The 144,179-nt window shown below is 42.3% G+C and overlaps 1 protein-coding gene across 6 annotated transcripts; it reads left to right on the plus strand.

Moving 5' to 3' along the window:
- The first annotated feature begins 8,824 nt into the window (after positions 1-8,824).
- Positions 8,825-116,875, plus strand: ZEB1 (zinc finger E-box binding homeobox 1). 6 transcript variants are annotated; one of them, XM_084859166.1, is made up of 10 exons: positions 8,825-8,901; positions 74,063-74,165; positions 83,075-83,275; positions 87,661-87,723; positions 91,433-91,594; positions 96,288-96,490; positions 103,755-103,860; positions 105,232-107,033; positions 112,969-113,149; positions 114,372-116,875. In XM_084859166.1, the coding sequence occupies exons 1-10, from the start codon at positions 8,851-8,853 to the stop codon at positions 114,920-114,922; spliced, it is 3,423 nt and encodes a 1,140-aa protein (XP_084715292.1). In that variant the 5' UTR covers positions 8,825-8,850; the 3' UTR covers positions 114,923-116,875. The 6 variants fall into 6 exon arrangements, with proteins under 6 accessions (XP_084715292.1, XP_084715291.1, XP_084715296.1 ...); XM_084859165.1 differs by lacking the exon at positions 74,063-74,165 and adding an exon at positions 80,543-80,641; XM_084859167.1 differs by lacking the exon at positions 8,825-8,901 and adding an exon at positions 10,791-10,956.
- The last annotated feature ends 27,304 nt before the right edge of the window (positions 116,876-144,179 follow it).

Raw genomic sequence — 144,179 nt, forward strand, 5'->3', positions numbered from 1 at the left:
AATGGCAAAACAAACTGTATGAACATGCGATCAGGACAAAACTAACTATATTAAAGCAAAAATAAGAATGCAATAATTTAATAAGTTTATTAGTTAGAGGCAAAATAAAGTTAATATATTCAAAAATCAGTCTCACATATTTAATTTGCTGTAGTAAACTGTACAGACTGTTACTGAAGTCTATAAATTAACATTTATATTTTATTTTAAAATTAACAAAATATATTTTAAATATTTACAAAATGGTGCCAAATTTTGAGGTTGTTACTCATTTACCATACTTATTTCACAGGAATACATAACGTAGGACAAGAAATTAAAAGTTTTAGTAAATAGGGGTGGGGGAAAAACATTCATATGAAACTGTTGCAAACAACTTTGTATTGATTGAGTTGAGAGCTGCTACAGCCAAAAGAGGAAGGAAAATTTATCATAGCCTTTTTGTTTCCTAGTAGAGGTGTGCGCCAATCCTCCGATTCATCTCCGACTCCGATTTGGAAAACTACCTGCTTCCGCTCTGACCAGTTTGGAGTCGGTCCACTTCAACTCCATACCTAACTCAAGCTGAGGTTTGGAAAACCAAGGGTCTGTGCAATCCAGGGGGGATTTGTATGAAAATGACAGCACCAGAAATGGTCTGAAAGGGCTCAATTCGGCTCGATGCACATCCCTATTTCCTACGTAGTGCCACAAGTGGTCTATAGGGTACCTAAGCTCTATGGAGCAGGAACGTGTCTTTTTTAAAATTCTACTCTTTAAGGAATCATGCACAATGATGGTGCTATATAAAATTCTAATGCTTTACAAGCTTAACCTATCTTTAGGGACATATTTAACTTAAACTGCATATTAAAACATGAAACAATTCTAAGAATACAAGTGTATGTGAGCCCAAAGGCATCCATGTTATGCCAGTGCAATTTACATTTGACTGTACACAATCCTAAACTAGAAAAAAAAATTCTTTTCCTGGAGAACAATCTATATAAGCACATTTACACTTGTGTTTGTTGCTATGACAAAGTAAAGTATTAAAACCTTCAGCCAGCTCACACTGGCTCCCAGCAGCAATGCTTCCCTGCTCTAGGCAGGGAAATGCCCCACCCGCTGGCTCTGCAATCCAGCTGCTACCAGCAATGAGTACTAGGGCTGTGCACCGCTTCGGCCTGAGGCCCGAACTCCGAGTTGAAGTGGGCTGCTCCGGGTCAATTTGAGCCCCTTCTGAGGTGAAGCAGAGGGGGCACAAAGCGACCCAGAGCAGGTCAGTGGCTCCCCGAAGCACACGAGTGCTTCGGAGCTTTGGCCCCCCCAGCCCAGCAGCACCAGGTCCCTACCTGAACTGCTGCTGCCTCCAGCACAACCATCACTGTCCTTGCTGCCACCACCGTCCTTGCCACCACCTCCACCATTGCTGTCTTCGCCGCCTCCGGCACCACCGTCCTCATTTTAAAAGTGGTGACTCCCTGCACTAAGAGTTGGTGCACATGTCCAGGCCTCCGGAATTGGCGGCAGCAAGGACAGCAGCGGAGAAGGCGGAGAGGATGGTGGTGGCAGTAGAGGCGAGGGCAGCAGCAGAGGCGAGGGCAGCGGCGGCAAGGTAAGGGGGTTTGTGCGGGGGTGTCAGGGGGGACCCGAACTGGGGTTCGACATCCAAATCCCACTTCAGGGCCGAGTCAGGTCGGGGCCCCCCAAATCTGCCCAAGCTGAATTGGGCCTGCCACCAGAGCCACGAAGTGGCTTCCGAGTCGGATCAGGGATTCCCTGCACACCCCTAATGAGTACTAGCTTTCCCCATTGTGGCTGAATTACCTTGCAGCCTCAAAGGAACGCAAGGTGAATTGTGGCTGCTCCAATGTGGTCTGGATGGACATGTTGAGCAAGGGGCAGAACTTCCAACCTCACAAGGATAAAATACAGTGGCAGTAGCTGCCAGGGAGGCTTTGTGAGTAGGATTCCCAGCTCCAGACAGCCCCTGAAAACAGGCAGAGCCCAGTCCCTTTTGGCTCTAGACATACCTCCTCAACAAGGCAGAAAAGGAACCAAGCCTTAGTCAGATGTTTCCTTGCAGTGTTGTTGTCTTTTTGCTTTTGGATTCCTGGGGCAGGTGACAAAAAATGGTACTCCAGTACTTCTGTTGTTTTCCCCTCTTTATTAAAAACCTGCAGAGGTCATAATCTGCAATAATCTGAAAAAGTCAAACAAGTTGGGACTCCAAAGTTTCAAGCTCCATGTAATGCTCCCAAGTCGCCCTTGCCAGGGCATATCCCATCAGTGGGGCGTGTCATGAGGTTATGGCACATTCCCCCAGCCCATAGCAATGCTCAGTTGTTCATAGTGGCTATCATCAAGTGTGCAGAGAAATATTTTCCAGCCTTTACTAGTGCCAAAATCTTATGTTTAAACTGTGTTGCCGTGAACTGAATAATCTCATTTTGAATATTTTCCCCTAGATAAAAGTTATGGCTAGCTTGTTACAGGAGTCTTTTAAAGATGCATCTTCAAATATCTGTATTAGCATCACAATTTTAAGAAATTTGCTACTGTTGAACATGAACATCTTATCTGGGTTCCCACACAGTGCTGCTTTGAATCACAAGTACTCTTATAATGGCAATGACTCAAAATATTTTGCCAGTGCTGCATCTCAGATGGGTTTACATCTTAGTTTCTGTTATCAACGCTTGCATTTGTCTTAACAAGCACTTTCAAGCTCCCAGAAGATATGGTACCTTCTTGCAGCTCTAAAATTGTCTAGACAAAGTTAGTCGATCCTTTGTTCCAGTTGAACCAAATTCTGCAGATACAGTATTAATCCAAAACAGTCTATTGCAAAAGCAGTCAACTGCATTCAAGCACTTCAGATATTTCAAATATGGTCTATTTTTTTCCTGATTGTGTAATTCATGCATGTAGTACTTCTGATAGCACCCTCTATTCTTGTGGTCCTTTGAGAACGTAAAGCTGCAATCCTATACGCATTTACCTGGGAATTAGTCCTATTGTGCTCAATGGGGCTTAGCTCCATGTTCACATTGCACTGTAACTAACTTGTTTTTGTGGACCATTTAGTAGGAAGATTATCAGATTACTGGTCAAATCTAACCACAGTCCAAGATTTTCAAAACACAGATGCGGTAATATCAGTGCTAACTTTACCACCAATGCTAGAGATGCCTGGGTATCATTAGTGGGGGGCAGGGTCTTTAGACTCTGCAGTATCAGAATCTTCATTTGAAGAGACATCTTGGCCTGGGTCTCGGTCAGGCATAACAACACGTGTGTATGTCCGTGCACATGGGTGTATGCATGCGTGTCTGTGCGTGCGTGTGGCCCTCAGCTCCCAACCCCCAAGCCAGCATTACACATGGCCCTTTGGGTTTAATACAATGATACTTAAACGGAATTGGACATTTGGACTGTGAACTGGGTTACCGGGAAATAATTAAGTAGTTGAGTTGTAGAGAAATAATTAAAATTGTTACTGTTTCATATTCTTTATAAACATAAAAAACCTAAGTTAAAAACAGGAACTCTTTGCTCTAAACACCATGTTTTTGGGGGGTGGGGGGGGGAAATGGGAGAATATTGTAGAATATTATATTATAGAATATACATCAGATTCTGGTGGTAAATCAGTTTAATAGGCTAGTTATTTTGGTAGCATTCCTTGAACATAACTAGAAGCTAACAGTGAATTCTAGTGTAATGCAAGCCAGGATCTCTGCACTGAAGCCAGTGCATGACAGAAGAAAGGACTAGGGAGGCGCACCCATTCACTATGGATTATGAAGCCATAGACAAATTTTCAAACTCAACCATTTGGTTCCTGTTTTAAACTAACTGCAGTTTGTTATGTCTGAACTGGGACTGTGGTTAATTTTAACTAAGGTTAACGTTCGCTGCCTATTTTCTAGGGATCCCAATCCAAGATGCTGAAGCTTACCTTTAAAGCCCTAAATGGTTTGAGGCCCAAATATGTGAAGGAACGCCTCCTCCCATATCAACCTGCCCATGCATTAAGATCCCTAGAGGAGGTCCTTTTTCTGTGTACTTTGTATGATATTTGCCATCCAAAAATATAAAGGGCCTTTTCTGTGGGGGCACCCCAACTTTGGAATCCCCACCCACCCCACAGGAGGTATGCCTGGTACCAACACTGTACTATTTTAGCACCAGATTAAAACCTTTTTATTTGCCCAGGCTTTTTAAAGCCTTTTGAAATAGTTTTTATGCCTCTCCTTTTTATTGTGCCACTGTCTGTTTTAGGTTGTTTTTATGGTATTGAAAATTTCATTTTTATGTACACTGCCCTGAAATCCTATTTGGGATGAAGATATGATTTATCAATTTTAAAAATAATAAATCGCATTTTTATCTGAACAAGAAAAGAGCATAAATCACAGTTTGAAGTTAGCTTGTTCAGATATAACATAATTCAAACTAACCACAGTTCGCCCTGATACGGACATAGCAACAAACCAGAGCTGAAGCAAATGCTTCCTATCTTCTCCTTGAATACACAGAAGACCAGAAGAAGAACTAAGGCCAAAAGATGGCTGCCCCCATTTGGTTAAAAACCCTTGGCCACCTCATATGTAAAGGCAAGACCATTCCCTGAAAATTCTTAAAATTTTTCTTCCCCTCGCAGCTGATTCCAGTCTTTAGCGGGTTGCCCCACACCCATGAAACTTGCCTGGGCCAAATACTTCACCCCGGCACTAGTATCAGCAGGTTTAGAGGAAGGTTTTTTTCTTTTCCTTTCCCTTTTAACAAAAGCAACAACAAATCGTGGCTTGAAGCAATCATAAGCCCTAGAACTTTGTCTCTTGTCACCATGTGCCTGTTCTTCAGAATCCCTTCCTGAAAAAATCAGTTCAGGCCTCGGTATGTGCCCTATATCTTCCACAGTGAGGACAAGAGGCAAATAACTCATCACTCGTTTAACTCCCTTGTTGTCTAACATTCCAACTGCTAGATGCTGTAAGTCCAAAAAACAGTTACAAGTTACTAATGTTGAGCTGGCATACACCTTCTCTACTTTTTTTAAAAAGTCCTGTAAAATAATTATTGTTGACTCTGCAAATCATCCTATGGCAACGCCTAGACTTTTAAGTACATGACAAGTAAATCCCTGTCCCTTAGAGTAGCAATTAGACCAGATAAAGCTGTATTACAGATCTGGAATGATACTCTAATGCACAGCCTTCTAACTGGTAGAACTCCTCCTCCATCATCATCCATCTGAGGAGCTGAGCTTCATTCTCCTTGTACAGCCCAATCCTACGCACGTTTACTCAGAAATAGTTTATTGAATTTAGTGGGACTTACTCCTGTAGTCTTCTCTATTTAAGAATACAGTTGCCTTTTTGGATCAGACGAAAGTCTATCTAGACCAGCATTCAATTTCCAACAGCAACCGGGCATGAAGGGAAAGGCCATCCCCTTCATCTAGTATTCAAAAGTATACTACCTTACTATGTGAATGTTCCACTTAGCATAATTCCTAACATCAGTGTTATCATCATATTCAACTTATGATTTTGGATTCCATTGGCCACTGGGGTAAGGAATACAAGCAGGCTTATGTCATGTCGGATTACATGTTTTGACTGGCACTGGCTTTCCAAGGTCTCACCTGAAGTCTTTCATATCACCTTCAACCTTATCCTTTAGCCTATAGATTGAATGATTTTATTTTTGTTGTTGTTGTTCAGTCGTGTCCGACTCTTCGTGACCCCATGGACCACAGCATGCCAGGCCTTCCTGTCCTGCATTTATATCCCACTTTTTTTCCCCTCTTGCAAGGAGCCCAAGGTGGCTTACATGGTCCTCCTCTTCTCCATTTTATCCTTGCAACATCCCTGGGAAGTGAGTTAGGCTGAGAGTCCATGACTGGCCCAAAGTCACCCAGTGAGCTTCATGGCCAAGTGGGGACTACAACCCGAATCTCCCAAGTCCCTGTCCAACACTCTATTCGCTGCACCACACTGTCTGCCAGGGATTGGGGGGGGGGGGGGCTTCTGAACATTCCTAAAGACCATTGCTTAGACTACTAGCAATGTTTTATCTCCCTGCCCCCACTCAGGTGGCTTTCAATATTGATAGCATATTACACACAGAAATGGCTTCTACATTGCTGATTTTGGCTCCTATTGCTTCATGTGGCTTACAATGTAGTAAGGACAGAGGGTTCTTGAAGCTAAATGGTCATGTATTTCTCTGCCTTTTCAGTGGTAGGACCCCAGTTGTGGAATGCCCTCCCCAGAGAGGCTCACCTGGCACCTACATTGTGGTCTATTCAGCTCCAGGTGAAGACCTTTTTATTCTCACAGGTTTCTTAAGGTGCAATCCTCTGCACGTTTAAACAGAAAAAAGTCCTACAACTCCCAGCATGCCCCAGTGAGCCATGCTAGCTGAGGCATGCTGGGAGTGATAAGCCTTTTTTCTGTCTAAAGATGCAGAGGTTTGCACCCTTAGTCTTTCAGTTTTAAAATACGGTGTTAGTGCATTTTTAGATCTTTGCACTGTTACTAGCTAGCTTTTACTTTTGTTTTCACTTCAGTTTTATTCTATTTCTTTAAAGTCTTTATATTATGTTTTATTATATTTTGGTATTTTATGGTTTTAAGTTTTGTTTTGTGAACTTCCCAGAGAGCTTTGGCTATTTATTACACTTATTAGAAATGTAATAAAATAAATAATCTGTCCCCTGATTCCTGCAAAGGGGTGGTAGGGAAAGAGCAAGGGACTTTCACTGCTTCCTTGGCTTTATTTCCATTTTTGTATTCCATTTTGTTAGTGTAAACAACCATGGAAGCTTTGCAAGATACTAATATTTTAAATATATAAATAAATGATGCAAAACAAGGAGACCATGGGCATTTGTGCCACCTGCTCCTATCCACGTTGACTCAGAAGTAAGCTCCATTGGCATCAAGGAAGTGTGTACTTGACTGCAGCCTTAGTTTCATGAAGTATCTGAAAATATTTGACCAGTCCTAGAAAAGGCTGACAGCACCTGACTAGCCAACTGTCCAACATTGCAATCACAAGATAGTAAGGGCGCTTTATATTTGCTGCCCCCTGTATCCTTCATAAGAACAAAAGAAGAGCCATGCTGGATCAGATCAAAGGTACATCTAGCACAGCATTCTGTTCACACAGTGGCCAACCAGCTGCCCACAGGAATGCCACAAGCAGGACACAAGTGCAACGGCACCCTCCTGCCCAGGTTCCCCAGCAGCTGGTGTACATAGGCATATTGCCTCTGATACTAGAGGTAGCATATAGCCATCAGGACTAGTAGCCACTGATAGCCTTATCCTCCATAAATTTGTCTAAACCCCCTTTAAAGCTATCCAAACTGGTGGCCATAACTACATCCTGTTGTAGTTAATTCCATAGTTTAACTATGTGCTGTATGAAGAAGTACTTCCTTTCAGCTGTCCTGAATCTCAACCAGTTTCATTCTAGTATTATGAGATAGGGAGAAAAATGTGTCCCGACCCATTTTCTCCACACAATGCATAATTTTGAATGCCTTTACCATGTCTCTCCTTGCTTGCCTTTTTTCAAAGCTAAACAGCCCCAGATTTTGTAACCTTTCCTCATAGGGGAGTTGCTCCAGCCCCTTGATCGTTTAAGGGCACAATCCTATGCATGCTTAGACAGAAAAAAGTCCTACAACTCCATGCTGGGTGAGGAGCGCTAGGAGCTCTAGGGCTTTTTTCTATCTAAACATGCATAGGATTGCACCCTTATGGCACAATCCTATGCATGTTTAGAGAGAAAACAATCCTACAACTCCCAGCATGCCTCAGCCAGCATCACCTTCCTACCATGTAGCGTTCTGGCTGAGGCATGCTGGGAGTTGTAGGCTTCCCCCCCCCCGTCTAAACATGCATAGGATTTCATCCTTAGTTGCTCTTTTCTGCACTTTTTTCCCCAACTCTACGATATTCTTTTTTTAGGTGCGACGACCAGAACGGTACATGGTATTCCAAGTGCAGTTGCACCATAGCTTTGTCTAAGGGCAGGATAATCTGGGCAGTTTTATTTCCGATTCCTTTCCTAATTATGCTTAACACGGGATTTGCCTTCTCCCCCCCCCCCAAAAAAAGGCAGCCGCACACTGGGCCCACGTCTTCATCGAGCCGTGCACCACAACTCCAAGACCACAACCCCGAAGACCACAACTTCCCACGTTCCTCCCATGCCAATAGCTGACCTCCAAATGACTGTTCGCGCCCGCTGGTCCTTCAGGAACAAGCCTGGGTGTGCGTGTCCCCACTAGCTCCCCCCGCCCCCACGGAGGTGGATAAGCGCGCGGACGGCGGGCCCCGACTAACGGAAGCCTGGTCAGCGGGCACATTAGGGGCTGAGGCGCGCTCGCTTATGCATCGGCCACTTCCCGCGCGCTCACACAGTTTCGCGCGCCTGAGATTTCTCTCTCTCTCTCCTGCCCCTCCCTTTGGACTCCCCCCCCGTAAAGGGGAACCCCCCCCTTCCAGCCCATCCCCGCTCTCTCAGTATCCCCCTCCCCGCGCGCTCCAGAGTACCTGCGTGCGGCAAGCAGGGAGAAACTTTTCCCTCCTGCCGGTTCAAACGTGCTGCCGTAAAGCGGCCGTCTCCCCTGGCAACAAGGTTCCGGCGGCCGAGCACTAGGTGTAGGAAGGTGATGTAAAAAAGTAAAAAAAAAAAAAAAAAACCAAGAAAAAAAAACCCAGACACACCAAACCACCCAGTGTCGTAAACCAGGTCCGGGCGGGGGTTGAGGGGGGGGAGAGCAGCGAGGGGGAGGGGGGAGGAGGTGACTGGAGCATTTAGACACAAGCGAGAGGATCATGGCGGATGGCCCCAGGTGTAAGCGCAGGAAGCAGGCGAACCCGAGGCGCAATAACGGTCAGTCAGCTCCGCCGGGCAGCGGCCCGTGCTACGCTGGGGCCGCTCGGGGGACCGGGCCGGGGGTCGGGCTGAGCTCTTGAGTGAGGGGGGAGGAAGGGAAGGAGAAAGCGGCGGAGGGGGAGAGAGAGAGGCGAGAAGTAGAAAGTAATTCCCGGGTGCTCCTCGCCGAGAGCCCGGCTCCCCCTGCACCGTTAGATCCGCTACCTGGTGCCTCCCTCCCTCCTCGCTCGCTCGCTCGCTCGCTCTCCCTCCCCGCCGAGCTGCCTCCTTCTCCGCCTAGCGGTGCCTCCTCGCTCAGCCTGCTGCTCGCGAGCCCTCGCCCGCTCGGGGACCGTTACACGCCGCCTCAGCCTCCTCGCTTCTTCTCTCCCGTCCCCCTTCATTGTGCCCCAGCGGCGGCGGCATCGTCCGGTCCTTCCGCCCCGCTTCCCTCTCCGTGTGGAGGGCGAAAGGGGGTCGCCGCAGTCCGGCCCTTGCGAGCGGCCTTCCTTCGCCTCTCGGCGACCTTCGCAGCCCCAACTTGGAAACTTATTACCTGAGCTCAGGCGGGTCCCGCCGGCCTCTGAGTGGGGGGCAACGCCCCCGCCAGCCCCGCTCCCCAAACTTTTTCGGGGGCGTCTTGCCCTCCCCCTCCTCCTCCCCCCCTCACGCTGGGAAAGTCCGAGTGAAACGCAGCGCTTCGCTGGCGCCCCTCTGCTCTTTTCTTCCTTCCTCCTAGTTTGTTGTTGTTTTGGGGTGCTGCGGGACGTGACGGGGGGGTGGGGTGGGGGGCGCGGAGACGCTTTAGTTTGGGTCTGGGGAGAGAAACTGCGTGTAACTCCTCAACTACCTGGCTGCCAGACGTGCAACGAAACGTCGAGGCACACGATAACTATAATGGGGACTTCGTTCTCAAGAGTGTGGCGTGTTTTGGCCCCGACGGGGAAAGAAGGGGGGGGCATTGAAGCACTGTTGCTTGCTGCAGTGTGTATTGATTTTATTTTTATTTTTTTGCCAGGGAAACGCACCACATGCGCACCCCTGAGATCGCCTTGAGAGGGACCCCCTCCTCCCTCCTCCTCCCCTTTCTGCTTTTTCTCTCTCCCCCACCCCCGTACTTTCGCCTCCGCCTCTTTTAGTGCCCGCAGTGCATGTTGATTTATCTCCGTAGCCATTGAACATATTGTTTCTCCTCCCACCCCCCCGCCAACCTCCAAATCTTGGCAGAAGTGTTAGAAGTGGGGTGGGTGTTCTGTTTTTTGTTTGTTTCTCCCCTCCTTTATCAACGTGATGGGGGAAAGGAAAGCTTCTCTGTGGGTTGGGGAGGGAACGTGAATCAGCTAAGTTTCTCTTTCTCGCCCTCTTCTTGGATTTCGAGGTACCTGTTTGTATAATAATCATAATAATGGGTGGTAACGGTTTGGCCGCTGCGCCCCCCACCTCACCCCCTTGGCTGGCGAAGAACTGCTGCAGCCTATATAAGGAATGACGCTTACTTTTCAGATTTAAGGGTTGTCTCTTTCTCTTTTTCTGGTTACATACGTAATACTTTGAAATGAGCTCGGAACCTACGTTGAAAAGTGGGGGAATAAATACACAAAACTTCTCTTGTTGTTGGATTGTTGTTGTTTTTTTCTCATTTCTTCTAGAAAATAACGGGAAAGCGGGTGACTTCATAGGATGTAAAACGGGAGGTTTTGTAATCTTTCTTGGCAGCTTTATTTTCAAGCTTTCGTGTGGCATTTCCTGTATACGGTTATGGATAGGAAGGGTTTTAGCGGTTCGTCCGAGATCATGACGTTTTGCACGGGTTTTTAACATATCCGAGAAGGAATTATGGTTTCCCGGGGGGCGGGAGGGCGCCACGACTTATGATACTTAACGTGTGAAACGGGCACATAAACATTGGCCTTCTAGCAAGTTGATCTGATGGTTGTGAATAGTTCCCAGCTCTGTGGGGTGGATTTATTTATAGCACGTATCAGGATATATACGGGGTATTACAATGCTAATTTCCTGTTTTAGACCACACGTTTGTGTATGTGTGTGTTTAATGTTGAGGCTATATTAAAGGTAAGTTCAGAAAGTACTCCTCTCGTTACCTTATTTAAAATGTTAATGATAGAGAAAGGGGCTTTTCTTGTTGCTGACGACATGTGTGTGACATGCGAGTCTGAACCACCCAGTCTCTGGGCAGGAGCTGTAAACATGTTTACCTGAGCAGGAAAGAAAATGGATTTTCTCTTAAATATGCTCTTAATTGGAATATCATACTTCTAAAGCATATCAACAGATGCCTTGAGAGAGTGCCTGAATACCTTGCTTTTGAAATCAACGGGGGGAAAAGGGATTCTGACGGCTGCAGCAAATGGCAACTTGTGCAGGTAGAAAAAAAAATGGTGTGTGAGGTTTCTCTAGCATGCATGTCAGCCTTCTCCTGTCTGCTGCTTTCATTCTCAAGGGAGGGATTTATTTACCATGCTTGCTGTCAATGTTTTTCCTTTGTGCTTAATATTAGAAAAACAGATTTGAGGCTGTTTAGCACAAACATTTTGGCTGCAGCATGTATGGCTTGGAGAAAATAAAAGGTGTGTGGGGTACAATGTCATTCCAGGTATTTTTTTCATTTTTCATGATTTTTGGTTGAAATCATCACACCTATGTGCTCTCATTTTGGAGAAAGGCTTTTGCTTTATTATTGGGTGGTTCTAAAAGTAATATAATATTATAACAAATAAAGAATAACTTGAGCTGCTCTACATTAACCATCACTGGATAGGCTAGATAATAGAGGCTTGATAATAGGGATTTCTCAGCATTAGGTTCCTGTTTGACTTGCAAATGTTTGCTGATCAAAATTGCTAGAGGAAGTTAACCCTTAAACCTTTGCCACAAATAGACAATTGAAATCATCTCTATACCAAATCTCTTCCATAAAGGGGTTGTTGATCTCTTGCCTTTCAAAGATAGGTACCATGTCTACTGCTAATCCTGTGTGATATTTTTTGTCACCAGTCTTATGGAGAACAGACTACAATAAACTGACCTCCAGAAATGTGGTTTTTACTTGGTTGTAACACCAAATTAAGTGCTGTTGCTGCCTTAATGGAGTAATATACACTGCTTTTAAAAGATAGATTTTAAGAAAGGACTCATTAAATACTTTTTCTGCTTCATACCTTTGCCTCCTTATTGAACTGTAAATTGATGTCAATATCTTTTCTCCCTTCTCCCCCCACCCCCTTAGTAGTATAAAGGTATATCATCTTTGTGTGCTAACTTAGGTGTATCTGACCTAAATTGTAAATCTCTAAATATCATTACTGTGCTATCCTCTCCTCAATTGGTTAGTATAGTGTGTTAATAAAATACTTTAAGGGCGCAATCCTATGCACATTTAGACAAAAAAAGTCCTACAACTCCCAGCATTCCCCAGTCAGCAAGGCTAGCTGGGGAATGCTGGGAGTTGTAGGACTTTTTCTGCCTAAACGTGCATAGGATTGCACCCTAATACTGTCAGAGGCACCTGCACCAATGTCTGACATATTCTCCCTATTAGATTAAGCACATTCCATAATCTTGGTAAAATTAGTCCCATGAAGATATACCCAAGCCATAACTTTCCTGAGTATTTATTAATACTTGAATATAACAGTTGTCATGTACATATGTTTGAAAGCTGTAAATTTAGTACACCTGAAAGGAATTCTGTATAAGTTCCAAATTTTGCAACTTAAAATGCAGACATAAGAATAAATGCTTTTGCCACACTTGATTTTTTCTCAAATCTTTTCCTGAAATGGTGTTAATAGGTGTCAAGTTCATAAGAAATCCCAGCTATTGACATGCACCCAGGAACTAAGAATTTAAGTAATTCATAAATATTATTTCATAAAGCATGTCTAATGCTGGAGAAATCTTGCAACTTTAAATATTGAACACTGTTTGGAAAGTTGTTTGGTATAACTTGATCTAACATTCGTAATCCATACACACCAACAGTAGAGGACTAAAACTGGGCTGAACCAGATTTGGGTATTAAATTTGATACCTGAATTTTTAGTTGAAAATTTCAATACCTTCTGAGATGCAGAACGATGCATGAAAATTTGAAGTGTGGCAACTTGGGTTAGAAAATTGGTTCAACCTGAATACTGTTTTTCACCACAGTTTAGTTTAGGTCTAATTTAGGCAAAATATAAAAATGTTATCCAAGCTAACTTACATAAATCTACTAATATTAATTTTAGTTTTTGTGAACCGCCCAGAGAGCTTCGGCTATTGGGCGGTATATAAATAAATAAATAAATAAATAAAAATATTATACGCAGTTGTCTTTCCATCTACTTCATATTCTGCTGATGTTAGGCTATGCAGCTTGGCCTCTGTCGTACTCCTGAAGTTTTCAAATAAAGAGACAGACACATATCACTTAATTCAGCCAAAATGGCCATTGTAGTTATATTGTATAGTTTAAGTTTGCTCATAGCACTTATTTTATTTAACTTATTTATATTCCAACTTTCTACAACTGAAGTCAGGGGTGGGCAACTTGTGGCCCTCCAGATGTTTTGACCTACAAATCCCCATCAGTCCACACCAGCATAGCCAATGGTGGTGAGGGATCATGGAAGTTGTAGGCCAGAACAGCTGGAGGGCCACAAGTTGCCTACCCCTGAATTTATCTAATTACTTGCCCCTTTTTGTGTTGCAGCTTGCCCCTCACAGCTTTTTGTGTTGTCCACACCTGGGCAGCATGGCTTGTTTGAGGGTTCTTTCACCCTCAAACAAGCAATGCCACCTGGGTTCAGACAACATGATAAGCTGTGCCTGGGCAAGTAATTAGGCAAATGATGCTCAGCATTCGCTGCAGCTTAAACAAGCCACTATGGTGATCATGCAAACCAGGTAATTTTAAAAACAACGGGTGACATGCACACACAGCACAGACAAAACACTCCCCCCCCCCACACACACACACACCCAGGATGCTGCCTGCCAGCCCCTCTATCCTCCTAGGACACTCCCTTCCACCTACAGATTACATTTTCTTGGTGGCTGGGCATGCTTTAAAACAGTACTTGGCAGCCACCTACCATTTTTATTTTCTAGGAATGCCTCTTGGGCCCACTTACAGGATGCCTACTTCCCAGTTCACTCTGCAGCATGCTAGCCTCCCAGTTAATGTATGTATGTTTTTTCAAAATCAGGACTGGCAGGGAACCTGGTAGCTACCAAGGGAGGTAGCTGTGAGCTCATTGGTGCCCATGGACACCATGTTGGGGACCCCAGCTCTAGATAAAGTTGGTATAGTTATCCTTTTAATCTTAAATTACTTTCCCCTGGGGTTTCTACTGTATCATCTGACAGGCGGCTCCTTAGCTAATACCTGTTGTTTTTAAAGGAAAAATGCATATCTCTCTCGATTGTGCAAACATAAGTTGGGCACAGTATACACAAGTGTGTACTGTGCCATACATACAACATTGGTGTATGCTTGAGTGTAGTAAATGACTTTTCTTAGTGCTTTAGGTATCTGTATTTTTCTAAAGTAAGTACTCATAGTAGAGCTACTCATAATATGTCAAACAAATAATTGCTAAATGGCAGATGTTAGCATATACTTTTGTTATGCTTGTCGTGTGCCTCTTTCTTGTTTTGTATTGTTGTGGAAAAGGATGATGCTCTAAACTTGCAGTAACTTGAAAGTTCCAAGCATAACAAACAGGTCTGCGTACCAAAGTGGTCAACAGTTTCCATGGAAATACTATCCTAAAGTTTAGCTCATGATCATGAGGAAACATTGCATTTTGTAATTAGGCAACCTAAAACTACCATCTTACCCTTACATTGTGGCTGATGTAGTGACATCCTTAAAGCTATAGATGCAGTGGGAATCTTACTGTAGATTCAGTGGGAATCTACAGTAAGCACTATGTGAGCCACTCTAGAGCTCCTTGGAGAAAGGGCAGGATACAAATACAAGAGGGTGGAGGACAGGAAGACCTGGCGTGCTATGGTCCATGGGGTCACGAAGAGTCAGATACGACTTAATGACTCAACAACAACAACAACAACTATGCAAATTCCAGTTGCTTCAGTGATGTGATCTGCAGATTTAGGTTCCAGTCTTGAAATATCCATTCTGGGAACTTAGTGGGAAGAAAAGTGTTTAAGACATTAGCACCATTATTTTGAGAGCAGCATCAGTAAAACACTGAATGCAGTTACTGGGTTTATTATCAGGCTTTTAAAACCACTTTTTTGCGAAGTTGTACAACAACCAGGGAATGATGAGTCCAAGGAAAAGGAAATGCTGAGACTCCACTTTTGTGGTTGTCTAGTGCCATCCACAGTGCCATGTAACATGATCGTGATGTTGATAAGCAGGCCATACTGTCTGCTGATAACCTCAGCAGACAGTTTCTCCCATCATTCAGCAAGTGAAAATGTGCCTGTCAAAATTCTAATTCTTTGCAATCAGTTAAAGTACAGGAACTCTTCTTATAGCAACCTGAAGGGAAGAAATCCAATAAGGAAAACCAGAACAGATACTATTCTTCACTACCCAGTGCAAGCATGACCCATATAATCTGTGAAGCTAACTTCTTACACTGAGAGTTTTAAAGGATCGTGTCGCTAGGATTGTCCAATATTTAGCAGCTACACATATTATGAATGCCTAGAAACTAACAGGATCTTTCCTGAAAAGTTTTTCATTCCATATCTCTAGCATTTCCATGCTTTAAAAAATGGGGTATGACAAAACTCTTTGAACAGTTGAAAGTAATAATTCTCTCCTTAGTAGCTCTTCAAAGTACTTTCTTGCACTGAAGAACTTCATTCTAAATATTGTTGTTGTTGTTGTTCAGTCGTGTCCGACTCTTCGTGACCCCATGGACCATAGCACGCCAGGCCTTCCTGTCCTGCGCTCTCTCCCGGAGCGTGCTCAAGTTCATATTCATTGCATCGGTGATGCTATCTAGCCATCTCATCCTCTGCCGTCCCCTTCTCCTTTTGCCTTCAGTCTTTCCCAGCATCAGGGTCTTTTCCAGGTGTTCCGAGAATATTCTTAGGGCACATAAATGCAATTGTATGTGTCTTTCAGCAGTGTTTTTGTAAGAGTGGTACACCAGTATCAGTATGCTCTGGTTGTATCAAGCTCCATTAGGATTGTAAAACAGGCTATGTGAATTTATTTATTTCATTTCTATAGGTGAAGGCCTCTGAGCGGTTCACAAAAATTAATACCACAAAGCACGGCATAAAACAATATAAAATATGAAAGCTTAAAATCATACTATAACAGTACAACCAGAATAAAACCTAACAGCAATGCAGAGATTTAAAATACAGATTTAAAACAGCAAAGCTAAAAGACTAGGAAGCTAAAATGCTAAAATACTGGGAGAATAAAAAGGTCTTCACCTGGTGCCCGAAGGAGTACAATGTAGGTGCCCAGTGAACCTCTCTAGGGAGCTCATTCCACAGCCAGGGTGCCTCAGCAGAAAAGGTCCTCTTCCTGGTAGCCACCCACCTCACTTCGTTTGGCAGGGGCTCACGGAGAAGGACTGCTGAGGATGATCTTGGGGTCCGGGCAGGCACATATGGGAGGAGGCAATCCTTCAGATAACCTGGCCCCAAGCCTTTTAGGGCTTTGAATATTAATACCAGCACTTTGAATTGGGCCCAGAAATGGACTGGCAGCCAGCGCAGCTGGAAAGGTATTGGCGTAATGTGATCTCGTTGGCCATTCCCTGTTAACAATCTTGCTGCCCTATTTTGGACTAGTTGAAGTTTCCAGTTTTCAAAGGCAGCCCCACGTATAACGCATTGCAGTAATCCAGACGAGAAGTTATCAGAGCATGGATAACTGTAGCTAGGCTATCTCTGTCCAGATAAGGGTGTAGTTGGTATACCAGCCTAAGCTGATAAAAAGTGCTCCGTGCCACTGAGTCCACCTGTGCCTCAAGTGACAGTTCTGGATCCAAGAGCACCCCCAAACTACGAACCTGATCCTTTAGGGGGAGTGCAACCCCCTGCAGAACAGGTTGAACATCACCTAGCCGGGCAGACAAATTACCCACTGATAGCACCTCTGCCTTGTCTGGACTGAGTTTCAGTTTATTGGCCCTCAGCCAGTCCATTAGCATGCCCAGGCACTGCTTTAGAACAGCCACTGCCTCACCTGGGTTTGATGAAAAAGAGAGTTAGAACTGGGTGTCATTCGCATATTGATGGCACCTCAGCCCACACCTCCAGATAACCTCCCCTAGTGGTTTCATATAGATGTTAAGCAGCATAGGTGATCAAATAGAGCCCTGTGGAACCCCATGGCCTACTCTGTGACTGAGGGTGGCAAAACCTGTGTTGGGTCAGACTCAGCACGATTTTTTCTCCACCTGTGTTCTAGCTGTCTCCCCTCTTGGTTTATTGCCCTCCTTGGTGTATACCAAGGAGCTGGCTAGGCTCTACTCGGAGGGAGAGGGCGCTTGAACATGATCATGCTAACCACCCCAGTCATCTCTGCATTCCACAGAGTGACCTGGGCTTCGACAGGAGCACCAGCTATATCAGCAGGAAAAACCCCAGAGCCCTCTGGAATTCATTGGAATCCATTAGCCTCCAGGGGTGGACCATTTTAAAAGGTTCCCCACTCTTGCAGAGGGGAAAGGCTGCCGAGAGTCTAAACCTCAGTAGGAAGTTATCTGACCATGACAAGGAGACAGACATTAATTCCCCCACTTTCAGACCACCATCCTCCTGCCCAGTCGAGAAAACTAGATCAAGCCTGTGTCTTTTTACACGTGTTGGGCTGATGACATGTTGGGATAGCCCCATGGTTGTCATGAAGTCCTGAGCTGCCCTGGATACAGCGGCCTCGGCATGGAAGTTGAGATCCCCCAGGACCATCATCGTAGAGGTCCTCAACACCAAGTCCAAGACCACCTCCATCAGCTCAGGCAGGGAGTCTGATGGGCAGTAGGGTGGGTGGTACACCAGCAGAATCCCTAATCTGTCCTGGGTACCCAACACAAGGTACAGACACACAAGATCTGCACTCAAACGAACAGGAATCCTAGAGAGGGAGATTGAATTCGTATAGACCACAGCAACCCCCTCTTCCCAACCCTCGAGTCGGTGTTGGTGCTGCACTGAGTACCCAGGAGGGCACAGCTGGGAGAGAGTAACCCCTCCTAGTTCCCCCACCCAGGTCTCAGTAATACATACCAGGTCAGCCCCCTCATCCACAATCAAATCATGGATGAGGGAGATTTTATTTTGGACTCACCTGACATTCAGCAGCTCCACCAGACCCGAGGGCAAGCTCGTAAGGCCACCAGGACCCTTCTGGTTGGGGGAAGAACCAGAAGAGCGGATGGCTGTAAGGTACCTAGCCCCTCTTCTCAGCTGGCCTGTTAATCCCACAACACCATACTTCCCCCTACCCGTGACCACAGTTCTGGGGGCACACATACCCCAACCCCCTGAGTTACCCAATATATTTCCCAGGCACATATTAAAATGTTAAAATATAAAATATAGAACAGTATAAAAGAGAACAACAGCTAAGAAAGAGCAGGTGAAGATCTGCATTTGCCCCTTTCTTGTTCTTTGGAGCTGCTGCCCTCTGCTGCTGCTATTTGCTATTAGCTGGTTGCAGGTATTTCTGGAGAGGCTGTGGGCGGGTCTTGTGTGTGCTGCTCAGTGCATCTTCAAGTGTGATGCTAAGTGAATGTCTTTATCCCTCACCCCCTGCCTGATTTCTTTTAGTTACCAATACGCAGTGTAATTGACACTGTTGAAATCTGAAGTATGGTAGTCTGGTTCAGATGTAGGAAGAGATGTACTCTTAAAAAAATACTTCTACGTAGGAAACAAAAATACCTTGTTTTTTGGTATCGAGGGTTTTTTTTATAGTTACATATTACCTGCTTTGGGGGTAGATGGGAAGAGAAGCGTAAAAGAGTACCAAGAAATGGAAACTGCCTGCAACATGGTGGCCACAGCTGTGGCTTGTCCTGTAATGACTCATCTGTATCAGGTTCTGCCACAAGCTGGTGGAGGACTACTATGAAGGCCGCTACCTCACTAATTTAAATTAAGGCTGCTGAAGAGACAGCAGTTGGCTCCCTGCTATCTGCCATCATCCAGAGCTAGAGGGGCAAGGCTTCTCTGGCCATAGAACAGGGAGCCATTCCACCTGAGCCTAGGGATGTCGGAGAAATCTGCGACAGAATCAAATGAGATCGGATTTGTATGAATCTGATCCATATATTCCCCAGCAGACTAGCTTTTCCCAAGTCGCACGGATTCTGCAGAGTTGCAGATTGTTTTTTTACTTCCTGGAATTTTATGCAAATTTAGTTATAGAAAAATACATCAAATAAAAAAAAAGCTGAAAATGCTCATTTTCCCCATAGGATAAAGCAGGAAAAAGGGCGGGGGGAGTGCCAATTAGTGCAATATAAATTTGCACAAATTTGGGAAATTGGGGGGGATCTGATTTCGTCAGTGAACAGACAATGGAACAAAAGGCATCTGGCAGTCCACGAAACCCATACCCAAGCCTGTTGAAGTGGTATAAAGTATACATTTCTGTAAGTTGCTTTGAGAGTGTATTTAGCGAAAAAGTAACAAATGTATTAAGTTTATCTTTGCCCATTAAGCAAATACCTTCCCTATCCCGCACCCCACCTTGCTGCTGTCTACAACCCTCTCCCCACAAGTGGATTAGGAACTTTCCTATGTGAGGGATAGGGAGTTTGGTTTTAAACCCCTGTACTTATTGCTTGCTTTTACCAATGATGGCAGATCAAACTGAATGTTTGGGACAAGTGAACTGAAAAAGGGATGGCCTGAGATGCATGGCACCTGTTCTTCCCTGGAATGGGTGGAGGTGGAAACAGAAAAGCCTGGTTATTTGGGAAGGAATTCATTGTGTTGCATGGTAAGGCTCTTTGGATAGATGGTGTATATTCACTGTCCTCCCTCTCTATCCTTTCACTGCTTTTTCTCATTCCCTATTAGCTTTCAAAGTGCTGTTAAGATATATTTTTAATTAGATTTGCAAGTGTAAGAGCTACCTTGATGGGAGGGAACTGTATCAACCTTGCAGACTGTACTCACTAGACCAACTACTGATCAGTGGAAAACAGCAGCAAAAATGATTGGGGAATTTACACTGTTCATCAGTACTGACATGACAGTTTATTCTATTAAAAGGTTTAAGAGACACTCATTTAGTCTTTAAAAAACAACAACTAACATGCTGGCTGCAGGACAGCTGCTACGTGTTGGGCTCATGCTTAGCTGAGGATGGTAACTAGGGAAAGGTGCTACTGGTTGCCTGGACTTACACAAAACAAACCATGATCAGAACTAAAGTTAGCATGCTTTTGCTTTCTAATTTCAGACTCCTGGTAATGTAAATCTTTAGGCTATGCTCCTTTGCTCATAAGAGGAGGATCTTTTTGTTGGGAGAATTCAATTATGCTGAATCACTTTATTTTTGCTTTGTGTTTTGTTGAAAATAATCTATGGCATAGACTTTTAAATTTACTTGTTCATATGTACAACCTGCTTAATTTTTTTAAAAATCCCACGTGGCTAACACAACCCTATAAAGTGCAACTAATCTTGGTACACAAACACACCTAGCTGTATCTCTCCCTTTTTTGTTAGCTGCAGGGTGTGGGTGTGTGTGTCTGGGTAGTAATTGGTTCCAGTAGAGCAGTAGAAATATTGCAGTGTGTGTGCTGATGTGTTGTCTTTATGTTTAATGAGAGATCTCTATATGGTAGGAATGTCCTCTGCTTTTCTAGAATAGAGAAGAAATGTCACCTAGTGTGATTACTTTCATCCAATGAAACATGAGCTTGAGCAGAATGGAAAAAAATAGACAACTGTTGAAAATGTATTCTAGTTTTTGGAATATGGCCTAGCTGCTGCTGTAGCTTAATCTAGGGGTGGGCAGGCTTCAGGATTGCAGGATTTACCTTTTTTTTTTTTGTAGAATCTTGAGATCCACCAATCCGGAGCCTGGTGCAAAAGGCTTATACTTAGAATTAAAGAATTCTGAGGCCAGGAATTCGTTTTGAGTACCAAAACTGAATGGCGTTCACAGTCCTTCCTCACAAAAATCTAATCTCGATTACCCCAAGCTTTCTTTATTTCTGCAATATTAGGGAGGAGTCTTTTTTTTTTTTTTGCTACTCTTAAACAGTTGAGAGTCAGAAGTCATGGCCGATCTACTGCAGATCTCCCAACAGATCCAGATCTGCCTTCTGACCAACATTGATTTAATCTTTCAAGGTCTATAATCTTGGGTTGGGGAAGTTGTTTAAATATCCCATATACATCTCCCCTGAAGAGGTATTTAGTATAAACAGGATGAGCAGTCATGTTCAGTATCATAGATTCTCAAAAATATAGTCCAGTCAATGATGCTTTAAAATGTGTGTAAAACTAGTTGTGAGCCAAATGGTGGTTGGGTGTGTTTTACAAACAGTTGTACCTCGAGCAAAACATCCTTCCTCTTTTGGTGACATTTCACATTCCTCTGAGAAGAGTGTGAAACTATTTGCAAAGGGGTAGCTGTTGAGGAGAAAAGAGAATGTAGTCTTGTTGCCAAGACAGCCTGGTTAACATTTCCTCCCCTGATCCAGACCCTAGTAGTTGGAGCAGAACATTGATAGGGAATAAGGATGTTTTTCCTTCACATTGCATTAGTTTCAATGGGATATGCATTAAATTGATCATCCCCTCCACATTTTGCCCCAACTATTCGTGTGTAGTTATGTGCGATTACATCAAGATCGGTGTGAAGGTCTTGCAGCACAACCCTGATAGGCTTGAAACAGTCAGCAAGGCAGGGTGGTTTGTCCTGTTACCCATGCAATGGGATCACGTTCTCTTTTCTCCCCCATCCCAATTCATAATGAGAGCAATGGGAGAGTTTCATTTTCCCCTCAATAACTTACCACAAATCTATCTATAGGTAGCATGGGGTAGCAGGGGCCACACTGGGGATGTTGGAGGCCATATAAGGGCTGCATGTTGCCCATCTCCGATATATATGGTGCCATACACTGTTGGAAGCCCTAAAAATGGTGCCACTGTCTTATATCAGGTCTGTGAACTGGTGGGAAATGACAATGATGGGTGCAACCCTACGTATGTTTAGACAGACAAAAGTCCTACAACTCCCAGCATGCTGGGAGTTGTAGGACTTTTCTCTGTCTAAACCTGCATGGGATTGCAGCTTAAGATAGTTCTTTTTTTCCAAGGACTTATTGAGGTGTTTGCAATCTTGCACAGAGGTAGAGGTGAAAAGTGGACCTTCAAGAGACTAACTTTGAGGTGGTTGCTAGAGGTAAAGCATGGGGCAGGACTAGGCCAACATGTGCTGAGCCAACCCTGCCCAAAGCTTCCCCAAGTAGAGCAGCAGCCACCGGAAAGCTCACTTTTCACCTCCACCTCTGTGCAAGATCAAGAACAATATCCTCCTCTGCTTCAAATGTATAGCTAGAGAGAGGCAGTGGGGATAATCCTTGCAGTTGCTGAAGCCTAGTGTAGCTCTGTGGAATCTCTCCACCTCATCTCCAACTCCAAGTTGGAGGTGAAAGAAGAAATTGGTATTGGCTGCCAAGATACTTGGAGTGTCTTGGGTGTCCAGTTCCAAAGTGGCAGCCTAGCCTTTCTCTCCAACTTGGAGCTGGGGGGCGGGGGCGGGTGTCTTCCCTGTAGTTGAGCTGCGCTTCTGAGCATAGCACTGTAGCAATGACAATCCTTTCCCCTTCCCTTCACCAAACTGGAGAGGAAGCCTGGGATTCCTCTTATCACTCTTCAGCAGCAAGCAAGTAAGTAAACAGTTACCATGGCAAGTAGGACTATGGACCACTGATCATCAATCTCTGAAGTAAATATGATCCATTCTTAGAGTAATTGAGTAGTTAAGGAAAAAAAAACAGAAGAATATTCACTTTAGTGTGTCTCGAATATTATTTGCACAGCATTCTGGAGCAGTTGTTGCATACTTAACACTGGTCCTTTATTTAGGGATTTATATTAGGCTCTTCTTGTGCTTACAGACCTTACAACAATTAAATGAATTATAAAATAAAATAAGTTTTCATAAAAATATGTTACATGGGTTCTGCAAATAATCAAAGAAATTGGATAGGAAATTGTCTACCTGGTAAAACCAAGGCCTTCCAGCCATCTGATGGAACACAGCAAGAGAGTGGGCTAGCTGAGCCTCAGTGGGCAAAATGTTCCATAATTTGGTCACATCCACTGATAAGGCCCTTTCTCTTGTTGAAAGTCAGCAGGAGAATCTTGAAAGCCAAATATGCACCTTGTGGGCTAGCTTAGCTGTTAATTACTTTTAGCTTTGTATAAGAATAGGCACACTTCTGTAGCTGTTGCCTCAAATTGGGTAAGGGTCAGGATGAGACCTGCTTCCACAGAGTTCACCCTGCCTTCTCAACAGGCCAAAGCAGCAACTGCTCACTGTCAGGTGTTGATAAGGAAAGCCTTGCTTTGTGCCCCCTTCCCTAAGAGCTGAGTTTGGGGGCAGGCAAAGCATTCCTCGTTGCATTTCCAGTAGGCTGCAGTTTTTGCTTGGGGAAACTTTGGGCAGGGTTTGGTCTGCTCAAGCAGGCCTGGTCTTGCCTCTTGCTCTACCTGTAGCAGCCATCTCAAAAATGGGTAAAAGAGCACAAGAAACTTCCACAGGTGCTTCATCCTCACAAACATAGCATGGAGACAGGCCCCCATCCAGTGCAAACTGGTATGGAGAAACTGGTGGCATTTCAGATAGAAGTGAGGTATGGGCAGAAGCAAAGGTGGTGGCAAGGAGTAGGTTTCAAAGAATGATGGTGGAGGGGGGGAAGCCTTTTCCCCACCCCATCAGTGAAATTTTCACAGACTTTTTCATGACCTATATAAGCAAGTTTCAGGCTTGCATCCTCCTGCCCTCTAGACAGAGGGCATAAACATATATGCAACTGCTTTTACTTTTTCTTATTGAAGTGAATGGCTGCCAGCCACATATGGGCTAAAGTAAAGTGTACTCAAAACACTAGGCAAAACCTGGCCCCTGAACCTGACACAGGGTAGCCTGGCAGAAATGTGCAAATGTTGAGAATGTGGATGCACAGTCCTGCCACCCACAGTTCCCTGAATTGTACTGGACCTCCTTCCTGTTATAACAGTGGGCATTTTGATAATAGAAAATCACTGTTTGAAGATGTGGGCAAAACTTAAGGATTACCTATAGCTTCAGAATCTTTACTTTGTTTTGTGTAGTCTCAAAATGTTCCAAATCTTTCAACATAATCAGTTTACACTTTGTTCTCCCACTCCCCACTCACTATTTCATATAAACTGACCATTCTCTGAGATCTACAGATCAGGCCTCTTGTTTGTCCCATCACCTGCACAGGTACATTGGACAGCAACCAGGGAAGAGCCTTTTCTGTAGTGGCGCCCCTGTCTTTGGAATTCTCTCCCTGCTGCAGTGTGACTGGCACTATTCTTGATGGTGTTTATGCACATCTTGAAAGTTTATCTGTATACCCAGACATTTGCTGATTTTAATACCTAGCTTTATAGATTTTCTTTATTTTTATCTTTGCATTTTATTTTGTTGTTTTTAATGCATTTTGTACATCATCCTGTAATTTGATAATGATGGCCAGTATATAAACATGTCAGGGGTAGGTGACCTAGGGCCATCCTGCTGTTTTGGAATATAACTCCCATCTCCCCTGACAGTTGCGCATGCTGGCTGGGGTCGATGGGAGTTGTGTTTGATAACATCAGGAGAGCACCAGGTGGCCTAAATCTGTTCTATTTGTAAGGGGGGTGGGGTTGAGCTCCAATTAACTTCACTAGAAGCTTTTCCCCCTATGGAAATACCAGTTACAAGAGGCCTGATTTGGATTAGGACTGTAGCACAGGACAAAGAGTTCCGTCATACAGACCAGGTTGAGTTTTAAATTGTGTTTACCACAATTACAGTTGGTTATTACACATATTTGTATCTTTGCCAGTATGAATAGTTGAGGTCTATATTGTAAAGTTTCAAACCAATATTCTCTATGGTTAGACTGTCAAGAATGATCAATTGCAGTGTTTGGGAACAATTCCTATTGCAGTCAGGCTGTAATATGACAACTCCTTACTCATAGATTCTAACAGTCTGATCTGAAACTTCTGATTAACATGTTAAGTTCTTGCATAAGTCTTTCATTTACTTCAGTTTTGGGTACTACTGCATCCACACATTCCCACTGAAGTGAGTATGACAGTCCCTGCTCATACAGCAACCTCATAGAGCTCTGGATTGTGCTATAGTGTGTCTTGTGAATTTAAAAAAATCTTACATTTCCTTTCAGTTCTGGAATATTTTTACACTTTGTATGTACAGCAAGAACTTATTTCCTGTTGAAGGGTATTTCTAGTGTGACCCAGTAAGATGTGTCCACTTCCTCTAAAACATTAATAGTTGTGTCTTTAGAAGCAAAAATCTCTGGCATTTTTATCTTTTTATTTTTGGTAAACCTAAGGTAATAGTGGAGTTGATCTGACTGGATCATAACTAATTTACTATAAGAAACCATTTCTAGAGCTTTGAAGGATACTGTCATTTTAGATACTGAGCATCTTTTCAGAACTCATAAACAGAGGGCCTGTTGGAAACTTTCTTCTAAAACAAAACCGGTAGATTTTTAGATTTTTAATTGATACTGCAGTTTCTTGCTTCTCAAATTCTTAGTGTAAAGACCTGAACACAAGCTCTGTTAATATATTAAAAAATTGTCTCTAGCAAATCTGTTTGGCAACTGATTTCAGCGGCTGTCACCTTAATATTCCCGAAATAGGACACTTTAACTATGATAAATAATTATTATGAAACTTGTACCAAGAGGCAAGATAGCACAATTTTGCTCTTTCAGGGTTCCTAAAGTGACAGCAAGATAGCCCTCCTTATTGTAGCTGGGAGGCCTGTCAATTCTCTTGCTTTATGAAGCCTGGTTTATTCAGTCAAAACTTCTTTTAGTCACTTTTAAAACTGTCTGTTTTGTAGAAGAACTCAGTTAAAACAGGGTCATGTGAAGGCTTTTGCTGATATTTGTATATTGGCATTACATACAAGCTAGTGGTTCCTAAATTCTTAACGGAAGACATGTAGCAAGTTTCGGTTAGCCAAATCAAGATTTTGTAAAAATATGTATTGTACAGAGGATTGACAGTCTCATATCAAACTGTAGTTGGCAGCTGAAAAACTAACAACCTTTGACACAAGGAGAGCTTGTGAATGCCCTGAGTATGACTTCACTTTCACTACATTCTTTGAGCCTGAATGCTTGGGAAATCAGATGTATATTTAAATCTTTTCACTCAGCGTGCCCAGGAGGCGAAGAACAAAGCATGGGGTCAACTTGGAGTAATCCCACATTTATCATACAGTATTGTAGTGGTTTGCGGGGGATGGGGTAGCTGTTCTTTAACAGTTTGAAAATAGAATCCAAACAGACAAAGATTATTGGTTTTCTCCTACATTTGGCTCACAGGGCATCAGCTAGTTTTAAATGTTAGTTATGTGCATAGTTGACTGGGCAGGCTGCTAGCTGATGTGCTTGATGGCTATTTTGATCTGTGTGCGCAATGCATGATAGCAACATCATTTGGGGAAATGTCTGAAGTAAAATTGTAGTGATTCCCTCAACAATAGATGTTGAAAGAAGCTTATGGTAGAGGCTTGAGAAAAAGATCCCATTCTGTAGCTGCACCTCAACTGTGGGTCTCCCTTGCAAGGTAAGACAAGCTGGCTCCATCCCTTTGAAAGAATAGACAGGCAGTAAAAACAGTATTGTTTCGCCAGACCTTTGGCTTTTAAAGTTGTGTCTGGTCTGTTTGTAAATAATGTTCTGGGCTGGGGGGTTTTGCTTTTATGTTGATGTGATTTTATTAGACATTGTTTTGAAGGCCCTGAAGGGCAGAAAAGTGATATGTAAATACTTTTAATAAAATAAATACATAAATAAAAATACATATGACATTTGTTGATGCTGTGCAATAAAGATGGCTGCTTGTGTTGAACATGGGGCATTAAGCAGGGGGTTGGATTTGATGGCCTTGTAGGCCCCTTCCAACCCTACTATTCTATGATTCTATGAGTGTTCAGGATCTATAAATGAGATACTGTGTGCACACACACAACGGGCTTACGTCTAGATGACAAAGGGCTTAGTTACATTTTGCAGGTTGTATAAGGTGCAACACTTGTTTGTTGTGGAAGAGAAGCATTATTTAGGGGCCAGTGTACAAAGACACTCTCCCACTGAAACTGAAAATGTCCCAAGTTAGGAAAAACTAGTTTAGGAACTCAAGGTGACTGATCAGGTGAGATAATTTTCCTTGTCCTAGCACTTCCAACTTTATGGTTTTGTGAAACACAAGTTGAAGTATAATGTAGGAAACATGGTGATAAGGCCAATGGCTTCATTTATAAAAGAAAACAAAATGTTCTTTTTAGACCCTTCTTAAGACTAACAATACTGATTATCTGTAGCTTTACTATAGAAAATAAGTTTTTCTTACCAGCTAAGAATTGCTATATAAATGCTGAGATCCGACTCATAAGTGTGACATTTATTCTCAGGCCTACACCAGGTGTGTTAATGGGTAGCTACTTTAAACATGCTGTAAATAACTGATGTCTATTTTTCATGTACCGTGGAGCACAGGGCTGGTTCACAATGTGCCTACCAAGTAAGCTCTACACTCCCTTCTCCCACACCCTGTTGCAGCCTTCCCCAACCTGGTGCCCTTCAGATGTTTTGGACATCAATGCTCATCAGCCCCAGCCAGCATGGGCATTGGTTGAGAAAGCTGGGAGTTGTGATCCAAAACCTCTTGAGGGCACCAGGTTGGGGAAGACTGCCCTGTTGGACATAGAGGCAGACTGTCTAGATGCATTATGAACGGGCCAGTAGTCCAAAATCTACTACACTTGAGTAAATGTTTCTTAATGTAAATGTGAGAAGGTTTAAAACACTACTCCATTCTCTGCTGCTAGGACTGCTAATGCCTGCTTTTAGCGTACACTTTACCCATAGCATGTCCTTGGTGTTAAAGATTCAGTGAAAGAAGGCAACACAACTGAGATTATTGGATAGCAACTTGCCCAAGGGCTAAGAACAACAAAATAATTATCTCTAGCACAAGCGGAACAACTTCACCCTTTAGCACTTCTGTGACACTACCCTGATTCAGCAATAGTAGCTTCATTCCATGACAATGTAGAGGAAGGAGAGGGGTTGGCTCTGGAGTGTGGTATTGGGTCGGGAGAACCTGTTTGATCTGCTTTTCCTAATTGCTACTGCTTTTCCTACTCTTATATTCAAAGACATGCTGAGATTAACTAGACCAGGTCAGAAACAGCTTCTATTGTGGTAAATCTCATTCTTAAAGAGGAAAACAAGGGTTGTGGCTAGTAAGGCATTGCTGTGGGGGAATGGATGGTCTTGTTATGTCACTTTGCTTAAAGGTGTAGTTGAGTCATTCATGGATGTGCACACAGTATTTACAAATGTGATAAAATGAATTCTAAATCCATCATAAATATACAATACTGCACTTCAGAGCCCCAGGTTTTAATAACTGATTTTTTTCCTTTGCACAGCTATGGATAGTGGTATAATACTCAGCCTGAAGACTCCAAAATTTTTATCAGACTAATCAGTATATCTGTAGGCAGCCTTACAAAATGCCATATCACCAGATGATGGTTTCTGCAGCTGATTCTGAGGGATACAACTTTCACAGAATTTTCTTTCTTCCTCTCACTTCCTTCCCTTAAGGGTAGAAGTTTACTTTTGACAAATTGTTGTTTTTTTTGTGTTTTTTTTGTGCTTGAAACTAATTCATGCCATGTTGCAGGATAGGGTGGAAAGCTCAGCTTTTTGTGTGTGCATATGCAAGGTTGAGATCTAGTAAAAAAGTAATCCTATTTAGATTTACAGCATGCCCCATTCTGAAAACGTGGAGCCAGTAAGAAAACATGGAGCCAGCCCCTAGTGGAAACAGAATTTTAAAAATCTACTGAAATTTCCCCATCTTTCCTGAGTTGAACCCTGTCTCAAAGGCAGATTGAAATAGAATGATTGGCTTGGCCACACCTCATCAATACTTGCACATATTAAAATATGTTAAGGCAGAGCTCGGAATGTCTTGATATTGTGGTACTTCAGCAGTTGGGCAATAGTCTTCTGTTCCTTTTCCTTTACTTGCTTTTACAGTAACCCTGAAAAGCCCAACATGCTTTGCACCAATCCTATGCTTTTTTACTCACTAGACTGGTGGGTCTTACAAAACAGACGCATGCTGACTACGTGCTTACCTGGTTCTAAATATCTTAGATATTCATCTGAAATATCTTTTCAGAAGACAGGCTAATCCTGTCTTCTAAAAACTCTCCATAGGAAATTCTGCAATTTATTTGGAGAGTTTATTGTATCACCCAGATTTTTAAAATTAACTTTCTAATATCTACCCTAAATCGTTTTTTCTTAAATGAGTGGTGCATGTCCTTTGCTTTTTATAGTGCACCCTGCTCATCTTCTGAGTTGCATATGCATAGTTTCTTCAGCCATTCCTTGTATCCTGTATCCAACACCTTTTTTATTGTTGCTTCCCTAAGAATTCTTTTTGAAAGCCAAAGTGGCATCAGCACTAATTAGTTGTCTGTCTGTCTGTCTAAAACTTTGATCCCTTGGTCCTGATTATTGGCAGCTGTCTTAAGCAGACTTTTCTTTTGCTAAGGTAAGACAGATTTTAAACAAGCTTTGTTTTAGGAAATATAAATGGGAAAATGAATATTTAATTGCTTGATATAGCATTAAAGCATAGTATGGGGCTGTTGCTTACAATTAGACTTTCTATTACTTATTTTATGCATATGAAATGCCACATGAGAGCCACAGTAGCAAGAAAACATAGCTCTCTACATTTTGTTTGTAGTCTGCGAAAATACAACACCAGCAGATCTCGCTAATCTAAAGTTACTTTGTTGCATTCAGCCGGTTGTTTTGAATCTTCTCAAAATCTCACATCGGTAGTTGCTTTTCCTGTGATATCAAGGCAGATTCCACAATAGTTGTTTGTTTGATCTAATTTGTTTATTTGGCTTGATTTGTACCCCCTATTTGTACCCCACCTTTCAACAAAAAAGTTGCACACAAAGCAGCTGAGGTGGCTGTTCTAGTCTTGGTCTTGTGTGGAACTGCTCCTTTACTTCCATGACTGGAATACAGCAATTGAAGGATATAACTTGTTCAAAAAGAACCGGAGGAACAGAAAGGGAGGAGTTGTGCTATGTGTTAAAAATACATATCTCTGCACAGAAATACAGGAGGATGAGCTTGATAGCCCCATCAAGAGCATCTGGGTTAAAATAAATGGAGCAAAGAATAAAAGGAACATGGTGGTTGGAGTCTACTACCGGCCATCCAATTAAGGAGAAGACAAGGATGACGCTTTTGAAAAGCAAATTGCTAATGTTTCAAGAAAGCATGACATAGTTGTCATGGGGGACTTCAATTTCCCCAATATTTGCTGGGAGACAAATTCTGCAAAACATGGCCCTCCAAGAAATTCCTGACTTGTGTTGCTGGTAACTTCCTCCTACAGAGAGTAGAGGAAGAAACTAGAGGATCAGCTATCCTTGACTTGATCTTAACCAACAGAGACAACTTAGTGGATAAAGTAGCAGTTACGGGTACTCTGGGGGAAAGTGACCATGTTATACTTGAGTTCTTGGTTCTAAAGGAAGTAAAAGCCGCGTGTAGCCAAATGCGTACCCTGGATTTTAGGAAAGCTGATTTTAATAAACTCAGAACAATGATAAGTAAGGGCCCATGGTAAGCGCCTCTAATGAGAAAAGGAGTCCAAGATGGGTGGGAGTTTTTTAAAAAGGAAATTCTCAAGGCACAATTACAAACAATTCCAACAAGAAAAAAAGGTGGAAGACAACAGAAGAAGCCATTGTGGCTTCACAAAAAGATTAGAGATGACCTGAAAACAAAAAAGGAAAAATATAGGAAGTGGAAGGAAGGCCAAACTACAAAGGAAAAGTACAGACCAGTCAGTCTGACATCAATCCCTGGGAAAATTCTGGAGGAGATTATAAAGCATTCAGTCTGTAAGAACCTTGAAAACAATGCAGTGATTACTCAAAGCCAACATGGATTTGTCAAAAACAAATCCTGCCAGATGAATCTGATCTCATTTTTTGATCAAGTAACCTCCCTTGTGGACTGTGGGAAAGCTGTGGACATAATATACCTCGATTTCAGCAAAGCTTTCAACAGAGTGCCCCAAGATATCCTGATTAGCAAACTAGCTCAAAGTGGGCTAGAAGAAACAACGATCAGGTGGATCCACAGTTGGCTACAGAATCGGACTGAAAGAGTGCTTATCAATGGGATCTTCTGGGGAACGGTAACGAGTGGGATACCGTGGGGCTCAGTCCTGGGCCCAGTGCTCTTCAAAATTTTTATTAATGACTTAGATGAGGAGGTGCAGGGAATGCTTATCAGATTTGCAGATGACACTAAATTGGGCAGGATAGCTAATACCCTGGAAGACAGAGACGCTGGGCAGAAAACAACAGAATGACATTTAATAAGGATAAATGCCAAGTTCTGCACCTAGGAAAAAGAAACCAAATGCACAGTTACAAGGTGGGGGATAGCTGGCTCAACAATACGACAAGCGAGAAGGATCTTGGAATTGTAAATCACAAGCCTTGGAAGGATCTTGGAATTGTTGTCGATCACAAGCTGAATATGAGCCAACAATGTGTTGTGGCTGCAAAAAAGGCTATTGCTATTTTGGGCTGCATTAATAGAAGTATAGCTTGCAAATCCCAGGAAGTACTAGTTCCCCTCTACTCAGCACTGGTTAGGCCTCATCTGGACTACTGTGTCCAGTTCTAGGCACCACACTTGAAGAAGGATGCAGACAAACTGGAAGGGTTCAGAGAAGGGCAACGAAGATGATCAGGGGACTGGAAACAAAGCCCTATGGAGAGAGACTGAAAGAACTGGGCATGTTTAGCCTTGAGAAGAGAAGACTGAGGGGAGATATGATAGCACTCTTCAAGTACTTGAAAGGTTGTCACAGAGAAGAAGGCCAGGATCTCTTCTTGATCATCCCAGAATGCAGGACACGGAATAATGGGCTCAAGTTACGGGAAGCCAGATTCCAGCTGAACATCTGGAAAAACTTCCTGACTGTTAGAGCACTAAATACGACAATGGAACCAATGATCTAGGGAGGCAGTGGGCTCTCCCACACTGGAGGCATTCAAGATGAAGCTGGACAGCCACTTGTCAGGGATGCTTTGACTTGGATTTCTTCATTGAGCAGGGGGTTGGACTCAATGGTCTTATAGGCCCCTTCCAACCCTACTATTCTGTGATTCTACTCCACTAGCATAGCAGGAGGTAATTCAGCCAGAAGGTGTTCTCAGATTTGGCATCCTAGCAGAAGGGCTTATTTCCAAGCTCTTTCTATCCCACTTGACAATAAGTCCACCTATGCCATGGCTTGGCTTCTTGTACTGTGGGTTCATATTGAGGTCATCCATTAGAGCAAGGATGTAGAACCTCTTTCAGACCAAGAGCCAAATTCAATTTGGAGAAGCCTTTGGGGGCCACATTTCAGTGGTGCTGAAGGCAAAAAATGGCAGGGCCAGAATACCAGTGTATTTTAGCTTAAAGCTTTTACTGCCAGTAACTAAGCCTTAGGAGCAACAATCTGACCTTTTAGAAAGGGGAAGGAACTGCACAAAAGTTGGGAAACCACCAAATCAGTGGTTGTGGGAATGGGGAGGGTGTGTGACCATCTGGGGAGCCCCAAGAGGCTGGATTTGGCTCCCAGGCGTGAAGTTCCACACCTTTGCATTATAGGTTGCTCTCCCAGTGTGTCAGATGTTGCCTGGGAGAGCTCAGCTACCATCATTTTCCCAGTTCTTGACAGTGAGTCATCTTCATTGAGTTGGATGGAGATAACTTCTGGGGTGGAGGCTCTAATATAATCAAATGGTAGGTGGCTTGCATTTCTTGGCCCAGGTCAGTCCAGTACTAATTTGCATAGTGTTTTCTTAGCTGACGAAGTCCTTGATCATATTTTGTCATAGGCTTCATTATTTATTTCAGCTGTCTCAGACTGTGTGTGTGTGTGCGCGCGCGCACGTGTGTGTGTTAGAGGCCCAGACTACTTTCAGCGCTCCTTTTCAAGCTGGGAAGGAAGGGGCCCTCATTAAAGCCTTTGCTCTCTGTTAATGCCATGAGGCATCTGAATATAGATCATCAGGTACATGGTGGCCCTGGCATTCTTCGTTCATGGAATATTTGGTGGCATTTGACATAGTTGGATAATTGATCACCTCACCTTTATTTCTGAGCCTGGCTAGGTTGTAGGGATCTGTGAGAACATACAGTCTACCTACCTCTTCAGTTTTTCTCAGTAATCTTTAGCTTTTGTTTCTGCTGAGACTGACTTGCAAGGACGTAAAAGGTAAGGGTTTATTCAATGGCCTCTTCCACAGTGCCATGAGGTTATGTGGATATTTTATATATACATAGTAACGGCTTCCAGCCAATTCCATCATCCCCTGGAACGGCCATTGTTGAATTTTTTGTTGGGCATCTCTTATTTCACGGTGAGCTTCCACTTAAGGCTGTCCTGGTATTTACTTTAAAATATCATTATCATGTCCTACTGTCTGCCATGTTTGCGGGTGCTTGAGAGTCTTAGGAATGCTTCAGTTAATGCAATCAAAAATACTTGCCTGCCTTGGAATAGCATCACACGGGTGACAAACCATGATAGTAACGTGCCCATTATTCATATTTTGCATGCTACTTATTCCCAGTGCATAATACTTCATCTCAATGGACAAACATAGTTTTATTTGTTTGACGTTCAGTTTGCTAATGGGAACGAAGGATGTCTGTTAGCACCTGGGTAGCACATTTTGCTGTAATAGCTGTTGAAATCGTAGACCAGTTCTAGAAAGCAACATGATCTGCTATATTAGGGATGTTAGCAGGACTTCTGGCATCTTTCTGTATTTACCTCTCAAACTTTATGCCAGTTTCCTTCTGTCTTTCTTTAGAATATTGTTACAGATGTGTAGCTTAAACTACCAAGGGCTATTTCCTGCGTGGAAGTTTGTATTTGCACATTCTCCCAATATTGGGTGCTCTGCAAACCCGAGTATATAAATTATTATTTAATCCAAGCCTAATAAGACACCAGGATAGACTCGTATGGAAACGTTTGTTACCTTCTCAAATACCCATGGTCACTGTTCCCTCTAAAGAATGTGGTAACCATTAATATTGTTGCTCTCTGACAGTGGCTACCTATCAACATATATTCCACATTTGGTCCTGTCTTGCCTATAGTTCTTCAATTTTGCTAATTAGAATGTGTAGAATAATATCTAAGGATCTCTTTAAACAAGGAAATAATTTGGACACAAGCTTTGTATATTTATGAGGATTTGTTTGGTTTCTGCTTTTGCTAGCAAGTAATAGGGGGACTGTAGATAGGGGGAATACCTGCCTCTGTATTTTTAGTTTGTTGTGAGGATTTATTTATGGCCACAGCATCCAAAAACCAAGAGGCATTTCTAATCTCTATAAGTGTTTAAGGCAGCTTTCCTATACCTAGCACCCTCCAGATATGTTTGGCAATCCTAGCTGGTGATGATGGGAGTTGTAGTCCAACACATCCAGAGGGTGCCACGTTGGGGAGGGCTGATCTAAGGGTGCATACATATGTGCATAGTCTGAATAACAATTTCCAGAAGGGTAGCCATGTTCATCTGCTGCAGCAGAAACAACAGAGTCTTGTGGCACCGTAAAATCTGACGAAGTTATTCTGGCATAAGCTTTTGTGGACACTGTCCACTTCATTAGATGCTTTGAGGAGTAAGCCATCTTTGAATCTTGCTTCCTTTTGGAGGTCAGATGTACAGTCGTCCTCAGACTTAAGCTTGGGAGGAAGCAGTTCTTGTTTCCAGCGGAAGCTGACAGAGTGCTGATTGGCTGGCCCTTGTCAGCTCAAAGCCACTTGTTGATGCCTTGCCCAGAGCAGTGTTTCAAGTAGCAAAACGTGATTGGCTTAAACAGGAAAAAAGAGGGGAAATGTTTCTTCTGGTCCCTGGAATGGTTTCTCTCTTGTTGAAAAAAGGAAAAAGCAACCAATGTGCCTGGATCAGCACTGGTTTCAGCCAGTACATGTATCCGGAGTAAGGGAGGGGGGAGCAGAAAACCCCACAATGTCTCCTGTAGGTAAGTATGCATGCACCTTATTTTGTTTTTCAAACAGCTGCACTGAATATTGAGTTAACACGTGTGTCTTGGTTTTGGCTGTTTCATTTTGAAGCAGCTTGAAACTGGCAAAGCATAATGGCTCTGATATTTGGCATAGAAGGAAACTTTCTAGGGTTATCCTGAGGTCTCTTGTTCTTCCTACATAACTACATAATACAAGTCCATGCAGTGTTCTGCAACGTGTTAATTGAACTGAACAAATCTTGATGTACTAGATGTGACACAGATACTAGATATGGCACAGCAGAAGAATGGTAGATAAGATGCGTCTTCTGTTTGCTGGGGCTGCAAGCAAGGGTTCACAGTTTTTGATTGGCTTTGAGGCCTACGCTTACTGGTCTAGCTGTTGTGTGATTTAGGCATTGTGGGCATCTCAGCCACACAGCAGCCAAGGAATAGGAAATGGTGCCAGAGGTTGCTGCAGCCGCACAAGGCACTCAGGGTGAACAATGCAGCAGCTGAACAACTCCCAGCCTTCCTCCAAAACCTGGAGCTGAAGAGGGTTCAGGGATCACTGTGCAACTGCCGAGATTATCCCTGCCCATAAAGCCAAGCAACATCAAGCACCAGCTTGGCAACAGGAAATACTTGGCCACCAAGCCTGCCTCTTTAAAGACCCTGTGAAATAAACCCATTTCAACCAATTTCTTCAGAAAAAAGAGGAAGTCAGCCTGAGAAGCTGCCTTGAGCAAAGTTCCACAAGATGGGATGCCATCACAGCAAAGGCCGTGCTCCTTATTAACATACACCTCAATTATATGAATGGCTGAAAAGTTCAGATTTATGGGCGGGGGGGAATTGTTAAAACTTTCTTTGGATTGAAGAGGGCAGGCAAAAAACAAATTATCTAAATTTAACTTTCACTTTATAATATGGATCTCAGTTTTTCTGTTATGCACACAGTATAATTTTTCTTTTATTACCTGGGTATGCATTTTTAAATATATTAACATCATAAAACTGTGTGTGCTCAGATGACACAGCTTCTACTTGTGTTGTTTATTACTAACTGATGTAGCTTGCTACTGCCAAATCTGTTAGTTCACTATTTTAATAGTGATTGACAGTAGGAATTGCTTATTTTTATGAATTGGGTTGGATTTAGAACCGTAAGCTAAAATGGAACATCTAAAGTCACTTGAATAGCTTTGTGTATCCCTAAGATACATTAAGGATCATAGGCCTGCAAGGGACTATAAAATCCATTGCTCCTGTCCCATGTAGACTATCCCCATAGCCTACCTATGGTGCAGTGCAGCACCCATGGGCAAAAAACATCCATGAATACCTCCCCTGGTGCCTTCGAAGCCTCTGCCCCCCCCCCCGCCTTTTGTCCCCACCTTAGGAATTGGGAAGGCAGCAGTTCCAACCTTATAATGTCCACAGAGGTGAGAAGAAATGAAGGGTGATCTAAAAATAATTTTAACAATAATTTCCATTTCCATGTAGAGTCTGGCACATAGAGGTGGGAGAGGAAATGAGAAGAATCACTCCTTCCCATTTCTTCTCTCAACTCGATGTACTTTTCCAGGCTAAGACAAGCAGCAAAGAAGAAGGTGAATCAACCAAGATTCACCCTACAAAAATCTTTAGAAAGAAAATCGATGGAAGTAGAGTGGAGCAAGCCGATATGAAGTGGATGAGAGGGAAGCGAAATAAAAGGGCAGAGCATATCTGTGCTTTCTTTCTCTGTGTCTGTGTTTCTCCCCTCTCCACTAATCCCCTCTCTGTCTGTGTATCTGTGTGTGTGTGTGTGTGTGTGTGTGTGAGAGAGAGAGAGAGAGAGAGAGAGAGAGAATGAATTCCCTGATCCATTCAGGTGTGCGTCTTTGTGTGTGCCATGGCAGCTATTTGTGAATGGGCATGCCCCATGGCAGGCAGTTTGTGACAGTGCCCATGACACCCAAATGGACCCCCAAAGATGGGAGACTCGACTCCTGGACACAATTACATCGTAAGACACTTCTTGAACTTTTCATAGAATCATAGAATAGTAGGGTTGGAAGGGGCCCACAAGGCCATCGAGTCCAACCCCCTGCTCAATGCAGAAATCCAAGTCAGAGCATCCCGGACAGATGGCTGTCCAGCCTCGTATTGAATGCCTCCAGTGTGGGAGAGCCCACCACCTCCCCAGGTAATTGGTTCCATTGTCGTATTGCTCTAACAGTCAGGAAGTTTTCCCTGATGTTCAGCCGGAATCTGGCTTCCTGTAATTTGAGCCCTTTATTCCGTGTCCTGCACTCTGGGATGATCAAGAAGAGATCCTGGCCTTCTTCTCTGTGACAACCTTTCAAGTACTTGAAGAGTGCTATCATATCTCCCCTCAGTCTTCTCTTCTCAAGGCTAAACATGCCCAGTTCTTTCAGTCTCTCTTCATAGGGCTTTGTTTCCAGTCCTCTGATCATCTTTGTTGCCCTCCTCTGAACCCTCTCCAGTTTGTCTGCATCCTTCTTCAAGTGTGGTGCCCAGAACTGGACACAGTACTCCAGATGAGGCCTAACCAGTGCTGAGTAGAGGGGAACTAGTACTTCCCGGGATTTGGAAGCGATGCTTCTATTAATGCAGCCCAAAAGAGCATTGGCCTTTTTTGCAGCACATCACATTGTTGGCTCATATTCAGCTTGTGATCAGCAACAATTCCAAGATCCTTCTCGCTTGTAGTGTTGTTGAGCCACGTATCCCCCATCTTGTAACTGTGCATTTGGTTTCTTTTTCCTACGTGCAGAACTTGGCATTTATCCCTATTAGATGTCATTCTGTTGTCTTCTGCCCAGCGCTCCAGTCTATCCAGATCACTTTGAATTTTGTTTCTGTCTTCCAAAGTATTAGCTATCCTGCCCAATTTGGTTTCCTCTGCAAATTTGATCAGCATTCCCTGCACCTCCTCCTCCTCCAAGTCATTAATAAAAATGTTGAAGAGCACTGGGCCCAGGACTGAGCCCTGCGGTACCCCACTCGTTACCTCTCCCCAGTTTGAGAAGGTCCCATTGATAAGCACTCTTTGAGTCCGATTCTGTAGCCAACTGTGGATCCACCGGATCGTTGTTTCATCTAGCCCACTTTGAGCTAGTTTGCTCATCAAGATACCATGGGGCACTTTGTCAAAAGCTTTGCTGAAGTCGAGGTATATGATGTCTACAGCATTCCCATGGTCTACAAGGGAGGTGACTTGATCAAAAAATGAGATCAGATTTGTCTGGCAGGACTTGTTTTTGACAAATCCATGTTGGCTTCGAGTAATCACGGCATTGTTTTCAAGGTGCTTACAGATGGATTGCTTTATCATCTGCTCCAGAATTTTTCCTGGGATTGATGTCAGACTGACTGGTCTGTAGTTCCCAGGTTCCTCCTTTTTACCCTTTTTGAAGATAGGGACAACAATAGCCCTCCTCCAGTCATCTGGCACTTCCCCCGTCCTCCATGATTTCTCAAAGAGAATAGACAGCGGTTCTGAGAGTTCTTCTGCCAGTTCCTTTATTACTCTAGGATGCAGTTCATCCGGCCCTGGAGATTTGAACTCAGTCAAAGTAATTAGGTGTTCCTTGACCATATGCCTATCGATCTGGAGCTGCAATCCTGCCCCTTCAGCCTGCGCTTCGCCTTTGCCAGGGGGCTCATAGACCCTCTTTTGGGAGAAGACTGAGCCAAAGTAGGAATTGAGCACCTCTGCCTTTTCTTTGTCATCTGTTATCGTTTTGCCATCCTTATTTAATAGCTGAACAACCATTTCTTTCCTCTGCCTTTTACTAGGCACGTAGCTGAAGAAGGCCTTTTTGTTGTTTTTAGTATCCCTCGCTAGCCTCAGCTCGTTCTCAGCTTTAGCCTTCCTGATGCCATCCCTGCAATTCTGTGCTACCTGCCTGTACTCTTCCTTTGTTACTTGGCCTTCTTTCCACTTCCTATATGTGTCTTGTTTTGTTTTCAGGTCATCCCTAAGCTTTTTGTGAAGCCACATTGGCTTCTTCTGTTGTCTTCCACCTTTTCTTCTTGTTAGAATTGTTTGTGATTGTGCCTTGAGAATTTACTTTTTTTAAAAGCTCTCACCCGTCTTGGACTCCTTTTCTCATTAGCGTCGCTTGCCATGGGACCTTACTGATCATTGTTCTGAGTTTATTAAAATCAGCTTTCCTAAAATCCAGGGTACGCGTTTGACTACACTCGGCTTTTGCTTCCCTTAGAACCAAGAACTCAAGTACAACATGGTCGCTTTCCCCAAGAGTTCCTGTAACTGCTACTTTATCCACTAAGTCATCTCTGTTGGTTAGGATCAAGTCAAGGATAGCTGATCCTCTAGTTCCTTCCTCTACTTTCTGTAGGAGGAAGTTATCCGCCACACAAGTCAGGAATTTCCTGGAGGGGCCGTGTTTTGCAGAATTTGTCTCCCAACAAATATTTTTCCCACTTCTGCCTCATCTTGCTGTTGCTCTTCAAGCTTCTGGTCTTCCCTTTGCTTTTTTAGTTCCCCCATTCTGTCCAAGAACTCTTCGTGTTCTCTTATTCCCTGGAGGGTCAACAGTCGCCGCTCCAGTCCACTTACTTTTTGTTCCAGCAGCGTGATCAACTTGCACTTGTTGCAGGTGTAGGCCATGTTGTGCTCAGGCAAGAACACAAACATTGCACACACCTTGCAGGTCACCACCACTGGAGAGTCTTGTCCTTCCATAGCCTCTTTTCCCTTTTGGTGTCTAGCTTTGTGATTGTTCTAGACTAGCCTGTGCCTGTTCCTGTACTCAGTAGAGGTTAAAAGCAGAGTCCCACCTGTGTGAAAGTGTGTATTACAAGACAAATAAATGGAAAAAAGTTAGTTAAAAATAAAATGAAATGAAAAATGAAAAAAAATGTTAGGGGCCTCCCCCTTGATCTCCCCTGCCGAACTCCCCTGGCCACCTCCTGTTTGCTCCCCCTGTTCGCTCGCTCTGGTCACCGCTCTCTGGGAGCTTGCTGGCTTCTGTAGTCCCTGGATCAGCTGGACAGCTTGCTCTGCTCTGCTCTGCTCAGCTCAGCTGGGAGGTAGGAAACAGACTGAAGCTTCCCGCCCACTCAGCTGCTGGGAGTACTCAGGCCGCACCCCCCCAATTCAGTTGGAGCTCTCAGAAGCACCTGGTGAGCTCACAGCCAATCAGAAGGATAAAGGGCAGCCCCCTGGGCTTCCTGCAGTGACTTTGACCCTATCCTAAAATGTTTACCAGACATTGTTTTACTGTGAGGATTAGCAGTAAGAGTGTGACATCATTGAGCTGCTATATCATTTAATCAAGGTAAATGATTAATGATTTCACCTATCAAGGTGAAAATGAGTTTCACTAACAGTGTGTATGTTTGATGCATTTTTAAATTATTTTTGAGACAGGATGCCATTTAGCTAAGACAGTGATGGGAACACCACCACCACCACCACCACCACCCCGCCCTTGAATTTCAAGCCTCTTGTGATCATGTTTCAGAAGTGTCTAACCTGTAACTTTGGCATACACTCTGAATGGCTCAGCATGGTCATATCTTTCTAAAATGGCACTTCTGTTTAGGCATTAGCATTTTAGTTCACATTTGATAGATGTGTTTATGATGTTACCTCAAAGCATTAATCTTCACAACATAGTAGTTGCGTATGTTCTTGGAGTAACAGAACACATGGGGTGGTGGGAAAAGAGTAAACAAACTAGGGATGCTTGAGAAATTCAGTTGATCTGCATTCCAAAGTAAACTCACCTGAACGGCACCTCCTGGATTAATGTGCAGACTGGAGTGTGGGCCTCCTCTAGAATCTACGCTACTACCAAATTCTACAAGATAGTCCGGGAGCTGCCTTTTAATTTTGTTTCCTTCTTTTCTTTAAACAGGCAAAACCTGTTGAAGCACAGCTGCTGCCACATGATTGAAAATGGGGCCACAAATGCCCCTGGGAGTGACGGGACATGATGACCATGGGGGCGCGATCTCTTTTTCCGCACAGTGTCTCTGGGAGGGATGGCATGTCACTGTATCCTGTCACTCCCATTTATAGTCCCATTTTAACGACTGCAGCACCAGCCACATTTTCTAGCCACTCCAAGAAAAAGAAAATAATAATTAATGGGAGCCTTCAGACCTCTTCATAGAATTGTTATTTATTTATAGTTTTTTAAATTGGTTTTCCATATATGGTACAACCATAAAGGAAAGTGAGGGGATGGGGGTAAGGAGTTTGAAATCTGAAGGCAGATTGGGTAGGAATGGCAGCTCAACTTAAGTGTTAGGCTATAAAATATGTTTGCTTGATTTTTTTTATCAATACAGGTCTATGTAGTGAGTCCAAATGGCTGTTCCTCTGGTGTTACCTGCAGTAGGCTGCACATTCAAATACAAAGAAGGAAGCTCTTCAGTAATAGTGGCAGGAACATGTCTTTCCCATGTTTTTAGCAGAAGGCTCTTGGAAACCATAAGTTCTCACCTAAGTCACCAATATTGGCCTTTGGGTAGATCCCCAAAGCACATGCAGTATATTAGCAACACATGTACATCTGCAAACTTCAAGCTTATTTCCTGGGCAAGATTGATACATACCATGATCTCAGCCCAAAAGGGGGCTGTACCCAGGCAAGACCACATCATGTGGGTCAGAGATGCAAGGTCAGCTTCACATCTCCAATGTGTTGTTGTGGGAGAATAAGCCTTAAAGAGGCTAAAGAAGTCCAATAAGTAGGAAATAACGATTTTGCTATAATAGATTTAATTTTAAATAAAGCAAAACAGAATGCACAATGAGCACCTTTCTACTGCTGTTCCCATATGAGATGCTGAAATTCCTTATTCCACTCCCTTCTAATATGCTATGCATCAACTTTAGTCATATCCAGAAGTTGCCTATTTAGTGCTTACTTAGGCTTAATCACTTGGGTTAAACTAATCAAGTAATCCAGCAAGGCTGGGGGCAGGAGGGGGGGTGCAGAGGCACTGAGTGCTAAGGAACTATAAATAGGTGTCAAAACATGCTTTAATTGTAAATGTTGCCAGTTTGCCAAAGTCCATAAGTTATACTTGTTTCTTAATTCAGAAAGTTATTTTAAAAATCCTCCTCTGGGCCAACAAAATGGTCTAGAGTATGAATATATTCAGCCCATTTTTCCCACAAAAATTATTGTTTCCCAGTGTTTAGGTCAAAATTACACTAGTTTAACATGGGAATAAGGATCAAACCACAATTGGCAGCCTAACATGTGCTATGCCTCTCTGGTTTCAGAGATGGTGGGTGGAATTGTCCCCTATAAACGCGTATGTGGGTAGAACCAAGTGCTATCCAGCTACTGAAGGGTGCCAGATAGAAGTTTCCAAATTGGCCCACAAGGGGGCCCTGGAGAACAGCGAGGTCTGCCACTCTGTACATGGCAGAGAAAAGAAGGTAAGCTTTGGGATATACAAGCTAAGATATGGAAAACTTTAAAAACTGTCTTTAATCGAATGGGTAGTTGCATTTTTGGGAAAGAGAATCTAGGAGGAGGAGAAGAACTCTAAACATATGGAAGTCTGTTAAATGTATTAAAATAACTTTGGGGACATGTTAGGGTTCCCTGAAGAACATATAAGATAGGGGGTAAAACATTCATTTTAAGTATATTAAATTTTCTTCCATGTAGTCTTGAGAAGTCTCTCCAGGTCCAAAGATAATTCTCTGATAGATTCCAAATTCAGATTGATCATCTTTACTATATCTTTGGAAATTTGTATTTCCTTGTAGAATTGTCAGTACAGCTCTTTTGATCTCAGTTTTAGAATTTAGTCTGGGTTTTAAAAAGTCCACAGTAAATATTATAGAGTGAGTGTGTGTGTGTGTGTGTGTGTGTGTGTGTGCGTGCGCGCGTAGGGGGATCTAGACATCAATATGCAAATGGGACAGAACAGACTTACAAATGAACATATGGGAAAGCAACACAGACCAGAATTAGACTGGTACCTATCCCTAAAACAACCTGCCTCCCCTAGCCCTGGATTCAGATCCAAATATAGCAGTGAGATTTCACCAGGAGACCTTTGTCAACTTGCAGTCTTCCCACTTTCTCATCTGTAACATCGATTTTGTGAGGATCTGTAAAGATTAAAAAGCACTTCACACAATTAATGTGCTATACAAAAAGTATTTGATAAATTAAACCTTTTTGCCTGAAAATGTGATTGTAATTTAGAATCCTGTTTGTCAATACACCATATTCCTGGGGTAAAATAGTATTTCAATGGCTTTTACAAGGTTTAACCATTGCCATGGGGGACAATGGCTAGGGCTACTGTTCATACCTTGGACCCAAAAACTGAGCTGTGCAAAAAATAAACACTTTTTATTTGCATGGGAAGATCATCAGCAATTTTCCTGATGATTCTTCACCATGCTGTAATCAGTTCATGCCATTCCAGAATGTCCTCTTACCTTCTGAAGTGTCCTTTCCAGGGGCATGGAAGGCTATAGCCAAGAAGGTACACACCCTGCCCCCCACATACAAACAGAGATGATTCCCATTATACAAGCCGATCTTTAGATCAGATAATGTATTCCTACATGATGAATACAGAATTTGGTTGCTCTTAATTTTGGTAGAAATCTATGTAAATAGCTTGATTCTAGGCAATTAGAAATAGGCACTGAAATCCTTTCGATATTTAACTGCTACCAGATAGCTGCCCTGTGGTCTTTACCCTGCTACGAAGTGATGCTACTTGTGTTTAAGATCCAAATATATCTTAAACACAGATATATTTAATATGTGTCACAATTAAGACCTCATTAGCTGAAGTCTCTGGGAACTACCTTTTCCTAAAGAGATTTCTAGGGAACTCCTGTTAGATCACTAAACTTGTAATATTATTTGATTCAGCTAATTCTCTTGATTTTAAAGTGGGCTGTACTTATCTGTTCACCATGTATTTCTCTTTTCCCACAGTCTCTGCCATGTCTTCGATTCCTCCCATCCATTTCATGTCATTTCTTTGTATTAGATCTGGAAGTGTTTTACTTAAGTGTTTAGCCATTAAAGGGTCCCCAAATTTGGCTGGTCCATAATTTTAGCCAACCCAAAACTTGTGGTCACCAGGGCCATGCCACTCCTGTAAGTGGAGAGTGTCTTGTCCTTACACTGAGACTCCAAAATGCAGAGCAGAATCATAGACAACTTGCCACTCCAGGTCCAAGGTTGGAGCGAGGGGTGTGTGTGGATTCTATGCAGCACGAATACTTGGCCCAAGGCTAGTTGTGTTTTGGCATTGTGCTTGGTGGATGTGCCAAGCTGCAAGCGCTCAGCAAGCATACAGCCAAAACAAATTCCAAGCTTCCTTCAAACCTTTGGTTGTGGCAGGGATCTCACCTCCACCCCTACATCTCCAAGGTTTGGAGGAAGCTAGGTGCTCAGCAGTGGTTGTCTGAGCGTTCTCTATGATCACCACTGGGGACTGCTGCTTAAGCAAGTGTTGACATTCTGAATCTCTGGACACCATTTAGGGAAAGGATCATAATGGTAGAGCACATGCTTTGCATACAGAAGGTCCCAAAGCTTAATCCCTGGCATCTCCAGGTAAAATGATCCGGTAACAGGCAAACCCCCCTCTGCTTAAGATTCCAAAGCAGCCTTCGACAACTTTTCTTGTCATGGCAACTGTGCCACCCAGGCTTCATCCCAATTTTGGACCTGCCGAGGTCTTCCTAATAGTTGTACAGTGATTCCTGCCCCAGGTCCAAGTTTGGGAGGAAGGCTGGGGGGACGTCACTTCATTGCTGAGGTCCAAATAGCCATTCCTGAAGGATGTTGGGATGCTTCCTTAAATTTTCTTAAGTGAGGTGTCTGGTTAAACCACTGAAGATCCAGACAGCCTTTCCTGCAAGGAAGTTTGTCAGGGCAAGCCCAGGTTTTGGAGACCACAAATTCTGGCTTGGATAAGAAGGCCATCCAAAAATGGTAGGCTCCTGCACTGGAGTATTGTTGCTAGTCAGAGGACACAGCGCTGAGCTAGGTGGAGAAATAGTCTGACCTTGTACTGGGCTGAACCTCCTTCCTTACAACATAATGTTGTTCTCATTGGGCTATTATGTGGGAGACAAAATACTGATTGCAGTGGTAAAGCTTTTTGTCTGGTTTGTTAAAAGAAAGAGGAACAAAGACACTCTCTGCTGTCTCCTGCCATAATGGTAAGAACCCTGTGTCCCCCCCCCCCCGAAGTATTGAATTTTCTCCCCCTCTTCTCCCGACCAAATGCCAATATATGGCTGCGCATTTTGAACCATCCCCATTCCTACATCCCAAAGTTGCTGAAAAAGTCTGGGCCAAATATTTCAGCCTGCCACAAGTCTGACTTGGTATAAGGCACTTTCCTATGCTCCAGCCCTTGTGTCATAGAGAATGAAATGCAGCCCAGCATTCAGGAAGTGTTCAAGTGAACATACTGATCAATTAAGAGTTAGTGTGGCATAGTGATTAGATTGCAGGATGGACTAGGGAGACCTGAGTTCATGAAGCTCACTGGGTGAGTGTGGGCCAGTCATTATCTCTTGGCTTAACTTACTTTATAAGAGTTGTGAGGATAAAGTGGCGGGGATTGAACCATATATGCCACCCTGTGCTCCTTGGAAGAAGGGCAAAATATAAACATAATAAATAAAATAAAGCAATATATTTTGTAGGCTTTCTCAGTTTCTGCATTGCAGAATTTCCTGGTGGGAAATTTAAAATATGTGATAGAGATTGCAAAACCTTTTTAACTGTCACCAGACCTTTAGAGGTTCATAGCACTCCAGTCCAGTCCACTAACTTTGTTTCTGAAGAGGGGTGTGACTTCTAGAACTTTGTTTTCCTCCAGGGCACCAAAAGTGGTAAAATACTGTGATGGTGGTAGGAATCATTTTTCAGTATTTAGAATCCTTTGTTATAGAGGTTTTCTTATGTCTCTTAATGAGGGATGGCTTCTGTTCCTAAGTTACCTTGTGGGCACATATGTGTAGCAATTGTGCTACATTTTTAGTAGGTATGTCTGTTCATAATCTGGAAGCCAAGAAACTCTGAGATGATGTGAGCACCCATGAAGCTGTTCATGATCATTGTAGTTGGCACAAGGTAGATGGAAAAGCTCATTCTGGGGGGCAGCTGATATCGGGTTAAGTCGTGTTCAGACAAGTCATATAGGTACAGGTTTGACCGTTACCTCTTTTATTTGCCTGAAAGCAGCCTGGGGTATTTCAGGTACTTTGGTAGTTAGCTCTGAGTTTATCAAACCACAATTTGATGGTGGGATTTCTGCTTTGGAATGAGAAGGGACACTTTAGCACTAGGCTAAATTTTAAAACTTGGCTGAGTTTCGAACTTAGTGTTGCAGAAAAATATATTCTCTATAACTAAATGAAAAACAGAATTGATATTTTTATACTTTATACAGAACTACTAAACTGATAAAATTTGGATCGCCTCTCATAGGCTGCATAGTAAAGGTTAACTTCAGGTAATTTGTAGAATTGAGTAATATCGGTATGCTAGAAGTGATGCCTCGAGTCTCTGGAAATCGTTCACATAATAAATATCTAATATAAAGACTCATGTCTTTCATATGAGAATACAGTTAAATATTGTAGTGCAATATGTCCACCAGCTTTAGTTTGGCACCTGCGAGGATTTATGACAATGGAAATGCAAAATCTCTTCATCATACGAATGTACCATTTTAGTATAGATATTTAATGTTTGGGAAGTGTTGTTGAATCAGAAAAGTGGCGGCAGTTACTCAAGTTGGTTTCTTTTTTTTTTCTCCCTGCTCATTTGTCTAAAGGTTAATACTAACGTCTTTGGCCTTACTAGACCATGTACATCTTCCCCAAGTTCTTAAATAATGGGAAATAAGTCAATGGTTCAACTTATTCAAGTAGTTCTTTCGGTGGTCTTTATTTTCGTAACCATTCTGTCTGATAGGGAATTGCAGCCACTCATAAATAGTGTGGTCATTTCTATATCTTTGGGACTCTCTTATGAACACAGAAGTGGGTAAATTGTAAAAGGAAAAGATGTTCTGACAAGAACCTGTGAGCTTCCAAGATTTAGAATTCATGTGTCAGAGGGGGGGAAAGGAAGCTGAAGTTGGGGAGAATGAATTCACCTGCTCAAACCCCTAACTGTAAATGTAGTAAGTATCCTGGAGGGAAGATTTAGGGTTAGGGAAGATGTGTGCCACAAGGTTAAACTCTCTACATGTATTATACGAGGATGTTTCACCAGAAACAAAAGGAAAAAGGGCACCTCTTCCTTTTCACTTCCTCACTCTCCAGAACCCACCACCACTACATAGTTATAAAATGCTTAAGTTCAGGGCTGGTACAGTAAGAGACTTTGTGAGGAAAAACATGTCCTTTTTTTTCTCCCTCCCCCTCCCTGGCCAAGAATCTTCAACAGCACTACACAGCTCCCCTTCCAGGTTGGCTGGTGTCCTAGACAAAAGCACTTGTCTTAGGAGATGGGGATAGAATTTGTTCCAGGCACATTTTTTTATTTATTAACAAGTTTCATAGAATAGTCGGGTTGGAAGGGGCCTACAAGACCATTGAGTCCAACCCCCTGCTCAATGCAGGAATCCAAGTCAGAGCATCCCTGACAAGTGGCTGTCCAGCTTGCATGCATACTTACCTACAGGAGACATTGTGGGGTTTTCTGCTCCCCCCTCCCTTACTCCGGATACATGTACTGGCTGAAACCAGTGCTGATCCAGGCACATTGGTTGCTTTTTCCTTTTTTCAACAAGAGAGAAACCATTCCAGGGACCAGAAGAAACATTTCCCCTCTTTTTTCCTGTTTAAGCCAATCAAGTTTTGCTACTTGAAACACTGCTCTGGGCAAGGCATCAACAAGTGGCTTTGAGCTGACAAGGGCCAGCCAATCAGCACTCTGTCAGCTTCCGCTGGAAACAAGAACTGCTTCCTCCCAAGCTTAAGTCTGAGGACGACTGTACATCTGACCTCCAAAAGGAAGCAAGATTCAAAGATGGCTTACTCCTCAAAGCATCTAATGAAGTGGACAGTGTCCACAAAAGCTTATGCCAGAATAACTTCGTCAGATTTTACGGTGCCACAAGACTCTGTTGTTTTTGCTGCAGCAGATGAACATGGCTACCCTTCTGGAAATTGTTATTCAGACTATGCACATATGTATACACCCTTAGATCAGCCCTCCCCAACGTGGCACCCTCTGGATGTGTTGGACTACAACTCCCATCATCACCAGCTAGGATTGCCAAACATATCTGGAGGGTGCTAGGTATAGGAAAGCTGCCTTAAACACTTACAGAGATTAGAAATGCCTCTTGGTTTGTGGATGCTGTGGCCATAAATAAATCCTCACAATAGAAACCAACAAACTAAAAATACAGAGGCAGGTATTCCCCCTATCTACAGTCCCCCCCTATTACTCGCTAGCAAAAGCAGAAACCAGACAAATCCTCATAAATATACAAAGCTTGTGTCCAAATTATTTCCTTGTTTAAAGAGATCCTTAGATATTATTCTACACATTCTAATTAGCAAAATTGAAGAACTATAGGCAAGACAGGACCAAATGTGGAATATATGTTGATAGGTAGCCACTGTCAGAGAGCAACAATATTAATGGTTACCACATTCTTTAGAGGGAACAGTGACCATGGGTATTTGAGAAGGTAACAAACGTTTCCATACGAGTCTATCCTGGTGTCTTATTAGGCTTGGATTAAATAATAATTTATATACTCGGGTTTGTAGAGCACCCAATATTGGGAGAATGTGCAAATACAAACTTCCACGCAGGAAATAGCCCTTGGTAGTTTAAGCTACACATCTGTAACAATATTCTAAAGAAAGACAGAAGGAAACTGGCATAAAGTTTGAGAGGTAAATACAGAAAGATGCCAGAAGTCCTGCTAACATCCCTAATATAGCAGATCATGTTGCTTTCTAGAACTGGTCTACGATTTCAACAGCTATTACAGCAAAATGTGCTACCCAGGTGCTAACAGACATCCTTCGTTCCCATTAGCAAACTGAACTTCAAACAAATAAAACTATGTTTGTCCATTGAGATGAAGTATTATGCACTGGGAATAAGTAGCATGCAAAATATGAATAATGGGCACGTTACTATCATGGTTTGTCACCCGTGTGATGCTATTCCAAGGCAGGCAAGTATTTTTGATTGCATTAACTGAAGCATTCCTAAGACTCTCAAGCACCCGCAAACATGGCAGACAGTAGGACATGATAATGATATTTTAAAGTAAATACCAGGACAGCCTTAAGTGGAAGCTCACTGTGAAATAAGAGATGCCCAACAAAAAGTTCAACAATGGCCGTTCCAGGGGATGATGGAATTGGCTGGAAGCCGTTACTATGTATATATAAAATATCCACATAACCTCATGGCACTGTGGAAGAGGCCATCGAATAAACCCTTACCTTTTACGTCCTTGCAAGTCAGTCTCAGCAGAAACAAAAGCTAAAGATTACTGAGAAGAACTGAAGAGGTAGGCAGACTGTATGTTCTCACAGATCCCTACAACCTAGCCAGGCTCAGAAATAAAGGTGAGGTGATCAATTATCCAACTATGGCAAATGCCACCAAATATTCCATGAACGAAGAATGCCAGTGCCACCATGTACCTGATGATCTATATTTAGATGCCTCATGGCATTAACAGAGAGCAAAGGCTTTAATGAGGGCCCCTTCCTTCCCAGCTTGAAAAGGAGCGCTGAAAGTAGTCTGGGACTCTAACACACGCACGCACACACACACACACACACACAGTCTGAGACAGCTGAAATAAATAATGAAGCCTATGACAAAATATGATCAAGGACTTTGTCAGCTAAGAAAACACTATGCAAATTAGTACTGGACTGACCTGGGCCAAGAAATGCAAGCCACCTACCGTTTGATTATATTAGAGCCTCCACCCCAGAAGTTATCTCCATCCAACTCAATGAAGATGACTCACTGTCAAGAACTGGGAAAATGATGGTAGCTGAGCTCTCCCAGGCAACATCTGACACACTGGGAGAGCAACCTATAATGCAAAGGTGTGGAACTTCACGCCTGGGGGCCAAATCCAGCCTCCTGGGGCTCCCCAGATGGTCACACACCCTCCCCATTCCCACAACCACTGATTTGGTGGTTTCCCAATTTTTGTGCAGTTCCTTCCCCTTTCTAAAAGGTCAGATTGTTGCTCCTAAGGCTTAGTTACTGGCAGTAAAAGCTTTAAGCTAAAATACACTGGTATTCTGGCCCTGCCATTTTTTGCCTTCAGCACCACTGAAATGTGGCCCCCAAAGGCTTCTCCAAATTGAATTTGGCTCTTGGTCTGAAAGAGGTTCTACATCCTTGCTCTAATGGATGACCTCAATATGAACCCACAGTACAAGAAGCCAAGCCATGGCATGGGTGGACTTATTGTCAAGTGGGATAGAAAGAGCTTGGAAATAAGCCCTTCTGCTAGGTTGCCAAATCTGAGAACAACACTTTCTGGCTGAATTACCTCCTGCTATGCTAGTGGAGTAGAATCACAGAATAGTAGGGTTGGGAGGGGCCTATAAGACGACTGAGTCCAACCCCCTGCTCAATGAAGAAATCCAAGTCAAAGCATCCCTGACAAGTGGCTGTCCAGCTTCATCTTGAATGCCTCCAGTGTGGGAGAGCCCATTACCTCCCTAGATCATTGGTTCCATTGTCGTATTTAGTGCTCTAACAGTCAGGAAGTTTTTCCAGATGTTCAGCTGGAATCTGGCTTCCCGTAACTTGAGCCCATTATTCCGTGTCCTGCATTCTGGGATGATCAAGAAGAGATCCTGGCCTTTCTCTCGGTGACAACCTTTCAAGTACTTGAAGAGTGCTATCATATCTCCCCTCAGTCTTCTCTTCTCAAGGCTAAACATGCCCAGTTCTTTCAGTCTCTCTCCATAGGGCTTTGTTTCCAGTCCCCTGATCATCTTCGTTGCCCTTCTCTGAACCCTTCCAGTTTGTCTGCATCCTTCTTCAAGTGTGGTGCCCAGAACTGGACACAGTAGTCCAGATGAGGTCTAACCAGTGCTGAGTAGAGGGGAACTAGTACTTCCCGGGATTTGCAAGCTATACTTTTATTAATGCAGCCCAAAATAGCAATAGCCTTTTTTGCAGCCACATCACATTGTTGGCTCATATTCAGCTTGTGATCTACAACAATTCCAAGATCCTTCTCGCTTGTAGTATTGTTGAGCCAAGTATCCCCCACCTTGTAACTGTGCATTTGGTTTCTTTTTCCTAGGTGCAGAACTTGGCATTTATCCCTATTAAATTTCATTCTGTTATTTTCTGCCCACCGCTCCAGTCTATCAAGATCACTTTGAAATTTTATTCTGTCTTCCGAAGTATTAGCTATCCTGCCCAATTTAGTGTCATCTGCAAATGTGATCAGCATTCCCTGCACCTCCTCCTCCAAGTCATTAATAAAAATGTTGAAGAGCGCCGGGCCCAGGAATGAGCCCTGCAGTACCCCGCTCATTACCTCTCCCCAGTTTGAGAAGCACTCTTTCAGTCTGATTCTGTAGCCAACTGTGGATCCACCTGATCGTTGTTTCATCTAGCCCACTTTGAGCTAGTTTGCTCATCAGGAAATCATGGGGCACTTTGTCTAAATTTCTGTATTGCCCTTCAACATTTGTATATTGCCCTTCAAAATGTCTAAACTGTCCTTCAAAATGAGTTCTCAGGACATTTCACAAATAAAATGAGAGAGATAGCAATGCAAAAAATGCAATCAAAAGTATAAAAAACAGACATTAGTGTTTTGTTGTTCTTTAACATCTTTATAGATGCTTACCTGAAGCAAAATCTGCTGGGGTGCATTTTAGTGCAATTCTGTCACAATCTGTGCTTATACCTGACAGAGCACCTCTCCCAACCTGAACCTACCCAGACACTATGATCAGCATTAGAGGCATGCTTCCAAGTGCCTCCTCCAAGGGAGGCTTGGAAGGTGGCAACAAGGGAAAAGGCCTTAGAATGATAGAATAGACGGGTTGGAAGGAGCCTTATAAGACCATCGAGTCCAACGCCCAATGGTGGCCCCCTGATTATGGAATAGTCTCCTGACTGAGGTCCGCATGGCGCCAACACCTTTTTGGTGCCAGGTTAAGACTATACTCACATGCATTGGATGGCATATGATGGGGCATTTGTCAGTAGTTTTTATCAGGTCCAGTATCATATTATAACCGTTTTAGTTGTTTAAATTGTGTTAAATTTTGTATGTTGGAGATTTTATATTATGTTTTTATTACCTTGTATTGGGGGGGTGTATTTTTGTGATACACAGGCAGTTTCAACTATTGGGTGATACAGAAATGATGATGATAATAATAATAGTAATAATAATAGGATGAAAACCTTTCCTGTTCTAACATTTTGCTAAAATCCAGTGATTAGATCAAAGCATTCTCTTTTTTATACTGATCAATTTATAAATACCTACAGTAAGAGTGAAATGGGGGTTTATATGTATAAAAGCACAAGTGTCGGATTTAGGGAGCAATCCTCTGGTCTCTAGACAGCTTCTGAGGAGCCCATAGGATAGTTCGGATTCCAGAGCGCTCTGACCTCGGAGGGCGGAGTCAGAGATCCGACCCCCCTTTGCCTCACAACCGCACACAGCAAGAACCACACCGGCTGGCCTCCAAGGTCGGGAACTTGACCTAGGATTGGGGCAAGAAAGCCCATCTAGAGAAAAATGCAGGGCAGGAGGATGGGGAGGTAAGGATCCTGCATAGGATGACTGTAAGCCTCCAAGTTTGGGGGCTTCCAGTCATCAAGGGAACAAGCCATCGGATTGCGCCCTTAAACTTTTAAAGAATGGTGGTTTCTCTAACTGAACTTTTTATCTCAAGTAGTATCAGATATAATGAAAAAAGCAAGCAAAAGTGTTGCAGGACTAGGGGAAAAAATGAGTGTGTACACACCTGTGTGGCCAAAAGATTCACAAAAAGCAGTAGTTCACTGATTTGCAGTAAATTATAATCACTCTTGAAAGCAAAACATCTGCTTTAAATGATAGCTGCTATTTATGTATACTGAGAAGGGCATATTAAATTAGTGGTACTGTTAGTCTGTATTTTAATCGAATGTCTCATTGTGTACGAGTGGGTGAACACACAAATATTTCTAATCCAGGTCAAATTGGGAAATTATAGCTCAGTCGTAATTTGGAGGTCTAAATTGGTCCTGTATCTTCATAACAAAGGTCAATAGATAACTTGAAAACACAAAGAATCTTTGCAAGATGTCTGGTAGTCTTTCTGCTTCATTTCCTCTTGAATAGAGCTTGAGTGAGCACTTTGATTGCTTTATGTGTGAACCATGACTCGTAAGACCTCCTAAAAACTAATTAACCTGTTATGTTTTACTGGAGCCAACCTGTGAATTTGGGGAGGCCTTTTCAGTGGTAACAGTGCAGTTTAAAGTAAACTTGGATTTACAAGTTTATTATAAAATATGTATGTAATCATTTTCCCATCCCAATTTTTGATGCAGTTGTACAAATAAATCCATAATATATATGAGGGATGCTTGAGGATTTTGTTCAGTCCACGTTTTGAAGCAAACCAACCTGGACTAGTGTGCAGATTAGAACGCAATTATCCTTCAGATTTTGTAGTTCTCCAAATTTTGTGATACAATTCTTGGCTCAAGAATGTACCAAAATGCCAACTTTAGAATAAAGTATGGCTAGAAATACCTATTTTTGAGAGAAAAGACATTAAAATACATATTTAAGTAAGAAAGTCCATGCTTTTAAAATTGATTAATGTGGAAATGGGATAGAACAGACTTCTAAATGAACACATGCTAAACTGACACAGATTGGAGATTGACTGATGTATCCATCCATAATATTTACTAGCATATATAATTTTATTAGCCCACCCACCTAAGCTTCTCAATGCTATCTGTGAGCTTAAAAAATGTAGTTTTACTGCCTATTTGTCTGGAGTAGGTGCTTGCTTGCCATCAGTGACCAGCCAGGCAGTTATTTACAAGCCTCTTAAATACATATCCTGCAACTGTGGCATTTGAGTAGCTGAGTAAACTATTTCTTCTGGAAGCTTAAGTAATGCATCAGTTAAGTCTGCCTTGCTCCTTTGAAGTATTTATCCAGATTGAAGTCTCAGAACCAACCTTTCCAAAATGAGTGATTTTTTTTTAAAAAAAAACCACACAATTACCATCCACTATTTCAGCTAAATCTTTGATTGGGGTGGGGTGGGGGCACTACCAGCTTTTCTTGAACCAAGTCCCATAGGCATTCTGTCACGTGAATACTGCATGCCTCAAAGCATAGTTCTAGTACAGTGTTTGGCCTTTGAAACTGGTTTCTTGTATTTGTACAATATTTAGAAATGCATTGGAACACTGGAAGCTGCCTTATACTGAATCAGACCATTGATCCATCTAGCTCAGCATTGTGAACTGGCAGCAGCTCTCCAGGATTTCAGACTGGGGATTTCCCAGCACTACCTGGAGATGCCAGAGATTGAACCCGAGACCTTCTGCATGCAAAGCATGGGCTCTGTCACTGAGCCATGGTCCTTAGCCTATTGGATTTGGGGGGGTGTTGATATATAGCAAGTAGGATTTGCAAAATTGCGTAATATGTTTGAAGAGGATGGAATGGAAAGAACTTGGAGCAAGTGAGAAATTAAGGCACACTTGTATAATGAAGAAAGATTTCTTGGATAACTGGTGCTATAAACAAATAGACTCTTTAAAGAGTAGTTTCGGGCTATAGATGTAGCTTAACTTTTCATTGTAGGCATAATATTTGCAGTCCTGTCAGTCCAAAATATATTCAGTATCCAGCAGACAATCTAGTTTAGTTTGTGTATTAAAATATTTAGGGCACAATCCTATGTCCCCTAGACAGCATCTTGGGGGCCATAGGATATTTTGGTTTCTGGGATCTGAGGTTGGAATCTGGGCTCTGGCCTCAGAGCCCAGAAACCATGCTCATTGTCCCATCCCCTGTCCCCTTGGAACCAGCATAGTGCTCTCCATGCTAGCTACAACTCCGCACTCAGGAATGGTGTGCAGAGATGGAGAAAAGGGGCGGTCCCTGGGGCGGGGAGGAGAGGAGACCATGGAAGCTGCTTTATGCAGCTTCCTATGCATGTCCCAGCTTCCTTTGTTCCCTGAAGCTGGACCTAGATGGACGAAATCACCCATCTAGGGAAAATGTAGGGCGTCTAGAGTACAGAGGTGAGGATCACATCTGTGCTCTGGCCACCCTGCATTGGATACTCGGCAGCCTCTGACTTTGGAGGCTGCCAACTATCACGATAGGATTGCACCCTTAGGGTATCTGGGTAGTAATGGCTCTAGTTGCTAATGTTTAACACATGCAGAAGAAGTCTTGCCCTACCAACCTGGATTGTGCCCTTCTGGCAGCTATTGACATAAAGAAATCTCACAGAGTGCATGGCTAAATAAGTGAAAAGTGAGACTCAAGCTGTAGAAATTAATAGTGCTCAAGAACCATGAAGGCTTGGGTAAGAAAAATTAGGGTCTCTGATTTTCACTGTTGAGAGAATGGATATAAACTATTCTAGCTAATGATGGGATTCTAAAGTGTTTCATAAGACCAAACAAAACTTTCTCAGTAAGTCACATCAATCATGCAGTTCTAGAGGGATTGTGTTATAATTCTTGGGAGTTCAGCTTAAATTTGTGCTTTTCAATCTAGTTCATAAACTTGAATGCATTTTTTCTTATTAAAACTCAAGAATAACTTTCCAACACTTATGTGGAGGAGGGCAGGAAGACTAGTCTATATTCCATGTAAATTGTGTTTTAAAATGGTTGGAAACATCTCAAACAACACTCATATAACAATGAGCAAACATGGATGAGACTTTGGCCACTGGAGGGCTCTCATATTTTTCTGTTTCAGCAGTCAATCCCAAGTGAACAGATTCCTATAGTAGCTTCAGTTACAACATTATCTATATGCATATCTGCTTATAGACTTCAAAAGTGAGCCCTTTGTAGCTTATTCCCTGTTCAAACAGGCTGGGAATTCTGACAAGTGTTTCTAACAATTTTGAGATTTTTTATTTGTATCCTGCTCTCCTTCAAGGAGCTCCAAGCAGCTTTTAGCCTTCAAAGAAACATCGGTGGTTAGACCAAAAGAGTGATTTACCAAAGACCAGTGATTGAATTCTGACATCCAAACTCATATTTTACACCACACTTGGTCCACAGTTCTTTTCTTTATCTTAAAAAATGAATGTACCATTACATTAAGCCAGTGCTTTCATATTCTATCCCGTATAAGAAGACTTTAAAATGTAATATCCTTGTATATGTTTAGTATGGCTTGTTTAATGCTGATAAGGATTAAAATAATGTACAAAGCTGCCTTATTATTTGTCCATCTAGCCCAGTGTTGTGTACCCTGGTCTTGCACATTACCTGTTATCCAATCATTTTTAAATTGGAGATCCCAGGCTTAATCTTGGGACCTTCTGCATGCAAAGTGAACTATTAGCCTCCCCCCACAAGCAGTAGTGATGCAAAAGTTTAGTAATGTCCCTTTTTAATAATCAAGTTGGGGAGATTCAAGTTCCGCACAGTCTGAAAGCTCACTGGATGACTTCGGGCCATTCACTTTCAGCCTAATCTACCTCATAATGAGGATAAAATAGGCTGTGAGGATAAAATGGGTTGGGGAGAAGCATGTATACTTCCCTGGGATCCCTGGAGGAACCATAGGATAAAATTCTGGCAGAGCTCAAAGATGCATCCTAATATTCAAGTGCACAGCTATCTAAAATATAAAACTTTTTGGCTTTGAGAGCAGTTGTCACAACTTTAAAATATGTGATTTCCCTTTTGTGCCTTGATTTGCACATAAAGGCGAAGGCACAAATCTACCTACCTCCCCTCACCAGCTACTACTCCCCAGGTGGCTGGGGAATACTGGGAGTTGTAGGACTTCTTTCTGCCTAAACATGGATAGGATTGCACCCTGAAGCACTGATTCCAATCGGTCTTTATAGGAATTTGAACATTTCTCTGCCTTTAAGATGGCCAGCTGGGGGTACGGCGGGGAGGGTGTTCCTTGCCAACCATTTCCATTCCATAAGGGGACAACTGCTTATACCTTGGCTTCTAAACTTCTTTAGAAGTTGCAAGAAAAGTAGCCTTATAAAACGGTGCAAAATTTAAGAATACCACCTCAACCCAGTCCACAAGCTTGATACCTTGAAAGAATTCTAATAGCCTGGTGAAGTATGGTTTCATCTTGCCAAAATCCTGTTTACTCTTCCCATCATGGCATGTTTCCTTCACATATTTTAATTATTTTTCTTCATTATATCTGGGGCAGATGTTAAGTTGCCAGATATGTAGTTCACTGGAATCTTTTTTAGTAAAATAACGTGGTTTTGGTTTGGTATAACTTGAATAAGCTTTGTAAAAGACAAGCAGTTTCAGGTGAATGCTACCACCCAATCAGCATGATTTCTAGTTTCAGTTTGTCTTTTTTCTGTCATCTGTTCTTTAACTGTTTTTCAAAAATGCATTAATCTCTTGCAATGGAAGACGGACTTGAAATAACCAGTTCAGTTTCTCTGCAAATACCTTGCTTTTCTTTGTGTTATCTAATGGCTCTCTATCTAGTTCTTTCTTTGTTTGTCTGATGCATTTAAATGAAGTGGTGGTGATTTTATATTTGTTCTTCCTGTTACTTTTTTGTAGATATCCTTAAGATCTAGAATATGTTCATTTTGTTATTGCGTTTAATAGTAAATGGCTTCAGTGAAATGGGCTGCAATAATGCTTTCTTTTGTTGCAGGGGCATAATAGCAATATAATTTGCTAGTCAATGAAAAAAGCAGATTTTACTCTTCCTATATATGGGAAAACAGAGCACATACATCTTCAGCATTTTATCGTTATAGCTGTGCTAATTGTTCACATTCTGATTTTAAGGAGGAGGGAGAGTGGACACAAGTTTGCCAAAAATACCTTAATTAAGAATATTCACCTTTGTGTTTGCTGCCATTGTTTCCCTATCTGCTGCTGCTTTGGTGCCCCTTACACCTATACAATATGGACTGTATTATTCCTAGTCCTGCCCCCTAAGGGCCCACAGTCGCAGGCTTCAACTACAGCAGAATATACAAATTTCTGTGAAATAAGGCAACTTGTATCAGAAAAAGTAAGAGTAATCTTCCAGTCTGCTAGGAAGGTAGCAGTAAGAACATGGGAAGAATTTTATACTTTTTGGTTAATATGGATTCCTAATCTGTCACAACTGATTTATATTTATGTATTTGCATTTATATCCCACCTTTCTTCCAAGGAGTTCAAGGAAATGTGCATGGCTTTCCTCCATTTTATTCTCAGAAAAACCCTGTGAGGTAAGTTAGGCCAGCCTTCCCCAACCTTCAGATGTTTTGGACTTCAGCTCCTATCAGCCCCGACCAGCATGGCCAGTGGTGAAGAATCTTGGGCATTGTAGTCCCAAACATCTGGAGGGCACCAGGTTGGCAAGGCTGAGTTAGGCTGAGAGACAGTGACTGGCAAGATTCAACATATTAAAAGTGTTGGTCATGCGTTTGATTACCTGAGGTTTTTATTAATTGAACCAACAAAATGTTGCTCCTCTAAGATGAACTACATCTAATATTTCCTATGCAGTGTATGTGTACTCCTGTTCCCAAATATAATTGTCTGGATTCTAATTTTACCATATCTGAAATAGTTGACCATTGCAAAAGAAAACGTTTTCCTAATTGGTCTTAAGGAACCCGTTGACTAAAATGTACAACTATTTTGTAGCTCAACTATTTTTAGAACGTGAACGCTTTTATCTGATGTTCTTTTTGTAGACATGCTAACAGGTTAATTGTGAACACGCTCAAAACAGTTCAATGAAAATCAGGCTAACCATGCTTAACTGGCTGGAAAATGCTGGGCCTTATTGCCTAATACTAATAACTACATTTCACTTTTTCTCTTTCCTCCTCTCCCCCCATTATGGTATAACCTTTGTGGGTTACTTGGGGGAAGGTCCAAAGAGCCCTTTAAGCATAATCTCACTCGAACTGGATCTCTGGCTTGTTCAAAAGAACAATGGTATTGCTACCGTGAGTGGTATGACTGACAGCTGTAGCTTGGTGGTAGTGGTGCTTTGCATGAATGACACCTCAATCTCTGGCATTTTCCGGTTAAAGGATCTCTCATGGCAATGTTGGGAAGATCTGTCAGAGACACTGTAGAGCTAATGCCAGTCAGCGTACAAGCTTGGCCTAGATGGACCAACCATTGCATAAGTGTAAGGCAGCCATCCCCAACCTCGGGATCTCAAGATGTTTTGGACTACAATTCCCAGGTCCTGACCATTGGTCATGCTGGCTGGGGCTAATAGGATTTGAAGTCTAAAACATCTGGAGGGTTTGGGAAGGCTGGTGTATGGCATCTTCATATGTCCAGATATGCTTGCTGTCCCTTGCTCTTTGAGCTACATTGTTTATGCAAATATGAAACACTGCACTTCTTACCATTTTCTCTGAAGGAGTGCTTAAGTTCTTCTTCATGGGTTCTGTGCAGAACTCATATTTCATGAAGTTTCTATAGCTAGACTAGAGTTTTGGCAAGTTCCCCATCCCCACACTCCAGTTGCATGCACAAGGGGGCATAGCTCTCGCTTTCCCAATCAGTTCCTTTCTTACCGCCACAGTGGGAGCATCTAGAGCAGGGGTGTTGAACCTCAAACCTGTGGGTTTCCACTCTCCAGGTTTGCCCAGGTGGCCACATCTTTCTCCTGACCACTGATAGTTTGGTGGTTTTCCAGTTTTTACAGTTTTTTCCCATTTGAAAAGGTTGAAATGCTTCTCCTAAGGCTTAGTTACTAGCAGTAAGAGCTTTATGCTAAAATATGCTGGTATTTTTTCCCTGCCTCTTTTGCCTTTGGCCCTGCCCACCATTAGGATATGGGCCCCCGAGATCTTTTCCGAAACCTCTTTCAGCCTCCTGGCTGAAAGAGGTTCAACACCCCTAGAGATCTAGAAAATGCTGCTTAGTGCTAGACATACACACATATAGATACTTTTCTTTTTTCCATTTATTCTGTTCTTTCTGCCCTCTTAGTGTTCATTTTTTCTGTTTTTGTGGATTGTTTTCCTCTCAGTTTTACTTCACTGCATTCAGCATGAGTTTTTCTTACAGCACTTTCAAGCGTGTATGGCTCAAAAGGTTGCCTTCCTCCACCAGTGTTCATCTGGTAGTAGCAAGTTGCTCGTCGTGGAGTAGCAAGTTGCTGACAGAGTCTTTGCCATCTGTGCTTGGAAGAAAGCCATCTTCTGGACTCGGCTAAGCACCATCAAGCTTTCTTGCGCCAAGCCAAGATGCATTCTAACTGAGGGCCCTCCTATGGGAGAAGGCGTTAGAGTCTAGGCCTTCACGACTCTGATCTACACAGTGCCTTCCATAGGCCTGTTATTGGGTTAGCCAGTTCTGCTTTCTTTTGCCTCAGCCAAGACAGCCATTGGAGAGAGTTTGTGGTCTCTCTTCAGAGGCCACTTTGACATCAATGGTTCCTGCAGTGTCAGAACCACTTGCCCCTATGCCAGCTGGCTCTTTTAGATACATCCTTAGTACCGGAGTCTTAAGTTGCTGGTTAAGTTGAAGCCTTCATCTGAGAGACATGCAGAGACAACTGCAGAGAAAAGGGGAAGAAGAAAAAGATAAGTCCGTGCCTTCAGTACCAAAGAAGTACTGAAGCAGCAGTCGGAACATCAAGATCAGCAGGTCTTCTAGAGACTAATCAAGATTTTAAGAATCTGCTTCTTAAGGGAAGATTAATGACCTCATTCCAGATGACTGAAGGGTAGTCACTTGTGCAGCTATAGTCTGTGCTGGATCTCATTCTTGGTATTGATCAAAGAGGGCATTTTGAGCTTCACCCATCTTGTCTCGCCATTCTCCAAGCCAGCTGCCATTGAACAGCTGTATTTGGACATGATTTAGGGCTGAGAATAAGCTTAGAGTCCCCCTGTGCTTTGCTTCTATTTTAGATTACTGCACTTTAGAGTGTCATCTAAACCATAGTTACATTAACTATAGTTAATCGTAACTATGATTAGTGAAAACAAGCCAGCTTCATAAACTGTGGTTTGAAGCTGGCTTGTTTCTGCTAAGAACCATAGTTTGTCTGGTTCAGACCAAGTAGCAAGCTGCAGTTAATCAAAAACAGAAGCAAAAGCTTCCAAACTCCTTCTCACAGCCACACTGAAGGGTGTGTGTATGTAGAGCACACAAGCCCAGGGAGAGGTGGGGCTCATTTTTGTAATGTTAAACCTTAGTTTAGCTTTCTCTCCAAACAAGCTCATTGGAGCACTTGTCTAAATAGGATCCCAGATATGTTGGGATAAGTCTTATACAGCCTAGGTTGATTTCTGTTTTTAGTCCACAAGTTCTGCCATCCCATTGCATCTGTAGTCAACCACTAATACACATTACTGTTGTCTGCACTGCGTACAAAACCTTTTGTATATGTTTAGTTTAGTGGATTGTTCCCAAAGTGGCTAACAATCAACATCAACTTATCAAAACATAGCATCACAAAAAGAGTTACAAAATATATCAAATTTAAATGAGAGAAGAAAATCAACAGTTCAGTAAACATGGCATAAATCCAGTATGACAATATAATAATATAGACTTAATACCTAACAAGTGCGAAGCAAAACCAAAAGTAACAGAAAAAATTTACCTAATCCTCACTCCTATTCTTGCTGCAGGGCCACAAATACTATCACGGGGTAGGTTTTTCTCATTGATTCACAGCTAGCTCCCTCCTCTTTTTCCTCCAGAGGAGGTTAACAACAGCAAGAGGGAAATGCTGGGGAGTGGCAGTACTGGTAAATTCTCTTTCCCAGCCACCCAGGTGTTCTGGCTGCTTTTGCTGATCTTACTGCTGCCTGTTGACAGAGATGCTTTGATCAGGATTAAAACCTGCACAGGGAATTCTTGTTAAATTACAATTTAACCTCACAGCCACAATACGTGCATGCTGAAGCTATGCAAAGAAATGACTCTGCCCTAGGGGCCCTTCACATGTTTTGACCTACAACTCCTATCAGCCCTAACAAACATAGCCAGTGGTGAGAGGTCATGGGTGTTGTAGGCCAAAAGATCTGGAGGGTCCACTCTTGCTCAAACCCTTTACCCACTCACTCCCTCCTCCCTGCCTCTTTTGTATTAACACTGTCTCTGACCTGAGGATTTGTAGGATTAGTCATTATATGTGTTGATCCTGCCAGTGAATGTTAGTTTATTCAATTTATATATCACTTCATACAATGAAAAGGAATCCCAAAGCGATTTACAAAAATGGCTTATGGAGTGCAGATGGTTGCCTCCTGAAGTTCTTGTTAGTGCATCCTTAGGATTCATTTGTAGTACCTTCGATCTTTAGTAACATCCAGTCTGAAAGAACTTTCGCAAACAGTCTATGAACTAGTGTGGCCAATTCCCTCTCTGGGTTTGATTTTTTGCTGATGTACTCAAACTGAAACTTATTCAGAAGTGTATTATTGGAAAAGCATTTTTACTACTTAATTTCAGGACATTACTTACAGACCTACAGGTGCAGAGCAAGTTGATGGAGCTTTTTTACACCATTTTTGTAGGAGTGTAGCCACTCCTATTCTCTTCATTGGTGCCATTTAGAGAACAGTGGTGCCACTGCAGCACCCATCCCATTGTTTCAGACCACTTACAGTCAGGGCCAGAAATAGTGGAACAAGGATAACTGTTTTGGCAGTTCATCTCCGTACACCACCACACTGAAGTTGAAAGGAAACACACCCAGATGGGAGCGAAGTCAGGACTTTCAGCTGTAATTAAAGGTTTGACAAAAGTGGGGCACTAACCATTCAGGAAGTACAGCCAGTGGCATACACACACACCCATCGTTGGTGGCTCATAAGTAATGGAACAAACCAACATCATTTCAAACTTAAGGATCGCCTTTAATACCTGGATGAAAATCCTTTGCAGTCAATGACTGCCTGAAGTCTGGAATGCATGGACATGACCAAATGCTGAGTTTCCTCCCTCGAGATGCTTTGCCAGGCCATTACTGCAGCTGCCTTCAGCTGCTGCTTGTTTGTGGGTCTTTCTGCCTTCAGTCTTGTCTTCAGTAAGTGAAAAGCATGCTCTATTGGGTGGAGATCAGGTGACTGACTTGGCCATTGAAGAACATTCCACTTCTTTGCCTTGAGAAACTCTGGGGTAGCTTTTGCTGTATGTTTTGGGTCATGATCCATCTGCAATATGAAGCGGCGTGCTATCGGTTTGGCAGCATTTAGCTGAATCTGAGCTAAAGATCCATTAAAGGGACCGTGAAAATATTGGGATGTGTCAGAGGGAGAGACATAAGTAACCATTCTTCTCCTTTTCAGTTCCTTTTATTCCTTGCCTGTAGCAGTTGCATTTTTTCTTTTTTTGCTTCCTACATTCCAAGCTCTTGGAGAGATTCTGAATTTAAAAGCACTGACAAAATAAGTCTCTCAGGGCCAAATAACATGCAATGCAAGAGATTGATCATCTGGGAGGGGGGAGGTGTTTACTGAAATGCAACAGCAGGGTAGTTATCAACTTTTTTCAAAATGGTGGTGAGGTTTGTTTTGGGGCAGGGATGGGTAGAAGGTAGATCTGGATCTACTGGTAGATCTCTGGGTGTTTTGCCATAGATTGGGAAGAATTTCCAATTTCCAGTTGTTTAACAATAGCAGCAACAAAATGACTCTCCCCCTGCTGCTGCTGCCCTAAATAATACTGCTAAAACAAAGAAAACTTAGGGTAAACAGAAGCGGATTTTGTGTGGAAGGACTGTGAACTCTTCAGTTTTGGTACACAAGACAACTTGCAATCCTGGGCTCAGAATTCTGTGTGTGTGTGTAATCTTTTGCCTCAAGCTCCAGGTGGGGATCTTGGTGTTCCAGTAAAAAAAAAAAATCTACATTGATCCCACAACCCTGAAATCTGCCCATCCCTAGTTTAGGGAAATAGTGTGCAGGAGAAAGGCTTAAACTCTTCTCCTTCCTCCTGCTGCTCTGAACAAAATTAGCAGCCACTCAGTGGGTGCATTTCAGTGGGGTTGTGTTTTTTTGGTGTTTTTTAAAAGGTGACCAATGACAGATCTCCCATATAATGTGTAGTTTAGCCCTCAGGATCTGCAAGTGTAATGCAGGCTGTTCTGCTTTAAACGCCCATGGGGACAGTTCACTCTTACAATCCTTTCTGTAATATAATCCACAATCTTCCTCTTTTACACAAGCCAGAGATCCATCCAGGGTAGGTATAACTTCAGACTGAGATCTGGCCAGTTCAGGTTTTTTTAAGCAATTCCAGCTCTAAGTGCTTCTATGTTGTCAGCCTGTGAATACATAATTTTAAAAAAGCAATGGAGGTAGCTTACTCTTAATCCTATTGTGCCACTAGCCCTGATACAGAATTGGTTTTTTGATAACTACAGATCTAAGGATGAAGGGGGCAGGGAGGAGGGGGGCCTAACTCCTATTCTGATCCTGAAGAAAGACTGTTCATGAATAACTGGACCTGACTGAGGTAGCTATGTGCTGTTCTTGTTCTCTCAAAGGGCTACATGTGCAGATATTTTACTGTTCTCTTTTTCTACACAATTCCATGGCAAAATCATTGCAAAATTGCTCCAGGGGAAAGGAGGGAGATAAGTGTTCCTAGGTGCCCAGGACAGTCACACAAATGCACTGATAGCTATTACAGCAGTGTTGGTCATGCTTCTTAGGACTAGTTTATGTTCTTTCCAATCCCAGTTACTGCTTGAAGTGCTACAGAAATCTGTAAAACACGTCAGCCCAGGAAAAAAAACAGCATGTGTACCATAAGCAATGCTGTGGCTACATACTCCTTGGAGTCCGCATATAATTTTCCATGAAGCACAACTCTCCAAGTTTCCTGGATTTATGTTTTGGAATTTAAGCAGAAGGAAGAACAGAATATGTTTCATGTCTAATCACACCACTTCCTTTGCTCAAATTAAGGGTAACTGCAGTGGTTGAACTTTGCACAATACATTGAATCTATTTCTCATGCAGAACAGCTAATCTTTCTTTCATATGTCTTTGTGAGGAAGCCAAACTGCATCCAGAGAATGGATTCCCCTATGCATCTAAAGTTGTTCAAATATCAACACACTCATGCACAGAGAAACATGAGTGCTCTCCCCCCCCCCATCCCCCATGAGAGTTGGAAACATAATTGCTTGGAATCACTTAAGATTCTGAAGCTTCTCTACATTTCTGATTCTGTTTCATTTTTTTAGTTAGTTTTTTGTTCAGATACACAGTTCTGCTAATATCCTTTCCTAGCTTCCAAAATAATGATCCTGGGCATATTCTGTGGTGTTGATCTTAAGAAAGGACTGTGGGTTGTTTTATTAAAATTACCTTCTATATTGGCCTGCAATCCTGTTTGCATTTAGCTAGATGTAAGCCCAATTAAACTCAATTGTACTTTCTTCTGAGTAAACATGCATAAGATTGTACAGCTTGGTTCACACATCGCAAGAACCCTGTTCAGACTCTGGCTTGCTGGGAGTGATACAAGCCAGAGTTCCTGGTTCACATGTCACAACAAACAACCCAGGAATGGAGTGTTTCTGGGTTGTTTAGCCACTCCCGCTTACATGCACCAGCTTTGTTGTGATTTGTGTACCAGGCCAGTGTTTGCAGAATCTATGAAAGGATTCAGCAAACAATTGCAACTCAGAATAGAAGTTTCCATTGTAACAATTTCCAGAGGGGTAGTTGTCTTAGTCTGTTGCAGCTAAAATAACATAGAGTCTTGTGGCACCTTATAGACTAACAAATTTATTATGACATAAGCTTTTGTGGACCCAACTGCACCTGATGAAGTAGACTTATGCCATAATGAATGTGTTAGTCTATAAAGGCACCACAAGACTCTTTATTGTTTCAAAACAGTTATGGTCTGCATATTATGAGATACCTATTTCTGATCAATTGGATTTGCAGATTAATTGGAACCAGATTTTTTTCCTCTAGAAAAATTAGTAGAGCAATTCAAGTGTTGTCTTTCAAATATACTCTAGGATTGTTCTAATGTTCCCAATTTTTTCTTTATGACCGTGAGCTTACTAAGTTAATATTGCCTTGCATATAGAAAGAAAATTAAGAATTGGCCAATTATCTATATTATAGTATTTGTATATTATAACACATTTAAATTTAGAACTGCCAGGAGCTGTTTATATTTTCTAATTTTTTAATGCTCTGTAGCAGGGGTGGGGAACAAGTGGCTCTACAGATATTGCTGGACTGCAATTCCCATTAGCCCTAGCCAGCATAAGTAATGGTGAGGGATGATAGGGGTTGCAGTCCAACAACATCTTGAGGGCCACACATTCCCCACCCTTTTGTTTGAGTTTTGACACAAGTTTTTTTGCACCATTATTATACTAGCCTTTTCTCTTAGCTTTGAGAATCTTCTTCTTACACTTGATAATCATTTTACAGCAGCCTTCCCCAGCCTGGTGCCCTCCATATATTTGGCACTGCAACATCCAGCATGCTAGCTGGGACTGATAGTCCAAAACATGTTGAGGGCACCATGTTGGAGAAGGTTGGTTTATGGTAACTGGATTAAAAAAAAAAAAAACTGCTAAAACCCAAGGTTCTATTTATTTTGATAGTTTTTATTACAAAAATAAAATAAAATGGGGGGGCAGTACCAAAAAGAGCTGGAAACTCACCCCTGAGGAGGTAAATTTTGCTTGCAGTAAAAAGAAGAAAAGGTTATTATGTAGCTTCTTCAAAGGATTTTTTAAATCAAGGATGTAAGTATTCTAGAAATTGGTGACTTCCCTATTTGTCTGCTGTGGTGATGGAAGGAACAGGACAACCTAATACCTTTGGGTAAATTGTAACTTCATCATTTCCCATGATGTTAATCTTTGTTTTATATCCAATTTACAAAATTGGGAACTCAAAGATCATCACAACATATGGTATCCCTGCACTTACTAGTTTCAGTCAAGAATTTTCGATTCCAAGTTTCCGTAATAGGTGAGATCTGGGATACAACTTGAGCGTTTTATCATCAATTTTAAGACTAGGGTTTTCCCATATTGCTCCTGTTACTAATTTAATTTGAACACACATTCTCTACAAATCTTGAATGTCTCTACACATCATCTGAACTACTACTTCTGAACTAAGTCTGTGGGCTGTCTGAATCTTTGTTAGTGCCCAAGGGTAAATATTGATCACTCTGCTAATTTCTATTACATTCATACAGTTTCTTTGAAACTTTTTGTTTTAATTTTGTGATTCGTACTTTTATTACACAGGTCTTCAATTTTTATTTTCATTTGTTACCTTGATACCAATTATTTATTCAAGACTGCTATGTTTTCTGTCTTTCCATTAAATGCTTGGTTACTCTTAAGTGGGTTAACACATTAATCTCTTGTATAATTATTTTTGCAATTATATCCTGTTTTCTGTATTCCTAATTTTAACATCCAGTTAAGATTTTATATCTTCTAGCTAGGGATGTACGAAACTCTTACCTGGCTCCACACCGGGCAATCCGCGGTGAGGGGGAGGCGCTCCATCCCTCCCCCCGGAATCCTCCCCGGCCAGCTCGGCTCCATGGCGACTCCATGGAGCTGCCGGCCAAGGCCGCCCGCAGCCAGACATCCGGCCGCTGGGCTGCACAGGGACGCAAATGGCAGCTGCCATAGCCGCTGCCATTTGTGTCCGTGTCTTTAGCCGTGATAGGCTACGTAAATATATACGTAGCCTATCACGGCAATAGGAAGGAACGCAAATGGCGGCGGCTACAGCAGCCACCATTTGCGTTCCTTCCTATTGCCGTGATAGGCTACGTATATATTTACGAAGCCTATCACGGCCTCCGCAGGGACGCAAATGGCATCCCTGCGTTAGCCGTGATAGGCTACGTAAATACGTAGCCTATCACGGCCTTTCGAAAGAGGTGAATGGCGGCCGCAGACACGGCCGCCATTCGAGGAGCACCAGAACAGCCGACAAAGGTAGGCTCCGTTCCGGGCCCATTTCACGGGGTGGTGGGGTGGGTGGCTTCGTTCCACCATGGATTCCGGGGGGCCGAATGTGCTGGCATTCGGCCTCCCTGGAATCCATGGCAAAATTCTCCAACATCCCTACTTCTAGCATATATTTGTTCACTCATTAGACAGTAACGAATGTTACATAGTTACACTACTTATTTTTCTTCCGTTAGTATCTATTTCTTCCATTAATATGTTTAATCTCATTTTAATACTTTTCCTGTTCATATCTGAATACTTGCCAAGTAATTTATCTACACACCTTTCTAATAATGCACAACCTGCTCAGTTGCATGGTACTGATAACACAGACCACTGATGATAGCACAGCCTGCTAGCTGAATGAAGTGAACATTAGGCTAAATACGGCAAAAAAATCAGTTAAATCGTCTCAAAGGTTTTTTTCAACAAATTTATTTTGTATATTATATCCCTTCTTTTGGTATGAGTGAGGCTTTCATCCCCAATTCAAAAATACTTGCATATGGGTAAAAGTAAAGATCAGCTGCTTTCTGTAACTTTTTCTCAAGCTTCTTTCTACCTTCCTGGGTTGTCAATAAGTGATTTTGTTCGCACCAGTTCAGAAACAGAGTTCACATCCATCATATGAGCTGTCTCATGCACATGGCCTTTTAGATTAATAACCCAGGCTTGTATGTGCATCTAATTCAGTATTATCCATTCTTCACATTGGATTGGACCCAGACTAAGTAATGCTTAAGAACAGACACATTGAAATCAATGTGATCTAATCAATTATGACTAACATCAGTCCCACTGACTTCAGTGGTTCTACCCCAAGCATGACTAAATCTGGATCTGACCCATTGTCTGAATTAACCTTTAAATTAAACATTTTTTAATTATAGAAAAAATGTATCTGCAGATTTCAGGATGATTTGGCTATTCTGTTGTACTTCTGACTCCTTGACTGTCTTATCCTTTGATAATATGATTTTGTTCTTTCTTTAAACTGAACTCTTTTAGAATGTTCAGTTGTGCTGCATTTTAGAACTTGAATTGCTTATGTTCTGGAATATTTACTCCCTTTGTTTCATTTCAGAATGACCTTATTTAAAAATGTATGAGGCTATTTATAATTGACTTGGTGGTGATTAAAGAGGTGTGAATAATAGGTTATTGGACGTTGACAGCTCCTTGTTTGCTAGGCTGCTGTTAGAACATTTATGCTGCTCAGTCTTACCTCATTTATTCTAAAGTGATATCTGCATTTTGACATGTGCCTAGTAAGTTTATGTATTATTGGGTGGGGGTTGACTTGTGGATTCGTAAATAACTTTTTTTTTACATTAACATGAGCATTTCAACGTCGGGTTACATTAACGTCTAATGATAGTGTGCACATACTTATTTTAATTATGCCCTTATCAGCTGTTTAGTTAATAAATTTGAAGTTTGCCCTCCAACTGTACTTGATTGGGAACTCAAATATCTAGCCAGTATTTAGGTATCACAATAGTTTCATTTTGAAACTGTGTTTACATGGCTCTCGAACTCTGATGAAAATGGAAATGATAATCCAATTTCCTAAACAATAAAGAGGGAGTTTTAAAAGGAAAAACTGAAGTTCAATTTTCATTGCAGATCTAGCCATGGGAGGATGAAACTATGAAAAAAATACAGAAGTATAGCTAATATTTTCCTCAAGTAGTAACAGCCAGAATCTCAAAAGTGGAAGAATTTCTGAACTGATTTTTTCCCAAATAATGTGGTGTTTAATTTGTATAAGTCATGTCTAACTCTTAATTTCACTTCATTTTACAAAAGATGAGATTTGAGTCTGATATGCAGATTGTAGTGTTAACTGCTAATCCTTGAAGTTAAATATTCTTTTTCATATCCTATATTATCGTCACCGTCACCTTCCATAAGAATTCCAATGTCAAATGAAATAGCTGTTATTGCAGTACTTTTCTACATAGTGAAGATTATTTAAAAGTAATGTTACTGAATCGTATTCTGACCTTGTGAGGAATTTGTCAAATGCTCCTAAATCTTTTAGTTGATAGATAAACACTTTCCATAAACCTTTTCCCCATAAGTGGGGGTGGGCAACATATGCCCCTCTTAATGTTTTGGCTTACAATTTCCATCAGGCCTAGCCAGCATAACCACTGGTGAGGGATTAATGGAGTTCTAGGGCAAAACATCTGGAGGGCCACAGGTTGCCCACTCCTGCCATAATGGTTATATCTTCTCCAGTGTGGAAACCTTCCTGTTTAGACAGGCCTTTGGCCTGTAAGGTTATCAATTTTTAGTCTCTGTGACTGCCTTCCCCAGTGTAGTGCCTTCCAGATGTTTTGGACTACAACACCGTCACCCTGACCATTTATTGTCATGCTGTGCGGGGCTGTAGTTCAAAACATGTGGAGGGCACCACATTGAGGAAGGCAGCTCTATGACATATTGCTCTTGCTACTGTTTATATTGTCATATGAATATCTTATGTACTGTTTTGTTATGTTTTAACCCTACTTGGAGGTGGTTGTCTTTTTATTTTTTAGTGTAATCAATGTTGCTGCTATTTTTAATGTGATTGGGTTTTTTAGATATTTTTGTCCTTAGCATTGTTAGTCACCTTGAGCATGATTCATGGAAATGCAGTATTATAAATATTTTAAAACAAAAAAAATTGTATTTTAATAAAATATTAGGTATTTCATTGCAACCTCATGGATCCATGTTTATCAGGAGTGCACAACCTGTGGCCCTGCAGATGTTGTTTGACTGCAATTCCCATCAGCCCTAGCCTGCATAGCCAGTGATGAGGGGTGATAAGAGTTGTAGTCCATCAACATTTGGAGGACCACAAGTTATGCACCCCTGACGTAGATGCTAAAATACCTTTCCTACTTTCCCCCTCAATATGGGAAGATAAACTTTTCTGTTTGTAGGCTTGGTATGTAAGGATTTCATTTGCTAGAATGGGTGCTTCTTTCATTTTGTCCTTGGAGATTAATTGTCTTGGAAAGTCTTTATGCTGAAGAACAAAGTGATCCTTCATGTTGCTCTGAGCCAATAACTTTCCTTTCTTAAGACAAGATTTGAAAACTCCCAGGACAATGTATTAAACCGTTAAGGCTGCAACCCTACACCCACATTTGGGAATAAATCCCACGTATTTATTTTGGGCTTACTTTTGAATAGAAAAGTATAGGATTGCACTGTAAGAGGGATGTGCTAGAACAGTTTCTCATTTTGGGTCCAAGAGACACTGTCCCCTGATGTTGCTGGACTAAAACTTCCATCATCTCCAGCCAGCATTGCTAATGGTCAGAGATGCTGGATGTCAGGGTGGACACTGAGCCCATAGAATCCCAGAGTAGTTCTGATTCTGAGGAAGAGCAGTCGCTTCTGGGAGAAGAGCGCGCTCCTCTTTCCCAAGGCCAACAGCTGACGGAGATTCCTCCCACCAGCATTCCCAGCTTAGATAACAGTCCAGGGAGTGACAGAGCGCGGGAAGCAGTCTTGATGGACGCGCGACGCCGACGCAGAGAGTGGCGCTAAATGGAGGGCGCAGAAAGGAGGCGTAGTGCCCGTTTGGCGCGCAAACAACGGCTGCGCCCAGAGGATCCAAGGGAAAAGGGGAGGGACTCTCCCTAGTCCTTAAGTTCAGGGGTCTGCCAGTAATTCCCTTTCAAACGGGGACCAACTGTTCCAACTTAGGGCATAGGTACTCTGCTGCTCATAACTAGTTGCTAACGGTAGAGTTGTTAAGTTGTAAAAGAGGAATAAAGCTTTGAAAAGAATCCATTTGTCTGTGTCTGGACTTGGCTACTGGATTAGACTGAGAGAGGCCTCCAAGGAGCCCTTGACACTGGGAGTTTTAGTCCAGCAACATCTGGTGACCCAAGCTAAGGAGTTACTGCACTAGAGTATCCAATAATAGTCACATAGGAGGAAGATGCTTGAGTTGTCAAATGTATATAGTCCAACCTTGGTTCCAAATTAAGAAGCTATATCGAGGTTAGGTATGGAGTGATAATCAAGGACTGGAGGAGAACAGGTAGTAAAACAAACAAAACAGTTTACTCTTTAAATAATCTAATTTAGACTATCTTAAAGATGACTCTCAAACTTACTTTTGAGGAGCAAGGATAACCCATGATGTTCAGATGACAATTTTTTATTAGGTATCATCCTCATTTTTAACATTGTGGAATCGGGGGGGGGGGGTTGATGAAGGACAGTTGTGTATGGCCCTGTTGCACTGCTTTAACAGATTCCTTGAACAGTTGGCTCCATGTCTATAAAATGAAGAAAACAGTTATATACCTTGCACGGTGGTTGTGAGGGAAAACACAGATTGAGAAATTGCAAAACTACTACAACTTGAGCCTATGTATTTAGAAAGCTAACCGTTGTGGGTCAGTAAAATTTACCTGGGAGTAAGTATGCACAGGATTGTTGACTTAGTGCCACTAATTCTGTATCTTTTATATCAGTGATGGTCCATTGTTTATACAAAAAAACCTGGTCTATTAGCAGCTCCATATTCTAATTTAGGAAAACAGTTCTTTAGGGCAATTTTAATCAGTTAAGATTATTGCGATTTAAACATTATTTTATTGCTAGCTTTTTATCATTCTTTGTTTCTGTTGTACATTAATTTTTATTTAATAGTTTTGTATGCTGCCTTAAACTATGTGAGGAAAGACAAGGTATAACTATTTTAAATAAAATAAATCTGTTGATAATGAGCTGTGCACATTCTGAGAATCTGGCAACAAATTTTAACTTATAACTCTGCGCTATAAATAAATTTACCTCTCTGTGAAACTGCTTAGATATAGGAGCCTCAACTACATTAATCCAAAGGGTTAATAAAAACAATTTGCTTCTGTTGAGTAGTGTTACACAGTCACTTTGATTCCAGTTACGCATTTGACAGAAATACACAGTTTTGGTTTCAGTTTTTCTCCGTATCTTTATCTTTAAAGAAACTCATTTTTAAAGAATGGTTGGTCTCTTTAAATGGATGACCAAATAAATGAGGCAGAGGTTTCATTTTTTGTGTTAATTACTACTGTATGTCTAACACTGAAATACAGATTTTAAGGGCGCAAATCTAGGGATGTACGAAAATCACTTACCTTTCGTGGATTATGCTGATGGTGGGGGGGAGGCGCTCCGTCCCTCCCCCCGGAATCCTGGACGGGGGGAGGCGCTCCGTTTCTCCCCCCCCCCGGAATCCTGGCTGGCCGGCTGTGCTCCTTAGCGATTCTGCGGAGCCGCCAGCCGGCTCTGCCAGCAGCCGGATATCCGGCCACTGGCTAGCAGGGACGCAAATGGCGGCAGCTGTAGCCGCCGCCGTTTGCGTCCCTGCAGTCAGCCGTGATAGGCTATGTAAATGTTTACGTAGCCTATCACGAATGACTTAAAAAAAAAAAAGCGCGTACGCAAATGGCGGCGGCCATGGCCGCCACCATTTGCATACATGCGTTTGTTTGTTTGTTTTAAAGTCAGCCGTCATAGGCTACGTAAACATTTATTTAGCCTATCACGTGTTTTTTTTAAAACCTAGCTGTGATAGGCTATGTAAATCTTTACGTAGCCTATCACATTTTTTTGTTTTTGTTTTAAACTAGAAATGGCGGCAGCGGCGGCAGCTGGTCAGAAGATCGGCCGCTGCAGCCGTCGCCGCCGAACCACCGCCAGAGCCGCCGCCACCACCAGGAAGATCCGCCCAAGGTAAGTCTCGTCCCGGGGGGGGGGGGCATTCCGCCACCGATTTTGGGGGGCCAAATGGGCTGGCATTCAGCCTCCCCGAGATCCATGGCGGAACTTTCATACATCCCTACGCAATCCTATGGCCACTAGACAGCAGCTAAACCACCATAGGATTGGTCGGTTCCCAGAGAACCGCCTCCTCTACCCTTCCCCCACTGCCGTGTAGGTGGTACAGATCGTCCCCGCACCCATAAGAGCAGCGCAGAGTGTGGCAAAAGGGGGCGTTCCAGGGGGCGGGGAGTGTGGAAGTGCCGATATGATACTTCCTATGTGTCATCCGGTCTCCCCACCCTGCACTCCAATGTCCCATGGTTATATAGCTGAAATCAGCCATATAGCCGCAAATGCAGAGTGGTTGGAGTGCGGAGGAGACTATCCCCTCCACGCACCTCCCACTGTGCATCGGATAAGCGGTTGCCTCTGAGTTCGGAGGCAGCCACCTATCCCCATAGGATTGCTCCCTCTGGGTCTTAATCTTTTGCATATCTTCAAATGCAACTATATCTCTAGGTAGGTAGGTGATTGTATAAAGATTTGAATTTTCCTGTAGTAATACTGAGAGTAACACCCAACAAATGATTTCCAAAGCTATAGTAAAGCCTCAGAACAAAATCAGTATGTGTGTGTTTTTAAGCTTATAAAACTAAAAACCAAAATGAGCATGTATCTCTTATCTCAAATGGAAGTTTAATTGAAGTGGAAAAGAACTGTAAAACACTTTATTAAAGTGGTAAATAAAATTATCAGATGCATACCTGCAAATTCTAGTAGTTTGTATATTCATTATGTAACTGTATGGAAGCTTATACACTCCGGGAGAGAGCAGAGGACAGGAAGGCCTGGTGTGCTATGGTCCATGGGGTCACGAAGAGTCGGACACAACTTAACGACTGAACAACAAACAACAATGGAAGCTTATATAGATTATATGGATACAGCTTCACTTACGTATAATGTATTGCTGTGCATTTGTCTGCTAGCAGGCTTCTGGGGAAATGGGACATGTGGTCTTGTCATGTAATAGTAAGTTTGTGGTAACTACACAATTTGTTTGTATACTGTGATGCAAAGCAAGCCCAATATGAGGCATCTAAGATGTTTTGGCAGGGCAGAGGTCGGTGAGGTGCTGGTAGGGCCAGCAACACCAGTAGCCAGGCTGGCTCGCCCCCAGTCCAGATAGTGCATCCTGGTCTAGGGAAGACCTGTTTTCCCAGGTAATGTGTATTCCATTCAGCCAAAGAGAGCCTGAGGTCATCCAGTGTGAAGCTGAATAGGAAAATACTAGGGGAGAGGGGTTATTTTACACTTCAAAAAAACCTGCACCAGAGATTAAGGATAGTGACCTCTTCCTAAACACCGCTTAAACACCTAACTTCTCTGATTATCCCTTTAAGACCTTTGGTTTGAATTTCTGAGAATGGCACATTGTACTTGTGCCTAGCACAAAAACACACAAACTGTCTGAAGTTTGGCAGGTTTAGTTACCTGCATTGGGGCTGCCAGTTGCCAAAATTTCATGCACGTCTGTGCAACCAGGAGAAGCTATAGCTTTTGCTTTGAGACTTATTGTTGGAAAAAACACATTTTACCTATGCCTAGCACAAAAACTACTGGGCCAAACTGTCTGAAATTTGGCGGGTAGAATTGCCTCAATGGGGGCTTCCAGGTCCCCAGATTTCATTTATTTTTCTTAAAAGCTGAAAGGGTTATGGCTGTTTCTGTTTTCCAATGCAAGTCAATGGGAAAACGTAAAATCCAAATAATTGAGATGTCCGAATCTCGCTTTGGATCCAAATCCGAAGCAAATCAGATCAGGTCCAAAGTGAAGTGGGGCTGATTCAGAAGGTCCAAATCTGGATCTGAAGCAAATTGGGGGGTCCGTGCACAGCCCCAGAATCAGCAGTATTGAAGCCCTGCTCCCCGTGAGTTACTGCCCCTGTACAATTCAATTCTAACCCGCTAATGCGACATTGCACAATTGCACGATTACAGGAGTGTGGAGTAATGATGTTGTAGTGCAAAGTAAAAATAAACAGGAAAGGCCGGCAGCCAAATAGCGCTACAGTGTAATAGCTAAGTGGGAAGAGAAGCCTGTATCCAAAGTAGCTACTGCCAATGGGAGGGGGGGAGGGATGGACCTATCCCTTGACCAGGTTATAGCCAGGTCACAGACACACCCCTAGGCAAGCCCAGTTTGCGGGATTTAATTCAGTGAAATGAGGCACAGTGCAGCGGAACCGCATGGGAGCCATGTTAAAGAAAAAATGCACTAAAAGGACTTTGCGAAAATGTGTCTTTTTGAGTGGGGTGCTGCACAATTGCTGTGGGGTGATGACAGCATCATGTGTTGTAAATGACCCTGATGTGCTCTCGGTCTGCACTAAATCACCTGTGTAGATTAAGTCCTGGTCTCTGAACTCTCTGGTCTCTGAATTCATATAATACACTAGCCAGGTGCATTATTCTGTTTTAAAAGGGAATGAAATGCCATAAAAGGGCGGTGATAGAGCAACATACACAATTCTGAAGGTAGTTGGCAGGTTGCAACTTACCTATAAAAGCTGGGAGGTGGGCAAAAGAAGAACATCTTGCTTCTCTTCCCTCCCACCCCACCCTGCCTATAGCATGTGATAAAATGCTTATATATCAGCTCGTATGTGTTCCTGCTGGATGTTCTTCGAAGCAAGTGAAGATTTGAAATGTATTGTTGCACTCACACCACCTTTCTGGGGAGAAGTGAGTTTATTTACTAATGTACAAGTTGAGCACATGCGGAAGCACAGTTTGAATACTCCAACCAATAGCCAAATCCACTGCTCTGCATCAGATCTCCAGAGAGAGGCACTGCTGTGTCCTCTAATGGTGTTAGCTTACAAAGCCTTAAAAACTCTGCCTGCTATCTTTCCAAAGCTACAGTTTGTCTCCTGTGTTTGCTTTCACAGACCAAGAAAGGGTTTGCTGGGAAGGGGGAAGGCATGCCCCTTTTTGGGATCTTCTAGCTATTCAGAAAGCATCCACTGTCATTTAGCCAGCAGTCTCCCTAACTAAGGGAAGTTGTAGATAGACCTAGTGAGCAGCCTTGACTAACTTTAAGCAGTTCTCTTGGCTCCATTAATTCTCCCTGTCCAAAGCCCCAATCTTACAGCAGTATGATTTCCCCTACCTTCTGTCTGAGGCAGTGGAATCTAGGGCTTTTCCAAGATGTATTGGATATGAGAGGATTGTGAAAGAGAGATATGAGATTTGGCTATGAGAGCGAGTTATGAAGGTGGGAGGCTAAGGTTCAGTTGCCAAACACATGTTTTACATGCAGAAGGTCACAGTTCCATCACTAGCATCTCCCATGAAAAGGCTCGGGTAGCATGGGAAAGACCTCTGTCAGAGACCCTGGAGTTCTGCTGCCAGTCAGAGTAAACAAATAATCTGACCCTGCTACATGGCAGCTTCCTATTCCTCTCCAGTGGAAATGCTCCTTGGCATAATCAGTGTTTTTCTCCTTATCACATGAGAGCTTAATACCCTCTCTCAAAACTAGTCTTCATCTGTGAAAGCTGTCACTCCTCAAAGCTTCAGAACTGTGCATAGCCACTTTATTGGGTTTTCAAGGCTGCCTTTTGAATATTGAGAGAGTTGCAAGGATGCAGTATTGATTCAGTAATCCTAGGACTGAAAAGGATAGTCTTCTACTCCACAACCATGCAATCTAGTCCATGACTCAAAGCTTGATCAATGCAAAATTACACTAAAACCGTTTCACTTCATCACCAGAAGCGGGGCAAACATTATCTCCAATGTTTGCAGCTAAGGCACGACCTTAATTTCATTCTGTTATAGGTGGTATGGAAGATAGGCAACCATCAGAAAGAGCATGTGCTAAATTTTATGCAAAATACGAACAATCTAAAAATTCTCTAAATGTATCTGACCTTTTCATACATTGCATGTTAGAGGTAAGGTGCTATTCCTGGAAATAAGAACACTGAATTTGAACTTCGTACTTTGGTGATTTGAGTAATGCTGATCTTACTCTTGCTGAACCTTATGACAACTGAGTATTAGGGTTTCTTTATTTATAGCATGTTTATCCTATCTTTCTGCCAAGAGTGACATACACAATTTCCTCTTCTCCCATTCCCCAATTTATCCTCATAACAACCTTGTGAGGATGTAGGTTACACAGAGGTATGTTGATTAGTCCTGGATCATCCAGTAAACTCCTTGGGTCATCTTAGGCCATCAGTCTTACATAGTAATTTAATGAAGTTTTCAAATCCACAATTGTCAGATCTAAAATTAATGAAAAGATTGCATCAACATCAAGAATTTCCTGTATCTAGATGCCTGTATAGTTTTATAAATGGTAATCTCTTAAATGTATCATTCAGTAATGAGTACCGGCTTGGTGTACTAGTTAGAGTGTTGAACTAGGCCTAGGGAGACCCATGTTCAAACTCTACTCAGTCATGAAGCTCACTGGGTGACCTTGTGCCAATCTCTGTCTCACTCTCAGCCTTACCTACCTTGCAGGCTTGTTGTGAGGATATAACAGAGGCAGACCAATTATGCTCCGTAGAGTAAAAGTGGGATAAACCAGTGGTCAAAAAGCTGAAGTCTTGCAGTTGCTTCTTTTTTGGAAGATATAAGTTCACCGCCAAAATGTGATATTGTTTATTGGCTGCTATTTTTCCCGCAATAAGTTTCTCTTTTATATATACATTTTAGGGCTGACTTATAAACCAACCACATCAATAAACACAATACCCACAGGATCTTAGCCTGGGAAACATAGGAGATGAGTCAACCCTCTGCATAAGTATTTCTTAAACTTCAGCTGTGTCTATGTTATGTACTAGTAAGCTGATAAAAAGATTCACTTGAAGAATAAAGAATGTCATGAAAGTGAAAGCTGAGCTAACTTATTTTGAATATGTGCCATTTTTCCTGAAAGTCTGGTAATATGGCTCAGCAGACATTAAGCAATATATCCTTCCTATGTAACATGTTGCTCTTCATATGTACATTTGTGAAGCGTGCGTATCTTAGCACTGAAGAACTGATGTTGCGTCTGTGCATATATGAATTGACCAAAAAGAACTTTCAGTCATTGGCCCCTTTCAGCTGCTAATGTTATTAAAAATGAAGTTCCATGCACAAAGCAGTTTCTAATATATCTTATCTTGTACACATTAGTATACTAACTATATAAAAAAATCCAATCACTTGAGCGATTTGGCAGTCCTACATACGCTACATAAATTTAGCATGGTACCTGCTCAGACTGCTGCAAGGCTATTTAGTTCTACATATGACATTAGTCACATGTTTAAATGAGTTTCACCTGGCCACTTTTGGGCAAAAAGCTGTTGGGCCTTGGTTCACAATGTGCTCCTTATGTGGATCAGCAGCCTGCATTGGTTTTCTACATTGCTCTCTTCTGGCAGCATTTCGCTTCCAGGTCCTGTTTACTGCAACCAGCACCTAGGGGGCAAAAAGCAGTGATATAGGGTTGATTTTCAGAACCTGAAACCTAAGGCCCAGAACTGGAGCATGTTCTGGATCGGGGCCCTAAGGCTGCCTTTTCTCTCCCCCCACCCCAAAAGCAGCCATGCTTGTTTAAAAATGTGACTGATATATGTAGTTTCAGGCCCTTAGTTGCATAGGACATTGCTAATTGCGGGTGGTACCTGTGGCCATTTTCAAAAATCAAATCTCTTTATGTTTGACCAGTGTAGTACATTCTCAATATGGATATGTTTTCTTCGCCCTTTTGTCAGCCTGCACCTGTACATTCACCCCTTTTTCTGCAATACTAGATGCCAAATTCCTTTTGTGGGCCAATTCACACAGGCAGTTTCCCCTACACATGACCTACTGTGGCTCTTAACCTATGTCTGTGCCCTTTAATCACATGCAGGAGATGTCTAAAGTGTATGGATACATCCATGATAGTGGCATAGTGCTTGTGTCTCTTTGTATCTCTTAGATACTGGCTCCTGTTTTAGGACTCACCTGCCTTAACTTGGAAAAATGGAAAGTAGGAGGTAATATTGCATTAGTCGACAGGCTGCTAAACCTCATCCATGACAGAACAGTCCATGATTTAATATACATAATATGTGCTTTTCGCTTAATATAGACATTAACTAACAGAACAGATCACTGGTCCTGTGAGTAACCAAATGCTTCTGAGCTGTATTCTCATACAGCTGCCACAGATAACACTTCTGAAAATGCTTCTACAGAGCTGATGTATGTTTATTTTATATTTTAAATTCTAAACTGCCCTTTATCAAAACAGGGGAATTGCACAATAAAACCCATGTCTACACACTCTTTAGGAATTCAAACCAGCTTCAGCACATCTGTTTTGCAAGGGACTACATTGAAGGACTGCTGCAAGCTACTCTCTCAGCACAGTCCTCCAACCTCCGGAAGAGGTATAAAAATGAACTGCATTGCAGGGTTGCTTTATATTACTTTCTCAGTCCAACCTGTAGTGTTACATGCTGTTCTCTCATCTTCAGTCCAAACTGCAATAAGGGTCTAATTCTCTGGACAACATTGCAGGGTTTTTGTAAACTACTTAGAGCTTGAACTGCAGGATTCAGTATGAGCTACACTGCAGGACTGTCAAAAGCCATTCTCCCACCCACGGCCTTTTCTAATCTATAATACAGGAACTCTAGACTACATTTGCTTTGGAATTTCCATCAGTAGGGTTTTTTAAATATTTCACACAAAATAAGAACTGAGTTAGAAAGTGCAGGAACTGTTTTCTTTGCTGCTATCTGTGGGGGTTGAAGGGTGGACACAGTGGTGCTCAATTCCAGCTAGTTAGGATTTTGGATTTCCATTAATTTCTATGAGCAGTTCTCACTTCTATCCCTGGGGATATTTAAAAAAAGCTCAGGATGAACAATGAAATGACCTCTCCAGACAATGGGAGGGTTCTCTCTGCTCTCCTTATATATGTGTGTCTCTTCCTCTACCCTCCTTTTTCAGCTGTTGCATTCCATTCTCCCTCCCACCAAGTTTTCAGTTTTTTTCTTCTCAAGGGTCAGTCAATATTTTGTAATAAGATCTGTGCTGGATCAGACCAAAGGTCCATCCAGTCCAGCATTCTGTTCACACAGTGGCCAACCAGCTTACCATGGGAAACCCACAAGCAGGACTTGTGCAACAGCACCCTCCCACCCATGTTCCCCAGCAACTGGTGTACATAGGTATACAGTCTCTGATCCTGGAGGTGGCATATAGCCATCAGGAGTAGTAGCCATTGATAGCCTTCTCCTCCAGGACTTTGTCTAACCCCCCTTTAAAGCCATCCAAATTGGCGGCCATCACTACATCTTGAAGTAGCAAATTCCATAGTTGCCCTTTTCTTTCTAAAGGTTTTTTGTATTTCTGTAAACCTTGCGGTTTCCCCAAGTCTGCTGACACCTCCCTGTTGTATGTAGGTACTGCTGTTTTAGCTACATAAGTGTGGATTCGTGGAGATTTGAATTGGTATTAGAATATAGATGATACTATATTAGAAATACCTCGCTTTTTAAATCATAAATCAAATTGTAATCATGGAGTTATTATAGTTTGTATTACATGATGCATGTATGCCGAAAAAAAGATGCCAAAAAGAATTTGACACAAGTTATAGAAATATGATTGGTAGTTTGATTCTTTATAGGGCTTTAAAAGAAGCCTGCACTACAACTACTAGGCCACAGGCTGTCCAGCTTTCCATCACTTCTTTTCTAAAACTTTTTCACCCTCATAATATAGCCCATTGCTAGTGCAAACATGTAGCTGGCATGGGACGGAGGAAGTGGCTGTTCTCACAGCTTTTTCGAAGCCACACTGAGAGCTGCCCACTGTCCACTCTCCTGAAGTCCCTTGGGCAGTGCTTTTATACCACGCACACTTCTAGTGCCAGTCATGGCTGCTGCAATCCTGGACAGGGTCAGGAGCAATGGAAACTGATCACAGGTCACCAATAGCTGATCATAGAATTATACATTACTACTTTGTAGTGTATGCTTAGAATTATACTGTAAGTGTTGCTATGAATTTCCTGCTGTGGTGTTCTTTTTAAGCCAAATACCTAAGCAGGACTTCACTTCAGGCAGGCCATAGTCCCAGGTTGTGTCTGCACCATTAACCCTTCCATCTTGTGCACATATTACTTGGTAGGCAAATGTCCCAACCTACCAAGGCAAATAGGTTGGAGTGCTTACTCGTGAGTAGGTTTGATGGCTTGAGAGGCTCAAGCCTCTGCTACTTGATATAGCTGGCTTGCTGGCAAGTAGTTGGTCTAGTCAGTTCCAGGGGGCAGAGAGCTTTATTCCTCCTTAACATGAAATGGACAAGACCTCAGCTTGCAGCTTGAAAGGGCAGACTGAGTTGCCTACTATGAATCAATCGAGTAACAAATAAGTTACTGTAGTTTCAAGTAGCACGCTTGCTGTGACAGTGTCTTAAACTTGTAAGGGACATTGCAGAGAAAAGTGAATATCACTACTCATCTTTCTGGAAAAGAAAAAAACGGATGCCTGATAATAGATATTCCCAGAATAAGGAACAGATTTTACCACCTGTTCCTAGACTGCATCCCAGAAATTCAGCTAGTCCGGAGACACCCTAGATATTTTTTCAATGCATGGTCTCATCCCTGGTACAAATGAAGACGTAACAACAGGGGAAGTGCCTCTGAACACTCTGAACATGGGAAGAATGTGCATTCTTGCTCCATCTATAGCTATAGCATGATGCTGCATGTCTAGATTGAGGGTGGACCTAATCATCAATTCTCTTATTAGAAATTAATCATTTCTAAACAGCATATGCATTGATCTTTTCTCCTTGTTTCTCCGCAGTTACCAGTTACAATAACATTGTAGAAACAAATTCAGATTCAGATGACGAAGACAAATTGCACATTGTTGAAGAGGAAAGTATAACAGATGCAGCAGATTGTGATACTAGCGTGCCAGACGATGACTTGCCAAAAGACCATACAGTATTACCAGAACGCAATGAAAGAGAAGGAAGTGCAAACAGTTGCTGGGAAGATGAAGGTGTGTGTCAAGATATGTGTCTTTACCTAGAAGGCTTTGTAGACATAGTAATAAATTGTTAACTTGTTTTATACAATTATATTGCACTGAAATAACTGCTTGCATTCTGCATTAAACAGTGAGGGAGAGGATACTGCTGCTGTAATCCAAAACAATAAACCGTTTTGAGTCCTGGTTTAAGCAGAGCACCTCATACATACCCTTTAATTATGTACATAGAGGTGGAGGAAAAGCATTTTCGCTCGTGCTTATGAAGTGTCTGCTTCATAGAAGAAGTTACATGCATATAGAACTCATAAGTGATAAGCCCCCCAAAAGAAGGATCTGCAGTATGGAAGATTCCACAGAGAACATTGGTATTGGTGTCTGTTTGAGGTGAACAAGCTTTTTGAAAGGAAAAAAATCCCAACAACTCAGTGGCATCAAGACACACATACATGCATGTTTACAGGAGCAGTAACTAATGTGGGGATGTGGGGGGCATTGGGATTTTGGCCCTTTTCATCTTGCTGGTGTTCCAGTGGCAAGATGCAGGCATAGGAGGCTTACATCAACAAAAAGATACAAGTGGGGTGGCTCCAGAAGATGCCATCAGCTAAATACTTTTTCATTCCAGTGCCTTAGGCAGGCTCACCACTTTCTGTAAGTATGTATTCACCTGGTAGATCTCCACTGTCAAAGTTTGTGGGTTTTCCTATTTGGGGAGATCATAACATCATCAAGACAATGCTCAACCATCAGCAGTAGGGAGTGATATTAGAACTCTGACATTTCAAGGAAGAATACATCACTTAACAATATGTGGAGTATAAATCTTATCCTCTCATGTGGTTGAGAGGTCAAGAGGAAGAGCAGTCACCTGGGTCTCTCCATTGACTCCAGTGGCATTTTTTCCGCATACTCCACCTATTTTATTGTCATCTATTTTATTGTCACCTATTTTATTGTCACAATGTTATGCTGGTGCAGAAGCCAGAACCATCTTGGAGCAAGGATAGCACTACGCTCCACTATTCCTCTGCCATGCCCTTGACTTTACTTGGTTTACCCCTTGCACTAGTGCTATCCCACAGCCATAATCATACAATAGTATTGTTTTTCAAGGGCGGATTCACTGCACTAGCATATCATCTGATTCCATTGATGTAACGGGATTTAGTAGTGATCCTATCCTCATTCAGCAGATGTACCTTGAAGATAGGATTGCACTGTTAAAAATCACAATTGCATGTGTACAAAGCTTTTTCTAAAGCTTTGTTTTCCATGGATACAATGCCAATGTGTCAGGGATCCAATTGCATATAATTCTACAGATACCTTGTGCTTATGTAGTTCAGGCCTTACCTAGAGCTATATGATGTGATCCCTGTTGGCACTCAAAGAATAATGAAGACTAACTATGTTCAAGCTCCTTTAAACTACCTAATATAAAATTTTATAGAGGTGAAGTTAACTGCTGTGTAACACTGGCTAACTCCATTTCATAGTGTGCCTTCTGAGAAGTACAGTAGGCTATAAGTCTGCTAAATGTTCAGTTTGTTTGCCTAAACCAGCCTTCCCCGAACCTGGCACTCCCCAGGAGTGTTGGACTACAACTCCCATCATCCTCAGTCAGCATTGGAGGAGGGGAAAGGACTTGCTTTGCAAGAAACTAAATGGCTCTGCAAACAGAATGTACAGCAAATTATAGAGAAAAGAGGGGCATCCCCAGTACCTTCCCCTAGATAACTCCTCCCACTCTGCCTAAATTTCACATTTTCCTGTCCATACCTGCTGAAAAATTGTATTGCTATTCTGCTCTTTGCCTCCTTACCAGATTTTTTTTGCAGTCAGAAAAAAGACAGATGCAGCAGTAGGAAAACATGGGCTGTTAACAAATGGAATACTACATCGTCTGAACCCTACATAGATTTCCATGAATGAGGCAGAGTGATTGCACAATAAAAGCCTTGTGTAGAATTTAAAATGTAATTTTAAAAATTAGCTGCAGGACAATATCATGAGCAGGTATGATCTATATACATGAGGCAAACGTTATTTGTTAGTAATAATTAGTAATTTAAATCTCTCACTGAGGAAGTCAGATGATATGCTTTTTATATTTGAGTTTGTGTGAATAAAGCAATACTTAAATAATAGTGCCTTTAATAATAGTATGCATACAGTGGTTGGATACCCAAGAATAATTGCACATTCTCCAGTATCATATTCAGATTTGTACTTTAAACTTCATTTAATTTCCAGTCTTATTTTAAAAGTCCAGGCTATTTGCAGAGGCACACTGTGAATTCTTTAGGTGGAATCTTCAAAATGGCATCAGCAGTGATCCCTAGGTAACCCCTTCTCCATGGTCTTCCCTCCTTGCATGATCTTCTAGATTAGGCTGTCAAATAAACACTTTAAAAAACATATACACCAGTGTAAGTAGTAGATTGGTAGCTCACGTCAGCAAACTATGTTTAGAGCTGATGATGATGAAGGCCACATCCTGAGAAGACATGCAGATTTCTTGCGCATGTAGACTCTCAATTACAGCATCACCTTTTAAGTTCACTTTGTTGTTGTTGTTCAGTCGTTCAGTCGTGTCCGACTCTTCGTGACCCCATGGACCATAGCACGCCAGGCCTTCCTGTCCTGCGCTCTCTCCCGGAGCGTGCTCAAGTTCATATTCATTGCATCCGTGATGCTATCTAGCCATCTCATCCTCTGCCGTCCCCTTCTCCTTTTGCCTTCAGTCTTTCCCAGCATCAGGGTCTTGAGTTCACTATCAATCTTGAAAAGGGGGGAAACAGAACCTAGCCACAGTTAACAATGCCCTGATAACATCCAGATTAGAGAACTGCAATGTGTTCTATGTGGGATTGTCTTTCAAGTCTGTTCAGAATACAGCTGCAGGGCCCATACCTGGTACTGATAAGTAGGGAACATCTCACCTGTACTTAAAGAATTTCTGTTGCTATCAGTTTGTTTCCTGGCACAATTCAAATTCTCACTTTATCCAATAAAAGTCTTAAACAGATTGGGGCTGGAGTACCTAAATATCAGTTTGCCTGGTTATTAAGATCTTTACCAGAAGCCCTGCTCAATGGGCCCCCACTTTCTGAGGTGAAGAGAGGTAGGTAGCAATGAGGGACAGGGCTTTTTCAGTTGTGGCACTTCACTTGTTTTATTCCATCTCCCGTCCATTCACGTAGCACCCATTTTAATGGCTTACAGATACTAGCTGAAGATACTGCCATTTTTGCAGGCTTTAAATGGGATTTAATATCCCTTTACTAGATTTTCTGTTGCTGTTTTTAAAACTGATTTGAAACTGTTTTAAAAAAACTGTCTAAAATTCTAAAAAATTGTTGGCACTTTTTGCTGTTGTTTTGTTTGCTGAAATTGGACTTCAGGCTGTTCTATAAATTCTTCAGTTTTAATTATATTGTGAACCACCTAGAAAATCACTATTGAGAGGTGGAGTATAAATAAATACTTATCTGCAGTCAGTGCAGAATTGGTGTACAGGAGTAACTGCAAAACTCAAAATCTTAACTATTAAAGTTGTTTTAGCTCAATAGCAATATTACATAATACTCCATTTCTGTAATTGCACCTTACAAGAACTCTAATCAGGGTTACTACATCGATTAATAAATGTTTTACTTACATACTGTATTTTCAGAATATTAAGCCACATTTTCCTTTAATTCCTTAGTTTTAGGATTAGTAGAACCCCATGCTGTTTTTTATTACAACAGAAAATGAGATCAAATGTATTCATCTTAGAATTTGGTTATCTGAGAAAGATTTTCTAAGACAACATCTACTGTTGTTTATACTACATACAAAACATTCTTACACAGCATACGTCTTATTTGTGCCAAAGAAATCTACACTATAGAAAGAACAATAATTGAATATGTAGCAAAACTGCTCTACTCGTATTTCTTGTTTGTCTTCAAATAATATAATTGGCTGGGTTCCATTAGTCTGCTTGCTAGCAACTCCATGGTTCCAGACCAAGCCCCACAGGGCTTTTGCACAAGGTGCCAGCAGTTGATACCTTCTGCAGTAGCCCAGTGAGTGAGAAAAACCATCCGAAGGTAAAGGAGTGGTGGCAACTACAAATTTGGGCTGACTAGAAAGTGTACCAAGGTATATATGGGACCCTGTTTATAGTTACAGTCTGTTTGCCTAGACTGATCGCTTTCTATTAAAATTGCAGCATCTTTTCCTTCTAAAAGCTGTATGGCTGAAAGATGCTCCTCACATAATAAGCAGTAACTCTATGAGGGAGTATTTTCCTCTTGACACCAGAGAACTAAATTATTTCAGATAAGTTAAAGAGTTTCTGGATTGTGTAAAAGTTTGCTCTTCTCTTCTGTCATGTTATATTTTAGCTAGTAAAGAAGCAAAGGAAATCCTGGGGCCTGAAGCTCAAGAAGATGAATCTGGATGTACAGGTATTTGTCACGACATTGCTTAGTTTGTGTGTGGGATACTTGGGATATCCTTAAGGTCTGCAGAACAGTGCATTCTTGAGAAAGGAAATTTTTTTTGTTGTACTACCGTCCTTCTTCCTTTTGATTTCCTTCCTTCCATCCATCAGTTTGTCTATACACACTGCTGAGTCTGTAAGCTGTAGAAAATCTACCAAAGAAGGCCAGTTTAGCCTCCCATTAGAGCAATTTTGAGGTGTTGCTAATAAATTATGCAAAGCAATCCCTTCCCCTGAAGAGCACAGCCTCTGCAGCCTCTTGGCTGCTTTTTGGTTCAAAGAGCAGGAGCAGTGGATGAACAATTTATTTCTGGTCTGTTGTAAGATTACAACAGGGCATAATGATGGGACACAGGTGAAGTAACAGTATTAGCCATAATATTTTAATATTATATTTTATGCTCAACAATGCATGTAAAATTAGCCCAAAATTATAATGAGCCCAAAATATACCAAGGGTGTGTTTATTTACTCCGGTACCCCTTCTTTTATTCATATGGAAATTAATGATTCCTTGTGTGGAGTTTTAAATTGGCACTATGACATAACTGTGGGCTGAACGATGTACACCCCTGTGGCACATGTGGTCTCTCAGAATGTTCATGCATCCTGCAAGCTCTTGTTAATATTGTAGGAATCTGAGTTTTCTAGCCTTAGAGATATATTTGAAAATGGAGTGGCCAGAGTGTTAAAAGATGAAAATGGGGAAGTAAGCAAAAAGAAACGGAAATTCTTCTACCACAGTAGAAACTCCTACACATGCTGTACTTCCCGTACATCACTGAGAAGGAAATGCTGTGTGCGTGAATATACATTTTGCATTATAATGCCAAAGAGGGCCTTTTCATAGACTCATGTAATTGGAGCTGCTAGATCATTGCTGTTATGTCTTCTAGTGCTCTAAATTGAGGCTTTTAAAGATCGATTTAGTTTTAAATTTGAGATTAGCGATTTCTGGGAGAAAAACAACCCGAAAATAATGCAATATCTTGACATTTTTCAAGTTGTATTTTAAAATTAATTTATCTCCTTGCGTTTTAAAAGAGGAACTTAACAATAAAGCAACCAGTCAGTAAGAGCAGCCAGAATTAAAACTGTGTAGGCTTGGCAGAACAGACATATATTTATCATTTTTCTGAAGGTCATTATGGGTTGTATCTTGAGCGATTTCTCCTAGGAGGGAATTTCATAAGCATGGCCCTGCAAAAGAAACCTGTCCTGTGATACCATAAGTCTAATTTCTGCTGGAGGCTGCCCAAGGAGAAAGTGTCACTCCTTCTTTAGATAAGGAGGAATATGGAGTAAGGCCTTTCCAAATGTTCTCAGAGGGCAGGGAGTAGGTGGAGGTTTGACATAACAATAACATTATTATAGTTGGTATAGCAGTATCATGAAGGTGAGCTTGTGAGTCTTTGATTTATTATTTATTTCTGATAAATCCTTCACTTCTGTAACAAACCTGAGGAAAGGATGAGTGTAGGAAAGACTATTTGAAGAGTGTAGAAATTATTTTTGGAATCCACCCAGAGAACAAAGGTTGATTAAAAATATAATTAATAAAATAAAATAAAAGAGGCCTGAGTTAAAGAAAAGCAGAGGAGGTAAGGACGTGCAGAATGAGAAACTAAGGAGAAGAGTTGAATGAAACTTTTCAATACTTTTCTCGAACTGGCTTAGAATTTTTCCAGACTTTTAAGAAGAAAAAATTAAACTGGGAAAAATCCCAAGTGAGAGCTTGGAGAAGTATCCGTGCTACTCTCCTGCAACCCCCAAAGCCACCTCCACCAGCCCCCCAACACACTTCTCCCTTTGTTACTGACAGCGGCACAGGAGCAGCAAAAACAGGGGAGGCCAGAGGGAGCCTTATTTTTCTCCTGTCCCTGTCACTCTGTCATAAAGACTAATAGAGTAATGTGGCTAGGAATATTGTGGTAGCTGTAGTGCTTTTCAATAGCCTCCGGATTGCATTGCAGGAGCTCTTGAAAAGAATTGCCGCTGCCATAATGCACCAAGCCTTATCACTCTTTTAGTCTGAGTGGTGGTGGTGAGGCTCCTTTTTGCCGCCTCTGTTGCCACCACTGCTCTCACAACACTGAACAAAGGGAGGGAAGGGGGAGAATATGTTTAGGGGGTGGCATGTATGGCTTTGTAGGAATGTAGGATGGTGGCAGGGAAGGGGAAGCTGGGATTTCCTCTCCAAATGTTCAGCTTTTGACCCAAGCAGGAAAGGAAATGTGGGGATTGGAAAGCTTACCTTATTTTTGAGGTTATTTGCCAACCCCCTGAGCTCTCCTCTGCTTCTGCTGATATTGATACAAAGGAGGGTTGGTAAAAATTCCTACATCAGTTAAATCAGCCAGGGCATCAGGTGCTTCCAGAAGGATGGCTCCTAGCACTACCAATCAAGAGGCATTGTGCAGCTATTTCATCTTTTCCTCAATGTATATGTGTATGCATGTGGTAAGAAGAAAGATGGAATCAGCAGTGAGAAAGCAGTGAGGGTTATGAATGGAAGACCATACCACCTGAACCCCCTTTAAAACTCTGTGAAAGAGGCAGAGTGATTGCATGAGACAAGGAGTTTACATTTTTTTCAGAAAGTCATTGTATCCAGAAGGTCTGTAATTCTGCAATTCTTGAAACTGGACGTCAAAGAGCTCATCAAATTATTGATCTGATTTAGAATAAGTTCCTTTAATCCAAATATGGATTTTAAGAATGGCAAGTATACTTCAGTTTTCATGTCCAACTTCAAAGTTCCTATGGTAGTTGGATAATCCTAAAAGCTAGGTCTGGGCCTCATGTTTACCTGTGAACATTTTAGGGGCAAACATAGTGTTTTTGAGTAGCCTGAAATATATCCCTCCAACCCGCCATTCTGCTTGTTCATCTTATTCACAGCCTCTTCACTGATCAGCTGCAACTTTGTCCTTAAAAAAAAAAAAAAAACCTAGGTCATCTTCCTGAGAACGGTGATGTCATGACATGGCCAATCAGATTTGGCTTCATGATAATCATCCTTGGATAACTAAGCCAATTAAAAATGATGGCAGTGGTTCCTGGAGCATGTTGCCCTCACTCTTTTTTCACATTTTTGTACCTTTTTGAGTCCCCTTCCCTCTGCCTGCCTTGAAAAATAATTGAAATGGGAATTTCAGCTCAGCACTTGTAAGAACAGGTGCCTCCATGTCATCTGCAGCCTAGGTATTGACTAAGCTGCTAAATATCATGGAGAAATTGCAAACATTTCAGACAGCTCAGGATAGGTGTATCAGAAATAGTACATTGGAAAACATTGCATTTTTTGTGAGGGAAGTAAAAATTCATTTTAGGAGAGATACTTCACACAGGGCACTTTACATGGCTCCAAGATTCAGGCTCTAAAGCATGTTACATGTTATGGCAAAGATTAGGATGGTAAACAAAAGGCATAATATGAAGATTGCACATAGGTAGTCAGTGGGTCCAGAAATAATATCCATGGGACAAGAAGCTGCATAAAACATTGAAGCCCCAATGCTGGCTGATGAAGCCTATCTCTGGACAAACATTGTCCACATGTTTTCAAGCTTCACAGTCATAAAAACTATTACATTTTCTTTAAAAATGAAAGCGAATTCTAATATTTGTTATTAACGTCTATTAATGCTTTACGAACGGTCATTTACTTCTAGTAAAAGAAGATGAATGTGATTCTGATGCAGAAAATGAACAAAATCATGACCCTAATGTTGAAGAATTTCTGCAACAAGAAGATACAGCAGTTATCTACCCTGAAGCACCTGAGGAGGATCAAAGGCAAGGCACACCAGAGGCCAGTGGCCAGGATGAAAATGGTAACTATTGCTTCAGTTTTCTGGAATTGTTTTAAATTATTTAAAATGTTTAATTGGAAACAAGTGCTTTATACATTGCCTTCTGTTTTTGAATTTATTAAAAATGGTGCCATTTCAAAAGAAAAATACATAGTGATTCACGTGTAATAAAAACTGCAAAAGATTACTTTTGTGTTCAAAACTTACATTTATCTTTAGGATTTCCTTTTTATGCCCCATAGATTCCCAGTAAATCCATGTTCTGCATTCTATCATTGAAGCAGTTGGTTTAGGGAAACTTAACAGTAATTAGAGTTAACCATGAATATTCTTTCTTCTAAGCAATTCAGAGAGCAATCCTATGGCTGCTAGACAGCAGCTAGACAGCCATAGGATGTGTTGCTTTCCTGGAAAACCAACCTCCCCCGACTTCCACGCTGCCTCTGAGGCAGCACGGAACAGCCCCATCCACCACGCTCACAAGAGGAGCACAGAGGGGCCGGAAAGGGGCGTGGGTGAGGGCATTCCGGGTGGGGGGAGAGATCATAGCTGCCTGTACAACACATCCACTGTGTCATACTGCAGCCTCCTTCCCTGCTCCGTGCTCCTGCAGCTAGACAGCTGCAATCAGCTGTCTAGCAGACAAAGCAGGGCAGGAGAAGCGCAGAGGGAACAATCCCCTCTGTGCTTCTACTGCCCTGCTTTGGATAGGCAGTCGCCTCCAAGTTCGGAGGCGGCCGCCTATCTAGATAGGATTGTGCCCTCAGTCTACTAAATGCCATTGGATTGGAATCAACATGTGAGTATGGCTTCCAGTCCCCCAATTCCTGTGGTTGAACATGTTTTTAATGCTAGCACTGTAAGAGCAGAAGTGAGCAGAAGGTAGATTGGGATCTGCTGGTAGATAGATGGATGACTTGCCGTAGATTGCAAGAGTTTGACACCCAATTGTTTAATAATAGCAGAAAATACCCCCCAAACTAAACTTAGAATCCCTAGAATAGTTTATAGATATAGTAGCTCAGATGTAGACTGCATTTGCACCTGCATATCATCTCAGCATATGGCTCATGGGATGCAATAGGTAATCAGCTCTACTCCTTGAACCAGCATTTTGCATCTGGTTCTCACCCAACCACTACGCTATTTTGCATCTGGCTTCAGTTGGTGGACCTCAGCGTTCTGCTAAAAACCGAAATAGCTTCTGTATACCTGAGGTCTGCTCATACCTGCTGTACAGTGTTTTTCATTTAATGTTAACTGTAAACCCAAAGGGCTTACAGTGAACATTAAATGAAAAACACAGATTCCCCTCAAAGCAGTGAAAGTTGGGTAGAGCACAATTAGGTGGAAGTGGCCCTATAAGCAGGTGATGGAGAGAAAGATCTTTCTTCTGAAAAGTAGGACTTGAAGTGGGACACAGGAAGAGAAAGAAAAGCAATACCACATGTGAAACAATAGAACATCCTGTCCCTGTTTCGCTTCCCCCTTTCCTCCTATTTCATGTCCCCCTTAGGGTCAAATCAGATGTAATACAGGAGACTCATAATTGGCTCTCTCAAGTCTCCCTTCCATCCCATTTACAGCAGTTGTGGGGAGGCACCCAATTCGGATCATGGTGCTTGGGGAGGAAGTGTTTAGCTCTCTACCAACACTATTCTCCTGACTGAAATAGCTCCTGTAAAGCTGCTGTTAGCCTACTCGGGAGAAAAGACAGGCATGATACAGGTCCTTGTCTTTTTTTCTCCTCGGGGGTAATTGTGGCTTCAGTGGGCAATTTAAAGTGGGAAAATAGTTCTGGGGAAGAGGCTAAACTCTGCCTCTTCCAGTGCCATTTGTTGTTGTTGTTACATTCCATGGGGTTTTCTTGGCAAGAATACTGGAGTGGGTTGCCATTGCTCTGATCAAAATCAGAGCTCCCTATCCTAATGCCTGCTTTAAGGTGGGGTGGGAGGAGTCAAATGATCTGATCACAAACCATTTTTGGCCATAGGCTGTAAACCTGTGGGCAAGGTGCTTGTCAAATTTTGTATGCTAGCCAGTGTAAGGAAGATAGATGCTTTTGAACTGTGGTGTTGGAGGAAAATTCTGAGAGTGCCTTTGACTGCAAGAACTGCTCACTTGAGGGAATGATATTAAAGGCAAAACTGAAGTACTTTGGCCACATAATGAGAAGACAGGATACCCTGGAGAAGATGCTGATGCTAGGGAAAGTGGAAGGCAAAAGGAAGAGGGGCCAACCAAGGACAAGATGGATGGATGGTATTCTGGAGGTGACGGACTCGACCTTGCAGGAGCTGGAGGTGGCGACAGCCGACAGGAAGCTCTGGCGTGGGCTGGTCCATGAAGTCACGAAGAGTCAGAAGCAACTGAGCAAATAAACAACAACATCCAGTGTCAAGTATATATTAGGTGACCTACAGGGCCATTCTACTCAGAGATAAATGTCATTGAGTTCAGTGGGGCTTAAAAAGGTAAAGGTGACCCCAACCAGTCGTGTCCGACTCTAGGGTGTGGTGCTCATCTCCATTTCTAAGCCGAAGAGCCAGCGCTGTCCGAAGACGCTTCCGTGGTCATGTGGCCGGCATGACTGAACACCGAGGTGCACGGAACGCTGTTACCTTTCCCGCTGAAGTGGTACCTATTTATCTACTTGCAATTTCTTGCTTTCGAACTGCTAGGTTGGCAGAAGCTGGGACTGAAGACGGGAGCTCACTCCATCACGCAGCACTCGGGTCTCGAACTGCTGTCCTGCTGACCTTCTGGTCTGCAGTTCAGCGTCTTAACCACTAAGCCACCACGGCCCCTCAGTGGGGCTTACTCCCAGGTAATTAGGCGTAGGATTGCAGCTGTAGAAATACTCAATTTTTTTATTGATTTGATTTGATTTGTTCCCCACTTTTCTACCAAAGGTGGCTGATGGTGATTTAATATAATTTAAGGCAGTAAATTCCAGATTAAAAGGAAGTGCCTTTTATGGACTCCAAAATCCAACCTTAGTATTAACTGCTGTAAAACGCCATCAAAATAAAACAACTTTTAAAGGAACTGGCTAATGTTACTAGTATCAATACCTGCATTTTTACTTAAGCGCAATAAAATAATGATCCATAGTACTTATACCTTAGGTGATAATCTGAAGAGCTCAGATTAGAGATTTGTGCACCTCAGCTCACAGACATGTACACCTCCATAGCTCTGCACAGTTGAATAACTGAGTCATGGCAAAAAATGGCCTTCATTTCCCCTGAAGTATGGTTCAAGTGACTAGAGGCAAGATCCTTCACTTTGTAGATAAATAACCTGATCCATTATGAGTAGTCCTACTACCCTAATAATAGTTTGTATTCCTTTAAAAAGAAAAGCATTTTTTCAAAGCTTTTGTTAAGCATGAAAGAGTAGTGCTATCCAAAATATGAACAACTATTGTAGATGAGCTGTGGTGAAGCTGCTATGTAAAAAATACACTTTAAAAAGAAAGACTTTGTGACTTAATCTGCCTAATTATGCACTAGCTGACTGCAGTTTGTTTTAGCTTTTTGTACAAGGCAAGCAAGTGCAAAGTAGGCTTATTTCACAAGCCTAGATTCCAGGTGGTGTTGAATTGGGTTCACATTTTTTAAAACTACAGGAAACTATATGCATAGCCTTCAGGAAATCAGGTTTAGAGGGGTGGTGAGGCAGCATGGCTGTCTATCTGTTGTGAGCCCAGGATATGAAGATGCATCTGCCCTCTTTCTTCCTTCCCATTTCTTCTTTATCTTCTCTGTCACATTCTAAGCATCAATAATCTAAAGCAGTCTTACCCAATCTGGTTCCTTCCAGATGTTTTGGCCTACAACTCCCAACTTTCCTGACCACTGGCCATGCTGGCTGGGCCTGGTGGAAGAGCACCAGGTTGGGGAAGACTAGTCTAAAGAATACTTCCTTGGTGTTTGCACGTTTTTATAGCAACCAAAGTGGGTTATCCTCAGTCAATCAAGCTAAGGAGTTCCATGTGCATAAACAGACATAAATGCATCTATTATTTGCTGGGCTGGATAACATGCTATTCTAGTCACACTTTGACATCTTTCATAAACATGGTAGATAAAATGCGGATTTAAATTCTTGGTTATTACGCCCTTTTCATAGTTTTGCTACTTTATCTGCAAGGATAATTTTGTACATTTAAAAACTACCAGAGACTCTTCTTTGACTACACTGTCGTCGTGGTTTATAGATGGTTTGAGCATACCTTTCAGTTCCTTAAAAACTGACTGAAGGTGAACTGATGAACATTCAAAGCCAATTTAAAAATGGAATTTAAGTAGAAGTAACTGTACTTCCTCCCATAAATTTATCTGAAACCCTTTGCATATCCTTTTTCAAACCTCATTGGTTGAACTGTGGAACCTTACTAGTTAGCTAAGTTTTGCTCTGCGATGGTGGAAATCTTGGCTGTCATCTTCATTGAGGTATTGATTCTCACAAAGTTACTTGTAATTCTCTCTATGCTGGAGGAGTGGGGAAGTGGGGAAAATTCTTTCTTTCCCTTGTTATTGGATCATTTCACCAAACAACGAGGCTATCCTAAGAAATTCAGAACCTTTGGACACCTTATACAAGTTCCATGCACAACGGAGAGTCAACATATATCCTTAATGTACTGATGCAGTTGCTTATACCCTGTGCTTTAATAGCAAAAAAATAGTGTTTTCTTATTCTTATTCAGGCACGCCAGATGCATTTTCCCAGCTGCTTACATGCCCTTACTGTGACAGAGGGTACAAACGCTTTACCTCTCTAAAGGAACACATTAAATACCGCCATGAAAAAAATGAAGATAACTTTAGTTGCTCTGTATGCAGTTACACGTTTGCATATAGAACACAACTTGAACGCCATATGACATCACATAAATCAGGAAGAGATCAAGTAAGTGATGAAGTGCATATCCATTGTATTGCTCTATACTTTAAATGGTTTCCTTAAACATTTTTGGTTTTGTGTGCCTTTGAATTTGATTTCATGTACAAATATCTTAAAAGCATACTTGCCTTAAAAATATCATGGTCTAGAATAGCATCTAAAACAATTGCTTTACCAGGAGTGTGTTACACTTTATACAAGGTTATGTTCAGTCATTGTTATGCCAGCTTTTTATTGTTGTCAGGCATCATAGACTATAATCAACTGAGTCAGCTCATTAAATGTTGTCATTTATGAGGACTGTTCTCTTAACTTTAAATATTCAATTCTGTACTTTTCTTATTGCAGGAAAGTTTAACAGGTGTAATTTCCTTGTTTGGAATGTATGGGAACATACATGCTCTTTATGGGAACATAAAAATTATTATTTACACATAGTGATGCAGATCACAACAAATCCATTCAATGGTTCAGCATTATTTTAAACATGTTTTTTTCTGTTACATAGAGAGATTTCAGACATAATGTTCCTAACCCTTCAAGCCATGGTTTCAAGCACCAGAATGTGCTGCCATATGTCACACTTCCTCTCTTTTCCCATTGCACAGTCCAAATCCCTGCCTTCCTTATTTGAGTAAACCATACGTTCGCCTTACATATGAAGTAGGCAAAATACGGTTTGCAGGCAAATCATGATTTGCCCTGCTCACTTGTAATAGCAAATGATGATTACTCAGACAAGGGATAGGGAGAGAAATTTGGTGTGCATGAGGGGAGTAGAGGAGAGAGACAACGGAGAATGTTACATAAGAGCTGAACGGTTTAGGTCAGTGCTGACCAAATCTGGATCCAACCAATGGCTTTGAGAGTTTTGGTTGGATCCAGTTTTGAGAGTTCTGGTTTTGAGAGTTAATTTTATACTCAAGACGTTATAAAATATAGTGCCAGAGTCACATTATTAACAATTTGTCATTTAACTACAACATTTTATATTGGCTGAATGGTTATGGTAAGGTGGTTTTGCCAGAATCCTTTGATGAAAGCAGAACTAGTGTGTTATGTTTACATTCCATTGGTCATTTCCAGGCTCTTTTTCTATTAAACAATCTAAGGTCTTCATTGTGAACTTTGTTGAGAAAATTATTGGCACACTGGTCCCCGAGAGAGAGAGAGAGAGAGAGAGAGAGAGAGATGGGGCGGGGGGGAGATAGAGAAGACTATATGATAACTTTTGTTAAACCAAGTTCTATAGAAAACATTGGTGACTAGTATCTACAGAGGGGCAAGGCATATGGGTATGCATCCCCTGTGACAGCTATAAAATGATATTAAGTGTGAAGGAGAGTCATGAAGTACATTGTACCACTAAAATCATGGAAGATAACAGTAACTTGTGGCCATCATTGCATCTGACACCATGCAGACATTGGTATTGCACAAATGATTACAGGTTGTTGAACCAACGGCACAGAGTGTGTGGCAGGGTGTGGGAGCAATAACAGTGCATAAGCTGAAGTGGATTACAACTTGTATTGCTTACAGCTCACAGGAGTTTGGCATGGCGTAGGGCTAGGATGCAGTCTTCAGGCACCCTGCCTGCTGGCTAATACCACCATCCCAACTCACATGCTGGGAAAACATTGATGGGAGTGATGGGAATCTCAGGGCCACAATGGCGCAAATTGATAGCAGCACATCCTGCGACCTGGGGTTGTGGCAGGTGTGCCAGCTCCCCAAGCTGGGCTGGGGCCTTCAAGCAACACCCCAAAATCCCTTATGGGGATCCCCCAGTGGGGAACAGGCTATGGATCCAGCTTAATGCCTCCTACACCACAGGAAAGCTAACTGCCAAACACCATCTAGCCTGAGCAAATCTATCTGTTTAAAGGAAATTCCTACATAGATCTGAATGTCAATAGTGCAGGTCAGGCCTCCTATTTATGGCCTAAGAGTGGGCCAGAGAGAAAAAGTTCCCCCTCAGATCCTTTCCAAAGCCCCACACCCAGAAACTAACAAGCACAGCATATTGTCTCCTGGGGCAGGACCTGAACAACAATGCAGCCAGGCAAAGAACCGGTCAGTAATTTGTTGGCCACACACAGGAGAGGGTTCCCCTTGCTCCCTCTCTCCCCCACCCTGCATAGCAGGCAGAAAGAGAACTCTCTGTTCTGCCGGGACCCAGAGTTTATGTAGATATCACACCTCAGGCAAGCAGGCAGCCAACACACAAGCAATATACAATGTGGTGTAAATCACATGGATTGGTTGGATGGTGACATCTAGTCCACATCAATTTATTTGTTACTTTATTTAAATATTTATCATCTGCATTTCAGGGCAAAAGCCCTCTATTGGATATTTCCCTTTTAAAGGATATGTATGTTTTAAGGGATATGTATAGGAATGACAGTAACTTGTGACAAGGAAACTCACATTTTGTGGTAGGAAATTTGAAACCCTACACTCACAATTATTTTTAGTATTTATAATACGAAATATGCTGTTTAATATTCATCTTGCTGGCTTGCAACCCGTGAAGTAGATCAGCATTATTATTTCTGATTTACAGAATGTGAACCTGTAGTTGAGAGATAAAAAGCTGGCAAGTCCACCCGGTGAGTGCAATTGAAAGTAAATCAGTGGGACAAGTACAGAATTCAGTCATGTCTGATTTTCTCAGGATTGCATGACTGAGTTGAACCGAGATATCCTAGATTTAAGGACCACATGGTATTCTCCAGAAGCCATGGGTCCTGGCTTTATATTATACTTGGCTACTATAGAAACAGGAATATGAGGATTAGAAACTATGGGAATCATTCCAGAGGGATAGCCATGTTCGTCTGTTGCATCAAAAACAGTCCTGCTGCAGCACTTAAATATTTACAAGATGTATTGTGGCATAAGCTTTCATCAACCAGAGTACAATTTCTCAGATGCATATACCATTGTCTTTAATTGGTAGGTATAACCATGGTTTTAGAAGAATGCCTTGTAAAACAGAGGCCCAAAAAGGCTCTGGTTACCTGGAGGCTTTTCATATACAGGTTTTTGTCAGACTCACCTAGAGTTGCAAGAGTGCAGTAGTACTGTGTTTCCCTATACCTTTTCTGTGCCCCTAGGAGCTTTACCTAAAGCTCCTAAGGGCACTTCTGTGCCCCTAGGAGCTTTACTTCTGTGTAAAGGAGCTTTTACTTCTGTGCCCTTAGGAGCTTTACCTTTATTATAACAACAATAATATTTAATTTAGTGTTAGGCAAAATGCCCCCCCCCCCACACACACACACACACACAATCCTGCACAATCCCATTCACAGGTTGAATTTGGTGGTGACATTTTTGGCATTTTTAAATCAATTTCTATTGTGAGTTTCAACAAAGCAAAACAAACAAAACATAAAACCAAAAAGTTAAAAATATAACAACATACTCTGCAGTCCTCAGTTTCAAATAATACAACATTCTAGGGAGAAAAAAGTAAAAAAGAATAGGATAGATTACACGTAAACTTCAGTAAAAGCAGACCAAATATCCAATATAAGTCCATTCGCACGTGACGCCTATATACCGATCTTTCAAATGTTACCAGTATTGTTAAGTCTTCAGTCCGTTGCATTATAGTCGGAGAGTTTTTATCCTTCCAGTATTGTAGTATCAGTCTTTTAGCAGCCAAGAGGGCATGAAAAATCAGTTTATGCCGACCATGTGTTACACTCCAAAAAGCAGGTAAATAGTTTAAGAGAACATGTACATCAGTACGTTTTAAAGAGCTTTCCAATACAAAGTTTATCTGTATGATAACTTCCTCAAATTTTTGGCAATATGAGGTGTAAACAGGAGTAAACTTCAAGTATGGGACATAGTTACTGCTGCTGGTGATTGTGTGTCTGGCTTCTGCTAGATATCTCACAAGACTCCAGAATGAAGACATCTGAAACCACATCATCATGATGTCTGCAGTTAAATCAGAGTGAAAGTAATGCTTCCTGCACTTACCCTGGAGTGTTGTGGGTAAAAACATTTAAAAGACACCCTGCAGCAGCTAGGAGTGTAACTGCCATCCCTGAAAAGACCATGCATCAGGCAATGGCAAAAAAAACCAAGCAGGGTTTTGTGAATAGTCTCTTTCGCTCTCTCTTTCTCACACACGCTAGCAAAAGCAACTCTTGGCAATCTATTCTTGTTAGAATGCAACATACTTTTAAAAGGTTTCTTGAGATCCCTTTGTCAGAAATGCCAAACACTCTGTACTTGAGTGAAAAAGTTCTAACAAAAAATTTGACCTTGCTCTAGTTTGGTTATAGATTCATAGAATCATAGGATCATAGAATAGTAGGGTTGGAAGGGGCCTATAAGACCATCGAGTCCAACCCCCTGCTCAAAGCAGGAATCCAAGTCAAAGCATCCCTGACAAGTGGCTGTCCAGCTTCATCTTGAATGCCTCCAGCGTTGAATGGAGAGCCCACTACCTCCCTAGGTAATTGGTTCCATTGTCGTATTGCTCTAACAGTCAGGAAGTATAGTCTAGTGTTTGTTGAATGGCTGAAACATGTCTCAGTATCTCTTTCGGATTCCTTTTTCTAAAATGTACTTTGTGTGCTTTCTTGGGTGTATTAAAGTGCTGAGCAGTACTAGGCCTGTTTGCTTGCTGAGCAATATTATCAACTGAACGATAATACAGTTTAGGGCGCAATCCTATGAAGATAGTTGGCAGCCTCCAAACTCCAGCGCAGGGTGGCTGGAGCGCAGAGGTGATCTTCACCTCCGCTCTCCAGCCATGCTGCATTTCTGCTAGATGGGCAATTTTGCCCATCTAGCAGTGGCACTTTGGACGGGGAGGGAGAGAAAACTGGTGCACCCCCAGGAACACCCCCTTTTCCTGTCTCTGCTCTCCATTTCCAAGCGTGGAGACATAGCCAGAACCACACGGGCTACAAGGGGGAGGGGGCAGGGAGCATAGTTTCTGGACTCTGAGGCCAGAGCCCTGTTTCCAACGTTGGAGCCCAGAAACTGAACAATCCTATGACACACACACACCCCAAAGCTGTTTGGGGAACATAGGATTGCTCCCTGTGAATACTATCTACTTCAACCATGAATTCACTGGATGGCCCTGGGTAAGTTACAGTATTCCAGCCTCAGCTGTATATCTGTCAAATGAAAAAATAGTGATTCACGTCATGTTGCCATTGTGATGATAAAGGTGATAGAGACTAGCACCTTAAATTATTAAATAACTAAATAATAACTATTTTATTACTCAGGCTTCTGATACCTGCTAAAAAGACTTCTTTCTATTAGGCATATTTAATAAACTATCAATCATACATTTTAATTACTTATAATTAATTCCTTACTTTATTTTTAGATCCACTCACCCTGCTGGTATCTATTAAGAAGTTAGTAGGTGTAGGTCATGTCTTCCCAATATATACCAACAGGTTAAGAGAATCTGAAAATAATGTCAGGCTGAGGGATTTCTGCTATGCAAACTGCAGGTATAATCCAGTTCCATTAAAGTTAATGGGGGACTTTTCATTTACCCATTCACACTTAACATGGATTAGTATTTACAGAGACATGATGCAGCCATAATTAAACACTTTTAAGTTCCATTAATTTCAATGGAGAAGTTAAACACATGCATAAATCTATCACATCAAAATCAATGGGACTTTAGAATGCTTAATATTGTCTGAACCGTGCTCTAATAAATTAGTGATAGTGAATCACTCTTCACTAGTAATTATAACTAGTAGTAAAATAACACTAGTTCTGCTCTGTATTTATTTTATGTTACTGTTTTTGCTGTGATCTATTTTTATTAAAGCAAATACAAATTGAAAATAGATCATCTTGACTGTCTCAGAACAAAGACATTAATCTTGGCCATCTCACAATGAAACTGAAATTTGTTGAATTTCTAAAAGTGCCAACTAGACATAATAATTTATCTGGATCAGAGGAGTAAACACTACAATACACACACAGTTCTCCATGCTGTTGCAACATTGTTGCTCAGTGTATTCACTTCAGTGTCAGGTACAGCTGTTTTCCTAATACTGAAGTGAGTTGAGCAGCCCTTGCTTGTGTGGGTGCTCCATCGCTCCCTTCCATTTCACGTAATCTTTCTCCTGTGTATCCCCTGTTTCTGGGATGTAATGGATTGCTATCCACTGAAAGAGAAATTTACATCCAGTGCATAGGCAGAATTGCATGCCATTCCCTCATTCATGTGGCAGCCTGTTCTAAGTAGCCATAAATGGTGCCATGGGCATCCATCTTCCACCTTTATGCATTGGAGCCCTGCATTGGGGAAACTTTTAAGTTCAGTGACTCAAATCAAAATGCATAAGTGGAGAGCACTTGATATATCGTAGCTCTTTTTTCAGAAAAGCACTCAAAATTAAAGATGAACAAGAATGTCTGGAATCTAAATTCCTATGGAACTGTGAACTTCGCTAAATCTAATTAGATATGTTTTTTATTAAAAATGTTTTAAAATGGGGAAGGAGAACTGATTATTCATACGATGGTAAAAATATGACTCTACCTATTAAAAAAATATCTCTTGTAAGTATCTTAAGTCCATCTCTCTTAGGTGTTGCTACCTCAAAATACGTATGCCTCTAGGCTAAATCATACTGCGAATAGTTTAAAATGTGGTGACAGCTTCTATTTTATGAGACAGTCACATTGCTTCATCTTAAAAATGATGAATATTAGTTACTTGTGAGTTCTACTAACTTTTAAAATATGATTTCTGTGCATTTATTTGGAAAATGATTTGTGACTGCAATTGTTACTGGACTATCTTCTCTAGAGCAGTCCTGTGATGTCGTTACATAAAGGAATTCGAGGCCAACAGTAAGAGCTGGAAGCATGTAAATGGAAAAATCAATTAAAATTTGAATAGGCTTTAATGTTTCTTTGTCTCATAACCCAGATTCTTTGGATGTCTTTTACAAACAGAATAAGGGAATGCCTTGCTGAATTTCCTAGGCATGTAAAATAGCAACACCATCTCTGCCTGAAATTTTGATAGAGGGCAAAGTGATTTATGTGGCTTATTTTTCTAACTTTGCTCACCTATTTCCTTACTTATTTGTTTTTCACAAGCAATATTTTCAATCATCTGATGATTTTTTTAACTCTATTAAAATTTGAATTCATCTCTATCTGTTGCAAATAAGAGATTCCTTACATTGTATATTTTAGTAGACTTGTTTTCTCTTTCTCTTCTGATTGATTTGCATATTCTGTTTTACAGAGACATGTGACTCAGTCTAGTGGTAACCGAAAATTCAAGTGCACTGAATGTGGAAAAGCTTTCAAATATAAACATCACTTAAAGGAACACCTACGAATCCACAGTGGTAAATATCCTAGGTCTTGCTTGCGTAGATTTTAATTTGCCTTCTCTGTTACTTGTGTTAAAACTATCTATAGCCTGCATTATCAGTTATGTCTGTTTTGAGGTACTGAACATCATTTGTCAGTGATCAGATAAAGTAAAGTGAAAGCATATATAAACAAGCTAAGGAGGCTCTGTAAAGAGAGGTTTAGTGTCCCGTACAAGAGCAGTTAGACTGTATGACTGCTATAATGGCTAAATTGTAGGGTGACATTAAGTTGTTTCTGTCACTAGATACCCAGTTTTGTTTCTAACAAGTGCTGCTTTTTAAATTATAATTGTTATTGGGCTGAATCTAATGTCTTCCAGTTATGGGCTGGTTTAGACTCTGCGCAACAACCTTTTGTGAGATATAATTTCAGAGATGTATAATACAGAGATGTTATTCCATCTGCACAACAGCTTGTGCAAACTCTGGAAGTCAAAGCATGAGAACCTTTAAAGAATCTGATATAGTATTCTGCTGCTTGTAATTTTTTCTGAAGACTTTAATGCAAAATTACTTGAAATAATGGCATCATTGTATATACGTGCATGTGAATTCACTTTACATTAGTTTTGCATGTAGAAACTTTGGGCATTTGCTGTGCTGATATTGGGTTGGATCCAAAGGTTTCCTTCTTGATGCAGAAGGCATCTTCTGCTCACAAAAGGGCTATTTTACACCACTAGTTAGCATTGTGCAAAAACAGTGAAACGAAATCCAAAATGTTACACAGGGGCCATGTTTGCACATCACAATAAGCTAAAGTTGTAACGAATTTTGTGTTATTGTGAATGAGCCAGCCTGCTGGTGCATGCTGCTCAGTCACTCACACTGCAAGCAGGAGAGGCTGAACAAACCATGGACCTTTCATCCATGTTTATCGTGATGTGCAAACTGAGAATTCTGGCTTGTCTCTTCCCAGGCAAGCCAGAGTCCTAAGCCATAGTTTTTTCTTGGCTTATGTCTTTGGCTTTTCCAGGGAGAGAGAGGGCAGTGTTAGCAGTTCACACATCCCAAACCACAGACGAAAGGTCTATGGTTTGTTTAGCCACTCCCACTTCGGAGCAGTTGAGCAGCATGTACCAGCTTGCTGGCTCATTCGCAATAATCCAAAATGCTTAGATTACTGATTTATTGTGAGGTGCAAAGGTGGCCAATCTCATATGGAATATGGCTGCTATAGAACCTGCCTTTTGTAGCAGTGTATGAACTCTTGTGCAAGCTCTTGTGCTTGCAGCCATTTTCCTTTCACTGTTATTTATTTGGATCCAGCCCTTTAACTTCTTAATTGAGATGGCCATATGATGATTATGTCTCCTTTGTTTTTTTATATGTATGTATATATAGGAGAGAAGCCATATGAGTGCCCAAACTGCAAGAAACGTTTTTCCCATTCTGGTTCCTACAGCTCCCACATAAGCAGTAAGAAATGTATTGGTTTGGTGCCTGTGAATGGCCGAGCACGATCAGGGCTCAAGACATCTCAGTGCTCTTCCCCTTCCCTTTCTGCATCACCGGGTAGCCCAGCAAGACCACAAGTACGACAAAAGATAGAAAACAAGCCCTTACAAGAACAACTCCCTGTAAACCAAATTAAAACTGAACCTGTGGATTATGAATTCAAGCCCATAGTGGTTGCTTCAGGAATCAACTGCTCAGCCCCTTTGCAAAATGGGGTTTTTAGTGGTGGTAGCCCGTTACAGGCAACCAGTTCTACTCAGGGTGTGGTGCAAGCTGTTGTTTTGCCAACCGTTGGTCTGGTGTCTCCAATAAGTATCAACTTAAGTGACATTCAAAATGTACTTAAAGTTGCCGTAGATGGCAATGTTATAAGGCAAGTATTGGAGAACAGTCACACCAATATTACATCCAAAGAACAAGAAACAATCAACACTGCATCCATACAACAAGCTGGACATTCCGTCATTTCAGCTATCAGTCTTCCTTTGGTTGATCAAGATGGGACAACCAAAATTATCATCAACTACAGTTTGGAGCAACCCAGTCAACTTCAGGTTGTGCCACAGAACCTGAAAAAAGAAAACCCTGCCCCAACAAACAGCTGCAAAATTGAGAAGTTACCGGAAGATCTTAGAGTGAAGTCTGAGAAAGAAAAAAGCTTTGAAGGAGAGACCAATGATAGCACTTGCCTTCTTCGTGATGGTTGTCCAGGAGAGCCTAATGCACTTCAAGAATCAAAGCACTATGATAACAAAAATCTCACTCAGCCACCTCAGCTCAGTGGTGCAGAAGCTGAGAAGGCTGAATCCTCTGCTTCACCAGAAGCAGGGGAGGCTAACCTATCTCCTGGTCAACCCCCTTTAAAAAATCTTTTATCCCTTCTAAAAGCCTATTATGCATTAAATGCACAACCAAGTTCAGAAGAGCTCTCAAAAATTGCTGATTCAGTAAATTTGCCATTGGATGTAGTAAAAAAGTGGTTTGAAAAAATGCAAGCTGGCCAAATTTCTGTACCATCATCTGGACCATCTTCCCCTGAGTCTGACAAATTAAAAAAATCTGTCAGTAATGATGACCACACAGGACTTACAACTGCAAATGAACAACAGGACAGCACATCTAATTCTGTAAGTCCTCCCGAGACAGATAAATCACAGACTGTTTCAACAGGATCAGCTCACAATGGTTCACGAAGTAACACACCATCCCCATCACCCCTTAACCTCTCTTCATCTAGAAGTTCACAGGGTTACTTGTACCTTAATGAGGGTGTCCAGGAAGAGCCACAAATAGAACCTCTTGACCTTTCACTACCAAAGCAGCATGGAGAATCATTGGAACGATCTACTAGTGTTTACCAGAACAGTGCTTATTCTGTCCAAGAAGAACCTTTGAACTTGACTTGTGCAAAAAAAGAACCACAGAAGGACAGCAGTATTACAGACTCTGAACCAGTTGTAAATGTGATCCCACCAAGTGCCAATCCTATTAATATTGCTATACCGACAGTCACTGCCCAGTTACCTACAATTGTTGCCATTGCTGACCAGAACAGTGTTCCATGCTTAAGAGCTCTTGCTGCCAATAAGCAAACCATTCTTATCCCACAGGTAGCTTATACTTACTCAACCACAGTTAATCCTGCAGTCCCAGAAGCACCAAAACAGATGCAGGCCAATGGAAGTCAGGTACCTACATTTATATCTGTTTATATGTAAATACTTTAGTTGATACGGCAGATGTCAAATGTAAAAGATCACAAAATATGGTTAGGGAAATACAGTGTTCATGTTGCTAATATCAGATTATTTTGAAAGGCTGTATGCTGATAAAAGTTAGACTATTTTATTTTATTATACCACATCGCCTAGTCTCAGGACTAGACACAGATTAGATCACGAATCTGGACTGGTATTGCATGTACTTTACTCTTCCCTGTGGAAATTACTACACAATACAGCTTCTCAGAGGTCCTACAGTGGTGGTGTCACACACACACTTTACCTGCGTTCGGTATATTCTATCACACTTCCAAAAAGGTCTAAATGAAACACTTGGTATGTATGATATTTCTTTGGGGCCTCCCCATAATTTATGTCTGTATTTTATTATTATGTAGCAAACGGATGCTGTGATTAGGACTGTACCAAACATTCTCTCATTTTGATATTCATAAAAAAAAATGCACATTTGGAAAATTATTATTGACCTAATTATTGGAAAAATACTGATCTTGCCAATAATTGCATTGTTCCAAGGCTTTTTTGTTCTGTTTTTTTCCCCTCTTGTTGCTGCTTCATCTTGCTTCCATTTTCCTTCTCCATTTTCCTTCTCCATCATCTTCACACCTATTGTCCTTTGTCTCATTCACCATACTTGCCATGCTATCTTTTATTCCAGTTGGGTGAGCCACATGCTTTTGTTTACATAAGCAGGCATAACATTGTGATGCCGTCAACAACATCATGTTGTTGCCACTGCCAATCAGATTAAATGGCAGTAAAGGTTATGCTATATGGGATGTGGTCTGGTGTCCCAAGCACTCCAGCATGGAGTATCTCTTCTGGCAAGGGCTTCACTAGCACAGCCCCTTCCCCTCAACTACAGATGGCCTATAGGGGACGGTCAGGCTGCTGCCAGCATGGAACTTCCACACAGTCCAAGCAGGAATAACCTGAGTGGAACCTAATCCTGGGCACTTTATGTCTAGGTAGGAGGCCAGGAGAGGGTAACTTCTATTGCCATGTCAGTGTCTGCTGTGCAGGAATACTCCTGGCAACCTGGAGACTAGGTGTAGGTGCTGTCAAATTATATACTTAGTCTCCATGGTTCCTTTTATGCACATGAAGCTGTTTGTACCTTGCTCTCCATGCTCTGTGGCTGGGGGCAGAACCCTGCCCAAAGAGTAGTGATGTACAGATTTTGTTAAATCCATTCCATCTGTGTTTTGTGGGTTGTCAGGCATCTTTTGCTCCATTATCCATTTATTGACAGATTCAGATTCTCCTGGCTCTCTAAGCATAATCCTCAGATTTCATGGGGGCTTCAGCAAGTGTAGTTCTCGTCTCCCTACTGCCGGGAGCATTGTCTCCCAACCAAGGCACCGGTCACAGCCCAGGCCTTAACCCTTTCCTCCCACTCCTCGTCTGCTTCTGGCAGTTCTTTAGCTACCGTGATCCTCCCAGAGAAGTATGCGGCTTTTCGGGATGCTTTCGACAAGAAGGAGGCCGACCAGCTCCCCCCTCACCACCCTTTTGACTGTGCCATTAACCTCATTCCTGGGGCTACCATCCCTGCTGGCCGGCTGTATTCGATGTCGGAGCCAGAACTTGGAGCTCTGCAGGAGTTTTTGGACACAAACCTCAGCCGTGGCTTCATTCGCCTCTCCTCCTCCCCTTCCTGCACCCCTACCATGTTTGTGCGCAAAAAATCAGGAGAACTCCACCCGGTGCATGACTTCCGAGTGTTGAATTTGGTCTCGATCCCTGACAAGTATGCCCTCCCCCTCATACTGGAGATGCTGGAGCGCCTGGGGCAAGCCAAGATTTTCACAAAGTTGGACCTGCGTGGCGCCTACAATCTGATTCGCATCCAGGAGGGGGGTGAGTGGAAGACCTGTTTCAGCACCTGGTACGGAGCGTATGAATACCTAGTGATGCTGTTTTGGCTCGCCTGCACCCCCCCACACACACATTTTCGAGTTTTATGAATGCCATCTTCTGGGACTGTTTGGACACTTTCCTCATTGTTTATCTCGATGATTTACTTATATTTTCTGAGGACCCCCACGCCCATCAGCACCATGTCTCCACCATCCTCCAGCGCCTCTGCGAGCACCATCTTTATGCCAAGCTGGAGAAATGTGTGTTTGACCTAACCTCTTTGGACTATCTCGGCTACATCATCTCAGCTGACAGTATCAGGATGGATCCTGCAAAGGTCCAGGCTGTCCTTTCCTGGCAGGCTCCATCCACCAAGAAGGACTTGCAACTTTTTCTGGGCTTTGCAAATTTTTACAGAAAGTTCCTGCCCAGCTTTGCCCGGCTGACATCTCCTCTCATGGACCTCCTTAAGGGCAGGAAATCTCCTTTTCATTGGACAGCATCTGCCCAGTGGGCTTTCAAGGAACTTAAGAAGCTTTTTAGTTCTGAGCCGATCCTGTTACATCCTGACCCGAGGAAGCCTTTTGCAGTGCAAACTGATGCCTCTGACTTTGCGGTGGGGGCTGTGCTTTTTCAGCCAGATCGGGCGGGTGGCGGGTTGCAACCCTGCGCCTACCACTCCAGGAAGCTGAACGTGTCTGAGAGGAATTATACCATCTAGGAGAAGGAACTGTTTGCCATCAAGTCCACTTTGGAGACCTGGCATCATCTTCTGGAGGGGCCACAGCACCGAGTCGAAGTTAGAACCGACCATCGCAACCTGGAACATCTTCAGACAGCTCGTGCCTTAAACCAGCAGCAGATTAGGTGGTCGCTTTTTTTTCCCTGGTTCCACCTTAAGATTTGCCATGTGAAAGCCTCTGACAACCTACAAGCAGATGCTCTTTCTCGTAAGCTGTACCTCCAGCCAGGGGGTGAGGGGAATCCCTCCCCCTCTCTGATTCTTCCCCCCCCAGAGCCTGGTGGCAGCTGCAGTGCCTCTCTCTTGGGAGGAGCTCCTTCACTCTGAACAGGCTCAGGATGCTTTTGTCTGCACAAAAGTGGAGGAATTGGGGCTAACCTCTGCCCCCCCCACTCTACCCCCTTCTCTTTGCAAGGTGGCCTGCTTTACCATTCCATCCGGGTATGCTGGTAGAGGTGCCTTCTAGACCCCTCTGCGGGAAAGTCCTACATCAGTGCCTCGACTCCCCCACCTCTGGGCATTTTGGCTTTGCCAAGACCCTGCATGGAGTGACGCGGGATTTTTGGTGGCCTCGTGTGTGTCGGGACGTCAAGATCTATGTCACCTCCTGCCAGCAGGCGAAGGCCCCCTCAGGCAAGCCCACAGGCTTGCTTCACCCCCTGCCTACCCCCTCAGGACCTTGGAAACTGCTCTCCCCTGACTTCATCACTGACTTGCCTTGCTCACACGGTAAGACCACTATTCTGGTGGAGGTGGATTTGTTTTCTAAGATGGCCCATTTCATCCCCTGCTCTGGGTTGCCCACAACCAGGGAGACGGCGGAGCTTTTTTTGGCGTATGTTTTCCGGCTCCACAGATGGCCTGAGGGTCTCATTTCAGAAAGGGGGGCCCAATTCACTGCTCATTTCTGGAGGGAGCTACTTGGGCTTCTCCATGTGACTCTCCGTCTTTCCTCCGCCTACCATCCCCAGACAGACGGTCAGTCCGAGTGCACTAATGCGACTCTGGAGCAATATTGGCGCTGTTATGTCAATTACCAGCAAGATGACTGGTTTTCCTTGCTGCCTCTCACAGAATTTGCTTATAACAAGGCCTGCCATGCTTCCACCCACCAAACTCCATTTTTTGCCAATTTTGGTTACCACCCCAGGGCTTTCCCGTGCACCCTAGCTCCCTCTTCAGTGCCTGCGGCCCATGAGGTTTTAGAGGAGTTGCGAGCAGTACACCACCTCTTACAAGACTCCCTTGAGCAAGCCAAGACAGCCTACAAGGCCGCTGCGGACCGGCGGCACCAGCTGGGTCCATCTCTACAACTGGGGGACTGGGTTTGGTTGTCCACCCAATACCTCCCCTCTCACTCTCCCGCAAAGAAGCTTGCGCCTCATCGCATGGGGTCTTTCCAGATTACGGCCCAGATTAACCCTGTTGCTTTTCGCCTGCCTCTTCCCCCTCCATGAAGATCCATCCTGTTTTTCATCGATCCTTGCTGTCCCCCCTGGTTTCTGGTGACCCTCACCGCTTGGCCGGCTCCCCCCCGCCACCAGTGCTGGTGGAGGGGGAGTTTGAAGTCGCAGAGATTCTGGACTCCCGCCTTTCTCACAGCCACCTGCAATATCTGGTGGACTGGAGGGGGTACGGGTCAGATGAGCGATCCTGGGAACCCATGGAAAATGTGCATGCTCCATTGCTGCTGAGGTGTTTCCACCAGCTATACCCCCACAAACCCGGGGCCCCAGGGGAGGAGCACGAGGGGGGCCTCATGGGAGTGGGGATGATGTCAGGGTGGAAACTGAGCCCATAGAGCCCCAGAGCAGTTCTGATTCTGAGGAAGAACAGCAATCCGTGGGAGAGGAGCTTGCTCATCTCTCACAAGCACAGCAGCTGGCAGAGATTCCTCCTGCCAGCATTCCTGGGAGAGATAGTGATCCTGGCAGTGAGAGAGCGCTGGAGGGGGGCTTGCTGGATGCTCGGCTCAGATGCAGGGAGCGGCGACAGATGGAGTGCGCCGAAAGGAGGCATTCCGCTAGTTTGGCACTCAAACAATGGTCGCGTCCCGAGGACCCAAGGGTAAGAGGGAGATTCTCTCCATAGCCCATAAGTTCAGAGTCTTCCCGCGCTTCTCCTTCAAACGGGGGCCAACTGCCTTACCTGGAGCTTAGGCTATTCTGCTATCTACCCCAGTGCAGTTCCTTGCTTAGTCACTAGTGATCAGTATCTGTAAGAGTCATTAAGTATTAAAGGAATAAAGCCTTGGAAAGAATCCTCGTTGTCTGTGTCTTGAGTTGGCTATTGGAGGGGACTGTAAGAGGCAGCTAGGGTGCTCCTGACAATCCTCTGCGCAATCCATAGGTCAGATTCATAAAAATCCAAACTCATCTAAATCTGTCGCAAATTTCTCCGACATCCCTACAAATGAGTCTTATTTTTATTTCATTTTCTACTCATTGGGGAGTTCTTAATCCTACATGAAGATTATTTAGATTTCCCACTCATCCCAACATGGCACAACAAATATTATTATATGTCTGGTCTAAATCTAAATTTAATCTTGCATTACTAAGGAAAAGACAGTTTATAAATGGCTGATTATGTAATGATCACATTATTATTAAGATGTGTTGCTAGAAAGTTTCTTTTTTTAGCATGTTGATACCATTAGAAGATGCTTGCTTAGGCTGGAATTATTTAAAATGACTTTTCTGGGTTTCACCTTAATGGTTGAGGATGAACCTTTAGCACAGATACATTAGAAAAACATGCAGATCTATGAAGGAGAAAGTAAGCAGTTTTAAGCACACATATTTATAATGCTTACAGTACCTTGGAAAACACTTTTTCTGATTAAAAAAATGTATCAAAGTAGTTTAATCTGGAGCACCAATATTATACATTACTACTAAAAATGTTTAAGAGATCTTAATGGACAGATAGCCCAATTGCCTTCTTGCAGTTTTTCATATAATCTTCTCCATAAAATCTCTGTTTTTATTTATTTTTCCAAAGTTTTCTTTGTGTGGCTTGGAAGCCTGTCCCAAAGGCAAGTCTTTATTCTATATTTGCTACTGTATGAGTTGCAGTTCTTCGTGGCTTTCCAGATATTAGTGAGGTTGGAATGGTTGGTTCATAAAAAGAGAGATGTCACTACATGAATGTTAGCTGAAATTTAAATTAGTTACTAAAGTGCAGGAAAAAGGAACATTTATTTTGCTTTTTATTATACAGAGTGTTGTGTACAATGCATTTTAATAGATTTAAGAATTCCGTTCCTTGATTTCTTAGGATGAAAGACAAGACACTAGCTCAGAAGGGGTATCAAATGTGGAAGATCAGAATGATTCTGATTCCACACCACCGAAGAAGAAAATGAGAAAGACAGAAAATGGAATGTATGCTTGTGATTTATGTGACAAAATATTCCAGAAGAGTAGCTCACTCTTGAGACATAAATATGAGCACACAGGTATGTGAATAAGATGGGTTACTACTTTGGTCCAGATCCAACTTATAGTCAAAGGCAATTAGTCATGTGTAATAGCTGGTAGCCCCAGATGGGAATATGCATCCCTGTTCATGTCAATTCAGCTCTAGTCAGTTCAAATTGAGTTCAGATGAGCAAGTCTATTCAGATGAGGATGCATCGGTGACAGCTACCAACACATCTGCCTTGCTGGATCAAGACATTTTTCAAGAACATACAAAGTTGTATTTAATTCCTTAATTTAAATTACAAGTCATACTTAAAAAATAACATGCATTTGTCTATGTTTGGGAGGACAAAACAAGAGTGAAGACAATTGGCTGAGTTAGCTATGGGGCATATAAATGTTATGGGGCAGCTACATTTGTTGTTCATGTCTGCCCCATTCACGTCTAAAGTAAGGGGTGGGGTAAGTGAGCCAGGCTGGGAAGAAATATGGCAGAAGCAACCACAAGCTGTGATAAAGTAAGATGAGGAAGGAGTGATGCTTCAGTTCTCCTTACCTTTCTGCCTAACCTCCTGTAAAATTTAGACCTCACCCAACCTCTTATTTATATATGAATGGGCAGACGTACGAATAAAAAACGTAGCTGTCCCTCTCACATCTAGTTTTGCTCTAAGCCTCAGGGTAGCATCTGTTATCACTCGGCCACCCTTAATTAATAATACCGAAATTAATTGAATGAATTATCTTTCAATTGGTGCTAATAAAATATGTAGTCCATCTGAATGATCACTTAACTCCCTGATTTCCAGATTTTTCTCTAAAGATAATTAACATTCGGGGGGTTTCTGAAGTAATCGTTTGCACCATTATTTTTGTCCCAAAGTTAGTTTCGCTGCCAAGTTAATTCCTTTAATTTTCCTCCTTCTCAAGGACATTTGCTCTTAGTTTCCATATGATCCCTGCTATGAGATATGTGACTGCTTCTCTCTGGTTTCTCTCTGACCATTGCCAGGAAGGGGCCTCTTGCAATAGTCTCATTAAAACGTTCACCTATTCAACTTGTTGAAAGTGGTAGCCACTTTTATTTAGTTTTGTCTTTGTGTGAAACAATTTGTGTTTGTGGTTCAACACCCCCCCCCCCCAACAACTTGGGCCTGCAGTATGAGAATGCGGTGAGTAGGTCCCAAGCCAGCTTTTGCAAATGCAAGTTACATGAGGACACAAATGCTTGGAAACTATATCATTTTTCTTTTTCAGGTAAAAGACCTCATGAGTGTGGGATCTGCAAAAAGGCATTTAAACACAAACATCATTTGATTGAACACATGCGACTGCACTCTGGAGAAAAGCCCTATCAATGTGACAAATGCGGCAAACGTTTTTCACACTCGGGGTCTTACTCTCAGCACATGAATCACCGCTACTCCTATTGCAAAAGGGAAGCAGAAGAACGTGACAGCACAGAACAGGAAGAGACGGCACAGGAAGAGCACCTAAGTCATGAGCATGCCGAGACTGGAGCTTCTCCCTCACAGCTCGACTCTGATGAGAGAGAGAGCTTAACGAGGGAGGAGGAGGAAGATAGTGAAAAAGAGGAGGAGGAAGATGAAGACAAAGAGATGGAGGAACCACAAAAAGAAAAAGAATGTGGAAAATTGCAAGAGGAGGAGGAGGAAGAAGAAGAAGAAGAAGAAATAACTGAAGGTAGCATGAAGGAAGAAGAAGCTATAAATGAAGAAAGCAGTGTTAAACAAGAAGTTATACAGAAAGAGGAGCCAATGTCAGAAGCAGCAGCAAATAAAGCTTAGCTAATTATGTGGTTTTGTACGAGGAAAAGAAATTGCAGCTGGTGATGAAGGTTGTTCTATACTCTACATGCTTTTCATGGAAGCACAGTAGCCTGTGCACTGTGATTCCTGTTCACTACTGTGTAACAAAAATGAAAAGAAAAACAGAAAATATAAAATATATATATATCCAGGTGTGCCTGAACCTCAAACCTAGTAATTTTTCACGCAGTTTTCAAAGTTAGGAACAAGTTCGTGACCTGAAACAGATTAGAAGAACATGGTGACTCTGGAAGCAAATAGTTAACATGTTGTAGGAAACATGTTTTATTTGATATGTGTTGGACATCAGTTCGTTTTTATCAGTATTAATTTTTTTCATTTTTGTTGGATTAATTTTTCAATTGTACAATTGGGAGAGATTTATGTTTTTGTTTTTAATTTTATCAGTGAAACAATTCTGCTAATTCCGCTTCAGTATTTTATTCTGTTTTTAAAATGTGAGAACGTCTGCACTACAGAATTCCCTTAAGCAGAAAGGTATGATGCAGTTCCAAACAGTGCTTGACTACCTTTGTAAATTCAGCTTAGAAGGTAGCAGTTTATAACATTTAGATGTTGTTAGTAGAACATGTTCTCATTTAAAGTGTATTGTTAGCCTTAAGGAAGCATCTGATAGAAGAACTGAAGTTTCTTACTCATGTGGTTGAAAATGTAGTTTGAAAAGATTGTGGTGGGGTTCTGATTGCAGGGACTAACAGTGTTAATACTGGTGAGGACAGCCAAGTTGTCAAATCAGTGTTTGTAATTGTGTCTGGAGTATGTAGTAAAAAAAAAAAATATGAAGGATATGACATGAAGCTTTGTATCTCCTTTGGCCTTATGCAAGACCTTGTGTGCTGTAAGTGCCATTTCTCAGTATTTTAAAAGGCTCTGACCAGCCTTTCTCCAATGTGTGGCCTACAATAACTAGCATTTGTTGATTTGTATTAAACTTCTGTAAACTAAATCATGGGGGAAAAACACTCAGCCATCCGAAAAGTAAAAGCACTGGTACATTTCATAATGCAATTCTTCAGTATTTTTTTCTTTTCTTTAATTGCTCGCTAGGAGAATTTCTCTACAGTAATTACGAAGGGAAATTTCTAATCTGTTTTATTGGTTCACTTAATTTCAGACACATACATGATATGTTATTGGGCTCATATGTTTCCAAATGTTAGTTATTCTGGACCCCATTTATTGACAATGTTAGCTGATTTTAACCTATCAGTATTATTTTATTTCTTTTAGTTTTTAGATCTGCGCAACATTTTGTACTGTATGTTTTCAAACCTGGCAGTATTAATACCCTTCTTACTGACATATGTACCTTTTTAGTTTTAGAAAACTTTTATATTTATGTGTCTTATTTTTATATTTCTTTATTTATTACACAGTGTAGTGTATAATACTGTAGTTTGTATTAATACAATAATATATTTTAGTATGAAAATTTGGAAAGTTGATAAGATTTAAAGTAGAGATGCAATTGGTTCTCTTGCATTGAGATTTGATTTAACAGTGTTATGTTAACATTTATACTTGCCTTGGACTGTAGAAGAGAAGAATTAAAACGGGAATGTATCAATTTTACAATTGCAATCAATTCATTTTACCTTTTCCCAGTTTTTAATATAAAGCTCTTAAATTTTGAAATTCACTGTATGACTAATAGCATGAGGCTCTGCAGTTTTATTAAGAGATTAATGTAACCATAAAACACTCATTTCCTTACGTAAGCCAAGCTAGAATAATCTTCTAAACAGTGTTGGGAACAATGTTTAACATTTCTGTGCCAATTTGTTCCTGTATTCATGTATGTGAGTTACAAATCTGAAACTTCATTTTTTTTTTTAATTTCCTTGTTACATCATGGTCATTTTCTAGTTTTCTACCAGACTCCCCATCTCACAATAAAAAGCGTCAACAAGCCTGACTTACTGTCATTATTATAGTAATACAGTTGTCATTATTACAGTAATAAATTAAGGAGATTATCCTTCGACATATTTCTTCGGGACACCACTGATGTTATATCCAGACGATTATTTCCATGCAGCAACAGGAATGATTTTCCCCTTACTCCTATTAAGGCCCCGATACCAGTACAGATAACTTGTTAATTGTACAAATGTAATGGGGAGCAGGGAAAAGTAATCTCACTATGAGGAAGAAAGCAACTTCACTCTGTCTTCCTAATTGTAGCCTCTTACCTAGTCCCATAGAAGTAAGAGAAGTAGTGAAATTAGCTAGTTAGGATCATGCTACAGTTTCCTATAGTCAGTTTTCCTGTTAAGGAAAAGTTTGTAATTTTTCTTGTAAAGGGGATGCATGTGGTTATATGCCCATCCTTTCGCTTTCTAAAACATTACAAAGCATTTCCAAAAATGCTGCAGACTTGTGGGGGGTGGGAATTACTTATCACCAGTATTGCCCAACAGATGCTTTCAACAGCCACACAAACATTTACACCTTATCTGCAGCAGCAGTATCAAGTGTGCTTCTGAAAGTTTACTTCCATTTTTCCAGGGGACACTTTTGAATTTGTGAATACCTGAAAACTAATTTGACTAGAGACCATGGCAGGACAAAACAACATATGCACAGACAAATCTCCAACACTTTCCTAAAAATGTATTGCCTGGCTGCCTCAGACTTTACTTTGCTTAGGTGCAACTAACCAGTTTGAGCTTGGTGGGAGAACAAAGGTATTAGAACAAGCATACAGTCAGGGCCAGAAATATTGGAACACGGATAACTGTTTTGGCAGTTGGCCTCTGTACACCACCACATTGAAGTTGAAAGGACACACACCCAGATGGGAGCGAAGTCAGGACTGTCAGCTGTAATCCAAGGGGTTTGACAACAGTGGGGCACTAACCATTCAGGAAGCACAGCCAGTGGCACACACACACCCCCATCGTTGGTGGCTTACAAGTCATGGAACAAACCAACATCATTTCAAACTTAAGGATCGCCTTTAATACCTGGATGAAAATCCTTTGCAGTCAATGACTGCCTGAAGTCTGGAACCCATGGACATGACCAAATGCTGAGTTTCCTCCCTCGAGATGCTTTGCCAGGCCTTTACTGCAGCTGCCTTCAGCTGCTGCTTGTTTGTGGGTCTTTCTGCCTTCAGTCTTGTCTTCAGTAAGTGAAAAGCATGCTCTGTTGGGTTGAGGTCAGGTGACTAACTTGGCCATTGAAGAACATCCCACTTCTTTGCCTGGAGAAACTCTTGGGTAGCTTTTGCTGTATGTTTTGGGTCGTTATCCATCTGCAATATGAAGCGGCATCCTATGAGTTTGGCAGCATTCGGCCGAATCTGAGCAGAAAGTATAGCCCTATACACTTCAGAATTCATCCTGCTGCTTTTGTCAGCAGTCAGGTCATCAATAAACACCAGTGACCCGGTTCCATTGGCAGCCATACATGCCCATGCCATAACACTGCCTCCACCACGGTTGACAGATGATGTGGTATGCTTTGGATCATGAGCTGTTCCTTTCCTTCTCCATATTTTTCCCATCATTCTGGTACAAGTTAATCTTGGTTTCATCAGTCCAAAGAACCTTATTCCAGAACTGGGCAGGCTTTTTTAGGTGTTTGCTGGCAAAAGCTAATCTGGCCTGTCTGTTCTTGAGTGTTACCAGTGGTTTGCACCTTGTTGTGAAGCCTCTGTATTTACATTCATAAAGCCGTCTCTTGACTGTAGATGTTGACAATGACATGCCTACCTCCTCAAGAGTGTTCTTGACCTGGCTAGATGTTGTGAAAGGGTTCTTCTTCACCATGAGCAGAATTCTGCAGTCATCCACTGTAGTGGTCTTCCGTGGTCTTCCAGGCCTTTTGCTGTTGCTGAGCTTGCCAGTTAATTCCTTCTTTTTCAGGACTGGCGAACACAACAGGCCAAACTGTTTTTGCTATCTCTCTGATGGGTTTATTTTGTTTCCTCAGCCTTATGATGGCCTCCCTCACTCGTATGGACACCTCTTTGGGCCTCATGTTGGGAGTTTCAGTGAACAGCTACCAAATGCAAATGTAACACTCAGAACCACCTCCAGGCCTTTTATCTGCTTGATTGGTCATGGGCTATCCAGGAAACAGGCCACACCTGGCCATGCAGCTGCTTGTCAGCCATTCATTCCATTACTTATGAGCCACCAAAGATGTGTGTGTGTGTATGCCACTGGCTGTCCTTCCTGAATGGTTAGTGCCCCACTTTTGTCATACCCCTTGACTTAACAGCTGAAAGTCCTGACTTCGCTCCCATCTGGGTGTGTTTCCTTTCAACTTCAATGTGGTGGTGTACAGAGGCCAACTGCCAAAACAGTTATCCCTGTTCCAATATTTCTGGCCCTGACTGTGTATTGTATGCAGACAAATGGATTACTTGAATGGTTTAAAGAGCAATCCTATGCATGTTTTAGGCAGAAAAAGCCCTACAATCCCCAGCGTTCCCCAGCCCGCATGGCTACCTGGGGAATGCTGTGAGTTGTAGGACTTTTTTTTCTGTCTAACCATACATAGGATCATGCCTTTAGTGTATTTCATGAGGTCAGCAACTAAAGTACCAACTATGAATCTGCTTCTAGTAGGGTTTTTCTTGGTTGTTAGAATTGCAAGTATTTCTAGATAACACCTCACTAAGTTACTAGGTAAAGCAAGTTCTATATTGTTGCTTTCTTGTTTGAACATGTTACAGAATACAGTTGATCTCTTTAGAAAAGAAATGATGTAATGCCCCTGCCGTACAAAAAAAAACATATGCAGATTCTAGGAATTACAATGCTGAATTATTTTTAAATGGTCAAATCTCTGCATATAATAAAAGAATGCCTTTCTCTCCACACATAGTTTTCTATACTGACCACAAAAAGTAGTTTGAACATCATGTACATTGTGTCGTAGCTATCTCATTTCATGTCATTTTACTGCTAGCAAACATACATCATGTGCTGTTCCTTTATAAGAGAATTTCCTTTGACAATTATACAGTATGTATGCTCCCAAAGTAGTAGAGGTTAATAGCTGCTTAACTAGCATACTTAAGGTGCAATCCTATGCATGTTTAGACAGAAAAAACATGCATAGGATTGTGCCTTTACTGAAGTAAGAACACTAGGTTCTTATCCTTGAACATAAACATGGAATTGATATATCAACAGCAAAGAAATTGGCATTGAATATGTTTGGATCATAACCCAAGGAGTGGTTAAGTATTCCTTAATACAAAGTTAAATTTATAGCTCATGTAAATGTGTGTTTTATCTCTTGTATGTTCTGAAATGCTTTAAAAAGGGTGGGGGGGTTGGCCTCATTTTAACATTTTGTCCCCATAATGTAAGGACTGCTCCACACCCCTTTCTATAAAGAAAATGACTTGGGAAAGACAAAGTAAACAGGTTATTATGAATTTTCAATACATCTAAAAGTCAAAGAAACAAACCCGATGAATTGGTTTGTTTATATCTGAAGCCCCTATGCAGACTTCTGGGAGTAAGGCCCCTTGATCATAGTGTGACTTCTGAGTAAACACGCTGGATGAACTGCAGAGCTTCAATCCTATGCGCATGTCCTTGGGAATAAGCCTCATGAAATTAATGGGATTCAAGTGTAAATGCTAGTACCGAATTAAAATCTCCCCCCTTCCTTTCCAAATCATGAAAGGGGCATTTTAGCTAGTTGGGGAGTGAATTTTGAGAGCAGGATACAAACACTGGTGCCCCTCCTGGCCTGGTGGACACCAGTTTTTCCCCAGAATGCTCCTCAAAACAATGCTATGTCACAACATAGTGTCATTCCAGGCATTCTGGGAAATTATATTGCATCCACCAGCCCAATGTAGGGAAGCACCATAGATTTTTCTCCCACCCACTTAAATTCACACCCCTGCCCCTGAAATGAAATTGCACTAGCAATTCTTGCTGCAAGTTTATATTTTAAAAGTATCTTGCTAGACAGCTTTAATATCTGTTCAGTAACAAGTTCTAGGTCTAGCATTTTCTTGCTTTGATAGTATATAATTCATCTGAATAAAGCAACTGTGGTGCTTCTCTTACATGTTTCCTGAACAGCTTTCTGCAATGTAGAAAGTTTATAACACTTGTTACTTTTCTGGAGCACGTGGCTTCAAGATGGCTGCCCATGTTTAACCAAAACAATGTCCCCCAAAAGAATTATCCCACTAGATCATAAATGATGACAAAAAGTCAATATGTGGATTTGGAGAGGCAACAAGCACTGTATTCAAATGGTGAATGCTGGAAATAGTTTCTAACATGCCCTGATGAAGACTGAACCCCACTCAAGGACATGTCTGGAGTTAGTACCTTGATCAAACTACTTAGGTACGCACTTAATGGTTTTTTGTTGTTTTGAGTTCAGGTTTACAGGAGTATTTCTTAGCTTGGTGAATTGCATTGACGACAGCACGGGTTGTTCTAAAACCTAAACCCTGCATTTCATGTGATTTTTCTCTAATACACAGATAAAAAGGTGCAGCCTGATTAACTCAAAACCTAGTTTCCTTGTTTTTCTTCCAGCGGTGTAAGCCACAAAAAAAAAGAAAAGAAATGAAGTGTCCTGTACATGGTTCACTTGGAAGCTGCTCCACAGAATTCAGAGAAACTGAGAGCCAAACTACACATGATGCTCAGTTGCTTGTAGTTTTTTAAATGCAGCTGCAGAGGCGGCAGTCTGGAACAGAAGATGAATCTCTAGCTTGTGGAGAAAGGGTTAAGATTTCTCCCTGATCAAGGTTTTCCCCCTGACAGCTCTAGATCAGAGGTGAGGAACCAGGTGTGGTCCTCAAGGCCTCTCAATCCAGGCCTCCAGACTCTCCCTAGGCTGCACCTACTCCACTCAGGCCACTCCTCTTCACTGGCCCCACTCTATCCTGCTCAACTGAGTTGTTGGAGGGAATCTTACACAAGGTGGGGAAGGAGAATGCCTGGATGCACGTTTCTTTTGTTGCGTACTGAACAAAGTTAAGAGTTGCATCCATAATTCCACCGCTTTTTGACTCTGGCCATGGCCACTGCTGGAATGTGGGTTTCAACTGGGGCAATGTGGGCTCAATAGGAAAAAGGTTCCCTATCCCTGCTCTAGATTTTGGCCTAACAATATTATGATCAACTGTGCTCACTATGTCAGGCCTCTGCTATTAAGGCTGTGCTGTGCCCAGCACTAAAACCTGCTGTATTTGAGTATCCACCTGACAGTAGAAGATTCTTTAAGCTGTGTTGTTCCACACGCACTCACACATCGCCAACATGATGTTTCTTAAATGCCTTTGTAAAGCAATGGTTTTAACCACAAGTGGCAAGGCAGTATTTGGGAAAATAATGCCGACAAAGAGAAGAATGTGGAAGCAAAAAGGTAAGCTCTGATTATATGATCTTTTCCTGAACCGGTGTGTGTTGAAGATTAACAAGATTTGAGAGAGCTGAAAATGAAATAGAGGTTTAATAAAAGCTTTCTGTGTCCTGTAATTTGTCTTAAATGGAAAAGCGAGTAAGCACTATCTGGATATCTGCTTCACTTTCATAACTCCAGTGAACAGAGAAATGTCTCAAATGGCCTAATAATACCAAGTAATATAAAATGGGTATCCTGCCCTTCTGGAACAACATGGACCTAATTTTCCTTTGCATCACAACAGCCCTGTGAGGTAGGTTAGATACTTACCTGATAGTGATACATGCCCAAGGCCATCCAGTGAGCTTCATGGCTGAGTGAAGATTTAAACCCAGGTCCCCTGAATCCAAAACTCTATCCTTTACCCCATATTGGGAATAAGACCTAGAGTGGGCAGTCCATAACAGTAACAATCTGAATGCTCACTTAGGGTTTATCCCAAATCTGCTAATGAATCTACTACTTCAGGTATTTCAGATTAATGATGTTGTGTATAAAAATTAAGTACCATGTTAGAAACTATTTTTTTCTTATGTGCTTTGGGGTTCAGAAAGAAGATACGCAGTAGACCAGTCAGAATTCTCAAAGCTTGTTTCATCTCCCATCCCATCTCAAATTACAACTTCTTGTTAGTCTTTTATTTGCCATCTATTTTTTCATAATCTCCCACATACTTGGGTCCACTGTTTTCATGATCCAAGGACAGTTTTTGCCTCCAGCACAACAACTTGGCATCTAAATGGCAAATGCAGTTCAATGTAAGCAAGTGTCTAGTGATGAAGTTGGGATTTTTTGCCCCAACGTGCAAGTTATAAGATGATGGGATCTCAGCTAGCGGTGACCGACCAAGGCCATGTTTCCATGATGCTGGAAGAAGAAGCGAATGGAGGAGTACCAGATTTTTTAAAAGGAATCAGCTTTGCTGTGCTTTGGTCCATGCAGGGCTCCACGAGCAAGTTCTCCACACCAATAAAAATCGCTTCACAGAACATACTTCCTGGTGGGGGTTGGAGTGAACGTCATCTGACTCGCAGGGGCTATTCAATAAGGGAGGCTTCCCTCCTCCTCTCCTTTCCCCTGAAAGTCTAGATACACCTGCATTTCAGGGGAAAGCGGCCTCATTGAGCACAATGGCAGTTACTTCCCAGTAGACACACACATGCTTGCGCTGGGAAAGGCAGGGGTAGAACACAAAGACTAGCCCCCATTTTAACATGCAGGCTCTCTATAACAAAAGGTCAAAGTAGTTACTTCCTAAGGCAATAAACCAAACAAAAGAGAATCGGAACCTCGAGATCGCGCTTTACCGCACTTACGGAATTGGGTTTTAAACTGTGCCATGTCAATTGAGGGGGATCTCTGTAAATTCTGATATGGCATTCAGAGGGCAAGACTCATTCAGCACAATGGGAGTTACTTTTAAGGAGACACTAATTGGTTTGTGCAGGGACAGGAAACACACAGGAAATGCCCCTTGACCAGGGTCATGGTGAAAGACACACCCCTGGGCAGGGCTAGCATACCTGAGCTAAATGCGGGGGTTGGGGCACACATCAACTATACCAGGGAGAACTTGACTTGAGGAAAAGAATTGGACTTTAAGCAGTCTCAGAAACCTGATTTTTCCCTGATAAGCTGCTGGATGGCCACAATGTCATGTATCTCTAACGACCTCAACACGCAGCCAGCTTGGAGTAAATCACTGGTGGAAACACACACCTGCCCCCCTGCCCCCAAGAAAGAGATCTTAGGGTTGTCATGGACAGCTTGAAGAAAATGTCAACCTGGTGTGCGGCCACTATATAAAAAAAAAGCAAATTCCATGTTAGGCATAATTAGAAAAGGAACTGAGAATAAAACTGCCAATATCATACTGCCCTTATACAAATCTATGGTGCGACCACACTTGGAATACTGTGTACAGTTCTGGTCACCATACCTAAAAAAGATATTGCAGAGCTGGAAAAGGTGTAGAAAAGGGCAACTAAAATGATCAAGGGGCTAGAGCGTCTTCCCTATGAGAGAAGGTTACAACAGCTGGGATTGTTTAGCTTTGAAAAATGGAGGGTAAGGTGAGACATGATAGAGGTCTACAGAATTATGCATGGGGTGGAGAATGTGGAGAGGGAAATGTTTTTCTCCCTATCTAGAACCCGGGGTCATCCCATGAAGCTTATTGGTGGGAGATTCAGGACACATAAAAGGAAGTACTTCTTCACACAGTGCATAGTTAAACTATGGAATTCACTACCACAGGATGTAGTGATGGCCACCAATTTGGATGGCTTTAAAGGGGGGTTAGACAAATTCCTAGAGGAAAAGACTATCAATGGCTACTAGTCTGGGAACATGGGTGGGAGGGTGCTGTTGCACTCATGTCCTACCTGTGGGTTCCTGGTCAATAGCTGGTTGGCCACTGTGTGAACAGAATGCTGGACTGGATGGATCCTTGGTCTGATCCAGCATGGCCCTTCTTATGTTCCTAACTTTCTTCACCAGATTCCATATGTTGTTATTTTCAGTCATTCATTCCTGCTACTCTGAGCTATTTTAAGACTTAAATCATCTTTACCATGGTTGTCTTTGGCCATTTCCCCCCTGGAAAATTTGGAAAATTCTGATAAATTGCCCAGTTGTTCATTCATTCATTTACTCTTCAATATACATTTTAAAGCCATTACATAAAATAAGACACTGTTTTTGCTAATACTCTTTAAGTTGCTTGACCCAACTGTAAATGGGTTGTTATATCTCATTAATTTTATGACTTTTCATTTATTGAGAAAAACTTTTGAAAAGACCTCATCATGAGAGCTATTAAGTTTGAAGATTCCCATCTTCCATTCTGAGGAATGCCTTAAAAAAAATCAAATTCTCCTAGAGCAGTGTGTTAAGACACTTTGTGGAGTATTTTTCTTTCTCATTTTACAACACAAGTTCAGCACAGATTGGACACTCTTTCCTTTGAAAGAGCTGTCCTAGAAATCCTCAACCCTGAGGCATTCCACCAATCACAAATTTACTCAGAATTGTAATTTATAGGCTCTTGAAATGTAGTTTTCATTCACACCACAGCCAGGTTCGTGTTCTCATAGTCTTTGGCTTGTCCTCCCTCCTGGTAGCTGTTTCATTTCTGGGCTCAGGATTCTGAGATTAGAATAAGCAATGCTTGTTCTAAAATAGCAACACTTGTTCTAAAACTAAAGCACTAGCTGTTCAACCTGGCCACCAAAATGCAAACTATTCACAAGTGTCTTGCAGTGCTTCTGGAAGATTCCTAGGCTCAGAGAATCATCTACACCAGGGGCAGGCACAAGGTAGATTGGGATATACTGGAAGATCTCTGGGTGATTTGCAGCAGATTGACTCCCAATAGTTGTAAGAGTTGCAAGTAAAAATGCAAGTAAAAACTAAAAAGAATTCCCTGCCATGGCTGGCCTTGCTGCCTTGAGTGCCGTTTTTGTGTTCCTCACCTTTACCTTTGGCCAGGTCTTTGTGCAGCTCTGCTAGCCAATGTTAGAGCTGTGTAGAAGCACGGATGTACAAAAGTCATTTACTTTTCTGCAGGGGTGATTCGTGGGGGGGGGAGGCAGTCCGCACCTCCCCCCGAAATCCTAACCGGCCGGCTCCGCTCCGTGGCAACTCTGCAGAGCTGCCGGCCAGGTGCATTCGCAGGCGTCTGGAGCCTGAGGACGCAAATGGCGGCAGCTATGGCAGCCACCATTTGCATTCATGTTTTTTTGCCATGATAGGCTACGTAAATATTTACGTAGCCCATCACGGCAAAAAAACAGGAATGCAAATGGCGGCGGCTACAGGGGCCGCCATTTGCGTTCTCTTTTTTTTGCCGTGATAGGCTACATAAATATGTAGCCTATCACGGCCTCTGCAGGGATGCAAATGGCGTCCCTGCGTTAGCCATGATAGTATACGTAAGTATTTACGTAGCCTATCACAGCCTAAATGGGGAAGCGAATGGTGGCCACAGATGTGGTCGCCATTCGCAAAGCAGTGCGAACAGCACCAGGTAAGTGCTCCATTTCGCACGCCTTTCGCAGGGTGGTGGGGCGGGGGGCTTAGTTCTGCCACGGATTTTGGGAGGCCGAATGCACTGGCATTCAGCTTCACTGAGATCTGTGGTGGAATTCTCTGACATCCCTATGTAGAAGCCCTGATCTAAATTAACTCAGATGTAGATTGCTATATGCAGGTTATCCCAGACAAGGGCTTGCAAGTTGCAGTAGATAATTTTCTCCACTTCCTTAACCATCATTTTGCAACTAGCTAGCTCCTTCCCCACCCACCTACCCCCAGCCACTATTTTGCACCTGGCTCTTGGGGTTCTAGCAAACAAAATAACATATATCCCACAAATCTGCCCACCTCTGATCTACCCAAGAGATTTCTATAGTCCACAACATCTGCTTTCTGTATCTCTTTATTAAAAAGTACACAGATGGAATAATTAAGAGATCACTGTTGGCAGTTCTGACATTTTGCCAGTTGTCCAAAGTGTCAGTGACATGTGATTACCTTTGACGTCTACATTAGACATATGTTTAAATAACTGGAAACATACAATTAAACCCAGATTCTCACAAAGTTCACAATATTACTCTACTCCCTTAGCTTGGCTAGATAAAACATTACTGCTTTCACAGCCCCAGCTCAGATTTTAACAGCATGAAACAGGTGACCAAGCCAACTTGAATGTGACTCCTTTCACATGGCAGTGTGTAAGCAAAGGTAGGGCTTACTTAGCCTTTGCGGTAAAGAGGAACGTAATGTGTGAAATATTTTCAGAAACTGTAAGGGAAACACCTAGATGCCAGCTTTATTTTCAAATAATAACATTTTCAAAATCAGTCACATATTCATTTAAAAGTTGGAGCTGGTAGATATTTCAGCATACATTGCAGCACACTGAAATAAGGCGTAATAAAGGGCTGGCTGTCATCCTTTTGGGGCCTGTGGGATACCATTTTAGCATTCTAGCATTTTAGTCTTTTAGCTCTGTGGTTTTAATTGCTATTAATTGTTGCTTTAATTGCTACAATCTGCGATTGTATTTTAAACCTGCTATTGTATTTTAAATCTCTGCATTGCTGCTAGGTTTTATTCTGGCTGTACTTTTATGCTGTAGCTTTAAGCTTTTATATTCTATATTGTATTTTATGCTGTATTTTGTGGTTTTAATTTTTGTGAACCACCCAGAGAGTTTCAGCTATTGGGCAGTATAGAAATGTAATAAATAAATAAATAAATAGGAGGTGTGGCTAGTCACAAAGGACAAGTAACCTGCCCAAAGACTAAGTACAAGGCATAGTTGGGGGTCTGAGCCCCAAGACACTAAACTCCTTTAACCCACATTTTTCAGCACCCACAGAAACCTAGTTGTTAATTTTTTTAAGGGGGAGGGGTTGGGCACCTTGGTTTGTGTCAGGAGAGGTGTCTGGGGGCACAGCGTTGCCTACCCCTGGTCTAGGGGCTCTCTTACTTTGCAGTAACCTAATCCTGCATACTCAGCACCTTGATGTGCTTCCCAGTTCCTATAAAGGAGCAGACGCTGCTACACACTCTAAGGAGATGGACTATACAGCAAAAGCCCCACTGACTGCCTATTTAAGTCCCAGGTGCCTGCTTCTCTAAAGCACTTAAGAAAACTTGCCTTGGGATGAAATCCTGTTGCATGAAATGCCTTCTGTAATTCCCTGTGCATTATCCCCTGCTGAGATTATTCATACTGTGGCAGATCAGCATTTCCAGTATTTAAGGGCACAATGCTATACATATTTAGACAGAGGCTAGGGAATGCTGGGAGTTGTAGGCCTTTTCTCTGTCTAAACATGGATAGGATTGCGCCTTAAAAAAACCCAACAACTTGTGTGGGTGGCTGAGCAAAGGCCAGCAGGAGCTCCAGCTAGTCAAAATGGGGAACCTAATGGAATCACTTGTTCTGATCTGAACTCACTTGCTCGGATTAAAACCTTCAGTCCCTGGATCACACCACAAATGCGCAGTCCATGCAAACTGGCCATTCACTTCAACCTCTTTTTATCATTCTGGGGTGAAGTCAGCAGTTCCATACTTTCCTCACCACCATATAAAAACATACAGAGGTACTATTTTTCCCCATTTCATAGACAAAAATAGAACAGTTAAAGACAGAAGTTTGGCCTAAGGAATTCATTATTAATTCTTTCCCCATTTAGACTTTTATTCTGTTTTTCTACACTGTTTTGCCATAGCAAAAGCTATGTCTAGAAGCAGCGTTTGTCAGCTTGCAACATAATGTGGTTTAATAAGCTAATTTGTCTGTCACATTTGTTATTACAATGTTTCCATCATCGTGCTTAACATACAGAACCTCACTGCTGTGAACTCTCTCTCATGTGAGCAATCCACCATGGTTAAACAGGACCAGTGAATTCAGGGTTTCTCAGTTGTGATTAGCATGCCGTCAAGCTGTATTTAACAGGTACATGTTAGTGTGACCTGCCCCTGAAGCTGATCTGCAAAGTGTGCTTCTTTTAGGCTGGTATGCACAACATGCTAAAATTATGGATGTATTGCTATTTGGGGAGAGATGTTGCATGGCAATGAAATACCAAAGTAACATCAACTGCATGTGGAAAGGGTGTTTTTCCAGCTTGTCGAGAAAATTATACTTTGATGTAAATGTTCCAAACTTTCTTTGATTGGGCATGCCACCAGACCACATGGCAATAGCTTGATCATCTCGCTTGCTTTTAAGAACCCTTGTTCACATATAAAACAGGTTTACCTACTTTCATCTGTTAGATGTTGAACAGTATGATTTAGCACTTCCTGAGTCTTTCCTATAGAAAATCTTATAATGGGGGGTGGGGGGGTATTTATCCAGCTTTGTACAAGCATTCTGGGAATGTTTTATCGAAGACCTAATGCTGTCCTCCTGTCTCTTTTGCTACATCACACTGACATTAGATGCACTGCTCATCTCTTCACAGTGGAAGACTATACATCACAGTTGTGCTTGCATCCTCCAACGTACCATATAGAAAATTCATTTTAATTAGCTGTAGAGCCCAATGTTGGGCAATGCAGATATTTCATTGCAGAGAAGTGGTTGCCTTAAGACATTTTATGGAGCTTTACTTTAAAGTGTTGGTAGGCAAGTGCTATAAACCGTGTTCCTGTTATCACTCTGGGTAAATAAAATTTCAGCGTCTCTGTCCTCTAAGGCTTGTATGTACAATTATAAAGAAGGCAATTTGCAATAACTGAGTGGGAGACAGTCTGGGTTAATTGGTACAGTGGAACCACATAATGCATTCAGACATAAATAATTGCTTCTAACTGCATTATTATTTGTTTTGCTTTATTTATATAGTGTCCCAAAAATCCCTCTTTAAAACTTTCCTGTCATTTCCAGTAAGCTCCTAAATAAGCAGTCAGGGACAAGCAGATTATTTCACATGATTTTTTTTTTAATGAATATTTTGAAGCCCTGATCAGCTGGCTACCCTGTCTCACTTCTTGATGATGTATGAGAGCAAGAATATGTGGCTCATAAAAACAACTTTATGGTTTAGGGCTGTCAATTGATTTATTGGGGGGGGGGTTAGTTCAGCTGTCTTGCTTTTAACTAATTGATTAAACTGATTAAAAATCAGCACCAGAGTTTCTTGATACAAGGGGCATGTTACAAGATATTTAATGAAAGTAGCTTGGGCTACAAAGTAAAGACAAAATGTTCTTAAATGCATTGCCTGAATCAGGCCATTGCCAGATTGACAGATGAATGGACAGAAATTTCATCACTCCATCCCTTTTAGTGAAAATCACATATTTAAAATTTATGTTGAATTTCGCCTCTGCAGTCAGTGGAGCCTGGTGGCTCTGATTTTGGTGGGGTTGTAAAGCCACTCCAGGCTAGAACAATCCAGAACTCTAAAGGAGCTATCCAGGGTGCTGAACCTGATTTGGGGTTATGGTTCAGCACTTTGGATAGGTCCTTTAGAATTCTTACTGGTCCTGACTGAAACCTGGAGTGGATTCACAGCCCCACCAAAATTGGAACCACCAGCCTCCACTGACTGCAGTAACTGGGCAGTTAATACTCACCATTCTTGTATGGACTCTTATTTGTTTTTTTATTTCTTTATTTCAAGCATTTATACCCCTGCTCCTCAGCCAGAAAGGTTCCCAGAAAATTTTGCGGATCAATAAAAACAAAACAGCCCCTGCCCCTCAGGCTTACAATCTAAAAAGCATGAGACAAAAGGGAAAAATGCAGGCACTAACTCTTAAGGTTATAAAGATCTTACAACCACCTGTAATGCAGATGTAATGCTGTCATGGTCATAAAGCAGCAGGAAGTTGTCTGCCATGGCCAGCAGGAATGGAAACAGTTCAAAGAAAGGGAGAGCTAAAAACTGCTGCTCCACACCTTGGATAGCTGCTTGAGAGTCCTGACTGGCTCTGGCTTAAACCCGGAGCAGATTCACTAACCCACTGACATTGGAGCCACCAGCCTCCACTGGCTTACAGCAGCCCTGCAGCCCTTCTCTGCCTCTGTTGCAGCCTGACGGAATAGAGACTGGATGACAGCTAGTTAATTCTTGAGAACAAACAACTAAAAAGAGCCTTGAGGCACCTTTTAAAAACTACCGTGCGTTCAGTGGACCAGAGTTGACTTCAGCAGGTACACTGGGCTCTAGTCCATGCATCTGTTAAGTAGGGATGTCAGAGAATTCCGCTGCGGACTCAAATGAGGCTGGATTCCAAAGAATCCAGCCTCCGGAGTCCGCAGCGGGGTGGCTGCACTTACCTCCAGGTCTGGAGGCGCTCCTGCGGACTGGCTTTCTGGCTCCCTATATGACGCAATACACTAACGATAGCTGCCATTAGCCTACTGTGGGGAAAAATAACACCATAAATTGCGTATTGTACACCAATTGTGGCCATAAAGCATTGACTTTGACGTAAATTGCAGCTGTTTGCAGCTGTATTTAGGTCAAAGTCAGTGCTTTACAGCCGCAAATGGCATACAATACGCTATTTATGGCGTTATTTTCCCCCGCAATAATGGCTGTGGGCCATTAACATACCACATCATATAGGGAGCCGGAAAGCCGCTCCGCCAACTCCAGTGGATGTGGCTGGGCTCCGGAGGATTCTGAGCAGCCCAGATTGCCCCTCCACGGACACCCCCCCCCTGGACTGGACAATGGGGGGTTCATACATCACTACTGTTAAGCACTCTTGAACAACCAGTTTCGTCCTGGTATGTGCACATGGTTGCTTTTCCTACATCACAAATATTTCTACTCCTCCCCCCCCCTGCCAAATTTGTGTGATCATACCCTCACTCTGAGCAGTTCCTATCCAGCAAGACATCTGCTCCTACTCAGTGCTACAGACTACCTCTTAGATGTTGATGTCTGTGAACGTTCTTGGCCATGTTCATTGCCTGGGTGTTTTCCCAGAGCTAAAAGTACGTCAATACTAAACTTGTTCTGACTGCTGGAGGTCATATCCAGAAGAGTCCAACAATCTTAAGATTAAAATGCAAGGTCTGTTTATACGGGGTTACCCTGGCCAGGGTTTACACCAGGGGCGTGGAACCTCCTTTAGCCCGGGGGCCAAATTCCATTTCACAGAAGCTTTCAGTGTCCTGTTTCAATGCAGGCACAGGCAGAGGCGAGGTCAGAGCAGTCTAAAGGTCAGTTCACTAGCATCCGTTTACTCAAGCGTCAAGGCCAGTCAGGGGGTTGTCCGAAAGCATTGTCCAGATGGGCAGCCGAAGGTCGAGGAGCCTGTCAGATCTGACATTCTGGAATGCCAAAGCCAAGGTTAAGGCACTGTTGTTTGCGGTAGAGAGTTGGCATCTGCGGGGCTGAATTTATAGCTGGTCGTTAATCAGCACAGCTGGCTAATTAGGTCGGTGTGTTGCTTTCAAGGGAGGCGCCACGCTGTGACTCCCTTTTGTTCTTTTGCTGTTCACATCTGATTCCACGCCGTTCAGAGGGATGGATCAACTCAGGTTCTGCTTCCGGCATTTGGGGAAATTCAGGAACTGCTTGAGAGGGGCCAGGTTGCTCCTGCATTGTTTCCAGGGGAGGACTGCCAGCCAGGGCCTCCTGCTCTGTGCTTAGCTCTGGCTGAGGCCCATCGTGCTGGCTCTCCCCCTCCTCTGCTTCCTCAGACGAATCCTCCTCTAGGTAGGGCATGACACTCAGGGGCCCGCATTCCAGTGGTCGGCATGGCTGAAGGCAAAAGGAGCAGGACCAATTTTTTTTTAAAAACCAGCACATTGTAGCTTAAAGCTCTTGCTGTCTTAGGAGAGACAGAACTGCTTCAATGCCAGGAAACCACCAAAAAATCAGTGATCGGGTGGAAGAGGGCGCAGGCATCTTGGGAACACCAGGGGGATGGATGGGGACTCCAGGGAGGCCAGATTTGGCTCCCAGGCCTGAGGTTCCATACCTTTGCTTTATATGGTGGGGCTCACAAAGCTCTGCCATCTGAGGCAGGAGCAAAGCTGCCACACACACCCCTCACCCAGCACTGCAGCAGCCACCAACACACACCCCACAGCAGCCGAAGCAGCAACCACGGCAGCTGCAACCCCTACCCCACCCCCAAGAGCCCCACCACTTCCCCTCCTGCTGCGACAGTTGCCAGATGGCAACTCTCCGGAGCACCCACTAGTGCCATGGCCTCACTCCAGTGACACAGCAGTGGGGCACCCTCCTAGAGGGGGAGGCACCCAATTCCCCATTCCTCCCGGTCTGCTGCCTGAGGCGGGTGATGCACCCCGCCTCATGGGAGGGCTGGCCTTGTGAATGATAATGACTTTCATTAACAGAGGCATTTGTGTATGCCTCTAGACAAAACAATGGGCTAGATCCAGATTTAGATATACTTAGAGTAAAAGTAGACCCACTAATGATTAATTTAAGTTCCATTAATTTCAACAGGTCTATTCTGACTTAATCTGAATCAAACCCAATATCTGAAGGGCAGGAATTCAGAGGACTAGCAATATTAGTCTCATGTAGCAAAACCAGAGTCCTGTGGCACCTGAAAAACCTGCATGTATTAGATCACTAAGTTTTGCGGACTAGAGCTGATTTTATCTAATCATGAAGTTGTAGCTGGAGGAAAGGAAGAACCCTCCCCACTGGGCTCTACCCACTTACTAAGGCTTCAACAGCTACTGCGATGCTGCCCATCTTTCCATCCAGCAGAATGTCCATCTTAGCTTTCTACTGGAATACCTCTACAGCAGATGTGGGCAACCAATGTCTCTCCAGATGTTTTAGCCTACAACTCCCATGATCCCTCACAATTGGCTATGTTGACTAGGGCTGACGTGAGTTATAAATCAGAACATCTGGAGGGCCACAGGTTGCCCAACCCTGCTGTAAAGGCACTCAAACAGAAGCTGGCAGCAGAATCACTGGGAGAGGTTAAAACTTGAAAAAGACACACCGAGCACCAGATTTATGTATACATTATCAATTGTGTATACATTTATGTATTTAAATTAAATTAAACGCTAATTTGCAGCAAAAACATTTTGTTTTGTGTCATGATGCATGGTGTGTTGTAAACTGCTTTGAGTCAATGGAAGGAAAGTGGAGTGAAATGTTGGCTGGGGGTGATGGGACTTGTAGTCCAACACATCTGGAGGCCACCAGATAGGGAAAGGCTGTGTCAGGATCATCCTTCCCTCTTCACAATCAACATGACAAGGAGACAAAGCTTCAGGCCAATACAACTTTATTTTGCTAGAAACTAGCCTCTTTACAAATGCAGATTCCAGGAAATTCTCAGACTGCCTCAGGCCCCTAAACAACTAATCTGTGATCCCTAATTAGAGGATGTGAACTGGAGGGTAGTGAAGTTGCCGACAGTTTGGGCGTGAACCTCACGGCCAGATTTGCTTCGCAGTGATGCCCCTCCCTTAGGGTGGCTCCCTCTTACGTTGGCTTCCAAGAATGGCTATCCTGGCTGAGCGTCTGAGCCCTGCCCCTAACTTTCCCACTTTGCTTTGCAACTTGCCCTAAGCATCTCTTAAGTCACGCCCCTCTTCCTCCTCCTCGGAAACTTGAGTTCATGGTGGAGGGAGGGGACAGTAACTCCGCCTGCCTGGCCCATCTGTTTGTCAGGGTCTTCAGAGGAATCTCTCCCAGCATCTTGGCTCACTAGGGACTAGTGCCCCTGATCTAGCTCCTAACTGGAGCTGCCAGTCATCTCAAGGTGCTTGGACTCATCCTTGACAGGCAGTTCTAACTAAATTCATTCCAGGGGGCTAGCCAATGGCAAGCATGTTGCTAATACTGATAATAAAGCCCAGTCTCACCATGAATAGCGGACCAAACGTAACAGAGATGGAATGAAATCTGTTACATTCACCAAATTCTCCGAGTCACCTTGGCATGAGGCTGTGAAATTGTCTGTATAATTTGAGGTCGCTAATGAATTGGCTCAGGCATTCTGTCTCCCACTGTTTTCGTCTCTTCAGCACATGACCTCAGCACACTTCTTCAGTTTCCGGCTGCATCTCACTGAGGATGGGTGTGCCATTCTTTCACTGGATTGGCTGACGAGCAAGATGTCTGGATGCAACTTCGTCCTTTGAGCTGTTCTCTCGGATTGAGCTATAATGGATGTAATAAAGTGAATAGGAATGATTTCCACAGGCACTCTCTTGAAGTGGTGAGTCAGGAGAAAGAAGTCATCACGTATCACAGCCATGGAATCACTTCTCTTTTTTTAACAGCAGGGCGTGTGCAATTCTCGTCATCAGTAAAACAGGAAGCATGACTCTTGCCTGCCCCAAGACAGCTGGAAAATCCAACATGCTAATTCAAAATAAAAAGTCCTTTGAAGTATTTGGATGGAGGAAGCTTTAGAAACACTAAGGGTGCAATCCCATGCTTGTTTAGACAAATAAAAGTCCTACAACTCCCAGCATTCCCCAGCCAGCCTTCTGGGAGTTGTAGGACTTTTTTCTCTCTGAACTTGCATAGGATTATGCCCTAAATATGACTATTTTGCCATGTGCTGCCTATCATCATCGTCATTAAATTCCCCCAAAAGTATAGCAACAGATACAGTACTAAATGACAAAAACAACAAAGTACAATGAACAGCAGGTGCAATCCATCACATTTGATATTGAACACAGCCACATACAGTCTGCAATAAAGTTGTTTAATGTAATCCTTGTTTGTTTATTCACTGTGTTCTCTGCTGCTCCCCTTTAACTTACTCAAGGAGTGATTGATTGATTAATTGATTGCTTGTATTTTTAATCTGGGTGGATTACAAATGTTTTTTTAAATAATGTAAATGTTTTAAAAGAATAAAATATGATACAAAATAACAAACACCACAGGATGTATAAGAACAGCCATAAAATCTATTTAAAAAAAAAACCCCTGAGTCTCTAAAATGCCTGGGGGAAGAGTAGGTTCTTTGTTTAAAAGATAACAATTTGGCACCAGCCCAACACCCTTAGGAGAGGGCATTCCATAAACAGCATGCAACAGCTGAAAAGTGTGGTGAAAAGAGCCAGTGTGGTGTAGTGGCAAGAGTGCTGGACTGGGAACCGGGAGATCCGGGTTCTAGTCCCCACTTGGCCATGGAAGCTCACTGGGTGACTTTGGGCCAGTCACAGACTCTCAGCCCAACCTACCTCACAGGGTTGTTGTTGTGAGGATAAAATGGAGAGGAGGAGGATAATGTAAGCCGCCTTGGGTTCCTTGCAAGAGGAAAAAAGGTGGGATATAAATGCAATAATAATAATAAATAAAAGGCCCTTTCTCTTGTAGCCCCCCCACCTAATTTCCTTTAGCTGTGCTGCCTGAAGAAGTGCCTCTGAAGATGACCTAAGGATGCAGGCAGATACATATGTTGATTTTTAAAATTGTTTGGATATATATATGGCGGTGGGGGTGTCCCTGCTACCTGTTTATATGTAAATTGTTTTATATTATGTAGAATATTGTGTTTTTAAGGTAGTACATCTCTGTAAACTGCCCAGAGAACTTTGATTATTCAGCAGTATAGAAATGTAATAAATGAGATGAAATGAAATGAAATATGGAAGGAGACATTCCACTAGATACTCTGGCCCCAAGTCGTTTAGGGCTTTAAAGGGCATACACCAACACTCTGAACTGGTCTCAGCAGTAGTACCACCAGACTGGAGGGCAAGCTGGTAGAACAACTAGAGATCACCCACTTAGGGGGAAGAGGGGACAGGCATGATATGTCTCTGATCTCCCTTCTGGAGTAAGTCCATCCAGAAGAATGAGACTACTGTAAGTGGGATATGAGCCTGTGAGGTCGTGTTCACATACCAGATAAAAGGATACCAGATCTTGACAAAATTGTTTTTTAATGACACCCCCTTCAAAAATCTGTATTTGGCTGTTAAGCACTCAGCTAAGGCTACATCCCCAATCGTCTTGAACCAGTTTTTCAGTGAGCCTAGCACTTGATTTCCAGTAGCTAGAGATGACTGGACGTGCCACTGCAAGAAGCCATACAAGCAAATCTTTATGTAAGATGGGCTTAGGTGTGTTGGAATAAAGAGACAGCAGCACTTCTTGAAGAGTAGAAATCACTTGCTGGTTAATGCACAAGACAGCACTTCAAACACTTTTTGCCAGAATGTCTGTAACCTAGCATAGCTCCGCCACATGTGAAGGAATGTTCCTTGTGCATCGCATCTACTCCATCATCAAGAAAACACTGATGGATTGATAAGACTCAGCTTCAGTGGAGTGCGGGGCTGGTGTCAAGGACAGGCATGGTCAGGCACCTGCTAAGGGCCCACACCATAGCAGCAGCCTACTGACAAGAGACCCCTGGAGTCGCTCCTCCTCTTCATCATTGCAACCTGCTTGTTCATCTGCCCCTCACTCTGTCCCAGACAATGGTGATGGTGAGGAGGAGGAGCAGTAGGTTCCATTGTCTACTTGCTCGCTGGCTCTCCACTGGTCAAGCAAGCCAGTGGTAGCAACAATGAGAAAGAGGAGCAACAGCAGCTGGAGACAATGGCAGTGAGAAAGTAGAGTCACTGACAGAGCTTGCCCAAGGGCCCCTAAAAAACTGAAACTGACACTGGTGGGGTGTAGTACCTATGAAAAATTAATTTTAATATGGATTCCTTGATTCGCACTGAAATAGTATGGAGAGGCTGCATATCTTAATAAAATATTATTGAAATATGGTGGAACTGAAAGCAATTCAATTCCTCCTTTCCCCCCCTTTTGTTGTTCAGTCGTTCAGTCGTGTCCGACTCTTCGTGACCCCATGGACCATAGCACGCCAGGCCTTCCTGTCCTGCACTCTCTCCCGGAGCGTGCTCAAGTCCATATTCATTGCATCGGTGATGCTATCTAGCCATCTCATCCTCTGCCGTCCCCTTCTCCTTTTGCCTTCGGTCTTTCCCAGCATCAGGGTCTTTTCCAGAGAGTTTTCTCTTCGTCTTAGGTGGCCAAAATATTTGAGCTTCAGCTTCAGTATCTGTCCTTCTAATGAGCACTCAGGGTTAATTTCTTTTAGGATGGACTGATTTGACCTCCTTGCAGTCCAGGGGACTTGTAAGAGTCTCCTCCAGCACCACAGTTCGAAAGCATCAATTCTTCGGCGTTCAGCCTTCCTTATAGTCCAGCTCTCACAGCCATACGTTACTACTGGGAAAACCATAGCTTTGATTAGACAAATCTTTGTCGGCAATGATTTGTCTTTGCTTCTTACTATGCTGTCTAGGTTTGCCATAGCTTTCCTCCCAAGGAGCAAGCATCTTTTAATTTCATGGCTACAGTCACCGCCTGCGGTGATCTTGGAGCCCAAGAAAATAACATCTGTCACTGCTTCCATTTCTCCCCCTTCCATATGCCAGGAAGTGATGGGGCCAGATGCCATGATCTTCGTTTTGTTAATGTTGAGTTTCAAACCAGCTTTTGCACTCTCCTCTTTCACCCTCAACAAGAAGCTCTTTAGATCCTCTTCACTTTCTGCCATTAGGGTGGTATCATCTGCATATCTGAGGTTGTTGATAATTCTCCCGGCAATCTTAATTCAGACCTGTGATTCATCCAACCTGGTGTTTCTCATGATGTACTCTGCATAGAAGTTAAATAAGCAGGGCAACAATATGCAGCCTTGTCATACTCCTTTCCCAATTTGGAACCAATCGGTTGTTCCATGTCTGGTTCTTACTGTTGCTTCTTGACCCTCGTACAGGTTTCTCAGGAGACAGGTAAGGTGGTCTGGTACCCCCATCTGCCACAGTTTGTTGTGATCCACACAATCAAAGGTTTTAGCGTAGTCAATGAAGCAGAAATAGACGTTTTTCTGGAATTCTCTTGCTTTCTCCATGATCCAGCGAAAGTTGGCGATTTGATCTCTAATTCCTCTGCCTCTTTGAAACCCAATGGCATAGTTGATATGCAAAATGGAAAAACTGCTCATGGACTATGCAACTTCAAACTTGGGATGTGCAGGAAGTTTGCTTGGCTTGCATTTTAATGTGAGCTTACCTAATTTTGCACTTGTTGGCCTATACACAAACCAAAATTCCTTCTGAATTTGCAGTGGAGTTCTCCAGGCAAAAAACATGTATGAAAATGCATATATTAGGGGAAGGTGTGCACAAAAATGCATTTATTCAGAAAAATAATGTTCAGAAATGCATTATAGTAAGGGAAATTGCATACAAATACGCATGCACTAGGAGAAATGCACACAAAAGTGCTTACCAATGTTCATGTGAACCTTTAAAAAAAAATCTCAAACTGATGTGAAATGAGATAAACTAAACTTAGGAGATGCAGTTTTGAATGTCTTCAAGCCATAGCGCCCTTTTGGGTCAGTCTTCCTGGCTCGAGTATTTGGCTCTGACTCCTGGCTTTACTACTTGGCCTTCATTCTTGGCTTGACCTCCTGGTTTCACACACACACACACACACACACACACACCATCTGTGACCCACTGGCAGAACTCCTGGTTTCCAACCTCTGGCTCCACCCTGAAAACTGTCTACATTTCATCCTTGACACACGAATACTGAATGCGAGCTGGCCACACTTCCAACAAAGTCTACATTAAAGTATCTCCATTACAGAAACTGCAGCCATCCTACATACAGCATCCATGTGGATATTGCAGTTCACAGAATCGGACAACAACTTCCTCCAGACATCAACAAATACCATGGGAGCATGAAAATAGGGCCATATCACTGTAAGACTCATTTAGAGGCCCATGTAATATGCTCTCAGCATAAGCAGTACAGGAGCTAAAGAATGTTTTGACTTAAATGTCTGTTTCTTCAATGGATATAAGTGTTCATATGAACATAGTGTGTTTTAATATTATTTTTAATATGACTATTATTATTTTATTATAAATATTAAAAGTAGAGAAAATCAGTAGCAGAAAAGGATACAAAAGAAAAAGAAAGTTAAATATGTCCTTCAGTTGTCATCTATATCAAATATCCAATTTATTCCATTGAAATCATGGCTTGTACTTCCAATCAGATGTTTTCTTGAAGTACAGTTCTTTACCAGTAATGTATGAATGGAATCCAATGAATTCTCAGGTAATTTGTCTTCCCACAAATGCTTGAAACAAGCTAACATAAACACGGTATTCCAGTTCTTATGGTTCCAAATCTCTATACTTGGCAAGTGATCTCATTTCTAGTATCTGCCAATCAAAGCTCCACCTGTAATCAAGAAATTAGACACTAGCCATCTATGTTCCAGCTTAATACAAGGTTTCACACACCTGAGTAAGTCCTTTATGGGCATCATTGGAATCTTGTACAGACACAAAGTTCCTTAGGTACAGAAAATATGCCTATTTACAGATATATGAAAGTTAAGGCTGATTTGGTTGCCCTGTTTTTTTAAGGGCAGTATATTGGGAAACTGAGGAATATCCACATTCTGGCTGAAAACCCCCCCAGAATAATTCTATTCATCTCTATGGGTTGGCTCCAGACAGTCTGAGTAGATCCATTGAAATCAGTGGGAATTATATTAGTGACTAACTTACGTCCCATTGATTTCAATGGGTCTGTTCTAAATATGTCTAAGCCTGGATCTAATCCATAGAAATGAATGGAATTACTTTGGCTTTTTCAGACAGAATGTTTACCCTATGTTTATATTTCCTTTTCCCCACAAGTTTTATTATATATTTTTCCAGTTGATTTTTAGTTAAATTTTTAGTTAAAGTTGTGTTTTTCCGTAGACAACTGTTTCTTTCTTGATCATATCACAGTGGTATGGCTGCTATTATATTGTGGGAGAGATTTCTCCTTTAACAGAGCAATCATATGCATGTCATGGAATAGTAGGGTTGGAAGGGGCCTACGAGGCCAGGTCTACTCAGAAGTAAATCCTATTGCGTTCAATGGGGCTTTATTTCAGGTAAGTGGCTATAGGATTCCAACCTTAATTTTTTCCCTTTTATTGCTTTTCTTATCAAGTTTTTGATAATCTCTTTTGCTGTTCACTCGTTGCAAGAATGTATAAAATTCAGTACTTCAAATCACAGTTATCTGCTGTCCTTGGATTACATATGGTGTCATTCACTGTTAAGTGTCTTTGAGAATGTTTGCGTGTGCATGTGCTTGTGTGTGTATGTGATTGTTTTAAAATCAGTAATACTGTTTAGAGTAGCTGTGCTCGACCTGTTGCTATCTTCTTCCCCCGCTTCCTTTCTTGTTTCTATTATTACTTGTGTCATATTGCTGTATTTGGAGTGATATCAGATAAGAGTACTGAACTGAAGAGGGTGGGACAATAATTTCAACTGAATCACATCTGCAATAGTAGGCTTGGTCTACATAAAGGGTGTAGAACCTCATTCAGCTTGAGAGCCAAATTCAGTTCCGGAGAAATTCTTGGGGGCCACATTCCAGTCTGAAGGCAAAGGGAACAGGGCCAAAATATCAAAAATACCAAGATATTTTAGCTTAAAGCCCTGACTGCCAGCAAACTAAGCCTTAGAAGAGGCACTCCAACCTTTTATCATATTGGGTGGGGAATTCACTAAATTTGGGACAAACCACCAAACAATTGGCAGTGTGAAATGCCATTCGCTAAAAGTGAAACTGCACGTAGCCAAGAGTTCTGAGCAAGTAAACGTGATTATGCACATTGTGTGAGACAAGCTTCGCAGAGTCACCACAGAGCGGAGCCGGCCAGGGAGGATTCCGGGGGGAGGGACGGAGCGCCTCCCCCCCCACCGCAGATGCCACTTACGAAACAGGTAAGTGGTTTCGTATAACCCTAGCCTTTATACAGTATTTTGTATTCAAACAACTGTTGCCAAATGTGTCTTTGTATCAAAGTATAAATATCCAAAAGAACTATTTTTGAGAGAGTTGATTGATGGATCCTCTCCCATACATGTATGTCCACCTTTTGTTCAGCTGAATAATAACAAGCGAACGCTTGGGAATAATGAGAATATATTTTTCTTCCACAGCAGTCAGGGGAAAGGCTGTGGGGCCAGGTGACGGGGACATGGGCCTGGCCACCTGGAATCCCGGAGGGCCAGATTTGGCCTGCGAGGCTGAGGTTGTGGTATATATGGCCTGTCTCTTTAAGAGACATGTGATTCCTTGGAATTACTCCCCTCCCTGGGTGGCTGGAATGGTTTAGTCTGTTGTTGCTGCTAGATGGTGAACAGCTGGTTGCTGCTGTTCCCGCTGTGGCTTAATAAACGTTTCCTGTTGAACTCGGGAGTCCTGTTGCTTGGCCTTAGGGCAGCCACTACCGAAAGTCTTCTCACAAAGTGAGTATCCCTATCCATAACCCACAGCAAACTTTAGGTCCTGCACTCCTGGTCTAGATCAGTTCTAGAGAATCCACCTACATTCCTCTCTAGCAGTTTGCCTGCTCCATACATGCTCAGAGAGAAAAAAGAGGCAAAGAGCATCGCACACAACAAGTCAAGTGTATCTACCTCCTGTTTACCTTAATTGCACCTCGGCATACAGTTAAGCACTCAAGTGCAAGTGAGCTGAATGAGAACTGGGTGTGCCTGACTTCCCCCGGATTAAACCCGAAGGTCCTGTTGCTGCAGAACCGTCATTCATTTCAAGAGCACTAATGCAGGTGCCACATAAGCCCCACTGCAATAAATGGAGGTGGCAGAAAAGGCTATATTTGATGGATTACGGGCAAATAACAATAGACAAGTAGCAATGGTGATGTTCTAGGGCATGTAGTATATTATTTGAGTTATCAAGTGTCATGACTTTCATCACAGTAAGTGTTCTCAAGCCTCTCTAAGCGCCACGGGTAGCTCTTGCTGCACCACAACTGCACTTCCTTGTCATGCGCTGCATGATAGAGGGGAAAGTCTGGCCTGAAAGGCCTAGAAAAATGGGCAGGGAACCTTTTCACTCTAAGGCCGCATTCCCACAAGGGTAACCTTCCAGGGGCCAAGGCCACACATTCCTTCCATTCTCTCTCTCTCTCTCTCTCTCTCTCTCTCTCATTCACATACACACAGACACCATTCTGGGCCCAATTCAAAGTGCTGCCTTTACCCACTAAAGCCTTAAACAGCTTGGGTTCTGGTTACCTGAAGGAGTGTCTCCTCCCATATTTACCTACCCAGGTTTGTAGCAGCAGCCATATTTGTTTTTGTGAAATTCAATTCTTCTTGAGATCTTCCCTAACATCACCAACTGCAGTGCTTCTCCAGGCGCTCCCACTGCATGAGGTGAGGGAACGGGTGACAGGAGAGAGGGCCTTTTCAGGGGTGGTGCCCCATATCTGGAATGCTTCCCCAGAGAGGCTCACATTCAGCGCTACATGAAGACCTTTTTTATTTTCCCAGGCATTTGGGAAGCTGTGCTTAGTGCTTTTAGATCTTCATGCTGTTGGTTTTACTTCTGGTTTTATTATGTGCTGCTGGTGGTTTTAGGTTGGGTTTTATCTGACTTGGTATTTTATGCTTTTAATTTGTGCATTGCCCAGAGAATTTTGGTTACTGAACAGTTTAAAAATGTAATAAATCTCTCTCTCTCTCTCTCTCTCTCTCTCTCTCTCTTACACACACACACACACACACACACACACACAGAATTATCATTGATCAATCTATTGTTCAGAGAATTTCACTGGGAAGATCAAGGTTTCATGACAAGTGCATGTAGAGATCCAGATCTCTACGCAGCTCCATATCTCTGTAGCTTAGAAGACTCAGAAGATCTGCTGCCAAAGACTGGTAGGTTATTACAAACCAGTCCGTGTCCTTCAACCTTCCTCACCATAGCAGCTTCTGGCCGTATGTACATCCATTCTCTGCTTACTCTCTCTCTCTCTATTGTCCTTCCTTTCTCATAAGTCTTCCCTTTGGCCTTTTCCTTCTCTCTCCTTTACTCTGGATCATTCCCTCAGACTCTTTCCCTCAGTCCCCACAGGCCAGCAGCTTTCTCAGACCCTCTACTGCCTTCTTTCCTAAACCCTTCCTGCTTTTACCCCTCCTTCACAAGGCTGTTTGCCTGGACTGCCCAGCCTTTGTCTAGCAGCAGCTCAGCCAATGTCCACTAGACATCTTTCTACTGGCCCCTGTGTGACATCAGGACAGGTCAGCCAGTCACTGCCAAAGTCTTCACTATCACCCACACCCAGGGCCAGGCCAAGACATTTTGCTGCCTGAGGAACAGCAGCAAATGGTGCCCTCCACCCACCCAAGTCAAGGTGCATAGTACCCCAAATTAGCTGAATTATTGTGGTACATATGGCAGAAAACGTCATAAGCACCGCTCCTCCTTCATGG

This window comes from Heloderma suspectum, chromosome 5, assembly GCF_057233095.1.
Source record: "Heloderma suspectum isolate Gila_16-S chromosome 5, 16-S_ref, whole genome shotgun sequence".
Taxonomy (NCBI): Eukaryota; Metazoa; Chordata; class Lepidosauria; order Squamata; family Helodermatidae; genus Heloderma; species Heloderma suspectum.

Bases quoted from the DNA above. Each gene is read 5' to 3' on its own strand.
- ZEB1 (XM_084859165.1), top strand. From the start codon at position 8,844: ATGGCGGATGGCCCCAGGTGTAAGCGCAGGAAGCAGGCGAACCCGAGG. The intron at 80,642-83,074 runs GTATAAAAATGA...GTTTCTCCGCAG, and splicing joins TCCTCCAACCTCCGGAAGAG to TTACCAGTTACAATAACATT. The intron at 83,276-87,660 runs GTGTGTGTCAAG...GTTATATTTTAG, and splicing joins CAGTTGCTGGGAAGATGAAG to CTAGTAAAGAAGCAAAGGAA.